The sequence below is a fragment of the Schistocerca cancellata genome, chromosome 6, assembly GCF_023864275.1.
Source record: "Schistocerca cancellata isolate TAMUIC-IGC-003103 chromosome 6, iqSchCanc2.1, whole genome shotgun sequence".
Taxonomy (NCBI): domain Eukaryota; kingdom Metazoa; phylum Arthropoda; class Insecta; order Orthoptera; family Acrididae; genus Schistocerca; species Schistocerca cancellata.
Window position 1 is genome coordinate 142,160,607 of NC_064631.1, and position 140,689 is coordinate 142,301,295.

Genomic DNA, 140,689 nt, shown 5'->3' on the forward strand with positions numbered 1-140,689 from the left:
GCACCATATGTGGGGATGAGCACAGTCCTCATTATCATATTATTTACGCCAATGCGAATTCTCCTTCCCATTCTACAATGGCAGCTAAGATGGAAAATTACTGGAAAATACAGTAACTCCGACTGACTCCCTACCTGCAGGCTCCTCCAGGTGTTTTCCCTGAAAACTGACTATTAACACGATCAACTCCTTTACAGAAATTTTTTCTGTTGCCTTAGGAGAAATCTCAGGTTGCAAATTAACTGCTTCAGTTCTTAAAAGGAACTGGTAAAATTTTTAATTTAATATCTCTACAAATTTGTAGAGTATCAGCAAGGCTATTATAAAGTTATTTGTTCACTGTTCTGTAAAATATTGCGTCAGCCATAATGCAGCCCCACTGTGAATGCTGGTATTGGACACACAATAAGTTAGATGATGTTCGTAATGTGAAAGCTGCCAGATGTTGTGTACTGCAGATAGCAAAGGTACCTCAGGTATTAGCCTCTCATGTGGAGTACATCTCCTCTGCAAGAAGTATGGGAGGATCTATCACTACTCAGCTACTCAGCTCTGAGTGGCATGTGAAGCATCCTGTACAGGAGACACGGACTAGGGTGTTGTACTGATTCACATAACCAACAGGCTTGAACTTTTCATTGAAAATGAAACTGAGCTGGTGACACTCACATCATCTGTTGGGAAACCTGCAGCATGTTGTATCAGGAGGCAGCAAATGCAAAATGGTAGGGTCTATTAATCATCATTAGTTCAAAAATGCAGCAAATAATGTTATCCCTTAGTAAAATGGCAGTAAGGGGCGGAAAGGAACATCAAGTGCACTCAGTGTGTATGCCAGGGGGGTCTCATTCCACATGTTGAAGAGGATATTCCGACAGACACTGTGGGAACAGTCTGTAACCAACTGCAGATGTGGCACAAGTTGGAAAAAACAATGCCTGTCACCTAGACTCTGTGGTAATACATGGATCATTCCAGCAAGTTTAGAGTGAGAAAACTAGCCTTGCACAAGAAGTTTCAGAGAAGCTCACAATTTGTAGCATTGTTTCCAGAATTGATCATGGCCCGCAGATTGCAGCTCGGTGAAACACTTAACCAGATACTTCGAACATACTGTGACAAGCTAGGCAGCAACTTTCTGGACTTGCACCATAAGGTTGAGAACTGTAGTGTGCTCCTAAATGGGTCAGGTGTGCACTACACATCAGAGGCTGCTACTGTGTGTGTGTGTGTGTGTGTGTGTGTGTGTGTGTGTGTGTGTGTGTGTGTGTGTCATACAAAAGTGTTTTTTCGATTAGCAACTCGCCATCCAGAAATGTCCATTAGAAGCGAGAATATTAAAATGCTATTTATTAACTGTTGAAGTATTTGCAACAAAGTCCCAGAGTTTGAAAGCTCCTAAAAAGCTGTCGAGTTCACATTATTTACGGTACAGAAAGATGGTTAAAATCTGAAATTGATAGTGTGATAGTTGTGAAAACTTAAACTGCCATCACTGGAGGAAACTTTAATCATCCAGCAATCAATGGGAAAATTACATTTCAGTAAGTAGTGGGTGAGATAAAATGTCCTCCGCAATGTTACTAAATATGCTGATGAAAGAAATTTCAGGTTATCAGCTGAGTCCAGGCATCATCTTGTCGCAACGCTTTGATGAGTTTCCTACGAGAGGAACAATCTGTTCTTGTCATTTCTCAATGAATGTCACTGATGAAATCATCTTGGTTTCTCAGCCAAGTTGTGGTGTCGTCTTGTCGAAGTGATGTGTAAGGTGACACCATGACTCGGATAATAAACAGAGAAGACTTCATCAATGACAGTTAGCAAGAAAGCCTGCATTCCCATATTACGAGGAGTGTTTTTTTTAATTTTTTTTTTTTTTTTTAAGTAAGTACCATTTTGAAATTAAAAAAAGACGTGCTTAGATATCTCAATAATTTTATTTTTACATGAAAGCCTGTTCCTTAATCTACTTTTCTACATAATTTCCGTTAATATCGAGGCACTTGTCATAACATTGTACCAGTTTTTGAATACCCTCCTAACAGAAGTCTGACTTGTTAACCACTGCATCACCACTGTTTTGACTTCGTTATCGACTTGAAGACGCTGACCGCCCAGGTGTTTCTTCTAGTGCAGGAACAGATGGTAGTCACTGGGGACAAGAACGAGGCTGTACGGAGGATGATCTACAGTTTCCCATCAAAAAGATGTGATGAGATCTTTGGTCTGATTTGTCACATGCGGACGGGCATTGTCTTGCAGCATAACGATGCCCTTGCTCAACTTGCCAGGTCTTTTGTTCTGAACTGAACGGCGCAGATTGTGCAACGTCTTACAGTAAGCTGCTGCATTGATTGTCTCATTACGAGGCAGAAATTCCACAAGAAATACTCCTTCTCTGTCCCAAAAACTGTGCACATGATTTTCAGGGCAGAAATTGTTTGCTTAAACTTCACTTTTCTGGGTGAATCTGAATGCCGCCATTCCATGGACCGTTGCTTTGATTCTGGTGTGACATAGGCCACCCATGTTTCATCGCCCATAACAATTTGGCTTAAGAAATCATCGCCGTCGTTGTTGTACCGCTCAAGGAAAGTCAACGCACTGTCTAAATGTTTGGTTTTGTGCACATCCATCAGCATCTTGTAATGGTACTTGAATTATGTAACCATTACAGCACCTCACCTCAACCTCCCGATACCAGCAATATTCTACTGTGTTTCTGTAAAATAGTTAACACATTTCTGTGACAACATTCAGATTTGATTTCATTCATGTAGAGGTACTTTGATACATCAATATGTATATATTGCAATGATACTATTCTTATGCGTATTCTTTCTTTTGTCACTATGATCATTGACGTACTTGTAACTCTGATTTTTGGGCGTGTAAGCGGTTATTAGAGAGTCAAGCTTTGGTCGTCATGTTAAAAAGACGCAAATTGTAGTCAGTTTATGAAATGTGAACTTTAACAGTGAGGAAGATATTTTCAAGTATGTTTTATATTGTGAAGTGATGTTTTGGAACGAGTTACGTGATATTGCAACAAAAGTAATAAAAAAGAAGTGTAACTTAAATTCGGAGTGCTGATTGCTTTTTTACATCACCATTGTCCTAACTTGCAAAAATTTAATTTTCAAGAATGGTTTATGAAACACATCTATAAAACTTTTGAATATCACAGAATAACACCTAGGCCTCTTTGCATCCGAGCTTGGAATCATCACTACCTAGATTTTCGACGATTGAGCCACGAGTTCACAACGAGACCATTGTGGCAAACATGAAAAGATGAGTGCCTAATTTATCCATTATTTCAAGAAATGACTTTATTAATTGTGCTCTAATGACACCTGCCACATAATATAGCTTTTTTGTTGTCCGAAAATGCAATAGTTAGCTGAGCAACACTACAATCATAATTAATTTTTTACCTTTGTTGTGGTAGGGTTGTTATAATCTTCAGTACCCAACGTGCACACCATTTTCGGTATTTCAAGTGCTCGGTCACAATGCCATACAAAACACTATGAGAAACATTAGAAAAGTCATCCTGCAAGGAGGAAATCGCAAAGCATCTGTTTTCTCTCACCTTATTGTCCACTGCCTGCACCAAACTTTCATTAACAACCGAAGGACGCCCACTCCTTTGTTCATCATGCACATTTGTGTGGCCATCTTTAAATGCCCCCACCCACTTTCTTACCATTCCATCACTCATAATGTTTTCTTCGTAAACTGCACAGATCTCACGATGAATATCGATCGCTTTTAGGCCTTTAGCACTAAGAAATCTTATAACAGCCCGTACTTCACAGTCGGTGGGACTCACGATTATCGGAGGCATCTTAAACACTCAGTACACAATGTAAACAAGGAAGAATCGGACTGTAATGGCCTCAGTGCGTAGACAACAGATGTAGGTACCCAGTGCGCATGCACAGAACGCCGACTGCAGTGCTGCGGCCACGATGTGGCAAAACTGTACTTACTTAAAAAACACGCCTCGTACTAAATACATAAATACAACAGATTGTTCAAATACCCATTCATGATTGAAATTATTTGAACAAGTAGACCTGACCTCTTTGAAGATGCCCCCATAGAAACTGGCATCAGTGAGCCAAATGCAGTTGCAGCAAGAATGATTACCAAAGTATAAAGGACAACTAAACAAATAGAAGGATTTATATTTTCAGCAAACTTGATATGTGGCAGTAGTTTTGTATCACAATAAGGAACTCAAAAAACTTTGCTTTAGAAAGGAACATATGGAAGAATTGTGACTCAGGTCCAGGAGAATAATCGACCATGCACTTGCTCTAATAAAACAGTTCATCATGGGAGGGACCATCTGTGTTATAGTTTCAGTGTTAAGAATCAGAGACTACTGCATGAGAGGTCTAAACAGAGCACACAACTAGAGGTAGGAAGATGCTGAATGAAACATGTTTGGCTGTCAGGAGAGCAATGCGTGAAGCCTTCAACGACTACTGCAGCAGATTATCATAGAAAGATATGAACACTTTGTAGAGATATGAACTGGAAGAATGATCACATAGGTACAGTCTTAGGTACAGCAGATGGCAGACTTTGGTTTATTGGTAATATACTAGGTCACCCCTTTTCAAATATTAGAAAAGGGGTAAGACAAGGATGTGCTATATCTCCTCTTATATTCAATGCTTACATGCAGGAAGCTGTAGACCAAGTTCGAGGAACTACTGAGGTGGGGATCAAAATTAATGGGCAGAATATAGACATGCTACGTTATGCAGATGATATTGCAATAGTCACGGAGACAAAAGTAGATCTAGAGGAAGTCCTCAGAACAATGGAAAAAATTCTCTGCAATCAGTATGGAATAAGAATAAACAAGAAAAAGACTAAAGTGATGGTATGCAGTATAGGAGCAGAATATGAACCTCTAAGAATGAGAATTGGAAGAGAGGAGCTGGAAGTGACTGAGGAATTTACTTACCTGAAAAGCAAGAAGCCAGAAAGAAATTGCAAGCAGAATACAAAAAGCCAAAATTGCATTTAACTGGAGAAGGAACTTACTCACCAGCAACAACATCAGTCTGAAAATAAGGAAACATATCATGAAAGGTTTCGTTTGGAGTGTGGCCCTATATGGACGTGAAACTTGGACAATTCGAAGAGAAGAGAGAAGACGGCTAGAGGCCCTGGAGATGTGGTACTATAGAAGGATGACGATCAGCTGTAGAGATAAATTAACAAATGAAGAGGTGCTTAGAAGAGTACAGGAAACCAGATCTCTGTGGAGGCACATCCAAACAAGGAGAGACAAACTTGTAGGGCACCTCTTACGACACAACAACGTCATTGAAACAATAGCAGAAGGAGCTATTGAGGGAAGGAATAGGTGGGGCAACCAAGGATATCATACATGCAACAGATCATGAATGACATTGGATGTAACACATATGTGGAAATGAAGAGGAAGGCAGTTAGATGGGAGGAATGGCACTCTGCTGCAAACCAACCTCAGGGTTGAACACTAAAAGAAAGAAGACTAGGTCACTCATGCAGCTCACCCTAGAATATTACTCAAATGTCTGCGGTCCATACCAAATAGGGGAAACAGGATAGCAATGTATAATAAGGGCATCATAAATAATCACATATCAAGTGGTAGCATATGTTGACATTACACGAGAAACAATTTATTATGATTACAAAGCCTCAGCAACTTGACAAAATTTAGAGTACAAAATATAGTAGATTTTTCCCAAGTCTGTCATCTAGCATGATGAATGTTACAAGTTTATGTCCAACATGGTTTCTGAAGAGGTTGCTGACTAGCACACTGATGGTATCCTTGTACCACCATGGGTCTCCTCTGGCTGGCAAGGGGTGCAGCTTTTTCTAGCACAGCCATCCTCAACTCGCTAGTAGCTGCTTTCACTTCGAGCAACTAAATCACTCACAGCGTTTCCATTTAGGTCTCTGCTATGGCTTGATAATTTTTTTCTCTCCTGGGATCTTTTCCTCAGTGAAGCCCTGTGAAAAGTATACTCCTAGTCAACAAAACAAAGACATCAGAGTTTTTTAAAAACGCAGCGTGGGTGACTGAGAACTCTCAAAGAATTCAGCTACACAATATATCAAATTTTCTATACTGAACTCTTCAGTTGCTCAACTACATAATATTTACAACATTTAGTGAAATCTTTAAGTTCATAATATCTTCCTTAAACTGAAAGATATTTCTAGTAGGCCTGTAACACACTTGCTGTATATGAAATACACATTAGTGCTGAATTACAGCATTCCAATGCCATTCCATAGAAACCATAGACACACTGAAAAAACTCTCCATAAGTATATGTTAAATTTTGAAAATATGCTTACTGAGAACGGTCTAAGCATTGACAAAATTATATTTACTGCACAAGCTTTATTTAGTGACTCTAAAATGAAACCACCACAAGCCATGAGGACACTGCTAAGCCCTCAGAGAAGATGACCAACAGAGCGATTGGTTGATTGGTTGGTTTGTTGGTTGGGGCAGGGGACCAACAGCGAGGTCTGGGTACCATGATCTAAGGTGGCAGAAACCAAGGGAGGAGCAATAGAAGCAGCACAGTCCAGTCAAAGGGAAAACAGGCATACAAAGAAGTAAGAGGAACGCTGGGGCAGTACGAAAAAGAAAGAATAGGAGGGGCAGAGGGGATGGCGAGACCAGGGGTACTTCAGAAATGTTACACACATTCGGGCACCAGCACCGCCACTGATCTTTCCCGATCCCCACACCATACCAAGACCATGACACAACGAGAACAACACCAGGGGAAGCAGACATAAGAAAAGGGGAAACAAAACGGCACAGGAGACCTGACAAAGCATAGGGACAAATACAGGGGAGAACCTGGCAAGGGTGTGCGCTAGGTCAAAGCCTCCATAACCAATATTGATGACTCCAATTCCTGGGAGAACAAACCACCATTGTGAAGAAACCCAAGGATAGATATAACCATGCAGGAGTTGTCCACTAACACCCGGGACAAGAAAGGTGGGAGTGCGTATTTAGTCCAAAGGGCCAAAAGGTGGGGGCAGTCCAGTAAAATATGAATCACCATGAGGAAGGATCCGCAACTACAAAATGGGAGGGGGGGGGGGAGGGAGGGGCTCATTGTAGGGTAAAAACCCTTGGGTCAATCTAGTATGGCCAACACTAAGAGGCAGAAGATGATAGATCCCCACTGGGACTGGTGGAGGGAAGAATGCCACTTTGTGGAGTCTCCTTGATTGCAGGAGTCACAAGAGTTGGGTCACAATTGAGCTAAAAGGGATTTGACATCAAGCTGCAAATCCATCCCTGGAGGGGTTATAGAGAATGGTGGATAGGTGGCTGGAACCCCCCCCCCCCCCCCCCCAGCCAAACAATCTTTAAGTTCATTACCCAAAATACCCATGTAGCCGGAAACCCAAATGAAATCAACAGAACAAGCAGCATTGCCAAGAATGGTGAGAAGGCCCTGGATGGCAGAGACCAAAGGGTGGCAGGGGAAACACTGAGTGACAGGCCGAATGCCACTCATTGAGTCTGTACGTAAGAAATCTCGGGTGAGGGAGGACTGTTTAATAAAGCAGAGAACCCGACACACGGTCATCAATTCCGCAGTTAATACCCCACATGTGACAGGCAGGAGGTGGTGTTCCACACCAACAGAAAATGTGAAGGCACATCCCACAAGAGTGGGCGGAACAAACAACGGAACACTATTGGACTGGTGGAGGCTTTCGGACCCGGAAAGAGATCCATCTGAATCTGGGGTTGAGGAACTAACCAATGGGGGGGGGGGGGGGGTGAGACAGAATCTGGTGAAGAGGACAAGGAAGGGAAATGGAAACTACGGCAGAGAGAAGAGAAGTGGAGGGCAGGGAGCGGGCGGGCGATGTTCCAAAGCCGCAACAAGAATAGAATAAAAACAGTGAGCAGGGGAAGAGTGGAGTGATGGCACAGAAGACTAGGAGCTGGGACCACCAATCCAAAAGGGGAGGGATCCCAGCATCACCTAGAAGACTATCCTATCAACAGGGCTACTGCGAAAGACACAGGTGGCTACAAGGATACCGTGATGGTTATAGTCCTGATGAGACAGAACTAATGACTGATAAAAGCAGAAGAGATTGAATGATCCATGCCCCAAGAGATGCAGGCAAGGAAGCAAAGGACACTGAGTTTATGAAAACAGTTGAAATGTAAGTAATATTTCCTTGAAAACTAATACGTGGTTCTCTGCAAATTGACTGCCACTAAATTTGAATAAAACATAGTATGTGCAGTTCAGGATTGCACATGGTCCAACCACACCATGAGAAATAACAAGTGAGAGTAAATCAATAAATGAAACAAATGGTCCTATATTGTTAGGGTTTATACTGATAAGAACTTGAACTGGAAGTCACATTTTACAGAACACCTTAAATGTCTAACCTTTGCAACTTTTGTGTTAGCGACTTATATCAAATTTTGGAATCATCATGAGAGGTCAGCACTAGCCCAACGAGTTGTTCACATTATATTCATTGGACTGTTGCCTGTAAACACGTGCCACATCAGTGCTCTTGGGACAGAGCTGTGGACGTGACGTGGCTCTGTTGTTCCCACATAGTGATCTGAGAAGACGGGGGGGAATCGAGATTCGAGCAGTGATTAAGTACTTCGTAAAGAAAGGTATGAAAGCAAAGGACATTCATGATGATTTCCAGAATACACTGGGGGACTCTGCTCCTTCATATTCAACTGTTGCCAAGTGGACAAATGAATTTAAATTTGGTCAGGAGAGCTTACATGATGATCCGCGCAATGGTCAGCCAAGATGTGTCATTACTCCAGAAATCATTGCAAAAGTGCACAAAATGGTCATGGAGGATCGCCAATTGAAAGTGCGTGAAATTGCTTATTCCCATTTTAACTGAAGAATTAGAAATGAAAAAATTATCTGCAAGATGGGTGCTGCGACTACTGATGCTGGATCGACTTACACCCGCACACATATGTCGTTGCCGTAGCAAAGTTACACGAACTAAGGTATAAATTGTTGCCACAACCATCTCATTCACCTGATATGGCTCTGTCAGACTTCCATCTCCTCCCAAAACTGAAAATTTTTCTTGGTGGATGAAGACCCATTTTAAATGAAGAATTGATGGCCAGAGTTGACAACTATTTTGCAGGCCTGGAGGAAATTCATTTTCAAGATGGGATCAAGGCACTGGAACATTGTTAGACCAAGTGTACTGGTCTACAAGGAGATTGAAAAATAAAAAACGTTTCAGTGATGTAAGTACTTTTTTCTATGCCGTTCCGAGAACTTTTGAAATCACCCTCGTACTTTTCCTATTTTCATTCGCTAATATCTTACAGTATCATATTCCGGGGTAACTCGTCATTAAGGATAAAACTGTTCATTGCATGAAAGCATGTAAAAATGATAATATGCTGCATTTACTCTACAACCTCTTGTCTACATCTTTTAACCAGGTGGGCATATTTATGAGAACATCACAATACATTTATTCTCCGTTGTTTGTTGTCAACTATCTACCACAGTTTGAAAGCAACAGTAATGTTTATAATACACGATCTGATCGAAAGTATCCGGGCACCTATTACTGTGTAACATATCCAACAAATACTAGAGAACAAAGATTTTTTTTTTCTTCTCTCTTTGATGATAAATTTTATTATTTTGTAACTGCTTACAGTAAACTGTATGTAGTCATTGGAACTAAGACAATGTGATGTCTTTGAAGTCATAAACAAAAGTTGAAGATTATGATACTTTCAATTTTTTAAATTACTTTCTATACCAGAGCACATTGAGCGAGCCAGCCATATTAATGACATGTAACAAGAACTCAGCTTTTAAAGGGAACAATATGAGTCTTTATGAACACGAAAGTTATTCAACTAATTTATCAACCAATATGAGAAAACGATTTCTAGCAGATAGAGGCAAGCTGAAAAAGTATGACTGATTGTCAAATCCAGGCCACATGGGAACAATGTAAGATCTGTTTTGGTGGACCGTGATTAAATTACAGAGTTTTAAGGACTACACAATGAAGAGGAAAAACATTGATCTTAACTGTTACCTGAAAAATCAGCAAATATAATTACTCCAGAGAGGACAATCTCTACAAACATTAGCATTGTATAAAAATCATTGTAGAAAATTTTCATTGTTCTCTCAGTTCCTGTACGGGACATCTGAAACAGTTAATCGATCAGTAAAAGAACACTATAACAGTATAAGTGTACATTAATATGGTATGTGTCCACCCTTTGCCTTTATGATGAATCGACCTCTGCTGGAAACAATTTCAATGAGGTGCCTGAATCTCTGTGGAAGAATGGCTGTCCATTCTTTTTCAAGAGCTAAAACCAAAGAAAGGAAGTGATGTTGGACGCTGTAGCAAAATCATCACTGTAACTCATCCAAAAGGCGTTCCATCGGATTCAGGTTGGTACTCTGGGCAGGCCAGCCCATTCCAGGAATGTTATTGTCCACAAACCATTGCCTCAGAGATACTGCCTTATGACAGGGTACACTGTCATGTTGATACAAACAAACATCATCTCTGAACCGTTCGCAGTACACAATGCCATAAAATGTGTTCACATCCTTCCACATTTGGCTTTTTCTTATGTGGAATAGTGGGACACACCAGAACAATAAAAAAAATCACAATATTGTAACAGTACCTTCTCTGTACTTCACTGTTAGCAGTACACATGATGGCAAGTTAACTTTCTCCACGTATTCACCAAAACAATACCTACTGGAGCACCACAAGGTATGGCGTGATTTTATCACTCCAAATCACCTGTTTCGACTCATTCACTGTCTAGTAGTGTTGCTCTTTAAAACATTTCAAGTGTTGCTTAGCACTGACTACAGAAACGTGTGGCTTATGAGGAGCTGCCTCATTCATTCATTTTTACTCCCTACGCCCAGTCACTGTGCTACATGGGACTGCTGGTAGAACTCTGAAATTCACAACTGATTCATTCCACTGATTTAATGTGATTTTTTTACAGGCACCCTCCACAATCCTCAATCGGCCCTGTCCATCAGTATTGAGATCTGCCTCATCTTGGTTTAGTTGTGGTTATTCTTTTGCATTTCCACTTCACAATCACATCACCAACAGCTGACTTGGACAGCTTTACAAGGACTGAAGTGTCCCTGCTGGATTTGTTCCTCAGGTGACATCCAATGACCAAGTTCTCCTGACTGACCTATTCTGATTCTCAACTGACAACACGATACTTTCCGCCTCTTTTTATACGGGCGGGTTTGCCTCTCATGACATCTTGTGATCTATTCCGCATTACGTACAGGTATCCAGATACTCTTGATCAGAAGGCATAAAATACTAGGAGAAATAATTTACACTGTTAACCACCATAAATTATTGTATATACGGTATGTAAACAAAACAACGCCACGTAAGAAATTTTATAAATAAGCAGCATATTGCCACTTTTTAATTGAGACAGTGTACCCTGACTTAACTGGCTCATTGCACATCATAGTGGGAAGTCAGAATTACTACCTAGAAAGAAGGGCAGCATTAATTGTAACTGAACTGGAAATTTTGTCTAAAAGAAAGCAGACAAGCGCATCACGTCTCCAACAGAAGCAAAATACGTTCTTCAGCAACAGCTACAACACATCACCCCTTATGAAGGAACTTCTTGGAGAAATTAAAATACTTGTGAAGACAGTTACTTTTTTTCAAAGGCCTATTGCAAAAGTAGAAGCATTGTTGACTGAAACACATGTACATTTAACACAACATTGTAATCCAATTGTACAGCCTTAAAAACATCAAACCATTCTTTATAGAACCCAAGAAGCCCTGTCATCTTCATTAGAGGGCAAAAGATCAAAATGTGCCTACAGAAGATTCAGCCTACCTTTGAGAGAGGGTTCCTAGGCATGGCATCATGGATTTAAACCTCTATATGTCACCTTCCTCATTCCACAGTTACCCTTGTTGCAAATTAGGTTTTGTTTCTGAATAAGTAAATCAACTGCACCTGAAGAGGTCTGGAGTTATCATACAATTCAGGGTTCTAGATATATTATATCAAATGGGCTACATCTGATTGGGTTTGTGAAGTGACTACAGTCAACGCCGTTGCAGTACGAAGTCACTATTCAACACTCCACCATTTGATAGATAGAGATTAACTGAGAGACGTAAACAATTGAATACTTTAGAAAAGGGAGACAAAAATATAATTGTCATGGGGGACTGGAATTCGATAGTAGGAAAAGGAAGAGAAGGAAAAGTAGTAGGTGAATATGGACTAGGGGTAAGGAATGGAAGAGGAAACTGACTGGCAGAATTTTGCACAGATCATAACTTAATCATAGCTAACACTTGGTTCAAGAATCATGAAAGAAGGTTGTATGCACGAAGAAGGCCTGGAGACACTGGAAGGTGTCAGACAGATTATATATTGGTAAGACAAAGATTTAGGAACCAGGTTTTAAATTGTAAGACATTTCCAGAGGCAGATGTAGACTCTGACCACACTCTATTGGTTATGAACTGTAGATTAAAACAGAAAACCTGCAAAAAGGTGGGAATTTATGGAAATGGGACCTGGACAAACTGAAAAAGAAAACAGAGGTTGCAGAGAGTTTCAGAAAGAGCATTAGGGAATGATTGACAAGAAGGTGAAATGGGAGATATGATACTGCGTGAAGAGTTTGACAGAGCACTGAAGGACCTAAGTCGAAACAAGGCCCCGGGAGTAGACAACATTCCATTAAAACACTGATAGCCTTGGGAGAGTTAGCCCTGACAAAACTCTACCATCTGTTGAGCAAAATGTATGAAACAGATGAAATACCCTCTGACTTTAAGAAGAATATAATAATTCCAATCCCAAAGAAAGCAGGTGTTGACAGGTGTGAAAATTACCGAACTATCAGTTTAATAAGTCACGGCTGCAAAATACTCACACGAATTCTTTACAGACGAATGGAAAAACTGGTAGAAGCCGACCTCAGGGAAGATCAGTTTGGATTCCATAGAAATATTGGAACACTTGAGGCAATACTGACCCAACAACTTAATATTAGAAGATAGATTAAGGAAAGGCAAACCTACATTTCTAGCATTTGTAGACTTAGAGAAAGCTTTTGACAATACTGTCTGGAATACTCTTTTTCAAATTCTGAAGGTGGCAGGGGTCAAATAAAGGGAGCACAAGGCTATTTACAATTTGTGCAGAAACCAGATGACAGTTATAAGAGTCGAGGGGGATGAAAGGGAAGCAGTGGTCGGGAAGGGAGTGAGACAGGGTTGTAGCCTATCCCCGATGTTATTCAATCTGCACATTGAACAAGCAGTAATGGGAACAAAAGAAAAATTTGGAGTAGGAATTAAAATCCACGGAGAAGAAATAAAAACTTTAAGGTTCGCCGATGACATTGCAATTCTGTCAGAGACAGCAAGGGACCTGGAACAGCAGTTGAACGGAATGGAGAGTGTCTTGAGAGGAGGATGTAAGATGAACATCAACAAAAGCAAAACGAGGATAATGGAATGTAGTTAAATTAAGTCGGTTGATGGTGAGGGAATTAGATTAGGAAATGAGTTTTGCTATTTGAGGAACAAAATAACTGATGATGGTCGAAGTAGAGAGGATAGAAAATGTAGACTGGCAATGGCAAAGGAAAGCGTTTCTGAAGAAGAGAAATTTGTTAACACCGAGTATAGATTTAAGTGTCAGGAAGTCATTCCTGAAAGTATTTGTATGGAGTGTAGCCATGTATGGAAGTGAAACTTGGATGATACATAGTTTGGACAAGAAGAGAATAGAAGCTTTCGAAATGTGGTGCTGCAGAAGAATGCTGAAGATTAGATAACTAACTAATGAAGAGGTATTGAATAGAATTTGTGGCACAACTTGACTAGAAGAAGGGATCGATTGGTAGGACATGTTCTGAGGTGTCAAGGAATCACCAATTTAGTATTGGAGGCCAGTGTGGAGAGTAAAAATCGTAGAGGGAGACCAAGAGAAGAATACACTAAGCAGAATCAGAAGGATGTAGGTTGCAGTAGGTACTGGGAGATGAAAAAGCTTGCACAGGATAGAGTAGCATGGAGAGCTGCATCAAACCAGTCTGAGGACTGTTTCAACAGATTATCTGAAAAATAACTTTCTGCAACACTGATTGCCAAACAGGCTTTAACGCATCATGGACTCTGTCTGTATGAGAACCTATGAAAATCAGTTTATACTGGTAGCAGACAAAAATCTGAAAACTGCTTCACAAGCAAAACTGAACAATAAAGAAAGTAATATAAAGGGATATTTTAACCCATCTAATGAAAGCCAGCGTGGCACAGTGTTAACATTCAGTGCACTTTACACCTATGCAAAAGTGTTTATAAATATCAATGTTCAGTAGTGCTATTTAAGAAGCTGTTCATCGATTTTCTGTTGGTTGAGCAGCTGAAGTAAGATATAAAACTTGCCACACAGTTAGAAAAGCTTGCCCACAAATAGAAGTTATATCTGTTGCATACGGGCATCACTGAAAAATTTGAGAATGGGTACTCATATGACTGTTCTTCTCACTTAAAAAGGTAACTTAGACGAGGCGGTAAAGAAGATTACAACACAAATATTTAAGAAATTACAAGGGTTCTTTGGTGTGTGTGGTAAAAACCAAGCAACCTATTACAGTGTCATTCTATATCCATAAAATCAACACATGGGCTGCTGTGTGTTAGCCGGCCACAACAGAACTGCACATTTGGTGCCGTGTGGCTGCCAGCGGCCACAGCAGAACGGTACACTTCATGCCATGTGATCGCTCATGCATAATACTGTGTTTGTGGCATGGTCTGGAAGTGAAATCGATCACTAACTGTGTGGCAGTCAATGTGTTAATCCAGAAAGTTTCCGTTTTTTTTTTTTTTGTTCCACTGGAAAAGGGATTTTATGAAACACTGCAAAATACCTATTCATACCAATCATCACTTGTTTGATGCACATTTCTTCCCAGAAAGCTAAGAGTGTAACAAGTCAGTCACTGTTAAGTATGTATAATATTATAGATACAAGCAAAGTTTAATTAATGCATTTTGCCATTGTGACTACTGCAATTTGGAATGGTGCATACTGATAAAAGCAAATCTTTTTCCATGCCATTTTCAACTAGCATTTCAAACAATTCAAGAAACAAGCATGAAGTGCATCACTTCTGATTCTATCATCTCCTAAGTAACAAATGAAGGTTTTACTGCAGGATAAACAAAAAGTGGGTATTAATTTGCTAATCGATGAACCAGTGTGCGTCTTTCACTTTGCACTGGAGTGTGTGTTTGTCTTAAAACTTTGACAGTTTCAAACTATATGCTGTACTGGCACTGAAACCCAGAACCTCACCTTTTGCAAGCATTACTCTTAGCTACTGAGCAACTGAGGCACAACCTGCCCTGACAGCTTCTGACTGCCCTCACTGCTACTTTCCAATGTTGACAGAAGAAGTGGGTTGCCGAGTTGTTTTGGGGAAGAGACCAAACTGTGAGGTCATCGGTCTCATCGGTTTAGGGAAGGAAGGGGAAGGAAGTCGGCCGTGCTCTTTCAAAGGAACCATCCCGGCATTTGCCTGCAGTGATTTAGGGAAATCACGGAAAACCTAAATCAGGATGGCCGGACACGGGATTGAACCATCGTCCTCCCGAATGTGAGTCCAGTGTGCTAGCCACTGCGCCACCTCGCTCGGTAAAGAAGTGGTTTAGACACATTTTAGGTTAAGCCACTTCTGCGTGACATCTGTTCGAGCACTGCTAGTCCAACAAGGTATGCGGCATGACAAGTGTGATTTCTGGATAAAAACATCATTGTTACGGTAAGGAGGTTTAATGTACATTTATTTATTCTCTCCATTTTTATCATTTCCCTTTGCTCCATAGCTGCCTAGCTTTGTCTCGTCTTTGTTTCTGCTTCCGGTCTGCCCATGTCTTACAGATGTTTTATACAATTTAATGATATAAACGACTTAGGATTAACCCAATCAAAGCCTCATCACAAATATAGAGACACTGGTAAACAATCTATGTCGAATAAGTCAAGTTATCAACTGTACTATTTATCCACATAAACAAATACACTTTCACAAACACAATATTGCAAATTTCTTTTCTGGGACATATTGCCCACAAATTAAATTAAAAATAGTTCCCAACACTCAGTTCTGACTAAGATTTTTGGGAGTAACTCGAATGCCAGAATTGTAATATATATATATATATATATATATATATATATATATATATATATATATATATATATATATATATATATATATATATATATATATATATATATATATATATATATATTACAAAAGGTATATTAACAATATCCAATCACACTAATCAGTTTGAAAATATATGATATGGTAAGAATGGCACCATAGGGTGATGGGGTTTCGGGTTCCACTAAACAGGTCAGGAGTCCATTACACACAGGAGGTAGCTACACACATAGCAGGGGCTGTTAGGTGTGGACTGGGTGGTTTTTAGGCTGCAGCATCTCGGGAAAACACAAAAAAGGGTGTAGTCTAAAAGAGTGCAGTTCAAACACAGGCACAACATAGATCAAGGAACCATTGGTAAAACAGTTGTAAATTATTGTAACTGTGTTGGGAAAGTACCAGAGCTCCAAGTGCTAATCGAAACCATTGATGCTCAAATCGTTGTAGGCTCTGAAAGCTGACTGCACCCCAAGATAAGTTTATCTGGAACTTTTGTGGAGGACTTAATAGTGTTCAGAAAGGATAGGCTAAATACAGTTGGGCATTATTGTTGCTGTAAGGAGTAGTTTATCTTGTAGCAAAATTGAAATAGATGGTTCCTGTGAGGTAGTATGGGTAGAGGTCATTCTTGGCAACTGAAATAAAATAAGAACTGGGTCCTTTTACTGACCTGCAAACTCAGATGATACAATTGCTGAAAGGTTCAAAGAAAACTTGAGTCTAATTTCAAACACATGTCCAACTTGTACAATTATAGTTGGTGGTGACTTAAATTTACCTTGAATATGTTGATGAAAATATGTGTTTAAATCTGGAGATATGCATAAAACGTCATCCAAAACAGTGCTAAATTCATTCTCTGAAAATTATTTTGAGCAATTATATCTTGCGCCCACTCGAATAGTAAATGGTTGTGAAAACACACTTGACCTCTTAACAACAAATAATTCTGAGCTAATAAGGAACATCAAAACAGATACTGGGATGAGTAAACACAGGGTTGTCATAGTGAGACTGAATCCCCCAAAAATAAAAGAAAAATATATCTATTCAATAAATCAGATAAAAATTTGTCTGCCGCCATCCTGAGAGACAATCTCCCATTCTTCCAAATTAAAAATGTAAGTGTAGTTTTGTAATTAACAATCACATGCAACCGCTCGCTCGAAGAAAGACTCACACCCAAAGACTGGAAAGTTGTGCAGGGCACACCAATAGTCAAGAAAGGCAATAAGAGTAATCCACTAAATTACAGGCCCATATCATTAATGTTAACACGCAGCAGGATTTTGGAATACTTACTGTGTTTGAACATTATGAATTACCTCGAGGAAAATGGTCTACTGACAGTCAACACAGATCAAGAAACACAAATAGCTCTTTACTCACACAAAATGTTGAATGCTACTAACAAGGGATTTCAAATTGATTCCGAAATTTCTCGGTTTCCAGAAGGCTTTTTACACCGTATCTCATGAAAGTCGTGCTTATGGAATATCATCTCAACTTTGTGACTATATTTGTGATTCCTGTCAGAGAAGTCACCGTTCATAGTAATTGACGGATAGTCATTGAATAAAACAGAAGTGATTTCTGCATTCCTCAAGGTAGTGTCATAGGCCCTCTGCTTTTCCTTATCTGCATAAATGATTTAGGAGACAATTTGAGCAACTGTCTTAAGATTGTTTGCAGACAATGCTGCTGTTTATTGTCTAGTAAAGTCACCAGAAGATCAAAACAAATCGCAAAACGATTTAGATAAGATATCTGTATGGTTTGAAAACTGGTAACTGACACTAAATAGTGACAAGTGTGAGGTAATTCACATGACTGCTAAAAGGAATCCGTTAAACTTTGCTAGGATGATAAATTAATCAATCTAAAGGCTGTAAAAATTCAGCTAAATACCTAGTAATTACGATTACGAACAACTTAAATTGGAAAGAACACATTGAAACGTTGTGGGGAAGGTGAACCAAAAACTGCATTTCATTGGCAGAACTCTTTGAAGATGCAACAGATCTACCAAGGAGACACTCTACACTACACTTGTCCATCCTCTTTTGGAGTATTGATGCACAGTGAGGGATTCTTACCACATAGGGTTAATGGAGTACACTGAGAGAGTTCAAAGATGATGACTGGTTTGTGGGGCGCCCAACTGCACGGTTATCAGTGCCTGTACAAATTCCCAACCTTTGCTCAGTCCAGTCTCACCACTTTCATGAATGATGATGAAATGATGAAGACAACACAAACACCCAGTCATCTCAAGGCAGGTGAAAATCCGTGACCCCGCCAGGAATTGAACCCGGGACCCTGTGCTCAGGAAGTGAGAACACGACTGCGAGACAACGAGCTGCAGTCAGAGTGCAAAGAGGAAAGCAAGTTTTGTATTATTAAGAAACAGGGGAGAGAGTGTCATGGAGATGACGTAGGATTCAGGGAAGACATCATTAAAACAAAGGTGTTTCTCACTGTAACGGGATCTTCTCATGAAATTTCAATAATCAACTTTCTCCTCTGAATGTCAAAATATTTCATTGATTCAACCTACATTGGGAGGAATGATCATTATAATAAAACAATGGAAATCAGACCTCACACAGAAAGATAATAGGTGTTCATTTTTTCTGTGCACTGTGAGTGTGTAACTACAGACAATTATTGTGAAGGTGGTTCAATGAACCCTCTGCCAGGCACTTGAGTGTGATTTGCAGAGTTTGCATGTAGATTCTGATGTAGATGAATTGCTCTCTTTGAAGCTTGAGAAATACAGTCATGTTTTCAGCTGCCACATCTTCTGAATCATTTTCTGAACAGGCTCTGGGATAATTTGCAAAATATATAGCACAAAATGCACGCATAAAATACAGGGTGTTACAAAAAGGTACGGCCAAACTTTCAGGAAACATTCCTCACACACAAAGAAAGAAAATATGTTATGTGGACATGTGTCCGAAAACACTTACTTTCCATGTTAGAGCTCATTTTATTACGTCTCTTCAAATCATATTAATCATGGAATGGAAACACACAGCAACAGAACATACCAGTGTGACTTCAAACACTTTGTTACAGGGAATGTTCAAAATGTCCTCCGTTAGCGAGGATACATGCATCCACCCTCCATCGCATGGAATCCCTGATGCGCTGATGCAACCCTGGAGAATGGCGTATTGTATCACAGCCATCCACAATATGAGCACGAAGAGTCTCTACATTTGGTACCGGGGTTGCGTAGACAAGAGCTTTCAAATGCCCCCATAAATTAAAGTCAAGAGGGTTGAGGTCAGGAAAGCGTGGATCCATCGGTCACCGAATCTGTTGTTGAGAAGCGTACGAACACTTCGACTGAAATGTGCAGGAGCTCCATCGTGCATGAACCACATGTTGTGTCGTACTTGTAAAGGCACATGTTCTAGCAGCACAGGTAGAGTATCCTGTATGAAATCATGATAACGCGCTCCATTGAGTGTAGGTGGAAGAACATGGGGCCCAATCAAGACATCACCAACAATGCCTGCCCAAACGTTCACAGAAAATCTGTGTTGATGACGGGATTGCACAATTGCGTACGGATTCTCATCAGCCCACACATGTTGATTGTGAAAATTTACAATTTGATCATGTTGGAATGAAGCCTCATCCGTAAAGAGAACATTTGCACTGAAATGAGGATTGACACATTGTTGGATGAACCATTCGCAGAAGTGTACCTGTGGAGGCCAATCAGCTGCTGATAGTGCCTGCACACACTGTACATGGTATGGAAACAACTGGTTCTCCTGTAGCACTCTCCATACAGTGACGTGGTCAACGTTACCTTGTACAGCAGCAACTTCTCTGACGCTGACATTAGGGTTATCGTCAACTGCACGAAGAATTGCCTCGTCCATTGCAGGTATCCTCGTCGTTGTAGGTCTTCCCCAGTCGCGAGTCATAGGCTGGAATGTTCCGTGCTCCCTAAGACGCCGATCAATTGCTTCGAACGTCTTCCTGTCGGGACACCTTCGTTCTGGAAATCTGTCTCGATACAAACGCACTGTGCCACGGCTATTGCCCCGTGCTAATCCATACATCAAATGGGCATCTGCCAACTCTGCATTTGTAAACATTGCACTGACTGCAAAACCACGTTCGTGATGAACACTAACCTGTTGATGCTACGTACTGATGTGCTTGATGCTAGTAATGTAGAGCAATGAGTCGCATGTGAACACAAGCACCGAAGTCAACATTACCTTCCTTCAATTGGGCCAACTGGCGGTGAATCGAGGAAGTACAGTACATACTGACGAAACTAAAATGAGCTCTAACATGGAAATTAAGCGTTTCCGCACACATGTCCACATAACATCTTTTCTTTATTTGTGTGTGAGGAATGTTTCCTGAAAGTTTGGCCGTACCTTTTTGTAACACCCTGTATATGGTTTCATGTCACAGTTCAGATTAAGTAGACTGGTCATGCAGTGAGATCACAAGGAGACAGATTCATCGATACTATGGTAGAAGAATCCCTGGAAACAAGGAAACCTCCAGAATCAGCAAGAATGAGATTATATGGAAAATTATCTAATTTGTTTGAAAATCGTTACTAAAGGGAGAGAACATTGTGAAAGGAGATGAGTTTGGCAAAAGATAGCTAAAATAACAACAAAGACATTACATAACTTTTTACTAGCAATAATGTATCACAGTTCAAAGAGCTCATAAGTGTTTTGCACAACTTGTCTGACAAACTAACATCAGCTCATAATTAATAAAAGATTTCATAAATATTGGAAAAATCTTAGTACTAAATACAAAACAATTCTTAACTGATAAAAAAAGTTTTAATCCTTGTTCATGAGCAATGTAGTAACAATGCACAGACAGACTACATTACAAAAACTTCTCTCTATAAATATTTTGGTAATGAATGGTGTAAGACGGTAGGCAAAGCTGAATTCAATAGTTTCAATTCATGTTTCATCATCATCATCACCATCATCCTCATCGTCATTGTCATCAACATCATCCTCATCATCAACATCGTCCTCATCATCATCATCTAGTTCTTCAGATTCATCATTTGATGTTCCAGAATTATTATCCATCAGCTTGACACTATCCGCTACAAAACAAAAAAATGTTTATCATCATTAAAACGACTCAACAAGAAAAGAAAGAATAAAAACAAGACAACAGTTTCACTTACGCAAAATTTCGTTTCTTAGGACCTGAGTCACAAGATTATTAATGATTTCACGACACTGGGCATCCATTCCTTTCGGCATCCAACCCGTTCTCTCATGACATTTGGCATCAGCTGGTGGCTCAGGCAACTTTTCAAGCATTGCCTGAATTTGTGGTACATGGAGATCACAGTACTAAAAGAAAAAGAATTCTATAAAAGCTAAGGAATAATCTGCCAGGCACTTGAATGTGATTTGCAGAGTATCCATGTAGATGTAAAAAAAAAAGCAAAGTGCCATTAGAGGGTACAGTACCTGATAAAACATTTGTCGTGATGGAGGAAGCATACCAGGTCTGAAAATATAGACGTTTTCATTTGATGCCGCGAAGTTAGATCTACTAGTGGTTTCTCTGGAAGGACCAGCATCTTTCGTAATTATTGCTACTCTTGGTCGACTAGCAGGAGTGGACTTGTATGGCAATAGGTAGTTGCAATAACTTCTTTTGGCCTTCACTTTGGTTTTTAGCCCACCTAAATAAAATAAAAAGTGAATGTAGGAAAGCAAATAAATAAGATTTCATTATATAAAAACTGTGCAGATTTTATTTTTACCAAAGGCTCTCAATCTATAGTCCAGTGTCTGGTATTTGCGAGATCCTGGGTCCTGTCTTGGATCATATCCAAATCTAACCCACATTACTCTCCATGGACCCATAACAAAATAGTATGCAACAGCTGGTAGTAAGTACTTCATCTGATCAACTGTAAACTTTGTGATGTATATAAGAGCATTTTTTGACCACACTGGTCGCTCGTTGAATAACTGAAAGTCAGAAATACATAATGATTTTCACAGCAAAGCATCAGATTCTCAGTGGAACTCAAGAGCAGCAATGACAGTGTTCATGCTAAATACTGGTAGTTGTCAATGTTACAGTCACATGAGGAATTGTTGCAGACTGGGCCACTTTTGCAGTTATAATGGATATGCAGTGAACACAAAATTTTGTGCTCTTGAACTTTAATGGTCTATTCAAAAGCGACAGTAGTTATTTCCATTCAGATACATTCATTTGCTACAAACCATAAATTAAATATCTGGGTACACCACTTACATAACATAATGAAGACAAAAGTTATAGACTTTGCAATAAGAAGCTACAAAATGTGAAAAACCATTGCCTCTTAAAGGTTGCTTGTTGTATTGGTTAATGAAACACTGAAATGCATAAATAAAGATGTACTGTTGTCAAGTGAAGATCTCACATAAAGCATAACAAAGCATTTGAAAATTTACAAGCCACAAATGCGAATAATTCATAATAGATACAAATTTCTCAGCAATGGAGATCTAAAAAATAAAAACGCAAGAAAATTGTCGAAGTACAATTTGTCACTCAGTAAGATTCTTCATCATGTAGTTGTTTCACACTTATAATCAGAGACAGTAGCACCGTCGAGATTTTCTCAAGCAGTCTCAGCCAAGAATAGACACATGCACACGCACAAGTATATAAGCACGTGCACATGTACATGTGTGCACACACACACTTCTAATGCATTTACACTTTAGGGTTACCTGTTATAGAGGAAACGTGTTTCAAAAACATTTCTCTTATTGAAAGATAACCCTTCTATTGCTCAGCTATCTTTACTTTGCTTCCTCATGTCACCTTCCTTGCTTGCTGCATTAACATTTAGGATGAAACAACAACTAAAGATAGCCCAAACAACTGTTAATCCAATTTCGCGCACTGATGGTGGAAAGCAACTTGGCAGAGCGCACACAACATTTGTATCCATTCTACACAATTCAATTTGGTGTGGTTTGATATCAAAAGGACATCACTATGGAGACACTCTTATTCTTCCCTATTAGAGAACTTGGTATGAGAACGAACTCAAAAATATTCAGCATATTTTCACAGAAACAGTGAAATGCCTCTATAACTTTCAATGACAGCTTTTTATTTTCCTTTCTCAGAACAAGAACAAGCAGTTCAACACATCTTTACATTAAAAATCAGAATGCTCACAAAAAGCATCAAGACGTCTCCTAACTCACAATGGTTTAGGCTTAGTGAGACAGTAATTTAAAACATTTGGAAATGTGCTAATCACTGAAAGACTGAGATAATCCTTTACAATAAATCACTGAAGTCCTCTTCTCTCGCATTCGTTTAATATACACATGGAATGCCCCTGCATGGTGTACTATTATTTACTGTTCTCTATGGTAATAAAATGGTGACAGAATGGGGAAAGGGCACTCCCTAGGAGGCAAAACTGGATTCCACGAAACTCTTAAAAATTCTGAAAATTGCTGTTATATAAGGTTCACTCCAAAAGAAATGCACACTATTTTTTTTTAAATACATCTTTTATTCTACACATATGAAAGTTTTACAGTGTGTATATACATCCTTTAGGAACAATATTTTCATTTCTCCACATAATTTCCATCCCTCTCAACTGCCTTATGCCATCTTGGAACCAGCGCCTGTATACCCGCACGGTAAAATTCTGGATCAACCTGTTGGAGCCACTGTTTGGCAGCGTGCACAAGGGAGTCATCATCTTCAAACCTTGTTCCACGAAGAGAGTATTTCAGTTTCCCAAAGAGATGATAGCCACATGGAGCCAGGTCAGGACTGTAAGGCAGGTGTTTCAGTGTTGTCCACCCGAGTTTTGCGATCGTTTCCATGGTTTTTTGACTGACATGTGGCTGTGCATTGTCATGCAACAGCAAAACATCCTGCTTTTGCCGATGTGGCTGAACACGACTCAGTCGAGCTTGAAGTTTCTTCAGTGTCATCACATATGCATCAGAATTTATTGTGGTTCCACTTGGCATGATGTCCACAAGCAAGAGTCCTTCAGAATCGAAAAACACCATAGCCATAACTTTTCCAGCAGAAGGTGTGGTTTTGAATTTTTTTTTCTTGGGTGAATTTGCATGATGCCACTCCATTGATTGCCTCTTCGTCTCTGGTGAAAAATGATGGAGCCATGTTTCATCACCTGCCACAATTCTTCCAAGAAATTCATCTCCACCATTCTCGTACTGTTCCAAAAGTTCGCTGCATACCGTTTTTCTAGTTTCTTTGTGAGCCACTGTCAACATCCTGGGAACCCACCTGGCGCAAACTATTTTTAATGCCGACACTTTCAGTATTCTGCAAACACTACCTTCCCCTATCCCAATGTAGCGTGACAATTCGTTCACTGTGATGCATCTGTCAGCAGTCACCAATTAGTTAACTCTCTGCACATTGTCTAGAGTGTGTGCAGTACGAGGCCTGCCACTGCGAGGACAGTCCTCAATATTGCCGTGCCCGCTTTCATCATGTAACCTGCTTGCCCACTGACTAACTGTAATGCAATTGACTGCAGCATCTCCATACACCTTTTTCAACCTCTTGTGGATGTTTCCCGCTGTCTCGTTTTCACAGCACAGGAATTCTATGACAGCACGTTGCTTCTGACAAACGTCAAGTGTAGCAGCCATCTTGAAGACATGCTGTGACGGGGCCACTCACGGGAACAGGCTGAACCAAGTTTGAAAACAAGCTAGAAGGATCTACCTACACACTGTAAAACTTCCACACATGCAGAATGAAAACTGTATTTTTACAAAAATAGGTTGCATTCCTTTTGGAGTGAGCCTCGTACCAAAATACTCCCATATATAGGTACTCATTCTGTTTGACATTCCGAGATCCTTGCACCATACCATGATGATAATCTAGTAGCATAAGAATTACGAAAAGACAGAAGTTACTGATGCCAAAAAACTAACTCATTACATGAACAACAGAAAACCCACCAAAAGGAAACCAGCCTATGCCTTTTTGCAAGAAAGAGTGGTAATTTGAACTGTAGTTGCAATGAGGGATCTTAGACAATTATCAACTGCAAGAAAGTTACCCACTTATAACTAACTATAAAAGTTCACCTCACTACATCATCTAAGCATGCCAAAACACCATCAAAAACAGAGTAAATAATACCGAGCACTTCCCTAGCATAATTAGACTAAAGTAAAATGAACTGAAAACAACATATCACAAAATCAATGCATTCTGATACCTTCCTCCCAAGACCAGACAGAACCGCTCAAAAAAACATGCCTGCCCACTTACTGAGCCAGCTAAGAAGTGTCTAAAGCACCCCTGCTAGTGAAATGGCTACCATCTTTGACAGGGCTTGTCTCTTCTCACATCATGTCTAAAACAACACGAACTAGAGAAATGTCCTCTCCTAGTTAAAAAAGCAGTGGGAGAGATTTGTTGAGTTTAAAATGCCCAACCAAGTCTCTTGCCCTTGCCTAGCTCCTCTGTGCTGGTTAGGGCCCATTTCCTTCTCTATCACCTACCTTTTCTTTTTCAAATACCCACGCCATCATCCAACAGCAATCACTCACTGACTACAGGATAAAGGGAAAATAGCCACTGGAGAAAGTAAAATAAAACAAATAGCTTGGTCCATCATTTTTCCAGCAGTTTAACATTCTTGCTAGGATGACAACTAGCATGGCAGGCTCAAAGGCACAACAAACATGACACAAAGTGACAAAAATAAATCAAGTTACATGAAATGAACCAATAGATTCATTTCATTATGTTTTATTTTGAAATGTTCTTGGGTTTTCAGCTGGGAGCTGGGTGGTGTCATTCAAATGGTGCGGTACTTCAGCAAATCAATTTGCTGCCATCTTCAGGTGGAGGTGGTCCAAATAACCGATTGCCTTCCCCTGGATGTTGTATTATGTAGCCCCCCCCCCCCCCCCCCATTTCTCCTGGTGTAGATCATGTACACACCAGTGCCCAGTTGCAACTCTGGTGACGAGGTGGTGGGTTAATTGCACTGGTAGGACCTGAGCCACGGTCCTCAGTCTGTGCACTGTTGCTGCCAAATTCATGTCACTGCTGGAGTGAAGGAGCTTCCAGCTGGTGCAGTTCCAGCTCTTTAGTTGGTGTGGCATGAATGGGTCTCCCCACAGACTGCAGTTGTACTTTGAGCACACTCAAGGCTGGATTCCAGGCCTTAATTACTTGGGAACTGCTGTCTTCATTAATTAGTTCCTCAAGTAATCAGATCTCAACAATTTTTTTAAAACACAGTCCCAGAATCTTCTGCCCTGTTTTAACCACCGTAATTCAGACATTTGGACATACTCCTTTATCCATGTGACACAAATACTCTGTGCACCTTTCCTCCACAGTCCAACAGTTTGGTCTATGTACTTTTTCCCACATTGGCACAGCATCGGACGTGGTTCATTCCTGGTTTTCGGGGCCGTAACTTGTTCTTTACAGGCCTCAAGACAACTTTTGTCTTTGGTGGCGAGTGAAATATACACTATACACATTTCCAGAGTATTCTCCTAGGTTTCGCTGATGTGTTACTGATGTACAGTATAAATGTCATCGGAACAGAGACTGCTTCAGTTTTATGGCACACTTGATCTGGTGGTGGTTGTAACCATTCTTCCAAAAAACTATCTGTAGGTGCTGCAACTCCATTGCTAAACTACCTTGGTAAGAAATATTGTAAGCTCTGTGCACTGGTGTACTAAGGACCACCTGTAACTTCTCACTGTGAGATATGCCAGTATAAAAATCTGTACTCATTAATTTATGGTAAATGTTGCATCCTAGTGTGCCACCTGGTCTTCACATGTCTAGCAAGTCCAGGAATGGAGTTGGTGCTTTTCTATCGCCATCATAAACCTGATGTTTTTGTGCAGTGAATTCTGATGATAAACATCTTGTAGATGCTATCTTCCACATGGCCAGATAAGAGAGATGCCATCCAAATATCCGAAGCAATACAAAGATCTGCAGACCACAGAGTCAGTAGTCTCTTCTTCAGATGCCTTCATAAACGTATCAGCTACCACTGGTTATAATGAACAACTCATCCCCACTCCGCTGATATGTTCGTAGTAATTACCATCAAACAGCAAGTAGTAGATGCTAGAATCAATTCAAAGAGTTTCCTTAGTGACAACCCACACATCTTCCCTGTAAGGTTAAGAGCATCTCTTAAAAGGTACCTTAGTAAAGAGGGAAATCATGCCAATGTTCACCAAGAGGTTTTCTTGGTTTAATTAGAAGTTCTGAAGCTACTGAATAAATGGGCTGAATGTTTAGTGTGGTGCTCACATTTGCCAATGGAGGGGTTTAGCTTCGCTGATAGGCATTCTGCCTGCTCTTACATTGGTGCAACGATGTTGCTTATGATGGGACAGAGGGGCAGTCCCTCTTTATGGACTTAGGTAATCCATAAATTCTAGAAGTGCAGCAGTTATCTGGATAAGTCTGGTGATCTTTCTCTTCTCACAGTTGGTTGCATCATCATCTAATATCCTCCTGGCATCATCCTATTGTAGGTTGCACTTCATCTACTTATACACTTCAAGCAGTAGGAGGACTATCTACTGGAAGGATGACTGTCCCAGCAACTTCTTGGAGACATATAAGCACTTTACTCTCCTTTTGCAGAGGTTTTTCTATGGTGAAATGGCCCTCGTATTTGTAACGCATGCTCCATGACATATTCACTCTGCTGCATCCCACTGAAAAAAAGACCAACTTGTTCCACAGTATTAATAAAATTGGCTACTGGTGGTGTCGTCAGCATTAGCACAAAATTTAGTCCTGTCCAAGGTCGAGATCAAGTTGCACCGTCAACTGTTTTCTCTGTACAATTCACAACCCAGGATCCCAAAAAACCAGGAGTCTACTGCATCCTTCATTGTACCAATGTGGAAAAATGTACATAAGCCAAATGAGCCAAACCATGGAGGGAAGATGCATCAAGCACTGACATCACACAGATAAAGAACAACCAACAAAGACAGATGTCATAAAGACCATCTTCAGAGTTTCGTGGTACCAATTTGTTAGAACACGACAACCGATTCTGAGACTCCATTTTAAAAGAATCTGTAGAGATTTAATTACATGATGAATTAATAAATAAAGACAACAGTGTCCAACCCAGGCTCGAGTGAGAACAGCACTCTGTGGGAAGAACGTCCTGCCCTATAATGTTCAGCATGGGAAATAGTTGTATCATGCAGGCTGAAAAGACAATTATCTTAAACTATGCACAGTACGTATTGCCATCTTAAATAAGACTGATTCTCAATTATTCAAAATTTGCTGAGATAGTCACAGCTGATTGCTACAAAGAAAGCAAGCTTCTACTATTCTGTACAGATCACTAGAAAAAAAGTTTAACTTTCAATAAAAATAAAGCCTGGAATTCAACAGTGAACTGAAATGGAAGATAAGATGATAAACACAAAAAACTGTAATTGAGCAGACACAAAATAGATAACATGGTAAAGGAGTTCATCGTTAACCTCAGCCTCTGCATACTTCTGTTAATATAAGTAAGCTATCTTTCTTACCAATCTCTGCAACCCTTTCTCTTCAGTTTCTCAACTCTTGCTTCTTAAGCTAATTTATTAACTTATTTTACTGTAATCAAATTTTAATATAAATATTTACTAAAATTACTGCAATCTTTACATTTCCTTGGTCACCAAAACTCAAGTTCCTGTATACTATTAATATGACTACAGCATTATTTGACACCAGTTGAGAAGGAGAAGGTTGTTTTTAAGGCAGCAAAATCAAACATGAAAAGCAACTACCAGAACTAGTGATGTATGAGAAAGGAAAACGACAGCAGAAGACGTCAGCAGAATTGAGTTACTGTAGCACATATGAAGGAGGACAGTGAGCACAAAACTCTAGCACTTATGGCTTAAGTTACAACAGCAACACACTGGTTTGGAAAGTCAGAGATTACAGAAGATGAAATGCTTCATCACATAATTTTCAACTCCCACTTTACATAATTTTCAGCTCTCCTGTGGTTCTACTTTGTGTGCTTGCGAAGTAAAACACACTTCAGTTAGCTGTACACAGTAATTAAATGTTAATGTAAATATTTACTAAAATTACTGTAATTTTTACATTTCCTTGATCAGAGAAACTCAAGTTCCTGTATACTACTACAGCATTATTTGACACCAGTTCAGAAATAAAGGTTGTTTTCAAGGCAGCAAAATAAAACATTAAAAGCATCTATTAGAACTACTGATGTACGGGAAAGGATTTTGTTGAGCAGAAACTCAGATTGTGCTATCAGTTAATGCAATATAAAAACTCTGTTAAGATACGCCTGATGAGATTAAATAAAATAGAGCTGACACACATTTTTGTCAGTAAAGATGCCATGGCCATGAATTTCTTCATCCAGTAACCTGGGTGTGGTTGTATACAAGCTTCTTTAAGTTTCTTGGTACAATAGGTAACACTGGGGTATTTATAGTGACATTTTTTCTGCCAAATAACACTCATTGTTTTGTCAAACAATAAGAAGTCAAATAAACAATTAAAAGCAATCAATAAAAAACCAGTCAAAACCCCTTTGTGAGAGAAGCAATCGTTTTGTCAATTCCACTGACTTCAGTGGCCCTCTTGGCCAGTATCCCGTGACTTTATGGCATTCTGTTCATTAAGTTTGTGGACAATTGACCTCATCCACCTGACTGTCTCGTTTTCTTCACATTCCTTCTGCTTTAAGACCTCAACATACTGATCTCTAGCACTGCAATAGTCCACAATCAATCCCTTGTTAACGTCAATCTTGAAGACACCACCAGCTATTTCAGCCATCATATACTTGACAAATGACTACCAGTTTCTTGGGTGACTACCATACACTCTTCATTAATGGAAAAATCTTGCTCTAGGGAGGCCTGACCATGGTTTAGAATGAGAACCATTTGAAGGAAGCTATACAAGTGCTGACAGACAGTATCACCATCCAATAAGTCTCTCCAAAAGTGATCGATTCTCGTCTTTGTGGCAGATAAAACAGGGTGTACATAAAGTCCGGGAACACTTTCAATTATTTATTACACAAGAACTAAACATTGTACAAATAACATACATATTGAATTTTGAAAAACTCTTAAAGTTTTTTTTTTTTTTTTACAAAAATTCGGTATGCGAACCATGAGTGACCCGACGGACGTCAATATGGTAATCGAATTCTTGCCATACTCGTCCCAGCATGGCATCGTCGACTGTAGCAGTCGCTTCCCGTATTCTCTCCTGGAGCTCGTAGATCACGTGGTAGATCTTTAATGTGTCCCCACAGAAAAGAGTCACACAGAGTGAGATCTGGTGATCAAGGAGGCCATTTCATGAAACAGCTGTACCCTTCCGTAGCATGGACGATCCATCGATGTGGCAGCTCCATGTTCAGGTACCCCTTAACTTCAAGATGAAAATGGCATGGAGCCTCATCCTGCTGAAAGATGAACGGAGAGTCCAATTACATTTGAGGCATCAGCCATTGCTGCAACATGTCCAACGGGATGCACGATGCACCGATTTCTTTGGACTCCTAATGAATGTCTCTCGTACGCAAATCACATCCACTTCACTCACTCTGAGAGGTCTGCTTCCCTTTGCCGGGCACAAACAACCCATCATAACGAATTTGTTGTGCCAGTGGTAAATGGCCTTCCTTGTTAGTGGCTTCTTACCATACTTGGTTCTAAACATCCGCTGAACAGCTGTAGCACACTTGTTTTTGTCGAATTCCAACACAAAGAAAGCTCATTCCGCACCTGAACTCGCCGTGTTTGCGACTAGTGCTGACTATCACCAAATTACCAAGCTACGCTGTGGCGGTATACACAAAAAACTTTCAGGGTTTCTCTCCAAAATGACATACGTATGATATATGTACAATATTTGGTTCTTGTGCAATAAATAATTGAAAGTGTTCCCAGGCTTTATGTACACCCTGTACATCAAATTTAACTATTATGATTGTCACATCACTGTGGAAAAGAAAGCAGCCTCAGCCATTTTCATACTGCGCATTAACAGTGCGACAATCAGAGCACAATGCTGCAGAGGCTGTGATTGTACATGATTTTTGAAATAAAAACTACATAACTACAGCATGATTAAGAAAAACATTGATGGCTGTTAATACATTTGAATATCTTAAAGTTTCATTTAACGTAACTTAGACATAAGATATCTAATACATAAGTAGAACCTACTTCCAAGAGCGAAACAACATCAGTGTACATGGGCTACGGCTTCTGACCAATCATTGTCTTTTGTTTGTTTACATCAGGTTTATTCTTATGATGAACGGATTATAGCTCCATTATTATTAGAAAGCATAACTAGAATCAAATCAATCTACTTGCCTTTAGTAAAAAGGACATATAGTTTTCAAGGGCCCGCACAGTCCATAATATTTCTGCACTTGTAATGTCATAATAGATCAGGTACTTTGAAATATGACTGTTAGCTGACACGGCATTATTGGCAGTGGTGGAGGCAACGCTGCTGTTGCTGGATGGATGACAAACCAGCCATCAATTGCAAGATCCACAATTCACTATTTGCAGCCAGTCCATTGAGAATCAAAGAATCATCTTCATCATGCCTTGTTATCTTGCCAGACAACAGGGAGTGTGACCTGTAAGTACCAATGTTCTGAAGACAATCAAATTACCTAATACGACAATGACGTCACCAATCTGATATTATCAGGAGAGTAACAGTGGACATCAACAGCTGGGTATTTCCAGCTTCAGTACGTGGGCATGATGAAGAAGGGATTAATGAAACCAAATGCCTCGTCTAAAGAGAAAGTAAGAACAACAAAAATCTTGGGGGTGGTGGGGTGAACCTTGCTGATCCCTCCTATTCACTGCATAATCAACGGAAAGTTTCCATAATGAACACCAAAACCTGACATTAGAAAAAGAAAGAATAGGTTACATCGAGCAGCACAAGGCTAGGACAAGAATGCCAAAGTCTAGAGGTCACATTGGAACACCACCCTCTTGGCTAAGGTTCCCAGCTCATACAATATTCCTGTTCTACTTATATTTTAACTCATTATTGGAATATCCTTTTAACAGCCTAATGCATCACCAAAATGGCAGTGTAAAAACAATGTAATCATTGAAAATAAAATCTCATTAGGGTTAGTGAGGGTATACAGAGCACTGAGTAAGTATAAAAGCACACTCTAGAGCTGGTTTAAGAAACCCTACGATTGTAATAAGCTATACAAATATACAACAGTGCGAGGCGATAACCTTACTAAAAACATGTTCCCAAATGTCAGTCCTGGAATCAAATAACAGCTACAGAGTGGAGTTTTTTCTTTCCTTATAATTTTTTCACACTCACTGACCCTAGGTGTCATATTACATGGGCAGCCTATATGGGTCTATGGTGGTACTTCTCTTACCAAAGGCTGATAAAAAAGACAAATGTTCGCTTTCTTCCTGACCACCTAGACTGCTTTGGAGTGTTAAGCTCCTTCCACAAGGGTGATGAGGGTCATCTTTCCCATGTTGTGCAGAGTGAAAGACTTGCTGCATAGAGTGCAACGAGCCTGAAACTCTGACATGTTGTGGACCTCAATGCCCTCAAACCTCCAGCCACTCAGCAATGGATTTCATCTTGCCTGGTTCTGATCTACAACCTGAACACTGCTAGGCCTGCCACAGGACTGCGGACAGAAATTTGTTTGTTGACAATGCTCCCGCAGCAAGCAAACATTAGTGCGCCTTCGAATGTTGTAAGTCAAACTTGAGCTAGTGGACAAATAGTGATCACATCAAAGGGGAGTACACCAGAGTTGCAGAAAGCCTTGCAAGGTGCAAGGGCTTTAATTAAATTTACAATCTACCTCCACATTAGCAGCCCACACACGAGTGGATTTTTCTGACGGGCCATGGATATTTCCGGCAGATTCCTGGAAACTTGCACTCCTGATCTGTGCGTTTGTCGATGCCTGACCTTGAAACTGTACCTGCACTTCTCTGCACTGGCAATCTGGCCTGCCAGCCAGTTTCACACACTTGCAGACCTTGTGACAGGCCACACTCAGTCAGGAAGCCAGCCACTGCCTGTACACTGGTTTCCATTGCTCTCACAGCACTGCGCCCATGTTGGCTACACTGCAATCATTCTCACATGATTTTAAGGAAATTATTCCTTAAAAAAGTATGTTATATTAGTTATAGCTTTATATGTCAATTTCATGATAAAGTGCCAATCATTTCATTAGTGGTTATAGTTATTATAATATTTCACACACAGTTAACACAAGGAGTGAAATTCGAATTTGTTGCAATGAAAAATATGGGTCGCTTAGAATTTGCATTTGGCACAATTGATACCGTATACTGCTGCGTATGAAATTTAGCTAATACACACATTTTTTCTTTAAACTTGAGAGGACATCGGTATCTAATTCAAATATCAAGAAAACAGACTGCACATAGTGTGTTCAGGTCCCCTCCTATGAGAATGAAATATTCACGAAGACCCTCATGTCTTAAACGGTTCGAGGTATCGAAATGAGATTGTGGTAAGTGACAGCATGGAAAGAGGAAAATACTTTGCTAATTATAAACACATGGAACTTCCTTGTCTACCATGATATATGAGTAACTGCAGACATTCACAATGGAACAATGTAATTTTGTAGGAGTCATCAACAGCTGGTGAAATGAAACTTAATGTGGCTTTGCAACAAGATAAGTGAAGAAAGCATACGTTTATTTTTATATTGAGAATATAATTTTTCATAAGCTTTTGACCTGAATTGTCCTCAGTTCCTCATTTAATAAACCACTGTTTCAGGATTCTGTCGTAACTGCAACTGCTTTAGGGTGTTAAGCAAGGTGACATTGTGCAAAGTCTGCTTTGTTTTGCCAAAAGAAGCAAATTTTAACATGCCAACAAGAGAAATGTCTGTGTTACTCAAAATTTACCACTGATAAATCAGTGTTTTTCAGGTGACAAATATAATGAAGGGGCTATACCAATGACCACATCGAAAAATTTATACATTCATTTGTGAAAACTGACAAATGAACATTACACAAACAAGAACGTAAAAAATAGGGCATACAACGAGATGGATGAGACATTTCTAGACGGTATTCCAACTGTGAACCCCAATACTATAAAAACTAAGCTATAAAATTTGAAATGAAGTTTCAGAAAAAATTCTTTGTTTGCATGACCTTATTGCCTATGTCTGTGGATCTGATAAGATTAACAACTTATCAGATCCACAGACATAGGCAATAAGGTCATGCAAACAAAGAATTTTTTCTGAAACTTCATTTCAAATTTTATAGCTTAGTTTTTATAGTATTGGGGTTCACAGTTGGAATACCATCTAGAAATGTCTCATCCATCTCGTTGTATGCCCTATTTTTTACGTTCTTGTTTGTGTAATGTTCATTTGTCAGTTTTCACAAATGAATGTATAAATTTTTCGATGTGGTCATTGGTATAGCCCCTTCATTATATTTGTCACCTGAAAAACACTGATTTATCAGTGGTAAATTTTGAGTAACACAGACATTTCTCTTGTTGGCATGTTAAAATTTGCTTCTTTTGGCAAAACAAAGCAGACTTTGCACAATGTCACCTTGCTTAACACCCTAAAGCAGTTGCAGTTACGACAGAATCCTGAAACAGTGGTTTATTAAATGAGGAACTGAGGACAATTCAGGTCAAAAGCTTATGAAAAATTATATTCTCAATATAAAAATAAACGTATGCTTAATAGTTGGCAACATTCAAAACAACCTTCACATCTCTGTTGTTAGTGGGGACAATTTTAAGACTATCATCCTCATTCAGGCATTTTATGGTGTTCCTCGCACCCACAGTGAAATTACTTTTTTGATGCTTTGCATGAGCCAGTACCCTTACAGCATCTATACAGATTTCCACAGGAAATGCCTAAAAAAAAAAAAAAAAAAAAAAAAAAAAATTTTTTTTTTTTGCAAGCAGTCCTCATGTAAGTGAAAATCGGACATAACACATCGTAAGTAACATCAACATCTTTTGTAACATTTTTGTAAAGAACTGCTTTTATATGTAGAAAGAAAGCCAGAGTGTACATATGTTTCATGACACACCACTGATGATACTTTATTTCAATAAAATGAAATGTATTTGATGACAAAAGTATTACTTTCTTTTAGTTGCAAAGATGCATTTAAAATACCTTGAATAATTTTAGAAATAAGCTCAGAAAGATGTAGGTCTTTCGAAAGAAAGGTAAAAGAGTGAATGAGTTGCAGAAACCAACACTATAGTGGATGCCAACAAAATGTTGCTTGTACTTAGTTCATTATTGTACACTGTTACCCACTGTGTTATGTCCATTATTTTACAGGTATCGTGCAATTTTTTCTTCAAGACATATACGAGTACACAGCATCAAACAGGCAGTAACTGCCACAAGTTTCTTCCCAGCACTGTCCATACTTTTCCTCAAATATATAAACAAAAATCTGCGAATTTACACCACACATGGACCTGGCCCGCAGACAGAGCATAGAGACTAGATCTGATGGGCAGGGTCTGCAAGTTAGTGGGAAATAATGGGCCTCAGACTGATGGCCTTGATCTATCAGAGATACCTGCAATACTGGTGAGTGGTTCTGGCGCATTGCAGAAATCTGCTCATGCGTGGCCAGCTATTCATGCCCCTTGTCATGAGCCACCTACAGCGTGTCAATGAATTGAGACTGTGGTGATTAATACACGCCTGTCTAAACTTGTGCAAATACTATGGAACTTGAACGAACTACTCCTCAATGTTTCCCCGCTGCTCTCGTCAATAGGTGCTCAGCTACTCTGAGCAGTAAGCAGCAATGGCAGCATTGACTGCAAGCTGAGGGGAGCAGTGGGGAGGGGAGAAGCAATACAAAGGATGGTGTAGGGAGAGGGCGCTTGACACCCAGCAGCTGAGCCCAATCAGTGAAACACTTGGTGTCTCCATAAACAAATCATTTCGTATGTTGAGCCAAAAACAAGATTTTCCAGTTTTAATTTCCCAAACATTTCCATGACACTTTTGAAATTCCCTGATTTCCAGAACTTGTGGCAACCCTGGTGAGGAAACAATATATTGTTCAAGTCAGGCAAAGAGAAACCGAAATAATCATAAAATTCACATCCTCTCCATTGTAATCTCATCAATGTTTGAAACTGATTGATAATTTACCACATGCAAAACTGAAATGCAGAAAATAATTACTTAAACAAAAATGATTTTTTTAATATTTTTCAAATTTTGAAGGTGGCAGAGGTAAAATAAAGGGAGTGAAAGGCTATTTACAATTTGTACAGAAACCAGATGACAGTTATAAGAGTCGAGGGACATGAAAGGGAAGCAGTGGTTGGGAAAGGAGTCAGACAGGTTTGTAGCCTCTCCCCGATGTTATTCAATCTGTATACTGAGCAAGCAGTAAAGGATACAAAAGAAAAATTTGGACAAAAAAATGTGTGAAATCTTATGGGACTTAACTGCTAAGGTCATCAGTCTCTAAGCTTACATACTACTTAACCTAAATTATCCTAAGGACAAACACACACACCCATGCCCGAGGGAGGATTCGAACCTCCGCCGGGACCAGCTGCACAGTCCATGACTGAAGCGCCCGTAGGGAGCAGAAGAGGAGAGGAGTGGAAAAGGGAAAAGGTTGGGCAGGTTCATTGGCAGAGGGTGGCACACAGTGATGATGGTGGGACATGAAAAGGGAGGAGGTGATAGGACAGTGGGGGCAGAAAAAGTTGGGTGGAGGGAGTGGTGAGAGTAGGTTATCGAAGGTTACCGTGGGTTGAGGACAAGATAATTTCAAGAATGGAGAATGTGTTGTAAGAATAACTCCTGTTTATGCAGTCCTGTAAAGCTAGTGGTGGCCCAGCCTGTGAAGCTGCCAGTGAATTAGAGCCTGTTACATTCAGCTTCATATGGTGCAACAGAGTGGTCAACTTCGCTCTTGGCCACAGTTTGGAGGTGGCTGTTCACCCTGGTGATCAGCTAGTTGGTTATCATTCCAATATAAAAAAACTGTGCAGAGGTTGCAGTAGAGCTGGTATGCAACAATGCTGCTTTCGCAGTTGGCTTGGCATTTGATGGGGTAAGATAAGCCTGTGACAGGACTGGAACAGGAAGTGCTGGGTGAGTGCACTGGGCAGGTTTCACACCTGAGTCTTTCACAGCAATATGATCCCTGTGCCCAGGGGTTGGGATTGGGACTGGTGTAGGGATGGACTAGGATACTTTGGAGGTTGGGTAGGCGATGGAACACCACTTTAGGAGGGGTGGGGAGGATCTAGAGTAGGATGTCCCTCATTTCAGGGAATGACGGTAGATAATCAAAGCCCTGACGAATGATATGGTTCAGCTGTTCCAGTCTGGTTTGGTATTGGGTGACAAAGGGGGCACTCTTTTGTAGCAGGTTCTTGGGAGGTGGAAGGATTGGGGGTTTATGGGGAAATTGCATGGGAGATTTGTTTGCGGACTAGGTCAGGGGTATAGTATCGATCTGTGCAGGCCGTGGTGAGACTTTCAATATATTGGGTAATGAAGTTCTTGTCACTGCAGATATGCCATCCTTTGGTGCCCAGGCTGTAACGGAGGGATTTTTTTGGTATGTAAGGGATGGCAGCTGTCAAAATGCAGGTGGCTGTTGTTAGTGGGTTTGATGTAGACAGAGGTGTGGATGGAGTCATCAGACAGGAGGCGGTCAATGCACAGGGAGAGGGCACATTGGGCTGAGGAGGACCAGTTGAAGCTAATGGGAGAGAAGGTGCTGAGGTTGTGAAGGAATAAGGATAGGGCATCACATCATGAAGATATCATTAATAAACCTGAATCAGACCATGGATGGGGTTTTGGGAGTCAAGGAAGGTTTCCTCTAGATGACCCATAAACATGTTGGCATCGAAGGGTGCCAAGCAGTTGATCATGTCAGCACCACAGATTTGTTTGTTTATCTTCCCCTCAGAGGAAGGCAGTTATGTTTTAGGATAAAGTAAGTTAGGTTTATAAGGAATGAGGTAGTAGACCTGGAGTCTGAAACACGTTGGGAAAAGTAGAGTTCAATTGCAGCAAGACCATGGGCATAAGGGATGTTGTTGTGTAGGGAAGGGCATCAACGATGACCAGGAGGGAACAAGGAGGTAAAAGGGGGGGAGGGGGGGGGGGGGGTGATGGTGGAGAATCAGAAAAGGAAGTGTTTGGTATCTTTCATGTGGGAGGCTACATTATGGGCAGTTGGTTGGAGGTGTTGATCAATGAGGGCCTAAATCCTTTCAGTGAGGCCACAATAACCAGCTACAATGGGGTGTCCAGGATAGCTGGGTTTGTGAATTTTGGGGAGTATGTGTGTGTCTGGGGGGAGGGAGGGGGGTGTCATGGGAGGTGGGGGAATGGATTAAGAGCAGAGGTTCTGGGAAGGGCCAAAGGCTTTAAGCAGGGATTGGAGGTTATGTTGGACTTCTGGGATGGGATTGCTTTGACAGTGTTTATAGATAGGCTGACCAGACAACTGGCAGAGGTCTTCTGCCAGATAGTCACTGCAATTCATCATTAACAGTAGAGGAGCATTTGTCCGCAGAGAGGAAGATTAAGTTAGGACATGTTTTGAGAAGGCATATGGCTACCTTTCCTCTGCTGAATGGTTGGTGTTCTTAGGAAGGGACCTGGGGAACAATGGTGAGAGCAAGTTAGATGTAATGAATTCGTGGAAGGTGACCAGAGGTTGATCAGGTGGGAGGGGAGAGGATCACAGATGGATAGTGAAATGAACTGGGACAGGTAGGGATCAGTGTTGGAATTAGGTTGGCTTTGTTTGGAAGGGTTGGTGGCAAAGAAATGTTTCCATTGCAGGGATTGGAGGAAGGAGGGTAGGTCTTTGACAAGTCTAACATGGTTAAATTTGAGTGTAGGGCTAAATAGATTTGGACAGAACTGAAACTTCTGTGAGGTTGAGGATTTTCTAAGAAAGATTAAGAACAGTGTTACAAATCTTTTCTAACGTCTTTACACACCCAGATAAAAATCTGAATGAGCAACTTGGTTAAAAAAGAAAAAATACTGAAATAATTTCACTGAGGTTATTAAAATGTTGTAATTGACACCCACATTTACATGCACACTGTTCACTGTTGTACCGTACTGTGGTTATATATTTTTGTTTTTATGAGTAAGTCTTGTGATTCCATATCTTTGTTGTTCTAAAATTAGTATTGTTACACTTTTCTTTTTCCCCCTACATCTCTTCACTCTACACCTTTACTATGCTACTTAGGTTCCTTCTTGAAAAATCTTAATCCTACTCCCAACATCACCACTGCTGAAGCCCAGGCTATCTGAAGGCTGACCGATCCATCGTCATTCTTCCGGTGGACAAGGGTTCCACGATTGTGGTACTTGATCGTCGGGAGTATGTCGCTGAGGGACTGCGTCAGCTTTCAGACAACACTACATACAAAGTTTGCCAAGATACTCCCATTCCTGATGTCCAGGCGGAGCTTCAAGGAATCCTCAGAACCTTAGGCCCCTACAAAACCTTTCACCTGACTCCATCAACCTCCTGACCCCACCGACACCCCGCACCCCTACATTCTACGTCCTTCCTAAAATTCACAAACCCAATCATCCCGGCCGCCCCATTGTGGTTGGTTACCAAGACCCCACAGAACGTATCTCTGCCTATGTAGATCAACACCTTCAACCCATTACATGCAGTCTCCCATCCTTCATCAAAGACACCAACCACTTTCTCGAACGCCTTGAATCCTTTCCCAATCTGTTACCCCCCGAAACCATCCTTGTAACCATTGATGCTACTTCCTTATACACAAATATTCCGCATGTCCAGGGCCTCGCTGCGATGGAACACTTCCTTTCACGCCGATCACCTGCCACCCTACCTAAAACCTCTTTCCTCATTACCTTAGCCAGCTTCATCCTGACTCACAACTTCTTCACTTTCGAAGGCCAGACATATCAACAATTGAAGGGAACAGCCATGGGTACCAGGATGGCCCCCTTGTACGCCAACCTATTTAAGGGTCGCTTAGGCCTGCCAACCCGAAGTTTGGTACAGATTTATTGATGACATCTTCATGGTCTGGACTTAGAGTGAAGAGGAACTCCAGAATTTCCTCTCCAACCTCAACTCCTTTGGTTTCATGAGATTCACCTGGTCCTACTCCAAATCCCATGCCATTTTCCTTGACGTTGACCTCCATCTGTCTAATGGCCAGCTTCACACATCCGTCCACATCAAACCCACCAACAAGCAACAGTACCTCCATTATGACAGCTGCCACCCATTCCATATCAAACGTTCCCTTCCCTTCAGCCTAGGTCTTCGTGGCAAACGAATCTGCTCCAGTCCGGAATACCTGAACCATTACACCAAGCTTTCGCAACCCACGGTTGCTTCATCAGGAAAGAGGGAAGGAGAGGGAAAGACGAAAGGATGTGGGTTTTAAGGGAGAGGGTAAGGAGTCATTCCAATCCCGGGAGCGGAAAGACTTACCTTATGGGGAACAAAGGACAGGTACACACTTGCACACAAACACATATCCATCCGCACATATACAGACACAAGCAGAGATTTGTAAAGGCAAAGAGTTTGGGCAGAGATGTCAGTCGAGGCGGAAGTGCAGAGGCAAAGATGTTGTTGAATGACAGGTGAGGTATGAGCGGCGGCAACTTGAAATTAGCGGAGGTTGAGACCAGGTGGGTAACGGGAAGAGAGGATATACTGAAGGGCAAGTTCCCATCTCCGCAATTCTGACAGGTTGGTGTTAGTGGGAAGTATCCAGATAACCCAGACGGTGTAACACTGTGCCAAGATGTGCTGGCTGTGCAGCAAGGCATGTTTAGCCACCGGGTGATCCTCATTACCAACAAACACTGTCTGCCTGTGTCCATTCATATGAATGGACAGTTTGTTGCCGGTCATTCCCACATAGAAAGTTTCACAGTGTAGGCAGGTCAGTTGGTAAATCACGTGGGTGCTTTCACATGTGGCTCTGCCTTTGATCGTTTACACTTCCGGGTTACAGGACTGGAGTAGGTGGTGGTGAGAGGGTGCATGGGACAGGTTTTACACCGGGGGCAGTTACAAGGGTAGGAGCCAGAGGGTAGGGAAGGTGGTTTGGGGATTTCATAGGGGTGAAGCAAGAGGCTACGAAGGTTATGTGGACGGAGGAAAGATACTCTTGGTGGAGTGGGGAAGATTTCATGAAGGATGGATCTCATTTTAGGGCAGGATTTGAGGAAGTCGTATCCCTGCTGGAGAGCCACATTCAGAGTCTGATCCAGTCCCAGAAAGTATCCTGTCACAAGTGGGGCACTTTTGGGGTTCTTCTGTGGGAGGTTCCGGGTTTGAGGGGATGAGGAAGTGGCTCTGGTTATTTGCTTCTGTACCAGGTTGGGAGGGTAGTTGAGGGATGCGAAAGCTGTTTTCAGGTTGTTGGTGTAATGGTTCAGGAATTTCGGACTGGAGCAGATTCGCTTGTCACGAAGACCTAGGCTGTAGGGAAGGGACCGTTTGATGTGGAATGGGTGGCAGCTGTCATAATGGAGGAACTGTTGTTTGTTGGTGGGTTGATGTGGACGGACGTGTGAAGCTGGCCATTAGACAGATGGAGGTCAACATCAAGGAAAGTGGCATGGGATTTGGAGTAGTACCAGGTGAATCTGATGGAACCAAAGGAGTTGAGGGTGGAGAGGAAATTCTGGAGTTGTTCTTCACTGTGAGTCCAGATCATGAAGATGTCATCAATAAATCTGTACCCAAACTTTGGGTTTGCAGGCCTGGGTAACCAACAATGGGGTGGCCGGCATGATTGGGTTTGTGAATTTTAGGAAGAAGGTAGAAGGTATGGGTGCGGGGTGTCGGTGGGGTCAGGAGGTTGATGGAGTCAGGTGAAAGGTTTTGTAGGGAGCCTAAGGTTCTGAGGATTCCTTGAAGCTCCAGCTGGACATGAGGAATGGGATTACCTTGGCAAACTTTGTATGTGGTGTTGTCTGAAAGCTGACGCAGTCCCTCAGCCTCATACTCCCGACGATCAAGTACCACTGTCGTGGAACCCTTGTCCGCCGGAAGAATGACGATGTAACGGTCAGCCTTCAGATCACGCCACGTGGGAGATATATATGGTTATAATAGAAGGAAACATTCCACGAAGGAAATATATATATATACCTAAAAACAAAGATGATGTGACTTACCAAATGAAAGTGCTGGCAGGTCGACAGACACACAAACGAACACAAACATACACACAAAATTCAAGCTTTCGCAACAAACTGTTGCCTCATCAGGAAAGAGGGAAGGAGAGGGAAAGACGAAAGGATGTGGGTTTTAAGGGAGAGGGTAAGGAGTCATTCCAGTCCCGGGAGCGGAAAGACTTACCTTAGGGGGAAATAGCATTGGTATGTTGATAGGCACACAAACAAACACAAACACACACAAAATTCAAGCTTTCGCTACCCACGGTTGCTTCATCAGGAAAGAGGGAAGGAGAGAAAGACAAAAGGATGTGGGTTTTAAGGGAGAGGGTAAGGAGTCATTCCAATCCTGGGAGCGGAAAGACTTACCTTAGGGGGGAAAAGGACAGGTATACACTCGCGCACACACACACACACACACACACACACATATCCATCTGCACATATACAGACACAAGCAGGCATGTGTATATGTGCAGACATGTCTGCTTGTGTCTGTATATGTGTGGATGGATATATATGTGTGTGTGTGTGTGTGTGTGTGTGTGTGTGTGTGTGTGTGTGTGTGTGTGTGTGTGTGCGCGCGCGCGCGCGCGCGCGCTCGAGATTGTATACCTGTCCCTTTTCCCCCTAAGGTAAGTCTTTCCGCTCCCAGGATTGCAATGACTCCTTACCCTCTCCCTTAAAACCCACATGCTTTCGTCTTTCCCTCTCCCTCCCTCTTTCCTGATGAAGCAACCGTGGGTTGCAAAAGCTTCAAATATGTGTTTGCTATTGTCTCTATCAACATACCAATGCTTTCATTTGGTAAGTTACAGCATCTTTGTGTGTGTGTATGTGTGTATGTGTGTGTGTGTGTGTGTGTGTGTGTGTGTGTGTATGACAAGTGTCAGGGAGTCAAGGTAAATAACAGCCCCTGTCAAGACGAAATGCAAAATATGTTGTTGTTGTTGTTGTTGTTGTTGTGGTCTTCAGTCCTGAGACTGGTTTGATGCAGTCCTCCATGCTACCATATTTACTCGAATCTAAGCCGCACTTGAATCTAAGCCGCACCTGAAAAATGAGACACGAAATCAAGGAAAAAAAATTTCCAAATCTAAGCCGCACTTGAAATTTGAGACTCGAAATTCAAGGGGAGAGAAAAGTTTATGGCCGCTCCTCCAAATCGAAACAAAGTTGGTCCATTGTAATGAGACACAATTTAGGTCGAATGAATGACGATACAATTACAGTAGTTTGGTTCGAGTCGTAAGCTTAGCAGTTAAGCTTTACCAGGTAGCCATTGCTATGCATCAGGCGCTCTGTCTGTATTTATGCGGGTACCCTTCCTTCTTCAGGTGCTTCGTCTCGTTTGAATTCATTGCTGGTTTTTCTTTGATCTGATAAGTGCTGTTCTCTTTGATATAGGTGTTTACGTCACTCTACCTGAAAATGCCTTATTGTACTGTGTCATCCATTGTTTGTCGCATTCTGATGATGAGTGTTTAAGACCTTTCGCCGATCACGGCATGGCTTGCTTCAGTGCGTGCTGCCGCTGCTTACAATTAAAAAAAAAAAGAGAGAGATGAATCATCTCATTAGCGAAACAATGCCAAGAGACTGATATGTGTTGTTCCTTATTCTGCTGCTTTCTTTGATAATGATAAACAAGAACCAAATAATAGACTGCGTATGGTAGAAGATGTTCTGAATGATAGTTTAGCGAAAATTTTTCTCCGTTTGAAAATCTTTGCAGGCGCCTCTTTAGTACATTAGATTCTGCACAGAAATTAAAGTCATCTTAGATTTAAAAATCTAGTCAATTGCCGTGCTTCATTTCTGACTGTATCACTATTAGGCATAAGAATATTACGAATATAAACATGACATGATATGTATATTCTTCCGCGTTTGCTGTTGTCTCACTCTAGTTTCGTAGTTTATGAGGCAGACAGAATTTAAATGAGATAGCAGCAAATATGAAACAATACATGGCAAAATGTTTATATTCGTATTATTCTTACGGTGAAGTGAATACTGCATGTGATTCACAATTCATAAAAGTTCCTATTAGCAACCATCTCTTCTCACAAGTAGGAAAAAATTCAGAACGGGGAGTTGGCCATATTGACAAACATCCCAGACAGTCTTGCCAGTGGATTTTCGTAGTACATTGTAATGCTGCTACATTCGAAGATGAACTATACGGAATTTGTATTTACTTCGTTGGATAATGTATGAAAATGCAGTGTTTGAAACTCGGGGCGGAGAAAATAGCTCGTCCTCCACCTTTTCTTAAAAAAAAATTATTTACTGACGCAGAGGTTTTGGCACCAGTATTTATCTTTGTGCCTGCAAAGCATGCCTGTGTAACCCTACATATATTCGACAACACAAGTTCGTTGTGGCGGCACCTACCAACATTTTTCAGAACTTCCGCTTGCTTTGCACTCGATTCTAAGCTGCAGGCAGTTTTTTGGATTACAAAAACGGTAAAAAAAGTGTGCTTAGATTCGAGTAAATACGGTACTCTATCCTCTGCAAGCTTCTTCATCTCCCAGTACCTACTGCAACCTACATCCTTCTGAATCTGCTTGGTGTATTCATCTCTTGGTCTCCCTCAAAGTTTTTTACCCTCCACGCTGCCCTCCAATACTAAATTGGTGATCCCTTGATGCCTCAGAACATGTCCTACAAACCGATCCCTTCTCCTAGTCAAGTTGTGCCACAAACTTCTCTTCTCCCCAATCCTATTCAACACCTCCTCATTAGTTATGTGATCTACCCATCTAATCTTCAGCATTCTTCTGTAGCACCACATTTCGAAAGCTTCTAGTCTCTTCTTGTCTAAACTATTTATCGTCCATGTTTGACTTCCATACATGGCTACACTCCATACAAATACTTTCAGAAATGACTTCCTGACACTTAAATCAATACTCGATGTTATCAAATTTCTCTTCTTCAGAAACGGTTTCCTTCCCATTGCCAGTGTACATTTTATATCCTCTCTCCTTCGACCATCATCAGTTATTTTGCTCCCAAATAGCAAAACTCCTTTACTACTTTAAGTGTCTCATTTCCTAATCTAATACCCTCAACATCACCCGACTTAATTCGACTACATTCCATTATCCTCGTTTTGCTTTTGTTGATGTTCATCTTATATCCTCCCTTCAAGACACTATCCATTCCGTTCAACTGCTCTTCCAAGTCCTTTGCTGTCTCTGACAGAATTACAATGTCATCGGCGAAACTCAAAGTTTTTATTTCTTCTCCATGGATTTTAATACCTACTCCGAATTTTTCTTTTTTTTCCATCACTGCTTGCTCAATATACAGATTGAATAACATCAGGGAGGGCGGGCGACAAACCTGTCTCACTCCCTTCCCAACGACTGCTTCCCTTTCATGCCCCACAACTCTAATAACTGCCATTTGGTTTCTATACAAATTGTAAATAGCCTTTTACTCCCTATATTTTACCCCTGCCACCTTCAGAATTTGAAAGAGAGTATTCCAGTCAACATTGTCCAAAGCTTTCTCTAAGTCTACAAATGCTAGAAACGTATGTTTGACTTTCCTTAATCTAGCTTCGCCTTTCCTTAATCTAGCTTCTAAGATAAGTTGTTGGGTCAGTATTGCCTCATGCATTCCAATATTTCTACGGAATCCAAACTCATCTTCCCCAAGGTTGGCTTCTACTAGTTTTTCCATTCGTCTTCGCGTTAGTATTTTGCAGCCGTGACTTATTAAACTGATAGTTCGGTAATTTTTACATCTGTCAACACCTGCTTTCTTTGGGATTGGAATAATTATATTCTTCTTGAAGTCTGAGGGTATTTCGCCTGTCTCATACATCTTGCTCGCCAGATGGTGGAGTTTTGTCAGGACTGGCTCTCCCAAGGCCGTCAGTAGTTCTAATGGAATGTTGTCTACTCCTGGGGCCTTGTTTCGACTCAGGTCTTTCAGTGCTCTGTCAAACTCTTCACGCAGTAACAATATCTCCCATTTCATCTGCATCTATATCCTCTTCCATTTCCATAATATTGTCCTCAAGTACATCGCCCTTGTATAGACCCTCTATATACTCCCTCCACCTTTCTGCTTTCCCTTCTTTGCTTAGATCTGGGTTTCCATCTGAGCTCTTGACATTCATACAAGTGGTTCTCTTTTCTCTAAAGGTCTCTTTAATCTTCCTGTAGGCAGTATGTATCTTACCCCGAGTGAGATAAGCCTCTACATCCTTACATTTATCCTCTAGCCATCCCTGCTTAGCCATTTTGCATTTCCTGTCGATCTCATTTTTGAGACGTTTGTATTCCTTTTTGCCTGCTTCATTTACTGCATTTTTATATTTTCTCCTTTCATCAATTAAATTCAGTATCTCTTCTGTTACCCAAGCCCTCGTCTTTTTACCTACTTGATCCTCTACTGCCTTCACTACTTCGTCCCTCAAAGCTACCCATTCTTCTTCTACTGTATTTCTTTCCCTCATTCCTGCCATTTGTTCCCTTACGTTCTCCCTGAAACTCTGTACAACCTCTGGTTTAGTCAGTTTATCCAGGTCCCATCTCCTTAAATTCCCACCTTTTTGCAGTTTCTTCAGTTTTAATCTACAGTTCGTAACCAATAGATTGTGGTCAGAGTCCACATCTGCCCGTGGAAATGTATTACAATTTAAAACCTGGTTCCTAAATCTCTGTCTTACCATTATATAATCTATCTGAAATCTGTCAGTATCTCCAGGCTTCTTCCGTGTATACAACCTTCTTTTATGATTCTTGAACCAAGTGTTAGCTATGATTAAGTTGTGCTCTCTGCAAAATTCTACCAGGCGGCTTCCTCTTTCATTTCTTACCCCCAATCCATATTCAACTACTAAGTCTCACCTGAGAAACCTATGGATTTAGCTGCTGTGGATTTTTATGGGAGTTTACCAAAAAGTAAAAGTGGTTATTGTTATATTTTTGTTATGGTTGATGTTTTCTCCAAATTTATAAAATTATATCCTGTCAGAAAAGCTACAAATAAGGAGGTTACTGCCAAAATTGAAAAAGGTTACATCAAAAATATAGGAAAACCTAAATTAATCCTGTCAGACAATGGATCACAGTTTCTACCTAAGTGTTGGAAGTCATTCATAGAAAAACCTGGTGTTAGACACATTTTAATTTCAGTTTATAATCCTTTATCCAATTAAGCAGAGAGATATAAGCATGAAATTAATCATTTACGTTGTAGCCACAAGCACCCTACATGGTATGAATACATCAGTGATTTTGAAGATGTACCAAATAGTTTGCTACACAGTTCTACGGGATTTTCACATTTTGAAGTTATGTATCACAATAAACCAGCAAATGTTATCTCTAAATTAATAGATTATCCACCATGTGCTGTCATGTCTGCTCGAGAAAGGGGAGGGAGTTGTGAGAGAACCATGAAAAAGTGGGGAGAGATACAAAAGAAAAGACAAAATAATAAGATCAAAATTAGTAAGTTCAACATTGGAGACTATATTCTGGTTGAATCACATGAGAAATCTAAAATGTTAACATTTTAGTTAAAAAACATTTTCTGATATCTACTCTCCTGGAAATGGAAAAAAGAACACATTGACACCGGTGTGTCAGACCCACCATACTTGCTCCGGACACTGCGAGAGGGCTGTACAAGCAATGATCACACGCACGGCACAGCGGACACACCAAGAACCGCGGTGTTGGCCGTCGAATGGCGCTAGCTGCGCAGCATTTGTGCACCGCCGCCGTCAGTGTCAGCCAGTTTGCCGTGGCATACGGAGCTCCATCGCAGTCTTTAACACTGGTAGCATGCCGCGACAGCGTGGACGTGAACCGTATGTGCAGTTGACGGACTTTGAGCGAGGGCGTATAGTGGGCATGCGGGAGGCCGGGTGGACGTACCGCCGAATTGCTCAACACGTGGGGCGTGAGGTCTCCACAGTACATCGACGTTGTCGCCAGTGGTCGGCGGAAGGTGCACGTGCCCGTCGACCTGGGACCGGACCGCAGCGACGCACGGATGCACGCCAAGACCGTAGGATCCTACGCAGTGCCGTAGGGGACCGCACCGCCACTTCCCAGCAAATTAGGGACACTGTTGCTGCTGGGGTATCGGCGAGGACCATTCGCAACCGTCTCCATGAAGCTGGGCTACGGTCCCGCACACCGTTAGGCCGTCTTCCGCTCACGCCCCAACATCGTGCATCCCGCCTCCAGTGGTGTCGCGACAGGCGAGAATGGAGGGACGAATGGAGACGTGTCGTCTTCAGCGATGAGAGTCGCTTCTGCCTTGGTGCCAATGATGGTCGTATGCGTGTTTGGCGCCGTGCAGGTGAGCGCCACAATCAGGACTGCATACGACCGAGGCACACAAGGCCAACACCCGGCATCATGGTGTGGGGAGCGATCTCCTACACTGGCCGTACACCACTGGTGATCGTCGAGGGGACACTGAATAGTGCACGGTACATCCAAACCGTCATCGAACCCATCGTTCTACCATTCCTAGACCGGCAAGGGAACTTGCTGTTCCAACAGGACAATGCACGTCCGCATGTATCCCGTGCCACCCAACGTGCTCTAGAAGGTGTAAGTCAACTACCCTGGCCAGCAAGATCTCCGGATCTGTCCCCCATTGAGCATGTTTGGGACTGGATGAAGCGTCGTCTCACGCGGTCTGCACGTCCAGCAAGAACGCTGGTCCAACTGAGGCGCCAGGTGGAAATGGCATGGCAAGCCGTTCCACAGGACTACATCCAGCATCTCTACGATCGTCTCCATGGGAGAATAGCAGCCTGCATTGCAGCGAAAGGTGGATATACACTGTACTAGTGCCGACATTGTGCATGCTCTGTTGCCTGTGTCTATGTGCCTGTGGTTCTGTCAGTGTGATCATGTGATGTATCTGACCCCAGGAATGTGTCAATAAAGTTTCCCCTTCCTGGGACAATGAATTCACGGTGTTCTTATTTCAATTTCCAGGAGTGTATATTGGTCCATTTGAGGTCACTGAGAACCCACATCCCAATGCCTAAGGACTGATTTATCCTAAATCAAAAAAGCTTCTTGAGCTAAAAATGTTGCCTCATTGAAATCATACACACAAAAAGGTAAAGATAACTAATGAAAAAGACTCTTACTGGAATGTCGTAGAAACAAAATGTTTTCTATCATAAGCAAAGAACTTTGTAGCTACATTTTTTCATACTTTTTGTGCAAACAATTGAAATGTAGTAACTTACTATTTTTGCTTGTGTTGTGTTACGCTTCTGCATACTGTAAATAAGTCATGATTTGTATTTTTTATTACGTTCTTTCATGAGAAGTAATTAGTTTACTTTTTTACAGTGTTATTTGTCACTGTTTAGAGTGAGCTTTAAGTGAAAGACTCAATTAATTCCTGAACATTTATTCAGTTCTTAATATAACTTTCTTTGTGGTGTATAATGAATTAGTACTTGTGTCATTTCTATGTTTTTTAGTCATGTTATAAGGATAAAAAAGACTCTGGAAGCTGAAAAATGAGCATTAGAGCATCTCCTTTTGGTGTATAGAATTATTTGTCATCCAATGAAACTCTGACTTTTTTGTGTACTAGTTTTGGGAATGTGTGTGGAAGGCATCAAATCATTTCTTACAAAACAACTGAAATTTCTTGTTCTGTATATAATTTACTTGTGTTTACTATTATAGATTTTTTTGTTTGATATTATTTTGTATATGTCTTGAATTTTCATGTTGTCCCATTGCATCCATGTAAGAAGAATTTTAAATTTAATAGTGACAAATAGTTAACAAACAGCACTTTAAAGCAGATTTCAGTGTTGTTGACATTTTTGGCATAATTTATAGGGAATATTTTTTACATAAATAAGAAAATAATTCAGTTTTCAAGAAAACATGGTAAGAATGAGCTAGTCATCAATTAATAAATGTGAAATGTTTGTAACAATCAAAGAGTAAAGGACTAAATGAGTGATAAAACTGATAATTTTGCACATGGAATAGGTAGGGGGCCTGTTGACTTTGATAGGCACACCACATGGTGAGTGGTGCCTTCCCTAGTTGGTGTATCCATTCTTAATTTCTCCCTGTGCTGTTAAATTTATCTTTTGAGGGTCTTGCAAAACAGAGCAAGAAATAATGTTTGTTATAGCGTATTTTTATATGCTGAGAGTACAGTGTTCTCTATGAAAGATAAATTTAGAAGTAAGACAGTATAAAAAGTTGTTGCAAAGACACTTCATTGGTGTTATGAGAAATAGGATAGTTCCTAACTAAATACATTAATTCTCTCCTGTGATCTAAAGCACTTTGCTACATTTTCTTCGTAACAACTTCAAATAATGTGTTTTCTTTTGATCACAGGACATTACCGATCAATGATATTTCACCTTTTAAAGACAGATTTATAAATATTGGTATACAGACATTCTCTTGAAATTCAAGTTCTACTGTCATGCTAAATATAATTACTGTTATATGTACCATATTTTGCCCATCCCATATATGTTACATAATATTTGGTAATAATTTGAGAGTGATCAATAGGTAAAAAGTTAGACTTTGCATTTCTTTTTGAAAAATTTGCAAGAAATGAAATTAGTAAAACAGAACTTTGTTTCTGACCTCATCTGAATGAAGTGGTGATGCTAAGGGAGTCAAAATGTTGTACATATAATGAAGCACCACTGAATATTAATTTGTATACCCTAAAAGGTGTTGGGATAACCAGTTTTATTATTTTGTATCAAAATTTCTCTCACATTCATGCTTTTTTTTTTGGGGGGGGGGGGGGGGGCTACTGCAATAAAACTGGTTACAGTGAGATAAATGTACTACCCAATCTTGGATCATATGAAGTGAACGATACTGCGGAGAAGATGTAAATACCAAAAATACACTGCTACAAAGCTATGTGAAAATGCTTAAATGTCAACGTTTATAGATACTTAATGTAATTACAATGATAATTATGGACATTCAAAAATGATAGACAATTAATTGTATTTTATTTATGAAATGTATGTCCCAAAGCTTATTTTGCATAAATAGAGTGATATATGATAGTAATTTCTTTGCTACATTTTGTAGAGGAAAATCTTTGTTCTTTTGTACAGCTGGTTGTATTGTTGAGTCTGAAGTGTGAGGATGGAGAACAAGTTGTGTGTGTTTTATTGATTTGTACAGTGAAGTGAAATGACTGGAAATATATGTATAGCTCTGCAGAAAGTCGACCAGATTTCACACTGTTATTGCAGTAGTAACCAGATCATCCTCTAAACACTTATAGAAAGATGAACCACAGAAAGGAAGAGAACAACGAGCCATCAACATACAACAAAGAACACAAAAAAAAGGATGAGATTTTTATTGCCAACACAACTGGTTACTAAAATTTGACTGTCCCTATCAGTCACTGCAGTGTGTCATTATTTCAATGTGCCAAGTACTGTGAAAATGTGACTAGCCATCCAAATTACTAACTTACTCCAAACATCATTAAGTTCAACACAGGGCAACAAGAGGATGGGGTTGGTCAGAACCTTCATATAACAGTCTCCTTTTTGAATCCTGGAGAACAGGTACTCTGGTGGTGGCATTGAAAATGGATCTACAATCAACTGGTCATTCATAGCCTTAAAATCGCCACACAACTTGAGAGAGCCATTCAGTTTTTTAACAATGACGAGGGGTGAAGCACAGTGACATTCAAGAAACTGGGGTGATGACACTGAGAGCGGCCATAACCTGTCCAGTATTATCTTCACCAAATCCCAGATCATGTGAGAAATCAGAAGGCCAAACCTGCCTACAAGTTAAAGTGTACCTTGACGGATGCCTCCCAGCCCAAATCAGGAGCAAAAAATTACTAAAAGGAGGCTGTCAAATCTTCAATGTCTTAAAATTGAATATCCAGGGAGAACGAGTGCACATTCTCAGAAATGGAAAACCCAAATTGCTTGAAAGCATATAATCCTAAAATGTTTTCCATTGTGCTAGAATAAAACATCAAAAATGAAAGTGTGTAGGACTTATTTTTATAAAAGAGCTCCATCAAAAGTATGCTCCACACCAGAATTTCATGACCCCATAGGCCACAACGTTCCTCTGAAATGAGTAAGTGAAGGAGAGCTTGGCATCACATAAGTAGAACTATTACTGAGAGGAGAAGAGGTGCCAGTATCCACCTGGAAAGGTACCGTCCAAACCATCACACGCAGGGTAAGAAGGATAGAAGGGTGGGTTTCCCAAATGCTGTGTGAAGCACATTGTCAATAGTGTGAATGGAATAAGCCAGAAAAGATAACCCCATGAGCAAAGCCGGAACATCACCACACTGCTGCGCATGCACAACACGGCACACAGAAGCAAAACAGATAGCCAACCAGTGTGGACAAAAAAAGAGCAAATGCTGCTAGAAACACTGAGAGCATGAGGGAATGTGACACTGACCCATATGCTTGCCACTGAGGGAAGCACACACAACCTTTGAAAAGGAACTACGACTGGGAACATTCAATGTGTCGCTGTCCAACTCAGAAGGATAACGGGAAACAAGTTATTTATTCAGAATGGCACGGCAAGAACCAGTTTCACTGGAGCATGCTTGCAGCATGTGTATTGCTTGCTCAGCCACCACAGCTGATATGGCAGAACAAGACTCCCCTCTACAGTCCGAGTCCCATGTGATTTGCTAGTATATAGTACTTGTAGATATTGAGTTACTTTGTAGTGGTAATTAAACATCTTTGCATAAAATTATTTACTTGTTTGTCTGAAAGTTATCTGCTACTTTTGTCTCTTTTTGGCAAAAGATAAGATGCTGAATTTTTACATGTTAAATGCTATTATCATGATACTGAGAACATTGTTATATAATAGAGGGAAACATTCCACATGGGAAAAATATATCTAAAAACAAAGATGATGTGACTTACCAAACGAAAGCGCTGGCACATCGATAGACACACAAACAAACACACAAAATTCTATCTTTCGCAACCAATGGTTGCTTCATCAGGAAAGAGGGAAGGAGAGGGAAAGACGAAAGGATGTGGGTTTTAAGGGAGAGGGTAAGGAGTCATTCCAATCCCGGGAGTGGAAAGACTTACCTTAGGGGGAAAAAAGGATGGGTATACACTCTCACACACACACACATATCCATCCACACGTATACAGACTCAAGTATATGTCTGCTTGTGTCTGTATATGTGTGGATGGATATGTGTGTGTGTGTGTGCGAGTGTATACCCATCCTTTTTTCCCCCTAAGGTAAGTCTTTCCGCTCCCGGGATTGGAATGACTCCTTACCCTCTCCCTTAAAACCCACATCCTTTCGTCTTTCCCTCTCCTTCCCTCTTTCCTGACGAAGCAACCGTTGGTTGCGAAAGCTAGAATTTTGTGTGTATGTTTGTGTTTGTTTGTGTGTCTATTGACGTGCCAGCGCTTTCGTTTGGTGAGAACATCGTTAGTTTGTTGTGTAACCCTGATAGTAGCTTTTCCATACCAAATACTAAACAAAATGTTTAATGATAGCAGTTATTATTTCTGTTGTATTTGGTTTCTTATTTGACCAGCTGTGCTAGTTTCACACTTCTGTTTGCAATTATATAAAAAAACTGTATTAATTTATATGGCACTGCTCATATCAATAATGTCACCTATTTAGCTTCCTCTTTGTGGCTGTGAGTGCTCTGGTTACTCATCTCCAGTATCCAAGCTATTTATGTCTTGACTACAAACATTCAGTTACTCTGTCACTACTGAATGGGGTCTCAGTTTCATATTTATAAATTTTTGCTTTGCTATGTGTGCACAGTTGTAATGACTATATCTATAAATATGTTTCCATATCTCAATTAGTGTGACATGGACATCCTATTGTTTACTCTTTCATAAGTATTACTGATGTTCTGTTATTTATAATACGACAATGTGTGTCTTTTGTTGTTTCTGTACTTGCTTTCTTTTTTTGTGTTGCTACAGATACCAGGACGATGGTTTATCAACAAAACCAGTAGTAATAATAAATGAATACAACACAGCTCTCTGTCATCCATTTGTCAAAGTATGGTCATATATACTTAATGGCCATACCACTGCCATCATCCATATTATTGTGGACGATTTTTGAGTGAATTCATTTTCTTAAAAGAAATGTTCCCTAGAACCATGTTTCATAACCAAAGACATGACCAGTAAAAATTAATAAGACAGAATGCAAAAATAAGGCATTACAATACAGCAGTGAAGACGGAATGACTATACGTAAGTGAATGCCTGGCACTAAACAATAATTTAGATAAATTAGAAGCACCAGAAAGGCGAATTACATGAAAAATATGAGGGCCATGAAACAGAGCAGAAGGTTGGAAATTACAAAGTAATGCTGAAATATACCAAAATATAGAATGTATTTCAAATGTAATGAGAAAAAGAAGACCCATGTTTTTTGGACATTTATTTCGGATGCAAGGCAGTAGACTAACTAATATGACTTCCAAATATTTGTAGAGTAAAAAGTCCATAACAAGCTAACAAGCTCCTTCAATGGATTAAGAAAGGGTTTAGAAAGAAACAATATGGAATCAGGAATCTTGATGCTGCTAGAAGAATATGATGGTGTGAGATGATAGACAATGCAAACTTCACACATTCAAGTAAAAAGGCATGGAGCCTTCTGTGTAAGCTTGGCAGAGCCTCCAACAAACCTGGGCAGAAACCTGGTATTTCAGGTAATCAAATCGCTAACCATATAGCTGAAACATCTACATCATCCCATGACAAACAACATACTTCTAAAATAAAACAAGAACTCGCCCCTCTCAGTGCCCAAACAAATCCAATTTCTCTTCACCATTTTCACTGACTGTATTGGATGAGGCTTTGAAACAAACTAAAGATGGTAAATAAAGCACATGGTCTGGATAATATGCAGCCGGAATTTCTGATAAACATGGGTAAGGGTGGAAAAAAAAAGGGTTGGTCCGCTTCTTCTCCAAGATCCTAGATAGTGGATCACTGCCAATGAGCTAAAGAGAATAAAAATAGTGGCAATTTTGAAACCAGGTAAACCAGCTGACCACCCACAGAGTTTCAGACCAATTTCCCTTTTGAGCTGTATTTATAAACTCTTGGAGAGGCTCATCTGTAACATAATTAGCAGCTTCATTCTGGAACTTATCTAAGCTGAGCAAGCGGGTTTCAGGCCTCAGAGAAGTTGCTGCGACCGGGTACAGGCCTTAAAAACTTTCATAGAGGCTGGTTTTCAAGAAAACGTGAAGACATCTTGCCACATTAATAGAGCTAAGTGCGCCATATGACACAATCCAGAGAGAAGGGATGATACACAAATTACTAAAAACAATCCAATGTCAAAAAACTGTAACTCTCATCAACACCATGATAAACAATAGATATTTCGATGCTTACTTGGGAGAAAATGTGAGCAAGGAGAAGAAATTAAGTAATGGTCTACCACAGGGCTCCCTCTTAGCCTCCTATTATTCAACTTGTATATCTGGACTCTCCTCAATACCAGTTCGACAATATTCTGCTACGCAGACGATGTTGCTCTTGCTTGTAGAACCGAGGATCCTGGACAAGCGGAGACAATTCTCACAGAAGATCAAGCCGTTATGAGTGCCATTTTAGAAAGCGGCGACTTACACCCGGTACAAGTAAAACTAAAGTATATACATTCCATTTGACAAACAAACAAGCTAATGCGGATCTCAGAGTGAAACTTAACAGAAACACTCTTGGCTGTAACAATTACCCTAAGTGCCTTGGTGTAACCCTTGAATGTACCCTTTCATACAGAAAACATATTGAAAATACTGCTGCCAAGATAAAAACTTGAAACAATATTATTCAAAAATTGTATGGAATGCATGGGGAGCTGCAGCAGATACCTTGCGCACTTCACCCATTGCACTGGTCTTCTCAGCAGCCGAGTATTGTGTCCCCGGTGTGGCTCAACAGCTGCCATATCAACTTGATTGATCTCCAGTAGGACCACACTATGTGGTTAATAACTGGGGCAATCTGACCAACACCGATTTATTGGCTTCCTCTGCTGAGCAACATCTATCCACCCGCAATCCGCAGAAGTGAGGCCTTGCTTACAGAATACCACAAGTTGTAGGAGAACCTGGAATTACCCATACAGGAAGATATACCAAGCTTATGACGAAATAGACTCCATTCAAGAAAACCACCATTACGGCAAGCAGAAGAGCTGGATGCAAGTAATACTGGTGTGAGAGGCCTGTGGAACCAAAGCTGTCAACTTACTGAAAATCTTGAAGAGCTTAAGTGATTCTGAAAATATAATTGTGTTACTGCTGGCACAGAATTCGACAAGAAACTGGGTCATAATGAACAGAGCTCACACTGGGCATGGGTGACGCACAGACTCTCTTTATAAATGGCGTGCTACCAAGTCTCCATTTTGTGACTGAGAGATTCCGAAACAGACAATCAAGCGCTTTAGAGACGAATTTCCCTTGCGTTCCTAACAGGGGAGTTGGAGCAACCTCATGAAAGCTGATGATATGGCTTTTATCTGGATTAGGAACCTAGATATTGACATTTAGTTAGTTTTGTATGAAGTTTTGTATTTTCATATTCCTGTTATATATAATATTACTAATGCTATATACCTGCAATTTTGAACTGTGTGTGAAACATATGAATAAATAAATAAAAAAGAAGATATAAGCAACAGAGAAGCCTTTAGGGAAAAGGTACTGAAACTGGAAGGGTTCCAAGGCAGGATAGCTAAAAAGACTGGTTCAAAAAGGTCTGAAAACAGAAAGAAGAATTGGAACTGGAATGTGGTCCTCAGATGGCCTATTCGCAGCTTTTCACAGCTTTTTTTTAAAAAAATAAAAAGAGAGAGAGAGAGAGAGAGAGAGAGAGAGAGAGAGAGAGAGAGAGAGAGAGAGAGAGAGTGCAGTAGCCACCAGAAAGATCGCGGGAGGCGCACATTGGCACGGCGCGTCACGGACGGTAGTGGCCGCAAGTAGAGTCCCGTCCACCAGAGGGCACGCGAGAATTCGGACGCGACCTCTGCCGGCATAACAACAACAACAACAACAACAACAACAACAACAACAACTCTGGCAGCACGGGCCGTGCCCAGTCAGTTAACATTGGGCATGCCTAGGACACAGTTCCGGTCTACGCTAAGTGAAGTGCGACATAAACGTGAACAGTGTTACTACACAATTGGCAATGAGTAGGGTCTTTCTTTCGCGTGTTGCGTCGTCGTCCGGGTTTCGCAGCCTCTCCATGGCATGGAGGATTTGGTGCGGGTTTTGGTTGCGCAGCGGACGGAGCTCATGGCCACCATGAAACAAGTGCTTCCGGCGTTGCTCTCCACGCCGTCTGCTCCAGCGCCGTTCCCTCCTCCCTTTCCCCCGTATGACGAGACGGCGGAGGATTGGGACGCATATGAACATCGCCTTCGGCAGCATTTCCAGGCGTTTCATGTTGCCGATGCGGAGGTATGTCGTGCTCTCTTCTTGTCTTGGATATCTCCCTCGCCGTATCAAATTTTGCGGCAGCTAACGCCATTGCAGGAACCCTCATCCTTGTCTTTTGACGCATTGTGTTCACTGCTGTCTTCATATTATCGCCGCCGCACGCATGTTGTGGCGGCTAGGGTCGAGTTCTATCAATGCAATAAACAGCCCCATCAGTCTTACTGGGCGTGGGCCACTACCCTGCACGGTCTTAGTCGCAAGTGTCATTTTGTCAAGGAGCAGTTGCGAGAGTCGTATGCCCACGTTATGGTATGCGACGTCATTGTTCGTTCGGCCCCTGATAGGGAGGTCCGGCAACAGGCCCTGCAGTTAGAAGACCCTTCCCTCGAGGAAGTCCTGTCCATTGCCCAACCGTATGAAGTCTCTCACGCAGCAGGTCAACAGCTGGAAGCGTGGTGCGACGTCGCGGCGGTTCAGGGCGGCGCGGCCGCGTCCACTGTGTCCGGGGTGGACGACATGCGAGCAGTACAATCCGGCCATTACGGCCGCTCCCGCACGGCGCGTAAACAGAATTCCGGCCGCCGGCCCCTGTTGCCGTCCTGTGCGTCGTGCTATATACATCATGATCGGTCAGGGTGCCCCAGCGTTGGGCCATTTGTCGCAAATGTAATAAAAAAGGCCACACTGCTAAAGTTTGCCGCTCAGCCTCAAAAGAATCGAAGGAAGCAGGTACAGAGGACATGGACATTGACATTCAGGAAGTTTCATCGGGCCAGGCTCCCACGCATCGCCACGCAAACTCTTTATCGAGGTGTTGGTTCGGTCGCGCCGGTTACAACTGCAAGTAGATACGGGCGCGGCAGTTTCGTTGTTGAATGCACAAACTTATTCCGACCTTGGATTGCCCCCGTTGGCACCAGTTTACCGGCGTCTATGCGATTATGGTAAAGTGTTCATTCCCCTACTGGGTCAATTCACTACCGACGTGACTTACAAATCAGTCACTCAGCCTATTACTTTTATTGTTGACAGTGATGCGAGCTCCGCTAACCTTTTTGGCCTGGATGCCTTTCAAGCTTCGGTTTTTCTATCGCTGACACCATACAGTTGGTCTCCGAAGATGTTCCCTATCACTCATTGGAATCTTTGATCTCAGACTTTCCAGATATTTTTGAGGAGGGCCTGGGGCGTGTTTCAGATTTTGAAGCTCACTTAACGTTGAAGGCGTCAGCTCGCCCGCGTTTTCTACGTGCGAGGCAGATCCCCTTGGCTCTCCGCCCTCAGGTAAAGGAAGAGCTAGACCGGCTGACAGCCCTAGGGGTCGTTCTTCCCATTTCTTCCAGTGAGTGGGCTTCGCCCCTCGTTATTGTAAGGAAGCCCTCGGGAAAATTACGTCTTTGTGGCGATTTCAAGGCCACCATTAATGCCCAATTGGTGGTGGACACCTATCCTTTGCCTCGTGCTGATGAATTGTTCTCTGCCATGGCGGGAGGCCAATATTTTTCGAAAATCGATTTGTCGGAGGCTTATCATCAGATACCACTTGATGAGGACTCCAAACGGCTGGCTGTCGTCAACACCCCGTTTGGCTTTTACCAATACCAGCGGTTGGCCTTTGGAATATCCAGTGCCCCGGCGATATTCCAGCGTTATCTTGAGCATGTCACGTCGACAATCCCTCATTGTATTAATTACCTGGATGACATAATTGTCACTGGCCGCAGCACGAAGGAACACTTGCACAACCTTCGCACCCCCTTTCTCAAATTCAGGTCTGTGGGCTTGCGTTGCAACCTACATAAGTCAACCTTCTTCCAACCGTCCAATGAGTATGTGAGCTACACCATCTCTCAGCACGACATCCAGCCACTAGGAAGTTTGGTCCAAGGTATCGTCAACCTTCCTCGGCCCGCTTCGCTGAAAGAGTTACAAGCTTTTTTAGGCAAGATAGCCTATTACCACCGGTTCATTCCCAGGGCTTCCACTATAGCCCACCCCCTGTACTGCCTTCTGCACAAGGGTGTTCCTTTTGATTGGTCACATGCATGCGAGCGAGCATTCACCTCGTTGAAGGGCCTCCTCACGTCAGCCCCTTGTTTGGCTACTTTTGATCCCCATAAGCCATTGGTCCTGGCTACAGATGCTTCGCAGTATGGGGTGGGGGCGGTCCTGGCCCATCGCAACACAGATGGTTCCGAACAACCACTGGCGTTTCTGTCTAAAACGCTTAGTCCCGCGCAGGCCCATTACTCCCAGGTGGAAAAAGAGGCTTTGGCCATTGTCTACGCTGTTACCAAGTTTCACCCTTTCTTGTATGGCACGAAGTTTTAGTTAATCACTGACCATAAGCCGTTAATATCGTTATTTGGCCCCGCCTCTCAGATTCCGGATAGGGCGGCCCACAGACTACAGCGCTGGGCCTTGTTCCTCTCTAAGTACCATTATGACATTCATTTTCGCCCTACAGGACAGCATGCCAACGCCGACGCTCTTTCCCGTCTTCTGCTGGGCCCGGATCCTACGTTCGATCGAGAGGAGATTATGTGTTTTCATTTGGATGTGGCGTCCCGCCAAGCGGTTGATGGCTTCCCGATCACTAGTTCTCGCGTCGCCAGGGAAACGGCAGCTGACCCGGTTCTCCGGCAAGTAGTTCGCCTCATTCAGCAGGGGTGGTCATCCCGCCCTCCGGGCCGGGCCTCGTACCCTCTTCGTAATTATTTTCTTCTACGAGACCGCCTCGCGGTCTTGGAAGGAGTTCTCCTTTTGGCTACCGATGATACAGCTCCTCGTGTGGTTGTTCCTGCAAGTTTACGAAGGGAGGTCCTCACGTTATTACATGCGGGGCACTGGGGTGTTTCCCGTACTAAAACCTTGGCCCGCAGACATGTGTACTGGCCTGGTATTGACAGAGAAATTGAGCACTTGGTGGTCGCCTGTTCCCAGTGTGCGAGCCAACAAGCATCTCCCAGGGCAGCGTTCTCTTCATGGCCGCCGGCAACCCAAGCATGGGAACGTGTTCACATCGATTTTGCGGGCCCGTTTCTCAATGGCTTTTGGCTCATTGTCATTGATGCTTATTCCCGATTCCCATATGTGGTTCGCTGCTCCTCAACCACTTCAGAAGTTGCAATCCAGACACTTTTCTGTGGAAGGTCTGCCAATCACCCTGGTCTCGGACAATGGACCGCAGTTTATTTCGCAGACATTCCAGGATTTTTGTAGGCGCTTCGGTATTCGGCACGTTTGCTCTCCCCCCTTCCATCCACAATTGAATGGGGAAGCCGAGCGCATGGTGCGCACATTTAAGACGCAGATGAAAAAGTATGTGCACGAATTTCCTGCGGAGGAAGCATTGACGTTTTTCTTGACGGCATACCGGACCACACCAAAGGGAGAACGCAGCCCCGCAGAGCTCCTCCATGGGCGTCAACCTAGGACTCTGCTGCACCTCCTCCAGCCTGGTCCTTGCCAGTCTTCACAAAACGGAGTACCTGGCTTTCCACTGGGTATGTCGGTCTGGGCCCGTGGGTTTGGTCGCAATCCACGTTGGATACCAGCGGTGGTCCTGCGCCGAAATGGCCGCCGGCTCTATACCTTGCAGGCGGAGGACCGGGTGGTACGTCGTCACCAAAATCAGCTACGTCCACGTTCGGGCACCCACCCTCCGACCTCTCTGACACCGGCTTCCCCATTGCCGGCACCTGTGTTGGTTTCGCAGGGAACGTTACCTCCTCTCCCCGCTGTGACTCTGCCACATTGCGATGGTTCTCAGCCTTGGCAGCCTCCAGTAGCTCCAGCACCGGCATCGCCATCGTTCGAGATGCCCCAGCAAGAGCCGGCCCCCCTAGCAGGCCCGGTTTCTCAGGAGGCTGGTTCACCTGTGGTCGTCCCTTCCCCATCGTCCTCGCCACTGGGTCTTGCCCCTCCCGAGGTGGAACAGGATCCGGAGTTCGACAGCTTGTCGCATGTTCTGTCCCGGGCTCCAGTTGTGGTACGACGGGGGCCTCTTTGTGTAGTTCACTTCCAGCCGTATTCGAAGGTTCCGGCTCGAGGGCTGGCAGATCCCCTCGACTCCTGCCTTCCAATGGATATGGAGGTCATAGCTCCTGCCCGACACTCCACCTTCCGATGCAGTGGATCACAGTGGCTTCACCCCCCGAAGGAGGAGGAGTGCAGTAGCCACCAGAAAGATCGCGGGAGGCGCACACTGGCACGGCGTGTCACGGACGGTAGTGGCCGCAAGTAGAGTCCCGTCCACCAGAGGGCACGCGAGAATTCGGGCGCGACCTCTGCCGGCATAACAACAACAACTCCGGCAGCACGGGCCGTGCCCAGTCAGTTAACATCGGGCATGCCTAGGACACAGTCCCGGTCTACGCTAAGTGAAGTGCGACGTAAACGTGAACAGTGTTACTACAGAGAAAGTGCGACGTAAACGTGAACAGTGTTACTACAGAGAGAGAGAGAGAGAGAGAGAGAGAGAGAGAGAGAGAGAGAGATGGAAGGAAGGAATCTGGACTGATAGAGTCTTGGTATATTCACAAATGGAGCAGTGACACACACAAAGCATCTTCTTAAAGCAACTGACACAGAACCATTCCAGAGTTGTAATCCAGAAAACTTCTACATGTTCTCGTATCATCAGACATTTAATAAATTGGGGAGTAAGTATATAGAATATGGGAAAAATAATGATATTGAAAATCTTACATTTCAAACTTTTACACCTGAACCATCTTTGACCCAATACTTCTCCAATATACACTCCTGGAAATGGAAAAAAGAACGCATTGATACCGGTGTGTCAGACCCACCATACTTGCTCCGGACACTGCGAGAGGGCTGTACAAGCAATGATCACACGCACGGCACAGCGGACACACCAGGAACCGCGGTGTTGGCCGTCGAATGGCGCTAGCTGCGCAGCATTTGTGCACCGCCGCCGTCAGTGTCAGCCAGTTTGCCGTGGCATACGGAGCTCCATCGCAGTCTTTAACACTGGTAGCATGCCACGACAGCGTGGACGTGAACCGTATGTGCAGTTGACGGACTTTGAGCGAGGGCGTATAGTGGGCATGCGGGAGGCCGGGTGGACGTACCGCCGAATTGCTCAACACGTGGGGCGTGAGGTCTCCACAGTACATCGATGTTGTCGCCAGTGGTCGGCGGAAGGTGCACGTGCCCGTCGACCTGGGACCGGACCGCAGCGACGCACGGATGCACGCCAAGACCGTAGGATCCTACGCAGTGCCGTAGGGGACCACACCGCCACTTCCCAGCAAATTAGGGACACTGTTGCTGCTGGGGTATCGGCGAGGACCATTCGCAACCGTCTCCATGAAGCTGGGCTACGGTCCCGCACACCGTTAGGCCGTCTTCCGCTCACGCCCCAACATCGTGCAGCCCGCCTCCAGTGGTGTCGCGACAGGCGTGAATGGAGGGACGAATGGAGACGTGTCGTCTTCAGCGATGAGAGTCGCTTCTGCCTTGGTGCCAATGATGGTCGTATGCGTGTTTGGCGCCGTGCAGGTGAGCGCCACAATCAGGACTGCATACGACCGAGGCACACAGGGCCAACACCCGGCATCATGGTGTGGGGAGCGATCTCCTACACTGTCCGTACACCACTGGTGATCGTCGAGGGGACACTGAATAGTGCACGGTACATCCAAACCGTCATCGAACCCATCGTTCTACCATTCCTAGACCGGCAAGGGAACTTGCTGTTCCAACAGGACAATGCACGTCCGCATGTATCCCGTGCCACCCAACGTGCTCTAGAAGGTGTAAGTCAACTACCCTGGCCAGCAAGATCTCCGGATCTGTCCCCCATTGAGCATGTTTGGGACTGGATGAAGCGTCGTCTCACGCGGTCTGCACGTCCAGCACGAACGCTGGTTCAACTGAGGCGCCAGGTGGAAATGGCATGGCAAGCCGTTCCACAGGACTACATCCAGCATCTCTACGATCGTCTCCATTGGAGAATAGCAGCCTGCATTGCTGCGAAAGGTGGATATACACTGTACTAGTGCCGACATTGTGCATGCTCTGTTGCCTGTGTCTATGTGCATGTGGTTCTGTCAGTGTGATCATGTGATGTATCTGACCCCAGGAATGTGTCAATAAAGTTTCCCCTTCCTGGGACAATGAATTCACGGTGTTCTTATTTCAATTTCCAGGAGTGTATTACCAAATATCTCAGCACGCAATGCCTTATAGCAGATGGCATACTGGTCGATCAACACCTCGGTGCTCTCTAAATACATAATACAAGTGTCCACAAACTTAGTTCAAACAAATTTCCAAGAATTGAGTCTAAGAGTTTAAACTTCAGATCTTCTTCACCTTTGTAATGTATGTGTAATTTATGCCTGATTCCAATCCCACACTGTAAACATACACACACTGCCACTTACTGAGTAGCTGACTGTGGTGTTCATCTTCCAGATATTTTCACAGAAGCCGAAAGAGAAAAAAAAGATAAGGGCAGTATTGCAAGTATAAATGTACCTCTTGCATTTTTCTGTAATGTTCTCCTGTTAAGAATTTGAGTTGTAAGTATTTCACAGCAACTTCACGAGGTCTCTTTGGTACCTTAGTGATGTCATATGTAACAAAAATGGCATGACCTGACCTCCTGCGTCTTGTTCTTCCTATTATATTATGAGGTACGTTTGCATCATCACTAGTCTCCTTCCGGTACAGGTATGACTGGAAAAAAAGAGAATCACATTTCAACATCAAAAATCCATAAGAGTACATTTTGCTAGCCATTAGATAAAAAATAATGACCACTGTAAACCAAATCAACTTCATATACAGTAATCCAAGTATAGGCATACCATACGATTTTCCACTAATTGATCATTGTAAAATTTACAAAATATTCCATTTGTGCATAGCAAATAGTTTTTCAGTCTCAGGGTCAGTCATTTAAAAATCAAGCAACAGAGAACTTATTCAACAGAGGGAGTGGAACATTAAATATGTGAACACACACTTAAAAAAACTATTTCCAAACAAAACACCAAAGGAATTATTCCTCCTATATTTGATGAGTATTTAAATGACAGATTACTTACAGAATGTGCCTGTGAATCTTTAAACTTGCACTAGTTCCACTAATATAAACAGATGGTCCCACAAATCTTAGGCTGAACAACACCTGTGATTTATCAGTGATCAGAACAGTGCCTAGTACATCACTGTTAAGTGTCATAACTACAACCATTTTCCTTCAAACTTTTCATTTGTAATTTTTCAGCTGCAGGTCGTAGCCTTTGGACTGTTTCTCAGTTACTCTCCTCAAAACAAACATAAGCATGCAACTTGACTTTTCCTCAGCCATCAGATTTTATTATTATGAGTGTAAATGAAATGGGACTACTTTCCCATCCTATCTGAAATTCCTTCCTCATGTCAACATCCTCTGAAGAGGTCATTTTAGCTCTGAAGAGGTCATTTTGGCTTGAATTTTCAACTTTCTGGACTTTATACTGTTATGTCTATACCCAGTTACAGTAACAAACTGCCCTTTAATAAATTAGTACAAATGAGTTTATTACCTCAGGTTCAATTTCACATTAATAGACTACCCAATTTATATTAGCAGCTAAAGTGGATAATCTGTTTAATATTTATTCAACTTTGAAATTTCTTGATGTGAACTGTCCAATCATGTTGCGCCCCATATTCTTGAAAACTTACCTCTTCCCTATTTCTGAAAAGCTACAATGTTCATTCATTATTATCATCTAAAATGATAGCTCTACTTGAGAGCAAACCAAAGTACTGTTAGTAATATTTCATTCAAAGTAATTTGTATAATTAACTAAAATATAATTTAAATTGTTGTGCAGTAAATTCACTGAAATTATATGTAAAATTAAGTAAACATTTCTAAACTGAATATTAGAACATGTACGGCAGGCAACCTGTGGCCTGTTGTTTGAGACACGTAACCAAAATTATCTCATGACTTTTAATTGTTATTTTGTAAATCTCAAATTCGATAACATATTCAATTGTTTTGTTTTATATAAAATGAAGCGACACATGAGCTATAGGGTCTTCCTGCCTGCATTTTTGTCTTTTGGAAGTGGTTTGTGTGAGAGTCTTTCAGAGGCTGTCAGATGGCCAATGTGTATTCCACCTATGTACTTGGTTATCAGTCACAATACATGACAATAAATATATCAGACTTTGCGTTTTATTTCAAAATTGCTACTACAGTGATGCAAGGATTTATGACTTTCTGAAGCAACAACCCCCAAGGATAAAGTTGAGTATCTCATCATATTGAACAGCTAAATTACTATGTGAACTTTCATTAACTGTGACTGAATTTTTCTAGTTTCACTTGTCTTCATACTTGTGAATGGTGAAGGCTCAAATTATTAAGTTGCTCTGATGGTATGATTGAGAATTCACTATTACCACTTTCCAACTACAGACAGAACTTGAGATACCGTATATTTTTCTTGCTTAGTGTCAGTAGTAATTAAAGTGCTTCCCTCCTCTCACTATTATGGGTGCCATTTTAATAAGGAGTAGATTTTGGTATCCTGGAAAGCAGCAAAAATGTTCATTTGAAGCAAAGAAGTTCTGATGGCATAGTCTATCTTGAACGTTTTCAGAGATAGAACCTATATGATACACATTAGTATAATTGTTTGCAGTTCATACCTTATTCACTTACTCAGTTTTTCTCCAAACACCTGACACCGCTATGAAATCACACAAATTAATACGCAATTAATAGTTTATTGGAACTGTATGAGCATGACTGATTGTGAGTACATAGGTGTGAACAGCATTGGGCTTACAGCTACATGTTACAGGAGCTGCTGCCAGATAGAAAGTGGCAATTCACCAGCTTCTGCACAAATGTTAGGAATGCGGCAGGTCCCCGAGGTCAACCTAATATCCTCATAAAGAACACTATTGTGTCCCTCCAGATAAAATGGCCTAACAAATGCACACATCAGGCAAGCATTATCAACCAAGACTTGATGAAACTGAAGCGAATGACTATAAAGTTTATTTCAATCACTGATCCAAAAATTATTATTGGTTATACCATTTTTGACTATCCAGTCATTATCAAAAGTCTGTAAATATTGTCTGGGTACTGGTAATGACTAGACAGTCAAAACTGGTATAATTGCTAAATAATTTTGTGAGCATTGACTGAAGCACACTTAAAAGTGAAAAGTAATGTTTTCACTGATGCTCGACCAATAAATATTTCCAATACCAGCATATGGCAGATGATTTCTGTCTGCACATCATGTTGTGACTGATGTGCTTTAAAATGTTTAATGTAGAGAGATCTGTGCTTTCAGATCCCTCAGATGTGACAACTAGATAAATTAATTTAAAAAATAAATATATAAATAAAATGGGGTTCAGAAAGATTAAAATTTAAAATGGTGTCCCTCATTCAATTTCAGGAGGGTTCAAAACGTGACATAAATCATTAAAATGAACACAAATACTTTTTCAGTAAAAAAAATGTTTGACTATTGTTTTGACAAATATGTTTTAAAAGCTAGGATAAAACACTAACATTCATGAAAGATATTATGAAGGCACCCCATAAAGCATGAAAGATTATATATTCTATAAAAGATATTGGGTAAAGATATTTTACAGTGCAATAGGGGCCTTATTCCTGCAAGTTATAAGAAAAACAACAAACTGAGATATCACCCACAAATAAGGAGCCCTCCACAGGCTCTCTTACTGTGATTGTTAAGCTACACTAGTGTCCAAAAGTTAAGCACAATCATGAAAAGAGGACATATTGCCTTATCAGAATGTCGGAAGAATTAATGAACAAGCCACAGCTTCATTACTAGACATTTGGCATACAATAGTGCCCTAAAGATAATGCAGAAAACTTCTGATAGGTAAGTTACACATTTGCAGGAAAATAACACAACTGGAAAATCTCTTCCACAACAAAAGAAGCTGTTAACAGGGAATATGGTTACCCTTAACAGCCACAACTAGCCACAACTCTGGACGTGTCCTTGGTGGAGGCTGAAGGGATACATTTCACTTCCATAATGCATCCCAGACATGTTCAATAGGATTCAGATCTGGGAACCTTGCTGGCCAACCCATGCAACGAGTATTTTCATCTTCAAGAAAATCATCAACCAGAGCAGTTCTATCCAGACGGATGTTATCATAAGATGAAGTTTGGACCAAGTTCGGCTCTGAAAAGGTGAACATGTAGTAACTGTGCATCATCTCTTTACCTCTGATGGTTTACAGTATTCCTCCGACCACCTACGAAGATGTGCAGGTTCGTACAGCCATTCAACATCGTGCCCCCCACACCATTTCGCTGGCAATCAGGTTATCTCCAGAGTAATTTTCAATGAGAATCTCTTGCAAAATAAGGTGAGATTCATAGGAGCACATTCCTCCAGTCATTCGTGGACACGATTGTGATGTTGCTGACTCCACAAAACACATGAGCAGTCTGCACTGGAGTGAGCAGGATACACATAGCCAGACTTCTGGCAAACAGCCTTGCAGTAGTTAGCCACCGATACACAGTTTGCCAGGAAACAGCAACTCCTGAGGCAACTGCAAGCTCTGCAGCTAGTCTTGCTGGTCTACTCCAATATCGTCAGGCAGTTATGGCCAGATATTGGTTCTGCTGTAGAGTGGTTATTCTTGTGCGACTTGTACTGGCCTATAACTAACATCTCCTGTGTCTTGAAATCATCGACAAAGTCTCAAAATGACAATTTGTGGCACATCCAAAGATAATGAGACTTTGATCTCTCTCTGATCTGCTTTCAGGTAGCCAAGTATCCTATCCTGCAACACAGGGTCCAGAATGGCATCTTTATGCCAATATGTTGTCAGATTCACCAAGAGGCTATACTCTGCTCACAATAAACGAGCAAACAAGACTGAGACAAGAGTGTTCTGTAGTAATGTTTTTGTTTATCTTCCAGTTACACCACAATTCACATTGGATTTCCTAACAGTTTCCAAAAAGAAAAGTCTCATGCCTCTAGTTCCAATTACCATTCATGTTCAGAGTCTGTTAATTCATGTCGTACAACCATAATCACATAACAAGGCTTACCACTTGAAGTAACTGAGAACAAATGACACCTCCACCAGTGTACTGCCATTTTATACTTTGCATATGCGATACTATCACCATATCGCCACCAGTATATGTGCTTATCAATATCCCACGACTTCTATCATTCCAGGATACTCCTTTCCTACACAGCGTGAACAAGTAGGGCTGTAGGTAAATATTTATGGTGATGTTTGGTGACTGCTCATATTTTCATTTTCCTGTCCGTGTTTTCAAGATTATGCTGAAGTTTTGGTCATTAGTGTATAATAATTATTAAGCAGGGTCATGCTTAAAACACAACACTGAGGGACACTATTCTCTTAGATTAAACGATCTGATGGGACATCGTCAACTTAATATTTAATTAATGAAAAATGCCAACTATATTATTATCTTTTTTTAATGGCAACTTGTGTACCTCTGTCTGGCAGAGCACCTTTAGATCAATGATTGATAAAGGAAAAAAGAGGTGTAATAATACAAAAAATTAGGTAAGGTCTGGCGAAAAAATATAGAGGATGCAACGGGGAAAATGCATAGTCAGTCATGTGACTTGTGCACAAGTCAATGGCCAGTGCATTAATTTCATGTCATTTTCACTACTAACATCAAACTACCCATTGCAGCATCAGGCACAAATAAGTTCAAAATGTTTTAATATTATTTATAGTCTCATTTAAGGTATTATTTACAGATTACACTTAGATAATTTTTTATTTTGTTACCCCTCAATTCCTCTTTCCACTTTAGCCTTGAAGATGATTGCTAGTCAGATTGGAATTGGTTATCATTAACAAACAAACAAAAAACAAAAAAACAAAAAACAAAAAATATGGTAAAGACAGTGTTTTTCATTCAATACACCAACAGAGAACACAGTTTTCTGATACCCGCTAATTACGAAACTTAATATTTAACATAACATGGGTGGAAGTAAGGCCATATCAAGATGGGAAGATGTCCCTCAAAATGCTAAATATGGAGCTGTTCAAGGATATTACTTCTCCAAGTTGTATTATAAGCCATCTCCAGACGGGAAAAAAGGATACTTACTACGTACTGATGTGAGAAAAATCATGGGATATCTCCTAATGTTGTGACGGACCTCCTTTTGCCCAGTGCAGTGCAGCAACTTAATGTGGCATGGGCTCAACAAGTCATAAGAAGTCCCCAACAGAAATATTGAGCAGACTGGCTCTATAGCCGACTATAACTGTGAAGGTGTTGCAAGTGCAGGACTTTGTGTACAAACTGACCTATTGATTATGTCTCCTAAATGTTTGATTGGATTCATGTCAGGTGATCTGTGTGGCCAAATGATTCGCTTGAAGTGTCCAGAATGTTCTTCAAACCAATTGCAAGCAATTGTGGCCAGGTGACAATTTCATCATTGTCTGAGAAAACTGAAGTCCATGAATGGCTGCAAATGGTCTCCAAGTAGCCGTACATACCTATTTCCAGTCAATGATCTGTTCAGTTGGACCAGAGGTTCCAGTTCATTCCACGTAATCACAGCCCACGCCATCATGAAGCCACCACTAGCTCACACAATGCCTTGTTGACAACTTGCGTACACGGCTTCACGGGGTCTGCGTCACGCTCAAACCCTATCATCAGCTCCTACCAACTGAAATCGGGACTCATTTGACCAGACAATGGCTTTCCACCTATCTGGTATCAAACTGATATAGCCACAAGCCCAGGAAACACACTGCAGGTGATGTCATGCTGTTAGCAAAGGCACTTGCATCAGCCATCTGCTGTCACAGCGTGCTGCCAACTTTTGCCCTTTGTCCTAATGGCTACATTCATAATATATCCCACATTGATTTCTCTGGATATTTCATGCAGTGTTGCTTGACTGTTAGCACTGATAGCTCTAGCCCCTGCTGTCAGTCATTGAGTGTAGGCTGTCATCCATTGCATTGTCCACGACGATAGGTAATGCCCGAAATTTGGTAACCTCAGCACACTCGACACTGTGGATCTGAGAATATTAATTTCCTAATGATTTCCTAAAAGAAATGTCCCATGCGTGTAGCTCCAATTTCCATTCCATGTTTAAAGTCTGTTAATTCCAGTCGTGTGGTCATAGTCACATTGGAAATCTATTCACATGAATAAACCAAGTAAAAATGACTGCTCCACCAATGCTCTGCCCTTTTGTTCCTTGTGTACTACCACCGACAGTATATGTGCATATCGCTACCCGTTGACTTTGGTAACTTCAGTGTATGGTAGGGGCCTATTCTTAGGCATATTGTGTGGTCTCTCTCCATCAATGTGACTGTAATGACATTCACAGTAACTTTTCAGATCCCTTCTACTGGCCCAAACTACTACTTCTGTAACTCCATTGGCACACACTTCCATTGACCAAGGGTCATTTTCCTGTTCTGTGAAGTAATAGTATGCAATGGGTGGTGCACTGCATCACAAAGATTCCTTCACGAAGTCTGGCTGCTCCCTAGGGTGCACAATCCCATCGATTTCCGTGTTCCCTGGTATCCTACAGATGAGAAATTTTTTGTCTTGTTTACATCTCTCTCACTCCTGCATCCTTAAAATCAGAGTCAGTACTGCACTGAACACTGTTAATTCATTTAGAAGGTGGCACTGCCAGTGAACAGCCGACTGACTGCCTGTCCTTACTTAGACCTATTGCCATAAATGGATTTAAAATGGTGGTGTTGGCCTGTAACTGATAAAATACGCTGTAATAATATAACCTGAAGTACAAAATTTCTTGCACTCTGCCAAGCTTCAAGGCCTTTTAAACATCCCTAAAACCAAGGAGGATATTCATCCCAATTCTTGGTTAAAATACGCATGACCACTGTATCTCGAAATGTAAGGTGCTCCCTTGTTCAAGTCCCTTATAGTCTAATCGCTGTTGTACAGCTGACTAACAAATGTTCAACTAGTGTATGATCAATGACATTATAGTTTGGGCTGTAGCAATTTCTTCACAATATAAGTATATCACATCATCAGGGAGTTCCACTGGGTGCACAGTGGTAGTTCACAAGCTTCTGTGCTTATGCAAGGTAACGTGACTGTTCTAAAGCCTTTAGATGTCAACCTAGAGCTCTTTGGATAGGTGCTATCACACCTTTTTCGATATGAAGATTATTCTAATGCTTAGATTGTGCTGCAATAGCACAAAAGGAATCAAACAAAGACTTTGTAAAACAGTATAATTCTGTCTTCATGCCAAGCGCTCCCACAGAGGTGCTCCCAAATATTTCATGCTTTTGTAATGTAGCACTGTCAATAAATTTTGGGCGCTGCCAGGGAAAATAGCAGTACTGCCATAGTGGACCCAAGATGGCAGCAGGCGCAAAGGAAGTCATAACGTCACTGCAACATCCGACAGCCCGACAGTTGCTACATCAAGGCAAGGAGCACGCTTGTGTTGCTGGCGAATCAGTTAAAACTATGATCCAGCCTCTGCAATAGTAACCTCTTACCACACCCATGGACCACTGACGTGTTTTGAGTATGTGATGGAAAGCTGCACCTCGGCAAGTGAGTTACAATTGAGTACAAATGCCCTCCCATATAGCAAGAACAGGATCAGTCTGGTGTTACCCACCAAGACATGAGGGCTATCCCAGGCGCCGAGTCAACACAGAACAGTACGCAACCACTAAAAGTACCAGCCACCACCAGACCATCTATGATTACTAAGTCCACCTTCCTGGACTTAGCGCTCACCTCTGGTGGGCCTCTGTATTGGAACTTATGCTGGTTTACCTACGTGGGTTCATGTTTTATTTTTTCTATCTATTTTTATCCATTAATTCGCCTAAGCAGTTTATGGCAAAGATTAAAATGCAATATGCCCACAGCAATCAAACCTGTGAAGCTAGCAAGAAATGACAAAAAAATCACTTATTTTCTTATGTTTGTAAAAACTTCAGTCGGATGTTTCATTGATCTTGTATCGTCTGAATTTTCTGTCTACGATAGAGAGCGTGGGTTTCAGTTTAGTTCACTAATAATGTGAAATATATTAATTCTTACGGTATGAAGTCAACTTCACTTAACAGTTCCTTATTTCACCTGACATATCCTAACTATCTGTGTTACCAGTGTCTGTTGTACTTCTGAGAAGCAAGAAGTTTAAGCAGGGCAAGCTGGATGCCATAATATTGTCTTCAAAGAAGAAGAGAAGGTAAATAATGTCAAGGTTCTAAGAACATAATCCAATATTATATGTTAAAAGTCTGACTGTCTGGAGTGTGCGTTGTTGTCCATAAATTAGCTGAAACACTCATTTCTGAGTGAACTCACTATTGTTTCACCTCCATTGTGGCACCAGCAAATTTCCATCGTAATCATTATTCATAAAATTATTACTTAATCAGTAGAACTGGCAGCTATTTCCTAGACGGTGGCAGATAGACTAGACAGGTACCATAATAAATGATATAAAACATGTTGTGTAACATTTATTCTACTAATTTTTTTTTATTTACTTTATTTCATGACTGGGATACTGCCGAGAGAAAACTAAGGTCAAACACCACACGGTACACATAAATTGCAACTGGTTAACCAAAAGAATTCTACAAACAACATTTAACAAGATTTCCTATAAGACAGGAAAGAACTCCAACTTATATCTCACATGATCACAGCTGGTAAAGCCTCAACCAAAAGTAGTATCAGTACCTTATCCTGTCCTGTCTTAAGTTTGAAGCATTTTCTTTTAAGGCAACAGAGATTTGGATTAACATTATTTTGATTTTTTTAGAATGTGGATACAAAAATTGTAAATGGGAAACATAATTTGCAATACTGGCATCATGTAGTGATAAAGAAAATTCTTCCAATCAGTTTTAAGATTAAAAATCAATTTTATTTCATGTTTATAACTTTAAAAAAGATTTACAAAATGGAACCAGTTGAAAGGCTTGTGCCAATTAATGACAATAGTGTAGATATAAAATGTCGTCACAAAGAGTGTTATGACAAATGATAGTGACACCAAAAATGTCAATCATATCGACAGCAGCTAGGAATATTACACAAATTCAATTTATGCTGATGACAAGAATGTCTTACCTCATGATACTACCATGCTTACGGTAGACGAGGCTAGCTTTCAAATCTCACTAAGAAGCATTTTCTCGCATGAAGCCAGTGAAAGATGTGCTAGTGTGGAATCAGTAAATTTCAGTTTCTCCACGTCATGAGAACTTGTTTCAAATGTGACGGAACAAAAAACAGTATGTATACAAGACATTAAAGCATCATCAATGCAGGGCATATATAAAGGCCTCATGTCCTAATGAAGAATTTATTTCATAGTTTTTCTACACAACAAACCAAGAAAATTGATGAAAAATTTCGTGATTTGAAAAATGAACAAAAGCAAAGATTTGATGGTTTTTGAGAATGACCTATCACAGATGTTCGATAATCTAAATCAAAATCTATATACTGCCCTTTCTAATAATTTAGCATGCAAATTTGCAGATATAGGGAACAAATTAAAGATGGAGTTATTCACTGATGTGTCTCAGAAGATAACCAACCAGATCAAAAAGTATCATCTATAGATGAGGCACAAGAGGAAATGAAAGGTAAGCTAAAGGTCATGAATGATGTGCAGACTCAGATGCAAGAGATTCAGTCAGAAATTTTGAAAAAATTTAGAAACTATGACAGGTACTGTTAATGAGTTGCAATCTTTATGTAAAGATTTGTTGGAAGAAGTACAGGAGCTGTCGGTACAACTGAGTAATTTAGATCTAGGCACTAAGTTCGTAAAGAAAGCCCAAGAAAAAATTGAAAAGGAGGTAAAGAATTTAAAGGATAGAGCAAAATTAGGAATGCTAGATAAGGGTACAATCCTTGCACAGAAAGTCATACAAGAGCATAAGACTTACGCAAAGTAGTTGAAGAGGTAGTAAAGAAAAGGAAAAACAGATTGATTATTAGGACTGAGCTAGGCTTAAAGACAAGGGAAGAGTAGCTGGAGAGCAGTCTAATTAATGTTGAGGATGTCACAAGAGAGATGGCAGCAACAAGGAATCAGGTCAAGTCGGGCAGGATATACAGTGGTGATACTTATCAACCATTTGCTACCAGCCCTCCAGACGAAGAAGGAAAAAATCACAAAATGTAACACGAACTGCCAATGTCAATGTCAGTTGTGCAAACATAACCAGAGTGTAATCATTTGCGTCTGAACAGTCCCACACTGGCAACAGACAATACTGCATGTTTGTCTACTGTATTAGCAAATGAGGGTCTGCTTCATCATAGGCAATTTTCGATTTTTTAAACAGAAGGTAAGAGAGCAAACACCATACCAGAGCTTTTCACAACATGTTACCCCACAACCTGACAGAAGCACAGAAGATCCAGTTCATTGTGGAGTACACACGGGCAATGTTTTATCGTGGCCAACAGATATGGGTGAGAGGTGCCATACCTATGAGCAATTTGTACAGGCTTTCTTGGACAAATATTGGCCCACATCAGTCCAAGAGAGGCTACGTTGAGAGGTTTTCAACCCATCATCATTCAGTAGTAAGCATGGGGGACTGAGGAAGTATTATGAAAAATACTTCAACAAAATCAGATACTGGACAAACCCAGCTTCCCATTTAGATGTATTGAAAATACTGAAAAGTTACCAGCCCACCCACATCAGGGAAAAGCTGATCACAACACCTGAAAATGATATAGAGTATTTCTTTTCCATACTTGACTCAACCTAAGGTGTGAAGAAGGGCCATTGCAAATACAGAACATTAATATGCAGTGTGTGCCTCCACAAAATAGTTAACAGCAGAATGGCAATAGTAACAATAACCAACACAATTGGCACCTGTGTGTCCTGTGCAACAGCAATAATACAAGAAATATTTATGGTAACGGGGGAAACCAAAAGCACAAGTAAGGTTTCAAAGGAAATCACGAACAGAATTACAATAGGCCAGCTTATACCGAACAGAGGGGCGGCAGCCAACAAGTTCACAATGCACTCGCAGCCAGTGGGGATAATCAATACAGTAATTGGCAGGAACTGACCGCAACAGGCCATCCAACAGTCCTCCACCTAACAATTGCAGTCAATGCAACAACAATTATATATCCAGTGGGGTTCCAGGTCAAGGAGAATTTAATTACAGAGCAATACAGGACACGAACCAACAAGGTCAATGCCACAACTTGCAGGCAGTTGAATGATGAGGCTAAGCCTCCAGCCAATCACAAAAACTCAAACAGGTCACGATAAGCACAATAAAAGGGTGGGGGCATGCAATTTATTCATAATTACTTTCTCAGATATGCCCAAGGGGTAGATATGAAAGAAGAACAGTGTCTGGAAGATATAAACAATTTAGACAAGGATAATGAGGAGTCAGTGCAAGCTGTAATTAATGCCCAGATATGTGCTCTAGATGTACCTGAGGTACTTGACAGCAGTGGATCAACAAATGTAATATCACAGGGTATGTTTAATGAGCTACTAAGACGGCATCATATACCAACTTTTTCGGTGCAGAATAGTTGTATTATGACTACAATGGGAACCAGTCAAAAGGAGTTAAACTTCAGGCATTAATACCGATTACTATCAGCAATTTTTCCCTAAAGTGTATTTGTATGGTAGTGGAAAAACTTGTAGTAAACTGTCTTACTGGAATGGATACCTTTAGACGGCTCAAAGTACAGACTGACATAGGGGAAGGAAAATGTTTCTTTATAATCAATGAGGAGAGTTTATCAGTCAATTTAACCAAAACCAGCACAACCGAAAATACACTGAAATGAGTACTGATATCAGAGTACAATTGTCATATTCAAACGTACTGTTCCTTGATACACAAAAGGATGAGCAGCTGTGTGAAGAAGACATGAACCCAGAGACTGTCCGAACTAAGGTAAGTGAATCTGCTTGTTTGTCACAGGACCAGAAGGGGGGACCTACAGGAAGAAATACTTCGGCATGTGCAAGTATTTAGAAGGTGCACCAGGGTAATAAAGGGTTACAAGTATAAAATGGACTTTTACCCATACAAGACATTCCGCTTTCCTTCATATCCAATTCCTTGGGCAAAACGAGAAGCTATGAGGAAAGAAATTGAAAGGATGATAAATTGAAAAATCATTAAACCCTCATATTCCCTGTATTGTAGCCCTGTTTTAGTTGTTGCCAAGCCCTACAGTAGTGTATGGAAATAGCATTACATGAAGATAGCAGGAAGGACATAACGTTTGTGTGTTGGGGTAGGAGCTATGAATTTTTAACTTGAGAGTGGGTGTTTTCATTTCCACATAGGACAAAATTTCGGGACCAGAGCTATTCTCTCGAGTCACTCTCTATGTTGATGACCTGTTAATAGCTACTCCCACATGGGAAGAACATATGACACTTTTGGCACAGGTATTACACCAATTTGCAGAACATGGGGTCACAGCTAATTTAATGAAGTCTGAGTTTGGTAAAGAAAAGGTCAAATTCCTCTGTCACCTTGTTTCGCCACTCGGTATACTACCTGATCCAGGAAAACTTGATACAATCAAACATTTTCCAATGCCACAGAATAAAAAACAACTCTAGGCATATATCGGTTTGATTTCATTTTTTAGGAAATTCTTTCCAGATCAGTTATTGAACAGTGACACATTGCTGAATCTTTTGAGGAAAAACAATCCATGGATATGAACTGATCAATGTCAAGCAGACTTCGACAAAATATAGGAAGCCTCACTACATGCAAACATACTACACCACCCTGAAATGTCACAGGATTTTTGCTTGGGTACACATAAGTCTTCACAACAATTAGCATCATGCTTATTTCAGATCACTGAAGATGATGGGGGACCAACACCTAAGATAATCAGTTTTGCTAGTAGAACACTTTCTGAATTCACGTGGTCATATTCAATCATAGAGCTTGAGGCTCACAGAGTCATATGGGTATTTAAGAAATCTGAGTACTACTTGTGGGGCAAGCACATCAAAATCTACTGTGACCATCAAGCACTTTCTTTTCCGTTGGCACGCAAATTATTACACTGCAGGTTAGCCGGGAGGTGCATGTACTTGCAGTTCAGTTTTGGAATCGTATACATCAAGGATAAACAAAACATAATCAAAGGCCCCTTGTCAGGGTTACTTCAAGGGCTTGATGAATTCTTGGAATTCACAAAACAGAATTCTGAAATTAGGGTTCTGCGTATGCAGGACAAGACACAACAGATATATTATGTAAAGACATGTAAGAGTTTGGAGCAACTGCAAGAGGGAACCTACAATGGAGAAAGGTAAGTTCAAAACTGTCTGAAAATTACAACAAAAATTTGAAGAAGTTCTATACTATACATGAGGGAGTCCAGTTTCATCACTGTACACTGAATCAAGAACAGTGCCGTGTGTGTTTACCAGAAAGTTACAAAGATGATTTCATTTTGTACACTCACAATCTATCGAGCCACTATGGGGTTTCCAAATGCACCAACAAGATAAATATGAGGGTTGGAACTTAAATAGTGGTAACTATTTACTCACAACCGATACAAAAGAGTTACATGTTAACACCTGTTATTGTCCTTCAAAGTGGTCACCAGCGTTGTGTAGAACCCATTGTCAGCGATGTGGACGGCGTAGTTTACCGTTAGCAGAGCCTGTTCTGTTGATAGTGCAAATGGAGTGGTCTACTGCTTGTTGAATGTCTGGAACAGATCTGAAGTGAATGCCAAAAAGTGGTTCCTTCATCTTCGGAATCAAATCAAAGTCACAAGGACTTAAGTCTGGGGAGTATGGTGGATGGTACAGTATGCACCCATGCATGACGCGTGGGTTGCGCAGAAAGTGTCGCTGCTTCTTTCGCAAAGCTGTTCGCAGGTGATGTTCCAAAAACGAACAGTAATACTGTCCACTGGCAGATTGCCATGGAGGAACTTAATGTGCTAGGATAACACCAGCACAGTTGTACATGAGAATCACCATAACTTCAGACCGCTCCATTCGCACCATCAACAGACCAGGCTCTGCTAACGGTATACTACGCCTTCCACATTGCTGGCAACGGGTTCTACACAACACTGGTGACTACTTTGAAGGACAGTAACAGATGCAAACATGTAACTCTCTTGTGTCGGTTGTGAATAAATAGTCGCCACTATTTAAGTTCCAATCCTCGTATATACTGCTACTTTTCCAACTTGTGGAGAACAGTTCTCGAAGTAATATGAAACTGCATTACTTGCCAAAGGACAAAGCACTCATACAAGTCAAAGTGGACTGAACTACATCCTGCAGTGCCCACAAAACCTTTAGAATTTGAAGCAAAAGGATGATCAAAATTTGTACGCTAAAATAATTGGACAAAGGTCAAACCTCACTTGAAGTACTGTACATGAACAAATGAAATATTTCAATATAACATGTATGTGACAATTGTTCGCTTAATTTTAAGAGAAAATTATCATTTTATTTATTTATATGTTTTTAAATGGATGCACAGTAAGTTCTAGTAATTTAAGATCCTGTTTAACGTCACAATGCTATATATGAAGCCTGAAAATCAAACGGGACCACATTGCTGCCAATTCGTTACACAATACGTACATTTCCCAAATACAACGTGATAATTCACTTCAGATGTAAACATGTAAAGTTGTAGTACAAGAGGGAGAGGATGCGCAACCATAGTAGCAGCTAACACATATGACAACAACTACAGTGCATGCGCAGAAACAGTTCAGTGCAACACACCACCTTGCACACCAGATGCAATGCAAACTTGGCATCTAACTGCCAAATAAGCTATATTCTGGAGGTTTTAATGTTTGTTAATTACTACTGAAATGAAGCTGTCTTCACTACAAGGATAAAACTAACACAGCAAGGAGGTTTAATATAAAAGAAGATTTACAGAGGAAGAAAGAATGACTGATTACAGAAACCTATCTACAAACTACACTATTATTTATGGTGTTACAAATTTACACGGTAGCTATACCAACAATGAACAAAACACTATACGGAAAGTATCTATCTACAATGAAAGAAAGAATAATTGTAGGGGTACGGTCACATTCTGAACAAACTACTAAAGATAATGAGGTTGTGCTTGTCTACAATAACACTTATTAATTTCAGGTGTAATTGTAGTATAAATATGGAAAGACTTCAAAAAGGCAAGCCGAAACAATGGACCTGTTCTGAATAGTTGCGCTCTTATAAAAGGAGAATTGGTTTTGAGAATTAAAAATAAGTTGATGAATTTACATATCCATGTACTTAAAGTAAGAATGATGCATGTGTGAGGAGAAAAATGATACATAGTTATCAATGGAGCGACTACATTCTTAGTCTATAAGTTGTTATTAAGTTTCTGTTCAGGTAATGATGCAAGGACATGCCTTGGTAAAGGCAGTAAGGAGAATTCATTGTAGTATTGGAACTTATGCAGGTTTACCTATATGGGCATATGTTTTATTTTTTTGAGTCTATTTTTATTCATTCATTCACCTAAGTAGTTCACGGCAAATATTAAAATGCAGTATTCCCATAGCAACAAGCATGTGGAGCTAGTGAGAAAAAATGAAGAACATTAATTTTCTTATGTTTCTAAAAACCGTTATCAGATGTTTCACCGCTCTTGTGCTGTCCAACTTCTCCCGTCCATGATAGAAAGGGGTTGGTTAGTTGGTTGGTTTAAAGGAGGGGGGGGGGGGGGGGGGGGGGTGACCAAACTGCGAGGTCATCAGTCCCTTGTTCCCGGTAAAATAATTACACAAGGGAAAGAAGAAAAGAAAGGAGATGTACAGCACAATAATAGGAGAATGGAAGAAACAGAAGAACAACAGAAGGACAACCAACACTACTATGGACAAAACAGGAAAAGAAAACCACAGAGAGAAGCAAGAAACAGGTAGAAAGGATAAAAACAAGAGAGCAGATGACTGTGGCTGGCCGACCACGAGAATAAAAAGGAAAGCCAGCCACTCTGCGACACATTAAAACATCTAGCCTAAAAGCATTAGAGTGGAGAACACAAAAGGGACAAAGGACATGTGCAAAAACTTATATAGAATGATAAAACCCACCGTCAGGTATAAAACGTAAAACTAAATTAGCCGATGAGGCGTTGTCAGCAAGTCCAGTAGCTAAAGAGTCCATCGCAGGGCAGCCGAAGGAGGTCAGCTCGCCAAGATATGGGCCACTGTCAGCCGGGCACCGCACCAACACTGAGGTGGGTCATCATGGTGCAGGAGGTATCCATGTGTCACCCAAGTGTGGCCAATGCGGAGCCAACAGACAACCACAAAGTCCCTGTAAGTAGCCCACGTGGAGGTCTTCCACACATTTGTAGTCTCCGTAATGGCACGCAGGTTGTTGTGCATACTGAGGTTATGCCATTATGTCTCCCAAACACACAAAACTTTGTGGCGTAGTACTGAATGCAGGTCAGTTGCAAAGAAGCCGATCTCCATAAGCGGTTTTCGTGTAGCCTGTTTCACCAGGCTGTCAGCAAGTTCGTTGCCTGGGATTCCAACGTGACTGGATCAAGTAAATGCAATGCTGAGGGAGCCACCAAACCATAAACCGGACTCCCATAGTCACAGTGGGATTGAACAAGGGCTCTGAAGAGCTGCAACAGCGTAGAGCAATCTGCATCCCAATTGGTGTTGCTCAGGCAGCGGAGGGCATTGAGGTGCTGCCAGCACTTCCACTTAAGCTAACAAAGGTGAGAAAGCCAAGTCAATTGGGCATCAAAAACCAGTCCTAAAAATTGGTATGCATCCACTGCAGTGTGTGGATTGTCATTAAGGTGAGGTTCTGGTTCCAAATGGACAATATGACGCTGACAGAAATGCATAACATACGACTTTGCTGACAAAAAATGGAAACTGTGTGCTAGAGCCCATGACTGCGCCTTGTGGACGGCACCGCTCAGCAACACCAGTAATGGTGGAGCAGTACGAAATGCAGACGTCATCTGCGTACAGAGAAGGTGAGATGGACGGCCCTACAGCTGCTGCTTAACCATTATCGGCCACTAAAAATAGAGATATACTCAATACAGAGCCCTGCAGGACCCCATTCTCCTGGATACGGGGGGAACTATGGGAGATACCAACTTAAGACACGGAAAGTACAAAGTGACAGGAAATTTTGGATAAAAATCGGGAGCGGGCCTCAGAGACCCCACTCGTATAATGTGGCAAGGACATGATGTCGCCAGGTCGTGTCATACACTTTTTGCAAATAAAAAAAGACAGCAATCAGGTGTTGGCATCTGGAAGAGGCTGTTCCGATGCAGGCTCGAGGGACACAAGATTATCAGTGGTAGAGCGACCCTGGCGGAAGCGGCCCTGACACAGAGCCAGTAGGCCACATGACTCCAGGACCCGACCCAACCCAACCGCCGACACACCATACACTCCAGCAGCACATTGGTGAGGCTGATGGGCCTATAGATATCCACATCAAGCGGGTTTTTACCAGGTTTAAGGACTGGAATGATGGTGCTCTCCTGCCATTGGGATGGAAGGACGCCATCACGCCAGATCCGGTTGGAGATGACAAGGAGATGTTGCTTTTAGTCTGATGAGAGATGTTTAATCATCTCACTGTGGATCCGATCTGGCCCAGGAGCAGTGTTGGGGCAATGTGCAAGGGCACTGAGGAGCTCCCACTCTGTAAATTGGGCGATTCACTGTGGCGTGTAGTGAACGAGAGGACTTTTCCTTCTAGCCGCCTTTTGAGAGTGTGAAAGGCTGGGCAGTAATTCTCCAATGCAGAGACTCGAGCATAGTGCTCAGCAATCGCTATTGTGTCAGTAGATAATACACCATTTATGTTAACACTGAGATTACCTGTTGGGGGCTGGTACCCGAAAAAACATTTGATCATGGCCGAGACTTGGGAAGGTGACATATGGCACCCAACAGTCGAGATGTATCTCTCCCAACGTTCCTGTTTCTGCCGTTTGATAAGCTGGCAAACGTGGGCACTGAGCCATTTAAAGGCTAAGGGGAGCTCCAAGGAAGGGTGCCACTTATGCCACTGTAGAGCTAGCCAATGCTCCTTAATTGCTTCAGCAACTTCCGGAGACCACCAAGTGACTGCCTTTTGTCGGGGGCACCGTGAAGAGCGAGGGATCGCGTTTTCTGCCACAGAAAGGATTGCTGTAGTCACCTGCTCAACCATCACATCCATGTTTCCGTGTGGGGGAGATTCAACCATGACAGCAGAGGTGAAAGCGTCCCGGTTCGCCTTGTTTAAAGTCCATCTGGGCAGGTGACCGTGGGCCTGACACCACGGCAGTGACAGGAAGATGGGGAAGTAGTCACTACCACACAGGTCGTCATGTGCTCTCCAGTGGATAGATGGGAGAAGTCCTGGGCCACAAATTGATAAATCAATGGCCGAGCAACTACTATGAGCCACACTGAAATGTGTGGCGGCCCCAGTATATAAGAGGCAGAGGTTGAACTGAGACAGTAAAGTTTCGACATCTCTGCCTCGGTGTGTAAGCATGGTGCCACCCCACAAGGGGTTACGGGCATTAAAATCTCCCAAAAGTAGGAAAGATTTAGGGAGTTGATCAATCAGTGCAGCTAATACATTTAGGGGTACTGCACCACCTGGAGGAAGATATACATTGCAGACAGTTATTTCCTGCGTTGTCCTTATTCCGACAGCCATAACTTCAAGAGGGGTTTAAAGGGGCACAGTTTCGTTACAGACTGAGTTTAGGACATAAACACAAACTCCACCTGACACTCGATTATAGTCGCTATGGTTCCTGTAATATCGCTTATAGACGCGGAGGGCAGGGGTCCGCATTGCCGGGAACCATGTTTCCTGGACAACAATGCAGAAAGCAGGTGTGAAGCTTAACAGGTGCTGTAGTTCAGCCAGGCGGTGGAAAAAACTGCCGCAATTCCACAGGAGGATGACATCATCGTGAAACTGGCATCGTGAAGGCACGGAACATTCAATGAGGCAGTTTATGCCTCAGGGTCACCTGTTGCCACTGACTTATTGCCCGTGCAGTCTATATCCATTGTGTCTGAGGGTCTGGCGAGATCTAGGACCTCAGCAGACACCAGAACCTCCATCACATCCACAGATGCAGAGCTTGTAGGTAGCGGTGGTGTGGGTGCCACCGCAATTCCCTTGGTCTTGGGGATCTTCTTTTTGGATTTCTCTTACTGCTCCTTGGGTTTCCCCGGCTGGGAGGACTTCACTGATCCAGTCTCCAGGACTGAGGATGAGCGTGAAGCCCTACGACCAGCTGCTTTTGGGCTCTTCAGCCACTAGCGGGTGTCATCTTTCCAACTAGCAGAAACCTGGGAAGGGAGTGACCAAAGGGACCCATTCCTAGCAATAGGAGCCAAAGAAGATTTATGCTTCTCTGACACAGAAATAGGGAATGAAATCCTTGATGGTTGAGGGTGGCGGGCGTGGGGATGGGGGTTTGCTCCTGAAGTAGGTGGTGCAGGAGCAAAGGAGCAACAGGGAAGGAAGTGCCCCCCCACCATCAAGGGTGCAGGTGCAGTCTTCCGGCTCTAAGAGGTGACCGGGGTTGGCGGAGCTGATGGGGCTAGAACTGTTGTAGTGGCGGCATAAGATGATGTCATATGTACATGATGTAGGCATTCAAAGATGGGTATCCGCAATCTCAACATGCGATGCTGGAAGTACAGCGGGAAGACATACAACTGAATTTGCAGCACTTAAAGCACCACATTGGGGGAGGGATATAGGGCTTTACATCACAGCAGTAGACCATCACCTTGACCGTCTCGGGTAATGTATCACCCTCGAAGGCCAAAATGAAGGCACCGGTGGCGACCTGATTATCCCTCGGACCCCGGTGGACACGCCAAACGAAATGCACCCCTTGCCGCTCCAAATTGGCGCACAGCTCATCGTCAGACTGCAAAAGAAGGTCCCAGTGAAGTTTGATAGTCTGGACCATATTTAAGCTCTTATGGGGCGTGATGGTTACAGAAACATCCTCCAGCTTGTCACAAGCGGGTAACGCCCATGACTGGGCAGATGATGCTGTTTTGCACAAGACTGATCCAGATATTTTGGACAATCCCTCCACCTCCCCAAACTTGTCCTCTAAATTTTCAACAAAAAACTGAGGCTTCATTGTCATGAAAGATCCCCCATTAGCTCTCAAACATACAAGGCACTGGGGCGAATAAGAGCCGCTGCCATCCTTAGCCTGACATTCCTCCCATGGTGTGGCCAGGGAGGGGAACGATTTGGGGTTGAATTGAGCCTGTGAACACTTAGACACTGCTGGTGTTTGACCACCAGCAAGAGATGATGTACTATGCTTCATCGTGTGTCATCCACCCTGATGCCACCCACTCCGACCAGGGGCCCTCCCCACGGGTGCCACCCAGCTGCAGCAAAGGCCACATGGCAGGATGGCCATCGCCAGGAGTCCCGATGCCCCATGAGTCCCGGGCATCTACTCCTGGGGATACGTGGGGAGTTAACGGTGCAGGCATCAGCAGAGCGACCCCGGTGTGGTCAGGGGACTACAACCAACAGGGTACATGGCAGCCCCATCACAATGGACTGGCTACCATGCTGGATATCAGATGCAACCAAGCAAACAAGTCCATTATTGTCAGCGTAGAAAACGATACTCCACAGTTGATGGAAAAATATTCACCCAGGAGGGTGACCTCACCCTACAGTTGGAGAATGAGCAGAAGTGCAGAGCCACATCGACGAAGGATGCGACAGGTCTCAGGGCGTGATGGACACGATGCACCACGCAAGGTGCCCTTCCCCAATTGGCTCGCTCTTTGGGAAAATTTTGAAAAATGGAGGTCAAACCCTACAGGGGGCCATCACATAAAGGCCGAAACATGTGAGACTCCTTTCAGTCGCCTCTTATGACAGGCAGGAATACCTTGGGCCTATTCTAATCCCCGGACCCACAGGGGGGATAGAAAGAGCATGTGGATTTCAGTTTGGTTCACTAACAATTTGAAATATATTAATTCTTATGGTACAAAGTCAACTTCATTTAAAATTTTCTTATTTCATCTCATATATCTATCTGCAACACCAGTATCTGTAATACTTTGGAGAAGCATGAAATACAGACAGAGCAAGCTGGATGCTTTGACATTATCTTCAAAGAAGGTAAATAACTTCAAGGCTCAAGAACTATCATCTACTAATCCAATATTATATGTTGACTGTCTGGAGCATGTGTCACTGAGCATGAATTAGCTCAAACACATGCTCCCGAGCAAACTTACTACTGTGCACCTCTTATGCGGCACGAGCAAATTTCCATCATAATTATTATTCTTAAAATTATTAGTTATTAGTAGACCTCCTCCAGCATCATGCATCAGCTGCCAGACGCCTGCCCTGGAGGGCTGCAGTTCAGGCCACAGGTGGTAAAGCTGCCCAATCTAATTTGACACTGATGGTATCTATGAACCACACCCCACCACTTGCAGGGGCAAGTTCCTGCACTGGAGGCTGGCAACTGCCACAAGAGTTCCTGCCTCCTTCCGTCTGCAATGCTGATTCCTTATGCAGGCAGCAGTAAATTGGAATGTAGGCCACATGTGCTGTGTCTGTTAACACTGGAGTCAACAACCCTGTGTGCATCAACACAGCCGAGAGAAAGCTAAAAACAGCAACCACTCACCATGGACCAACCTACCCACGGTGAGAGGGGAGTGATACCCAAGCAGTGATGCTGCAATTATAGTTCCATGGGTTAAAGTAAAAGAACTAATCTTTGAATTTGTTTATCTGAGCTGCTGATGGCTCACCACCTCATCATACCCACCTCCGCTATCCGGTTCCACACTTAAGTGGACAATGAACCCCCAGTCCAAGTCGACAACTCTGAATTTTGTGTAACTGCGAGAAAAAGCAAAGTTTCTCACCACATATTAAGTCCTGAATTTTACTGTTCCCTCATAATTTATAATAGTTGTAAATCCATCAGACTCAAAAATTGATAATCCTCAGGAGAGAACTTAAAAATCAGTAATTTCTGCCCAGCCCTAGAGCTTTCTTAGTATAATTTGCAGTTGACAGGCATGGGTATTATTGAGAAACTAGATTCAGACTCAAAAATTGTAATCATCCCCAAACAAGCAGCCCAGTAGTGTTTATTGCTTCCACAAAAAGTGTGACACTAGCAAATTTCCCAAACGAACAACATTCTCTTGTGTGTTTTGATCCAAGAGTACATTAACCATTCAATATCTGAAATGTTGCTTCCCCGAAAGGATTGCAATTTTATGAGGTGGCTGTCAGGAAACCTCCAACCATGTATTTATCTCAGGATGTTATACCGAAGGTCATTTTTTGGGCTTTTTAATGCCAGAAAACATGCCTATTATCCTCCTCTTGTACACAAAGGCCTCCACATACCTGAAGTAGGGTCAGATTATTGACAAGTGTGTGATTTCTTCTGAACCCACACTGGAAGTAGGTGATTATATTCCTAGATTCCAAGACCCACAGTACGCAATAGTCTCATCATGCACTCCAATGTCTCTCCGATGCTTCAACACTGCATTAGCTACTTGGGTTTGTGCAATCATTCTCTGGTTTGATAAGAGAGATGATGATTGTCTCCTCCACCAGTTGAATGCTCTCTTTCGGGCCAAATAAAGTAGAAGAGTATGAGAAGCTGTTCTTTGGATGAAGGTAGCCCTTAAGTTCCTTAGTATTTTCTGTGGAATTGTAGTCTTTGAGAACACCATTATCCATTAAAACTACTGCTGGAATTTTCTTCTTTTATCATTAATTCTCCTCAATGACTCACATTTCTGCAATCTATGTGAGACTGTCGGTAGAGTTTATGGAGTCCGAAGACTGCAAGAGGATTGCTGGAATCTGCCAAGAGTCCCATCTAGTCCTGTACTCCAAATGGTACTCATCATTCCACAAAGGGACTTCATGGCACATTCCACATATCTTTACATTCTATTGCAATATGGAAGCTATCTGTCAAACAATATTTCTTCCTCCTAGTGCCCCTCTTTGGTGAAATAGTTTGGACTGGAGAAGTGGCACTAAATATACACACTAGGCAGAGATCAGAACCAACCAACACACAGAAGAAACCCACAAAACCAGCATGGCAGCACAGGCTACAGATCAGAATAGAAAAACTGAGAAAAGACATCGGACAGCTAACACAATTTACAAGAAATGAAATATCAGACAAAAAACGAAAAAGGTTAGGTAAAATCTCACAACAAGAAGCGATAGAGCAATTAGATGAAAAGAAGCAGAAATTACAAGCACTGTCCAAACGACTTAGAAGATACAAAAAAAGTGAAAATAGAAGGAAACAAAACCAAACATTCAACACAAACCAAAAGAAATTTTACCAGACAATAGATAACACACACATTAAAATAGACAATCCACCAAACATAACAGACATGGAACACTTCTGGAGCAACATATGGTCAAACCTGGTACAGCATAACAAGCATGCAAGGTGGATACAAGCAGAAACAGACACATACAAGATGATACCACAAATGCCTGAAGTGATAATTATCAACATGAAGTCACCCAAGCAATTAATTCTACTCACAATTGGAAAGCCCCTGGAAAAGAGAAAATAGCAAATTTCTGGCTAAAGAAGTTCACCTCAACACATTCACATCTAACTACACTGTTTAACAGAGGGAAACATTCCACGTGGGAAAAATATATCTAAAAACAAAGATGATGTGACTTACCAAAAGAAAGCGCTGGCAGGTCGACCTGCCAGCGTTTTCTTTTGGTAAGTCACATTCATCTTTGTTTTTAGATATAAATTGTTTAACAGTTACATTGCAGACTCAACAACATTCCCTGATACACTTAAAAATGAAATAACTTATCTGAAACCTAAAGATCAAGCAGACACAGCAAACCCAGCTAAATATCACCCCATAACATGCCTATCAACGATATACAAAATATTAACTTCAGTCATTACACAGAAATTAATGACACATACAACACAGAACAAAATTATAAATGAAGAACAAAAAGTCTGTTGCAATGAAGCACGAGGATGTAAAGAGCAACTGATAACAGATGCAGATGTGACATATCAAGCTAAAACTAAACAAAGGTCGCTACACTATGCATACATTGATTATCAAAAAGCTTTTGATAGTGTACCCCACTCATGGTTACTACAAATATTGGAAATACACAAAGTAGATCCTAAATTGATACAGTTCCTAAACATAGTAATGAAAAATTGGAAAACCACACTTAATATCCAAACAAATTCAAATAATATCACATCACAGCCAATACAGATTAAGTGTGGAATATACCAAGGAGACTCATTAAGTCCTTTCTGGTTCTGCCTTGCTCTGAACCCAATATCCAACATGCTAAATAATACAAATTATGGATACAATATTACTGGAACATACCAACACAAAATCACACATTCGCTATACATGGATGATCTAAAACTACTGGCAGCAACAAATCAACAACTCAACAAATTACTAAAGATAACAGAAGTATTCAGCAATGATATAAATATGGCTTTTGGAACAGACAAATGTAAGAAAAATAGTCACGGGAAAACACACTAAACAAGAAGATTACATGTTGGATAACCACAGCAACTGCATAGAAGCGATGGAAAAAACAGATGCCGATAAATATCTAGGATACAGACAAAAAATAGGAATAGATAATACAAATATTAAAGAAGAAGTAAAAGAAAAATATAGACAAAGACTAACAAAAATACTGAAAACAGAATTGACAGCAAGAAACAAGACAAAAGCTATAAATACTTATGCTATACCAATATTGACCTACTCATTTGGAGTAGTGAAATGGAGTAACACAGACCTAGAAGCACTCAATACACTTACACAATCACAATGCCACAAATATAGAATACATCACATACATTCAGCAACAGAAAGATTCACATTAAGCAGAAAGGAAGGAGTAAGGGGATTTATCGACATAAAAAAACCTACATTATGGACAGGTAGACAATTTAAGAAAATTCTTTATAGAACGAGCAGGAACTAGCAAAATACACAAAGCAATCACTCTTATAAATACATCGGCTACACCACTACAATTTCATAACCACCTCTACAACCCTTTAGATCACATAACATCAACAGATACGAAAAAAGTAAATTGGAAAAAGAAAACACTACATGGCAAGCACCCGTATCATCTAACACAGCCACACATAGATCATGACGCATCCAACACATAGCTAAGAAAAGGGAATATATACAGTGAGACGGAAGGATTCATGATTGCAATACAGGATCAAACAATAAACACCAGATATTACAGCAAGCATATTATTAAAGATCCCAATACCACAACAGATAAATGCAGACTTTGCAAACAACAAATAGAAACAATAGTTCACATCACAAGCGGATGTACAATACTAGCAAATACAGAATACCCCAGAAGACATGACAATGTAGCAAAAATAATACATCAACAACTTGCCATACAACATAAACTAATAAAACAACATGTTCCCACATACAAGTATGCACCACAAAATGTACTGGAGAATGATGAATACAAATTATACTGGAACAGAACCATTATAACAGATAAAACAACACCACATAACAAACCTGACATCATACTCACCAATAAAAAGAAGAAATTAACACAACTAATCAAAATATCCATACCCAATACAACAAATGTACAGAAGAAAACAGGAGAAAAAATTGAAAAATACATCCAACTGGCTGAGGAAGTCAAGGACATGTGGCATCAGGATAAAGTTTACATTATACCGATTATACTATCAACTACAGGAGTCATACCACACAATATCCACCAGTACATCATCGCAATACAGCTACATCCAAACTTTATATATATGGTTATAATAGAAGGAAACATTCCACGTAGGAAAAATATACCTAAAAACAAAGATGATGTGACTTACCAAATGAAAGTGCTGGCAGGTCAACAGACACACAAACGAACAAAAACATACACACAAAATTCAAGCTTTCGCAACAAACTGTTGCCTCATCAGGAAAGAGGGAAGGAGAGGGAAAGACGAAAGGATGTGGGTTTTAAAAGAGAGGGTAAGGAGTCATTCCAGTCCCGGGAGCGGAAAGACTTACCTTAGGGGGAAAAAGGGACGGGTATACACTCGCACACACACACACACATATCCATCCACACATATACAGACACAAGCAGACATATTTAAAGACAAAGAGTCTAAGGCTTCAGCAGACATGTCATCGTCACCACTGCTTTTCCTGAATAGTGATCCACCGAAATAACATGTGGCACATTTTGAAATTGAGGTTTTCTTTACAAAGGTTTATATAATACTTGCAGCATGACAGATTAAGCTAAAATCCCATATCTATGACAAACAACACTCCACTGCCATGATGGGGAATGGTTGTTGAAGCACATCCAGAGCTTATAATGAGCTCTTACAGGTCCCCCTCTACAAGGCTCCCAGATTCAACCAAAGATTTACCTAGCCTAGGCAGACCAAATTTCAAAAGACTCTCACCATGTGACATAATGCAGGAGGTATGTGAGGCTTGCAAATGTTGATGTGCAGTACTCAAAACAATTTAATGTTCGTGACTATGTCAAAGACTTTTCTTAGTTAAATAATGGCAAATCTTGGAAAGAGAGAGAAAACTGAGTGAAAAACATTTCACATCTATTGCCACAAATCATAACAGGAAACAAACCTAATGATAATGTTTCAATCCATTCATTATTACAAATTTTCCTTACCTGCACACTGTCCATCCTTGAAAAAACAGCTGGTGGTAAAAAATATGGACTATCACCATTAAGCCAAGAAACTGAAGGAAGTCCTTTAGGAACTAGTTTTTCATATATTTCTTCCATTGGCCCATCACTTCCTGATACTCGGTCCATTGGTAGATATTGAAAATCACACAAATCTGTCACAGCATTAAGTATATGAGTAATAGAATGTATCACGGAAAAAACTGAATACTGGTCTATTTTAACTTATTGCATGATGAACAACAATTAAACAACAAAAGCTCTTAAAAAAGACATTTATTTTTGGTGATCGAAAACAACATACTTGCAAATCTAAAAGTTGTCCTGATTCGCCCCAGAACAGAAACATGAGACACAACTACAGAATCTTGATCCGCTGGCTTGACATCTTTGTCACCATTCAATTCATTGTCAGGACAGGTCTTCCTCTTTTTCTTTCTCTTTACCACAAACTTCAGTAATAATGATGATGATTTATGTCTGTCACCACACGCAGGTTTGCAGTACATATCATCAGGTCTAAATCTCAGTTCGAGCCTTCTGTTCTTCTGTGAATATGCCTAAACGGATAATATGAGTTATAATCACAAATCAGATAAGAATTATTAAGCTATAACCAGTATGTCTACAATGTATATAAGTGAACAGACCAAGTAAAAGACTACAATGTGATGTCACTGTGAGGAAGAGCACAGATGCATGCTTCTACCACCAGATATTGGTCTGGAATATATCATATCCTAAACATAGTACACTGAAGGCCTCTGAAGTGTATGACAGCAGTTCATAAAATTATAATTTTTAAGTCAGTCATTGCAGTGTGCCATTTTACATACCTCTTTCTTTTCACTCTCTTATGCTGCCCAGAAAAGGCAATATGGCTACCATAAAAAATCAATTTAAATTTTTGTCCATATGCTGATTAGTTTTTTCCTTCCTGGTACACTTACCTCTCATTTGAATAAGCTCTGCCCCATATGGCACCTGCCTTTAAATGACATTACTAAGATTAGTTTTTTCCTTCCTCTTACACTTACCTCTCATTTGAATAAACCCTGCCCCATATGGCACCTGCCTTTAAATGACATTACTAACATCCACAAATTAAATATTTTTCAAATTGTTAAATTTTCTTATGATTTTGACAAGTACTTACATTTAAATTTATATTTATTACTTGAATACAACATATTAATGTTCCACAATAATATTTATTAGTTCGTTATGAACCTGACTTTGGCTTCCAAGCCATTGTCAGAGAATTCATAGATTTACACAGATATGTGACATTTTATGGCTATGTCAATACAAAACACAAGCATGATGTAATACCTAAAGAGACACTGAACAAATAAATCTTATATTGTAATATATTTTCAAATATTAAAAATATGTGAATGCATAAAACAGAAATGATCTACAAGTGAGTAATGGCACAGGCTACTATGTCAAATGGACAAACCGGTGAATGTGACGAACAGACCAAATAAAGAGAAGGAAAGAACTATGTCCGTCTATGGAATGTGGGCATGGAACCCTTATTGTGGCCAAGATAGACACAAAGCCCATGCCTAGTACAGTAGTACAAGTTTATATGCCAACTAGCTCTGCAGATGATGATGAAATTGATGAAATGTATGATGAGATAAAAGAAATTATTCAGGTAGAGAAGGGAGATGAAAATTTAATAGTCATGGGTGACTAGAATTCGAGAGTAGGAAAAGGGAGAGTAAGTGAATATGGATTGGGGGTAATAAATGAGAGGAAGCTGTCTGGTAGAATTTTGCACAGAGCATAACTTAATCATAGCTAACACTTGGTTCAAGAATCATAAAAGAAGCTTGTATACATGGAAGAATCCTGGAGATACTAGAAGGTATCAGATAGATTATATAATGGTAAGACAGAGATTTAGGAACCAGGTTTTAAATTGTAAGAATTTTCCAGGGGCAGATGTGGACTCTGACCACAATCTATTGGTTACGAACTGTAGATTAAAACTGAAGAAACTGCAAAAAGGTGAGAATTTAAGGAGATGGAACCTGGATAAACTGACTAAACCAGAGGTTGTACAGAGTTTCAGGGTGAGCATAAGGGAACAATTGACAGGAATGCGGGAAAGAAATACAATAGAAGAAGAATGGGTAGCTCTGAGGAATGAAGTAGTGAAGGCAGCAGAGGATCAAGTAGGTAAAAAGACGAGGGCTAGTAGAAATCCTTGGGTAACGGAATAAATATTGAATTTAATTGATGAAAAGAGAAAATATAAACACGCAGTAAATGAAGCAGGCAAAAAAGAATACAAACGTCTCAAAAATGAGATTGACAGGAAGTGCAAAATGGCTAAGCAGGGATGGCTAGAGGACAAATGTAAGGATGTAGAGGCTTATCTCACTAGGGGTAAGATAGATACTGCCTACAGGAAAATGAAAGAGACCATTGTATGAATATCAAGAGCTCCGATGGAAACCCAGTTCTAAGCAAAGAAGGGAAAGCAGAAAGGTGGAAGAAGTATTAAAGTGTCTATACAAGGGCAATGTACTTGAGAACAATATTATGGAAATGGAAGAGGATGTAGATGAAGATGAAATGGGAGATGATACTGCATGAAGAGTTTGACAGCGCACTGAAAGACCCGAGTTGAGACAAGGCCCCGGGAGTAGACAACATTCCATTGGAACTACTGACGGCCTTGGGAGACCCAGTCCTGACAAAACTCTACCATCTGGTGAGCAAGATGTATGAGACAGGCGAAATACTCTCGGACTTCAAGAAGAATATAATAATTCCAATCCCAAAGAAATCAGGTGTTGACAGATGTCAAAACTACCGAACTATCAGTTTAACAAATACTAACAAAGAGATAGAGGGGCTGGCCAGTACTTACCTCAGCCCAGTACAGCCGATAGATACACATAAAACAGAACCGAAAATTTACGTTCCTAGCTTTCGGAACAAATGTTCCTTCATCGGGGAGGAGAGAGGGGAAAGAAAGGGAAGAAGGGAAAGGAGATTCAGTTACTCACAACCCAGGTTATGAAGCAACAGGGAAAGGAAAATAGGGAGGGTAGCAAGGATGGAGGCATGGTTGTCAGAGGGAAGCCAAAGATATCTTTGGAACACGTGAGGCAATTCTGACCCAATGACTTATCTTAGAAAATAGATTAAGGAAAGGCAAACATACGTTTCTAGCATTTGTAGACTTAGAGAAAGCTTTTGACAATGTTGACTGGAATACTCTCTTTCAAATTCTAAAGTTGGCAGGGGTAAAATACAGGGAGTGAAAGACTATTTACAATTTGTACAGAAAGCAGATGGCAGTTATAGGAGTCGAGGGACATGAAAGGGAAGCAGTGGTTGGGAAGGGAGTGAGACAGGGTTGTCGCCTCTCCCCGATGTTATTCAATCTGTATATTGAGCAAGCAGTAAAGGAAAGAAAAGAAAAATTCGGAGTAGGTATCAAAATACATGGAGAAGAAATAAAACCTTTGAGGTTCACCAATGACATTGTAATTCTGTCAGAGACAGCAAAGAACTTGGAAGAGCAGTTGAACGGAATGGACAGTGTCTTGAAAGGAGGATATAAGATGAACACCAACAAAAGCAAAACGAGGATAATGGAATGTAGTCGAATTAAGTCAGGTGATGCTGAGGGCATTAGATTAGGAAATGAGACACTTAAAGTAGTAAAGGAGTTTTGCTATTTGGGGGGCAAAATAACTGATGATGGTCGAAGTAGAGAGAATACAAAATGTAGACTGGCAATGGCAAGGAAAGCGTTTCTGAAGAAGAGAAATTTGTTAACATTGAGTATTGATTTAAGTGTCAGGGAGTCGTTTCTGAAAATATTTGTATGGAGTGTAGCCATGTATGGAATTGAAACATGGACGATAAATAGTTTGGACAAGAAGAGAATAGAAGCTTTTGAAATGTGGTGCTACAGAAGAATACTGAAGATTGGATGGGTAGATCACTTAACTAATGAGGAGGTATTGAACAGAATTGGGGAGAAGAGGAGTTTGTGGCACAACTTGACAAGAAGAAGGGACCGGTTGGTAGAACCTGTTCTGAGGCATCAAGGGATCACAAATTTAGCATTGGAGCGCAGCATGTAGGGTAAAAATCATAGAGGGAAACCAAGAGATGAATACACTAAGCAGATTCAAAAGGATGTAGGTTGCAGTAAGTACTGGGAGATGAAGGAGCTTGCACAGGATAGAGTAGCATGGAGAGCTGCACCAAACCAGTCTCAGGACTGAAGACCACAACAACATTGTCAATCCACTTTGAAACGTTCTGTATGAATAATCATAGACGTTTAATGGTTCTGATTGTTTCCAGTTATTTTTCTGCAATCATACGATAACGGATCTTTCTTCCTGTTATGTGCACTATTTTCATTTGCTGACATTGAAGGTCGGCAGCTAATCCATGCACCAGGCTTTGATCTTCTGCGTTCTTCCTACACTTCATTACAGTTTCTAGCACTTTTTGTATCATGATTTCATCCCCATTGACGCGCAAGTCGCCGAAGTGGCATCAAATCGAAAGACTCGCACCCAGCCACTGGCTACCCGACTAGAGGACCTAGTCACACAACATTTTATTTATCTTACCTACAAAAATCCTCATGGAGCTTCCAATGTTATCCACTAAGTCATTTATGTATAATGTGACAAATAATAGATGCATAGCATCACCTTGGTATAAGCCCGATATTATTTTATGTCTCAAGATTTCTTTTTATTAAAAACGCAATGCTAAGATCTATTTGCTAAGAACTCTTCAACCCAGTAACACAGCTGGTCTGATATTCAGCACGCTTGTATCTTTTTCATTAGATGGTAGTGCGAGACCATATCTAATGCTTCCTGGAAACCAAGGAACATTGTATCAGCATAGGAGCAAGTATCTACTTTTTTTCGGGTCTCATGGGCAAACAAAGCAAAACTGGGTTTCATGTGATCATTGCTTGCAGAACATTGTTTTCTACAGAGGAGATTTTCAGTTGCCAGTAATGTCATAATATTCAAGCACAAAACAAGTTCCAAATTTCTACAACAGACAGGCATCAGCGATACAGGTTTACAGTTTTGTGCATCTGTTCAACAAACCTTCTTGAAAATGGGAATGACCTGTACTTTTATCCAGTCACTAGGTACACTTCGTTCCAGCAGTGACCTGTGATATTCTGCTGCTAGAAGAGGAGTAAGTTCTACCACATTCTCTACGTAGGATAATATCAGTATCCCATCAGGTACAGTAGACTTTTCTGTGTGGAGTGGTCTCAGATAGTTTTCCATCACTTGGTCACTTTTTCTGATATACGTCACTTTTATGCTCATGTAGTGATTCAAAGGGATAACTGCAGAACAACCCTCCTCAGTGACAAGGCTTTGGAAAAAGGCGTTTAGTATCTCAGCCTTCTCTCTGTCAACTTCCAATATCATACCAGTAGTCACAATGCCTTGACAACTGACTCTGAGCCACTTACTAATTTAACATAGGAAAAAAAGTTCTTAGGATTTTCTATTTTACCTTCGAATTTGTTCAGCTTTTGCAAGTTTGTTACTGTTACGCACAGTTAGCTAATGTTTTACTGGAAAAAGTAAAATTACATGTTTTCCCCAAACTGAATGGAAAACATATGATAAATGTTCTCATTTTCCACAGTTTTGTTTGTGGCCATTCTAATTTCATTATACTCCATGATTGCTTATAATAATATTCCCAAAGAGAGGATCACTAAAGTACTGAAAAACATGTACTACTGATGAGTCACCTTCCCCAGAGGCTGTCACCAATAAGATAAAAATAACAATCAATCCGGATTTTCCACTGTTAAAATAAAAATAAATGTATTTTCATGTGAAGAATTTTTATGATTACAAAGTGAATTTGATTCAGCAACTTGAACTTGCAATTTGAACTTCACCAACTTCCTAGTTATATTAACAGAAGAATCCCTTTTGGAATTCTAAAAATACTGGCCATAACTCTTCCATGTGATGAAATACACTGACTCCTCAGCGCAAGACTGTCAGCTTGCACCCACTACTTTGACAACTGCTTCATTTCAGCCACATAACATAACATAACATACTTGTAAAATGGTTCAAACATTGTTAAGAAATTTGTTTTCATGTTTGTTTCTGGTCACCATTCAGTATATGTACCAACATTTTCCACAATCTTTTTAATAGTTACCTTAACATACATGTTTAACAACTGATGACCCAATGCCTTATTGCGCACTTTCTCAAAGTTTCTCCCCCTCGGTACAGTTCTGGAGTGTCCTTGAAGTGAAGAATATTTAGGAAAATGACAACAATGTGAAAATTCAGTTATCCATTTGTTAATTGTTACAAACGGAAGAATAATTTAGATGGGAAAGAACTTCTATTGAAGGTACAAGTCCTACAACAAATGCTGCCAAAGAAAACAGTGTCTGTTCTTTTGAGACTGAAACCAGGATTTTACATAAGTCTCTACGGGACTAGATTTGATGATTGTAGAAACAACATCTAAAATCAGTACAGATGACATGGATTTGATGCCTCATTCTCGATACATTAATTCTGCAGGTAAATGTAACCACACAACATTGTAACTGCTGACAAAATGAGATTGTGCCAAAATTATAGATCAAACTGCAAAAGTGTACAGGTATTCTCTGATGATGCCTGTCCAATACAAATAAAGAAAACAGTAAAGATGTTGAAATGAATACAGACAAAATCTAAATAAAATACAACTGTAACTGTCACTTTGCTTGATTGGGCTAATGCCTTCCTAAGCTCCTAGAAGAAGCTGGATCTTATTCTACAACAGGTTTGATCACAAGTTGACCTAAAAAGGCACCTTTAGAGCTGTTCAATTCCTTACCACAACACCATCAAAGTTAGTGGTGCCAAAGACCTTCTCAACTAATAAAATGAATATCACATTACCGAAGCAATGTTTTATATAATTACTCAAAGGCACCAGCTCAAAACTACATATAGAATATAAGATTTGCACAATGTTTCTAAACTTCTAGTACATCAAATTGCTAGAGTAAAATCAAACACACAAGGGATGCCAAACTCTCTGTGTCGGACAGAAATTCATTTCTTTACTACCAATGACAGATTTTAACTGTTTTTTTTTTTATTCATTTGTCTGCAAGATCTAATAACGCCATTCTGATTGTAATATTTGCCAGCTATATTTCACATTAAAAAATCTGACTGTTGTGACATACTTAACGGTAGAGCAACATCTTTAGCTGGTAGTCATTACCAGTTCACTTTGACGATAAAGATCTTGAATTACCACTATTCACATTTTTCTGCAACGTTAGACTACAGATCCAATACATCCAATACAAACAATGGATAAAATAATGTACCGTATTCCTCAAACAAAGAATGAATACTCAACTTCATGCAAACAAGGAATTTCGTCTAAATGATACACTTACGGTAGAAATATTTTGTATTCCGCCCAAAGTTTTCAGCATATTATCAACATTTTTGACAACGCCAGGGTATTCGACGGATATAAACGTCTTCTCAAAGTTAACTTCTTTCACTACGTCAACTCCTGTAAGGTTTTCTGTAACCATGATTTCATAAGTGAATTATCTGAATTAACGGCAACCACACTTACGAACTTTTACATTAGAACTTCTACATTCGAGAAACAAACACGCCGCCCCTAAGCATGTTTACATTCAACTCCACAAAGATACTAGTTGTCACAGCGATGACACTTGTGATTAAATGATCACAAAGATAAAAAGCATAGAAACATAATCGATTACGTAATTCCGAATTCGTGCCAGGCCCCTGATGTCGAACTATCAAACTGCTGCTACTAGACTACAGACCCGCAAACGCACATAGAGAAGTGGAGATCAGCGTTTCGTGTATGTAGAAAACTACTGTTTCCAGGAAAATGCAGAAATTGTTACCACAACAGGCCATTAACTTCAAACTTCTTCAGAGAGGAAACTCCACTTCAGAGCCACGGTAGTAGCCTCAAGGAACATTTGACGCAGACACAAGCGATAGAAATATTATTCGTGGATCATGGAGGTCAACAACCCAAAATGGTATTGGCATGGAGAATTTCCAACGCAGGCCATGGAGGTCAACTTTAGAAACAAAATAATTACGGAATGAGTTTATGAAGTACTGCACGTCACATGAAGGACGTGTTGCTTGTCAATAGGAATAATGGCGTGTGCAGAGCAAGAGGAAATACGGATTCTTATAATGCAAGGAAACTGAAACTCTAAACTAGAAACATTTTGTGTATGTAATCTACGAATAAATATCATGTTTTCGTGGGTCACTGAGACGGAGAGTAACAGGCCTTAGCGATCGAGGTTACAGTCCTTCCTGTGCAGTATCGCGTTGTGTCGAGCTCGCTTTGTGTGTGTGTGTGTGTGTGTGTGTGTGTGTGTGTGTGTGTCTGTATTTACATCACAGCTGTCAAAACATTTCTCCCGTTAGCTTCCAGAGGCGCTGATTTATTTGTATTGGGAATGCACTTATTCCTAGACCTATTATCTATTGGTTTTCAAGGCTATATTTGGGTATCTCAAGAGAAGATTCTACATTTTCGTAAAACTTTTCCAAAGTGGACGACTCTTAATAAGCTTCTGTCTCTGTGCAACTCAGTTAATCTTGTTCATTCCCTGTACAAGTATTGATATTTCGACATGTGCAGGTTAGCAGGTTGGAAAAAGGATAAAGCAGCTATCATGCCAAATGGTGACCCCAAAGTAACTTAGGGAACTCAAGCTTTCTACTATGACTGAGATGCCAAATCGCAGACTTGCTGAGCGATTACCGCCTTTCTGGCCACACAACTCTGCGTTATAGTTTGCGCAAGTGAAGACCAGTTTCATTTTAAAGGAATCACAACAGATTCTGTGAAGTTTGCAATAGTGATGAGTCAACTAGACCACTGGTACACCACAGATATTGAAGACGTGATAACCATGCCACCAACAACAAACTCCTATGAAAAACTGAAGACAGAATTGATTCGTATGTCTCAGCATCACAAGAAGAGTGCATCAAGCAAGTTTTGACCCAGGAAGATATCGCCGACTGGAAGCCATCACAGTATCTAAGATACTTGAGGAGCAAGGACAACACCACTGTATTTGACAACTTACTATGCTCATTATGGAGTAGTTGCCTACCACCGCAGGTAAAGGCAATTATGGCGTTACAAACAGAGATACCCATGGATGTATTGGCCAGTTTGGTTGGCACACTAATGGAGGGAATGACGCCTACCCTGATAAGTGCCGTGACAGCATCATGTAGCAGCATATTGCCAACAATGTTAAGACACGTGTATTATGACAATCTTGCAGGCAAGCTTCATGTGTTCACCAAACAGATCAGTGAAACTGTTATTTCAGCATGATCGTAGCAGCGACAGAAACTGCTACCGCAAGAGACCAAGAAGCCACTCTTCTGCAACATCTTCGACTTATGGATTAGGTCAACATTTCAGCTATTGTTATCATCTTGGATTTGAGGATCAAGCACACAAATGTACCATGCCTTGCACCTACCCAAATACCAGTGGCAATCGGGCATAGATGGATCATCTGATTGCTTTGCACTACTACAGTGCCTATTAAAAGTGATCAGAAGTCAGGCTGGCAGTGTTTAGTGGACAATTTACAGAAAAATGAGGAACGACTAAGGAATTATAGAATGGGGCAGAAATAGATACATGGGATATGCATGCACAAACAAATAAATGCTTACAATTTCAGAAAAGTTGGATGATTTATTCAAGAGAAAGAGTTTCGTAAATAGATCAAGTCAATAGTGCGTTGGCCCACTCCTGGCCCTTATGCAAGCCATTACTCAGCTTAGCATTGGTTGATAGTGATGCTGGATATTCTTCTGAGGGACATCGTGCTGTATTCTGTACAATTGGCGTTAAGATCGTCAAAATCCTGAGCTGGTTTAGAGGGCCCTGCCCATAATGCCCAAAGGTGAATTAGGGCGAGATCCAGCGATCTTGCTGCCAAGACAGCATTTGGCAAGCATGAAGACAACCAATTGAAACTCTTGCTATATGTGGACAGGCATTATCTTGCTGAAATGAAAGCACAGGCAGCTTGCCATGAACGGCTAAAAAATGGAGAGTAGATCACATTCTGTCTATAGGAAGGATGATTGAAGTTCGATGTTTTTCTACATCAATATCAAATTTCAATTACACTATGGTGTGCCTACAGCGAAAATCGGTGTTAGTTAAAACATTAATTACCACTTATCAAAACAGTGTGTCGGTTGCTGCGATACAGCTGTCTGAGAATCTTACAATTATTTTTGAACCTATCCCAAACTAAATTCGCCATGGACTCTACTGTCGGATTGTACTGAATGTACTACTTCTGCTACTACACATGCTAGTATGATAACAGACTCTTAGACTCTAATGATACTATTCCAGGTAAGACAAAGAGACCCACACATCTGTATGAGCTATTAGCACCTTTTCCTGTACAAATACCCTTATAGTCCATCAGAAATGAGAAATGTGTGTTGCGTATGATGTTAAAGACTTTGATGCCACTTCTGCTAAGCGCCAGACCTTAGCTATGTATACTCTGCGCACCTGCAAACAACACATTATGGAGAATATCTTATACCATTGCTAGTCAACCCCTTCTGCTATTTCACTGCATATGGAGCATCTGGAAAACGAATATGTGTCTCTGTCCAGTAACCTTAAGCGTTCAATTGTGGGGCTACTTGTAAGGTGAAGAGCCAATCTATAGTGGACATATCTTAAATACTCTTCGATTATATTGTCAAGTATATGGTGGAATATAAAGCTAGCATTATTGAATCGAACTTTGTACAAAAATGACGAATATTTGACAACTATGCAGACTTCATTAGTGGGCTATTCAGTTTTAAAGCTGGGACGAGTGCTCAGTGGTTTAACAGCCAGCAGACTTCCCATCGTTTTAAACGTGGGAGGAAAGTGAATTTTATTACCATTTGAACTTATAGTAGCTCGTGTGGAGGGATAAATGTCTGCGAGGGTGTGGGGGCTTGTTGGAGCATAGCAAAACTAAATTTGGGGAGAGGCAAGCGAACTGGCATTGGCCATAGGGGCCTTTTCCTCCTTAGTGTTTAAGATTCAGTGGAGACATCCGAACTTAAAGTTATAAGAAGCAGATGCAGTTACCACACACCTCCGAGGGGTCTACACTCTTACAAACAGCCCAACAGGTCTGAGCTGGAGTGTGACGTATGATCACTTTTAGACTGTACGACAAACAGACATCGAATAAAATCACAGACATCCTGTTAGGGCCATAACATTTATATATATTTCAGACGAAATTGTAGCGGTATGACGCGAAATTCACTTCATTTGGTAAAATTTTCATCGGTTTAAGCACAAAGTTGGGTGATTCGGTTTGAATGTGTGCTGAATGAGTGAAGGAGGTTTGTGTTGCGCTGTGTTCTTACTTCCTGCGTCGATGTTATTGGTCATTATGTAATCATGACAAATGTGAGGCAGCGTTACTTCTGTGCATCTGTCTACTACCTTAATTTAATATCTAATCATTCTTAATAACATCTCACAAAAAGATAGCCTCCACACCCACCTCAGAAACTGTCTTGATCTCTAGGTAGCTGACGTGAGATGAGGCGCTGCTGTGTACTATAAGGAAAATAGTATAGAAGATGCTAATATGATCAATTCTAGAATCTGATTTTTAAAATTCACTTGCCATCTTCTTCCCAAGAAAGTCTGTTAAGTTTAACATTAATGTTTCAAGGAATTAACGTCCACACGCCTCTGAATTGAGTCGCCATAAACATAATCTTGGGGAATTTCTTCTCCAACACATGCATCATAATTCCAAACAGAGCACCGGATACACCTATCCACAAATCTTTTTCCTTTTGACAGGTACATCTTAATGTGATAATTCAGTTGTAGAAATTTTGCAATGTCTTACTAACTGATGTGGGGTGGGAGTGCTGCTGTGTACTGTAAAGGGAATATCTAGAAGACGTCGGTATTATCAGTATTGTGTATATATCCCAAATTGGTAATAGAAGTACCACTCTATGTCAAACACTTATGAGCACAAGAGCACAGTTTCAGAACCGTGACTGGCTGCAACTGTATAGGCGACAGATGGCAGCCTGGTGTGCTCCATGCCATTCTGCATGATTCATAGCCTCAGTATGCTGGGAGCTTCATGCAGAGCTGTTACAAAGACAGACAGTGGTTCTATTTGCCTAGTCTCTCTGGATCATATCAGTAGGATGCACTCTGGTCTAGGGTGTGATAAGGGCGGTAGTTCCTTTTTTGTCTTTATTGTTATTTCATATGCCGCCACATGTGGGCAGGGATGGGCTGGCATCGGCACAATTTGCCGCTCTTCAGCCAAGATACGACACAAAATATGACAGGAGTACAGTATATACAGGGTGAGTCTCCTAACATTACCGCTGGATATATTTCGTAAACCACATGAAATACTGACGAAGCGATTCCACAGACCGAACGTGAGGAGAGGGGCTAGTGTAATTGTTTAATACAAACCATAAAAAAATGCACGGAGGTATGTTTTTTAACACAAACCTACGTTTTTTTTAAATGGAACCCCGTTAGTTTTGTTAGCACATATGAACATATAAACAAATACGTAATCAGTGCCGTTTGTTGCATTGTAAAATGTTAATTACATTCAGAGATATTGTAACCTAAAGTTGACGCTTGAGTACCACTCCTCTGCTGTTCGATCGTGTGTATCGGAGAGCACCGAATTACTTAGGGGTCCAAAGGGAACAGTGATGGACCTTAGGTACAGAAGAGACTGGAACAGCACATTATGTCCACATGCTAACACCTTTTTATTGGTCTTTTTCACTGACGCACATGTACATTACCATGAGGGGTGAGGTACACGTACACATGTGGTTTCCGTTTTCAATTACGGAGTGGAATAGAGTGTGTCCCGACATGTCAGGCCAATAGATGTTCAATGTGGTGGCCATCATTTGCTGCACACAATTGCAATCTCTGGCGTAATGAATGTCGTACACGCCGCAGTACATCTGGTGTAATGTCGCCGCAGGCAGCCACAATACGTTGTTTCATATCCTCTGGGGTTGTAGGCACATCACGGTACACATTCTCCTTTAACGTACCCCACAGAAAGAAGTCCAGAGGTGTAAGATCAGGAGAAAGGGCTGGCCAATTTATGCGTCCTCCACGTCCTATGAAACGCCCGTCGAACATCCTGTCAAGGGTCCACCTAATTGTGGAATGTGTAGGTGCACCATCATGCTGATACCACATACTGCGACGCGTTTGCAGTGGGACATTTTCGAGCAACGTTGGCAGATCATTCTGCAGAAACGCGATGTATGTTGCAGCTGTTTGGGCCCCTGCAATGAAGTGAGGACCAATGAGGTGGTCGCCAATGATTCCGCACCATACATTTACAGTCCACGGTCGCTGTCGCTCTACTTGTCTGAGCCAGCAAGGATTGTCCACGGACCAGTAATGCATGTTCCGTAGATTCACTGCCCTGTGGTTTGTGAAATCCGCTTCATCGGTAAACAGCTAGAACTGCAACGCATTCTCTGTTAATGCCCATTGACAGAATTGCACTCGATGATTAAAGTCATCACCATGTAATTGCTGATGTAGCGACACATGAAACGGGTGAAAGCGGTGACGATACAGTATGCGCACCACACTACTTTGACTCAGTCCACCGGCTCTCGCAATGTCCCGTGTACTCATGTGTGGGTTCATGGCAACTGCAGGTAACACCAACTGCACCCGCTTCTCCTGTGACGGGCCTGTTACGGGCCCGTTTGCGTGCTACGACCATACCTGTTGCATACAGTTGGCGGTAGATGTTTTGCAATGTGCGGCACGTTGGATGCTCTCTGTCCGGGTACCGTTCTGCATACACCCTCCAGGCTTCAGCTGCATTTCGTCGACACTCGCCATAGATGAGTATCATCTCCGCCTTTTCAGAGTTCGAATACACCATGGTCACAGTTCCTACAACACTACGCTATCACAGACGTCTGGTAACATGGTGTACTACACTTGGTCTGCGTGCGGAGACGAATGCAGAATAACAATAGCAGCAAGCGCTACATGCGGACACTGCGACAGCTAGACCAAACCACAACAGTGCACTACAGCCATACTCGTAAACACGGTCGTCATTGTAAACATGTCCCTGCAGATGCTGCTCGCCGACCGTGGCCCGTGTTTGTTACAACACGCAACTGAACGTCGGAGGTTTCAAGCGACAACTTTAGGTTACAATATCTCCGAATGTAATTAACATTTTACAATGCAACAAACGGCACTGATTACGTATTTGTTTATATGTTCAGATGTGCTAACAAGACTAACGAGGTTCCATTTTGGAAAACGTAGGTTTGTGTTAAAAAACATACTTCCGTGCATTTTTGTATGGTTTGTATTAAACAATTACACTAGCCCCTCTCCTCACGTTCGATCTGTGGAGTCGGTTCGTCAGTATTTGACGTGGTTTACGAAATATATCCAGCGGTAACGTTAGGTGACTCACCATGTATATTAAAAATATAGGAATAAAAGAGGAAGTTTACACATGCGAAGAGGAAACGACTGTAGTTAAAATATACAAAAAAGGGGTTGTCTGACGAGGCACATGTACATAAAATCCATGTATAATTAAAATGACACTCAACGAAGATGTAGCACATAAATACTGGCGGCATGGGTAACACAGCGGAAAGCAGTGTTCACACTGTCGGACGGCAACACTGAACACACACTGGTTACACACACACCTAGCACCAAAACACGACAAAGTAACTGGTTTAAAATTGGAAGGACCTGCCAAGGGAAGGGTGGGCAGAGAGGAGGAAGAGAGGAAAGATAGACAGAGGGTTGACAGAGGAGGAGGCAGGAACAGGGGAGCCAGTAGCACACCAAGGGGCAGGAGATGTGTAGGATGGGGAGGGAGATAGCCCAGGGAGGAGCGCAAGATCTGGGAAAGAAGAAGAGAAAAGGAAAGGGAGGTAGGAGGGAGGAAACAGTAGAGGGGAGGGGAAGGAGAGGGAGCCCTAGGGAGGAGGCAAGGGGGAGCGGAGGGACAGATTTGGAAGAAAGAGTAAATACTGCAGTGAAGCACATCACATGGGACAGGGAGGTGTTGGAAATTTCTTTGGGGGAGGAGAGAATTTAGGAGCGACAGAGATCCAGGTGACACTAGTGTAACAGAGGATGGAATGGATCAAGAATTTATGGGTATCAAGGTTGGTGGAAGAAGACAATCCCCATGTCTGGCCAGACAGGAGCTTCAGGAGGTGGAGTCTGTTGTGGGCTTTGCATTGGATGGTGAGGTGGTGGTCCAGGGTGAAGCCAAGGTATTTCAAGGTGGAAGTAAGTTTGATAGGACAGCCATAGATAGTGAGGTAGAAATCATAGAGCTGGAAGGAGGTGCTTTTATGTCCTGTAATAACTGCTTTTGGAAAGATTGACATGAAGGAGCCACTGGATGCACCAAGCAGTAAACTGGGTTAGTTGGGTTTAGAGGGAGTGCTGGGGCCATTGAAGGGTAGGATAGAGGGCAAGGAGGGTGGTGTCATCAGTGTATTGAAGGAGATGGACTGGTGTGGGTGGTTTGGGCATATCAGCCGTGCAGAGGAGATACAGGAGAGGAGAAAGGACAGAGCCCTGGGGCACATCTGCAGTAGGGTAGGAGGTACAAGAATTGCTATTATGAATAGTGACATAGAAAGGACGGTGGGAGAGGAAGGAGGCAATGAGATGGATGAAGTTGATAGAAAGGGCATAGGTATGAAGCTCGAAAAGGAGCCTGGAATGCCATACACCATAATAGGAGGTTGAGGGAAACAAAATAGCAGAGTGACAGGAAATAAGTTGTATGGGAAGGAGACGGGTAAGTTTAAGAAACCTGTCGGCAGCGGAAGAAGGATGGCCAGAAACCATACTGGGTAGGAGGGAGGAAATGTGGTGTTGAGTTACGTGGTATGGATACAGCAGGAGAGGATTGACTCAAAGACCTTACTGAACATGAAGGTGAGGCATGTGGGGTGATAGGAGGAGGTACGGATGGGGGTTTGTTGGGTTTAAGGAACAACAGGATGTGAGAGGTCTTCCGGAGATCAGAGTAAAAGCCAGTAGAGAGGATGGTGTTGTACAGGGTGGTCAGTGCAGTGAGGAAGGAGAGAGCAATTGTGAGCTTGGGCAGTGTTGTGTTTGGGGCAAAGGATGAGTTTAATGTCTTGTGCTGTGACAGGAATATTCAATTCTGAGAGCAGTAACTGGTCAAAGCACCAGAAGGTGGGAGTAAGTGGGAGGACAGTGGTATTGGTGTGGTCAAGGACAATGGGGAAGAGGGGTAATCAAAGTGAGGGTCATCAGCTATGGAGAAGACTTTGGAGAGTTGGGAAGCAAAATGGTTAGCTTTACTGAGGTTGTCAGGGAGGAGGCAGTTGTTATGGAGGAGTGGGTAATACGGGACGGGATGGCTACTAGTAAGGCAATGGATGCAGACCAGCACTTGCACAAGTTTTGACAGGGTGGGGGCAGGGGTGGCGTTGAGTCGTATGCATGTATGGCACCAGTCCCGGTGTTTCTTTGCTGTCAGAAGGTTGCATGTGGCTTTGCAATTGCTGAGGAAGGACTGGTAGATTCCGAGAGAAGGAGTACGGCCTGTGGAGGAAGGGTAGGATTGTGGAGGTGGATAAGTTTGGTGGGAACATGGTCCACCACAGTGTCAAGATACAGTCTTCTCGAGGAAGGACGAGGCGTGAGCGATATCATCAGGATGGTGAAAGTGGAGGGTGTGATTTCTGACCTGGATGTTGATCGATTCCCAATAGGCATTCCAGTCGGCACTGTGGTAGTCGTGAACGACGTTGGGTTGGGGCGACAGAGTGGGGAGCCTGGGGAGGGAGAGAGGCAAAGGAGTTGGTGAGAAGTACTGGAAGATAGTCACTGCAATAGGATCTAGGACTTCTGAGTTGGTACGACCAAGGGCGTTGGGGGAAGTGAGGATGACATCACAGGTGGTGTTACTTTTTGGACAGGTATGCTGAGGGAGGGGGACAAGGTCGTCTTGGAGGGTGGAAAGGAACTAATACCACCTCCGGAGGGTGGCAGGGTCATATCTATAAATGTTAAGGTCTGCAGCAGTCATGTAGGTGGAGAAGGTGCAGTCAATATGGGAAAGGAAGTCATATGGAATGGGAACACCAGGACGGATGTATATGGTGGTACATATGATGGTGAGGATAGTGAAAAGACGCTGAGGATAAGATGTTCGGTAGAATCATTGAGTAGGGGATGTGGCTGGATGGGAATATGCTTAATTTCAGTTTGGTGAAGGACATAGGGAGAGGTGCAGGCAACGTGGTGAGGTTGAAGGACGGTTTCACTTAGTATGAATGCTTCAACCTACCGCTGTTACAGGGTATGCATAAACAGGGGCTTGTTGGCAGGGAAGCAGTGGATTTTTTGATAAAGGAGGTGATATTGTCGTCCCACCAGGATGGAGAGAGAGGCGGAGGAAGGAGGGAGAGTGAGAGAGGTTTAGACAATGGTTTCAAGTCGGGTAAAGACAAAGTGGGAGTAGGTGATGTAGTTGTTAAGGTGGAAAACAGGACAGCCAGAGAGGGAGATCTGCTGGAGGGAGTGTGGTAAGGACCCAGATGATGGCTTCACCTGGGCAGAGGGTGGAGAGAGTTGTTGGGGTGGAGGAGTTGACCAATGAGGCGAACAGGGATGGTGATCTCTGGTTTGGTAGGAAGGGTTTTCCCTTACATTTAGAGGAATAGGTGGGGGTGGGCTTCATTACATGTATTGCACAAAGGAGAGGAGGTGAGGTTGGGACACTGATTGGTGAAATGAGAGGCTCTGCAGTGTGGGCAGGTGGGAAGACTTTTATGGGCAGAGGTAAGGTGATCGTTATAGACCAGGCACTTTTAGCACTGGTAAGACTGGAGAAGGGAGCAGGAAGGGTCAACAGGATGGAGATGGTTGTAAATAAAGGCTCCATGGGTGAGTAAGTGGTCGATGGAGGTGGTGAAACGCATAAGGGAGGGCAGAATGGATTTCGAGGGCAGAGTGGGCATTCAGTTCCACCAACACCTCCACGCAAGGCTGAGCTTTATGATCACAGCAGTGAGGCTTAGAGGATGGAGAGGGAGTTGGGGTTGGTGGGGGAGGGGAAGGGGTAAGAAAGAGTGTAAGGTTGGCATGGGGGCCAAAGAAGACACAGAAGATCCTTTTGAGGAAGTCCGCATGGAGGGAGGAATTGGGGGATTTGATAAGGATGGAGTCCTTGCAGAAAATGAGTTGAGAAATGGGGCATTGAGGAAGTATTTACGGATTTCTAAGGTGAGGGCACGGGCGTTAAGGAACTTGGGGACAGAGCAGAGAGGACGAAGTATACATGATTAGGAGGATGTGGGAATAGGAGTGGTATCAATGTGAGGGTCAGAAGGGATGGGCTGTAGTTTTTTGGCGGAGGAGGCAGGAGCAGGGTCGACATTAGAGGAGGTTCTTTAGTGAGGGCAGTGTGGTAAGGACGGTGAGGAATAGGTTGGAGTGAGAGGTGACAGGAGGCGGGCCCTTCTTGGGGTGAGAAAGTGACTACAAGAGGTGATGTCAGTGAATCATCTGGGGTGGCAACTGTGGCCAGCAGGCTAGAACCACGGTGGGTGAAGGCGGTGCAGGGTTTGTGGGGCGATGGGGGAGGGGGGGGGGAAACTCATGAGGATGGGTAGCAGAGGTGGGAGCGAGAGCGGGAGTCAGAGCAGGACCAGGAGCAGGAGTGGACTGATAAATGTGAGGATACAATATGAGGGAAGAGATGGAGGAGGAGGAAACAGTAATGAGGGGAGGCTGGGCATGAGGAGGGAGGGGTGTCTGAGTAGGTACTCCATGAAGTGATGGGGATAGGGGAAGGGGGAGGTGTAGATGATGGTGGTGGTTTGAGTGTCCATGTTTAAATGGGGATGAGCCTACTGGCGACGGGCGTCGCGAGTTAGGAAATGAAAACGAGTGGAGAGATGACACAGAGCGGGCAATGATGATAATAAAGACGAGGAAGCAGCACAGCAATGGCAACAGAGATGGTGATGGCAGCAGCGACGAGCAGCTGTGGCTGGCAGTCAGCAACAGACTCTGAAGTGGCGGGCTATGGCGGCAGCAGCAGAGGGGCTTCCAACCAGAGAATAGGTGTTGAGAGTAGCTCAGTCGACAAATCTTCTGTGTGGAAGGAAGGATTCAACCCTCTAAATGTTGACAGTTTTTTTCTTTCTTTATTGAATTTCAATTCCCCATCCGGGGTGGGCTGGCAGCAGCATAGGTGCCCTCTTCATCAGAGAGACAGTACACAACGGGGAGACATTTAAAACAACATAAAGGAGGAAATATGGCGAAACAAAGCTATAAAAAAGGTGAAACATAATGGAAGATAGCATACAAAAGGAGGTGACTGTAAACATGGAGATAAAAATCTAAAAAGGGGTACACAAAATACCATGCACTGTCATGATTGAAAGAACACAAGGCGAAGTACAGTTGGAGCATAAAAGTTGCTATGGGCGGTGTAGAACTTAACAGTCATGGACAGCAACACTATGTGCAAGTCCAGCACACAATTAAAATCATAGTACTTCACGTCACAACACTGATGTAGCACACCGATGATGAGGAACAAACTGAGGGGATCTACAAGGGGTACAGAGACGAGGGAGAAGGGAAGAAACGGGTGGACAGGTGGTGCTAGAGGGGTGGGAGAGGGGGAGACGAGAGGGAGGCGCGCTGAAGGAGGCCAGGGAGGGAAGGATGGGAGAGGGAAAAGCTGAGGAGAGGGTGCACAGATCAGGAGGGGGGGGAAGAAGGAAAATCCGCTCTTGGGGAAGGACAGGAGAGGAAGAGGGGAGCCCTGGGGAGGGGGGGACAAGGCCAGGCTACAGTTGGTAGGAAGGGTAGATGTCACGGCAAAGTTCATCATCTGGGAGGGGGAGGTGCTGGAAACTGCCCTGATGAAGGAGATGGAGGATGTGGAGGTGGAGAAAGGGAGGGATACAGCATACAGCGATAGAGGCGTGGCAACAGGCAGGGGAGTAGAAAGGAAGGAGAACACCAGGGAGTTGGTGGGATCAAGCCTGCAGACAATGTAAAGGATACGAATATGTTGGAGGAAAAGAAGGAGGTGGGGGAAGGGGATGAGGTCATACAGGAGCTGTGTGGGGGACAGAAGGTGGATATGGAAGGCAAGGCGGAGTGCGTGGCGTTCTAGTATTTGGAGGGCCTTATAAAAGTGGGAGTGGGGGGGGGGGGTGGAGATCCAGGTAACGGTGGCATAACAGAGGATAGGGCAGATGAGGAATCTGTAGGTGTTGTGGATGGTGGAAGGATGCAATTCCCATGTCTGGCCGGACAGGAGTTTCAGGAGGCAGAGGTGGGATGGGCTTTCTGCTGGATGGTCAGGAGATAATGGGTCCAGGTGAGGTGATGGTCGAAGGTGAGGCTAAGATACTTCAGAGTGGGGGTGAGTTGGATGGAACGACGATAAATGGTTAGGTAGAAATCGTGGAGACGGAAGGAGCAGGTGGGGTCTATGATGATGGCCTGGGTCCTGGAGGGTTTGGTACAAAGGAAGCACTGGTTACACCAAGTGGTGATCTGATCAAGGTAGGTTTGGACGGTGCATTGGGATCATTGAAGGGTGGGACAGAGAGCCAGAAAGGCAGTCTCATGGATATTGGAGGAGGTGTACAGGTAGGGGTGGCTTGGGCATATCGGGAGTGTACAGGAGCCTTGGGGCACGCCAGCAGTGGGATAAAAGATACGGGAGCATGTATCGTGGAGGGTGACAAATGAAGGACGGTGTGAGAGTAAGGAAGCGACTAGACAGACAAAATTGATAGGCAGGGGGTAGGTTTGGAGTTTAAAGAGGAGACGAGGATGCCATACATGGTTGTAAGGATTTTGGAGGTGAAGGGAAACAAAAATGGTGGAGCAACAGGAGTTAAGGTGAAGGGAGAGAAGGTGGACGAGGTTAAGGAGTTTGCCTTCAGCAGAGAAGGAGGGTCAGAAGCCACACTGGGTAAGAGGGAGGAGGTGGTGTCGATTAAGGCGGTGATGAATACGACGGGAGAGGATGGATTCGAAGACCTTGCTGAAGACAGAGATGAGGCAGAGGGGACGATAGGACGAGGTGATGGAAGGGGGTTTGTTGAGTTTGAGGAATAGGAGGACACAGGAAGTATTCTACAGGTCAGGGTGGAGGCCGGTGGAGAGGATGACGTTATATAAATCGGCAAGGACAGTCAGGAAGGAGAAGTATTTTCTGAGGTGGCGGCAGGTGACACAGTCGTGACCAGGAGCCATGTTTTGACCGGAGGATAGGTTCAATGTCTTGGGTTGTGATTGGAGTGTTTATGTCAGAGAGCGGTAACTGCGCCAAGTACTGGAGACTGGGAGAGAATGGAGCGACCAAGGTATCAGCGCATTCCAATAATCAAAGCGGGGATCATCAGGGATGGAGAAGACCTCAGAAAGGTGGGAAGCAAAGTGGTTGGACTTACTGAGGTTGTTGGGAATGGGGCGGCTGTTATGGAGAAGGAGGTAATTGGGTGCCGAATGTGTTGACAGTTAGAGTTCACCTTGTAAATACGTATCACCAAATGTGCATCAGTCAAGAAATAAATAACAGTCCCTTAGATGTAAAAGTACTATGACATGACAGAAAATTCCATCAACCTGCGTATGGAAGCGACGCTGGCGGCCAGCGACAGACCTCCTGCGCTACTCGCTGAAGCATGTGTGTGGATCATATAACTATAGTCTATTTATGGAAACATTAGGCTTTCCCTCATGCTGAGAGACCATGTAGGAGCCTGTTGACTGCATATTACACCTGCTAGATAGTGCAGGACTCTGAAAGTGATTGAGGTTCAGTTTTTCATCTTGAAATGTTATATACAAGTACGCTATTTACAACTGTTCTTGTAGAAAACATATTACTTTCTCCTTGTAAATATTTGCCACCTATTTATGGCTATGATTCGAAATTGTAAGTAAGTATATATGTGTTTCACTCTCAAATTCTGTTGCTACACGCCTTGTACATGTTGACATATTTGATGGCTCTGTGATGTTGGTTACGCTATTGTCGGTAAATAGCAGCCATTCATTCCACACACAATTAACTTTTGTGCTGAATTTGACGAGGAAAGCACCTTCACGTTTTTATAATTTTTGTTCTTCCTCTCTAGAGCCACCACACAAGTGCCCACTGTAGTGTAGGTTATCACATGCATGTCGTGCCCCTCTCTGCCTGGGGCTTTCACTGACAGATGTTAGGCTGACTACTGGCTGCTGGACACTTATGTCTTAGGCGACACAGCGGACCTTGTTGTTAACAGCTGTGACCAATCTTCTGAAAGCATCAGTGGTTCACAGTGGTGGACTTCTTAACTGTGGAAAGAGAGCTCTCCTTGAAAAGGTATTTGTTTAAATAAAGACTGAAGTATTCCTATTAAACATGTGCTGTTTGGTCATAGAGCATGTCCCAGTAAGGCCTGGTGGCCATGTTCAATTATGCCAGTATTCCACACTGTTATAAACAGCTGATCTGGTCTCAGCTGGATTATGGTGTCATAGAGCTGTACCAGTTTAGTTCAATTATGTCATATTCTGTAGATCATTCTTATGATTATTTTAGCGATATGACGTGGAACAAGTCAGATTACAAGATATATATACACACATGAATAGTGCTAACATTGACATTACTGAAATTTTTAGTTCTACACATACAACTACATTTAGAGGTACATTTTTTTACCAGTTCTGAAACAGAAACTCGTCCATGGAATAGAAGGAGTTGTCCAAAAGAAATGATTTTAAGCTAGATTTAAATCTTGATCCGCTACCTGCCAGACACTTTATGTTGTTGGGCAAATGATCAAAGATTTTTGTTGCTGAATAATGTACTCCTTTTTGAGCAACTGACAGTTTCAATAGCGGATAGGAAAGGTCTTTTTTTTTTTTTTTTTTTTGCTCTAGTGTTGCACGTATGAACCTCACTATTCTTCACGAATTGAGATGGATTATTTATAACGAATTTCATTAGCGAATATATGTACTCTAATGGTGCAGTTAAAATACCTAACTCCTTGAATAGGTGCCTACAGGACGTCTTTGGGTGAACACTACTAATTATTCTCACCACTCTCTTTTGTGCAATCAATACTTTATGTCCAAGTGGTGAGTTACCCCAGAAAACTATCCCATAAGACATTATTAAGTGGAAATATGCAAAGTACGTTAGGAGGCTGATCTGTTTATTACCAAGACTAGCGATTATACGAAGAGTGAAAGAAGCTGAACTTAATTGTTTGAGAAGCTCAGTAATATGCTTCTTCCAGTTCAAGTTGTTATCAATGTGAACACCCAAAAATTTGGAGAAATGTACCCTGTTAACTGAACCCTGTTCATATGCTACTTAAATTGTCGGTATTAAGTATACAGAACTGGATATAGTGAGTTTTTTTCAAAATTAAAGGAGAGTCCATTTTCAGAGAACCACTTTATAATTCTCTTTAACAATATCTCCGTAACAATATCTCCTTAACAATATCGTCAGCTGCTTTTTCTGGAACGGGATTTATTATAACACTCATGTCATCTGCAACAAGTACTAGTTCTGCTTGCTGAACGTTAAGTGAGAGGTCGTTCACATGAATAAGGAACAGCAGAAGACCCAAAATTGAACCCTGTGGAACTCTCTTTGTGATAACTACCCATTCAATAGAAATTCCCACCCTCCCAACATTACTTGTGTTATTCAACACAATTTGTTTCTGTTTGTTAAGTATGCTTCAAACCAGCTGTGTGTGTATAGTCTTCAATTCCATAAAACTTGAGTTTTTCTAAGAGTGACATTAGCCACACAGTTAATTGCCTTGGAAAGATCACAAAAATACCGACTGGCGACAATTTGTTATTTAGGGCTTGTACTATTTGATGGGTAAATGTGTAGATAGCATTCTCAGTCGAGTAACCCTTCCGGAATCTGAACTGTGACATGCCGAGTAAATTACTTTCACTTAAATGTGAGACTTCTCTTGAATACATAACTTTTACGAATATTTTAGAAAATGAAGTTAGCAATGAGATTGGTCTATAATTATTTAAGTCACTCTTGTCCCCTTTCTTATGAAGAGGTTTGACAATTGGATATTTCAATCTGTCTGGAAAAATTCCCTGTGCCAGTGAAGCATTACATACATCACTAAGGACTCGACTTATTAAATTAGAGCAACAGTTCAAAATTCTGTTATACACTCCATCAACACCACATGAGCTCTTGTTTTTCAGTATATTTATAATTCCCTTAATTTCAGTAGGGGCTGTTGGTGCTATTTCTAAAGGCACAAAGTCCTGGGGAATGACATTTTTAACATATTTTTTTGCTTCTTTAACAGAACCCTTTAACCCTATTTTTGCAGCTACATTGAGAAAGTGATTGTTAAAATTACTTGCAACTTCTAAATTATCACTCACAACATCATCATTTAGCCTTATTGCTATGATGTGCTGTGCACTGTCAGGCTGCCCTGTCTCCTGTTTGACAATATTCCATATACTTTTAGTCTTATTATCCACATTACTAATTTCTATCAGAACACATAAACTTCCCGAGTTCTTAATGACTTTCCTTAAAATATTACAGTATCTTTTGTAGTAAGCAAGTAATGCCAGATCCTGACTTATCTGGCCTGTCCGAATATTTCACTCTGCTTCTTACACAATATCTTAATTCCCTTAGTAATCCATGGCTTACTTGACTTTGTAATGGCTTTTTTGAATAACGTTTCAGGAAAGCAACTCTCAAATATTGAGACAAATTGATGGTGGAGTAAATTGAATTTGTCATCAGCATCATTTTCTTCATATACATCATCCTATTCTACCTCTTCTAGGCTGCTGTTAAAACTCTGTACCCTGTTCACATCAATAAGCCTCCCTGCCTTGTATGAACCTGCCTGAAGCCTGTAAGGTGCCATATGTGTTATTTCCATTAACTATGCATCATGATCATATAGCCCATTAACAACAGGGTACACATTAATTGTTTCTGCCTGAGCACTATCTATGAAAATGTTATCGATAAATGACCTACTATCCTGCTGCACACTAGTTGGAAAATTTGCAACAGATACTAGATTGAAACATCCAAATAACGATTCTAGCTCATTTTTCCTATCTGTACCTTTTAAGAAATCTACATTAAAATCACCACAAATCACTAACTGCCTTTTTGTCTGACAGGTAGCTCAGTAACGCCTCTAGATTTTTCATGAATAGCTGAAAGTTACCTTGAGGGTGTAGGGAAGCAGCCTACTCACGCCGTATAAAATTCACATCAGTCTTTCCATTGTGTGCCAGCCTAGTCCGCTGTAACTAGCTCTGACGTCATAAATGTTGCGCAATACTTTGAAAAAATCAAGTAAATAACCTGAAACGTTTCTAGCATGTCAGGAGTAATACTAAATCAATATGTGTTGAATATCAGTTCAATAACTTTAACCATTTTCGAAATTTGGACGTTTTTCTGTAAAAATCATTGGCGCAACAGAAAAGAGCTAGAAACTTAAAAATTTATATTTGGCTTCCTTTTGCATAATAATTTAGTAGAAACAGTATTCTGGATCTCAAAAATTAAAATTTTAGTTGAAATTCATGATTTTCTGGTTTTTGTCTTGGAAATTAAGGAAGCAAGATAGATTAAGTAGGCGAATAAATAAGGCTAAGACGTTTAAATTTAAGTAGAAGGGAGATCCGCTATAATCATAAAGATGTGAGAAGTCTCAACAGAACAACTATAAAACTATAGCTATAGCGTATCTCCAAAGAGCAAGTTCAGAGCTCGTCTACTGCATGTAGTGTAATTAAATTAATTCTCTCGCCCAAAATATTTGACTTAGCCACGTCAGACTTTTATTATGATTACTTACCTGTGTGCTGAATGCACATGTAAATTGAGAGCTTCATCGGCCATCAGGAAAGGAAGCAATGATTTATTCAATAACTTAAAGTGGTGCATTACTAGCCAAGCGGCTAGTCGGGAGAGCAATTTTGATCAGGCGTTCCCTTAGCCGTCCGCACCGCGGCTTTATATACACTCCTGGAAATAGAAAAAAGAACACATTGACACCGGTGTGTCAGACCCACCATACTTGCTCCGGACACTGCGAGAGGGCTGTACAAGCAATGATCACACGCACGGCACAGCGGACACACCAGGAACCACGGTGTTGGCCGTCGAACGGCGCTAGCTGCGCAGCATTTGTGCACCGCCGCCGTCAGTGTCAGCCAGTTTGCCGTGGCATACGGAGCTCCATCGCAGTCTTTAACACGGGTAGCATGCCGCAACAGCGTGGACGTGAACCGTATGTGCAGTTAACGGACTTTGAGCGAGGCCGTATAGTGGGCATGCGGGAGGCCGGGTGGACGTACCGCCGAATTGCTCAACACGTGGGGCGTGAGGTCTCCACAGTACATCGATGTTGTCTCCATGAAGCTGGGCTACGGTCCCGCACACCGTTAGGCCATCTTCCGCTCACGCCCCAACATCGTGCAGTCCACCTCCAGTGGTGTGGCGACAGGCGTGAATGGAGGGACGAATGGAGACGTGTCGTCTTCAGCGATGAGAGTCGCTTCTGCCTTGGTGCCAATGATGGTCGTATGCGTGTTTGGCGCCGTGCAGGTGAGCGCCACAATCAGGACTGCATACGACCGAGGCACTCAGGGGCAACACCCGGCATCATGGTGTGGGGAGCGATCTCCTACACTGGCCGTACACCACTGGTGATCGTCGAGGGGACACTGAATAGTGCACGGTACATCCAAACCGTCATCGAACCCATCGTTCTACCATTCCTAGACCGGCAAGGGAACTTGCTGTTCCAACAGGACAATGCACGTCCGCATGTATCCCGTGCCTCCCAACGTGCTATAGAAGGTGTAAGTCAACTACCCTGGCCAGCAAGATCTCCGGATCTGTCCCCCATTGAGCATGTTTGGGACTGGATGAAGCGTCGTCTCACGCAGTCTGCACGTCCAGCACGAACGCTGGTCCAACTGAGGCGCCAGGTGGAAATGGCATGGCAAGCCGTTCCACAGGACTACATCCAGCATCTCTACGATCGTCTCCATGGGAGAATAGCAGCCTGCATTGGTGCGAAAGGTGGATATACACTGTACTAGTGCCGACATTGTGCATGCTCTGTTGCCTGTGTCTATGTGCCTGTGGTTCTGTCAGTGTGATCATGTGCTGTACCTGACCCCAGGAATGTGTCAATAAAGTTTCCCCTTCCTGGGACAATGAATTCACGGTGTTCTTATTTCAATTTCCAGGAGTGTATATCTTACACCTACATGAAGGAAAGACGAAGTTGGGTGAAGACATATCAATTTTTCATTTTCTGTACAATGTACTCTTTCACATATTTCATTATTCATGTTTTCTCATTTCACCATAAACAGATTTCATGTCTACCGTTCACGATTGTTCACTATCTCCTAACACATTGAAACAATGTACGACAAAAGAAATTATTCAGATAGTTAAGTGAGACAAAAATTTAAAATGTGATACGGTAGCAGCTACACGAAACAGTAAGAACACAAAGGCTAGGTGGAAGGGATGAAAGTGGAAGCCACCTGATAGAATTTCCCACAGAGCATAATGTAATCATCGCCAGCACCTTGCTTAAGAATCACGAAAGAATAATATATATTTGGAACAGTTTTCGAAACCAGATTTTAAATTGTAAGGCATTTTCTGGTGCAGACGCAAACCTGACTGAAGACTGTCAATAGCAAGAAAAGCGTTCTGAAAAAGAAAATTTGTTCATGCTGAATATAAATTCTAATGGTCGGATACTATTTTACAAAGGTATTTGTGTGGAGTGCAGCCTTGCATGTAAGTGAAACGTGGACAATGAACAGTTCTGTCAAAAAGACAATAGACGCTTTCAAACCGTGGTGATTCATAAGAATGCTGAACATTAGATACGAGGATTGTGTGACTAAAGAAGAGGTATGGAATTAAATAGAGGAGGAAGAGGAAATTATGGCACAACTTTGACAACAATAGGGGTTAGTTGACAGGACGTATTATGGGGCGTCAAAGAGTGAGGACAAAGGGGTTGGGTGATACTATTCTGATAATAATCATCTGTTGAAATACTATTCTACTATTTTATCTATTAATGTAAGCAGTGAATTTACTCTTCCATGCACTCCTCCAGAAAACATTTAAACCAGAACTGAAATCAGCTGAACACCAAATCTTTCAACCACTGTCTGACAACTACTGGATTCACTTTCAACTTTCTATAACTATCACCGGCTAGCCACACACACATACAGATATAAGGAGAACAAAAATAAACAAACATTAGTATTCAGCATATAATTCTGCAGTTTGGCAACATGTACATAAACAAACCAGACAGGAAGGGACATGAGGTGAACACACTGTAGTTGTAAGTTTGTTACTTTGATTTGCTATGACAGGGGTACAGATATTCAATAATAGCGGGTTAAAAGCTGTGAGCTGTTTGGGGAAGTTAACCTTGCATTACTGTGCAACTGTTTCACCAGGTAACTAGTCCAGGTTTACCAAATACCCAAAACAGACTAACATTAATTATAATCTTTTAATAGTCATACGACAACCGATGATATATATATATAAAAGTGAATTTAAATAAAAAGAAATAAATCAGTTTATATTTGGAAATTTATTTTAACATTGATCATTGAAATTTCAGCATATTAAACGTGAGTTATAACTGAGCTGGTGCCTTATTTAGGACTGTGAGAATGTGAGTTTGCAATCTTATGGAACACATCAAATATGGAGGCAAGATCGGGAGACTGCATACAACACTGCATTCATAAAACAACACACAAAGAACGTTGAAAGATAAGCAAGAGGAAATTAACCACAACCAACCGATTCAGTTTTCACCCAAAGAAATTACGTTCGTAGCACAATCCTGTCCATCATGTAATTACCACACACTGGTATACTAAATTCATACTCTCTCTGTGAAATCTTCCCAAAAAGAATAGCTGAGGGCTACTTTGATGATTACACCACATGCTTCACGTGGTCAACTTGGTTTACACAAAGCGTATAACTCCACAATAATTTTGATAATTAAAATAAATTAGATCGAAAAGCAATTTACAAAAGAAAAACCTCGAACTGGTTACTAACGTCTTACTATTAACCTGATGGGTCAAACAGTTATATAAGCACGTGGCACTGGTCTCGCAAAGTACACCCCACGTGGGTTGAACATAAAGAAAAGTTGCTATATTGAAAAATATTGTCAAGACGAGACGTTATAATCACACAAGCATTCGCATTTAAGATTGATCTTAGTTAGAGTTACTGATCAACACGTGGTTCCACTTTACTCACAAAGTAGTGACAAAGCACCTACCGGAAAATAATCTGATCTTCACACAAGCATTACACTGCGCTGCAATTTAAGGTAACATTAGATATTTTAGAGCTAAACCTGAAATAAAGGTGATTAAATTTTCAGTTAGGCTGAACTTAAGAAATCCATTGTCCTACGGACTTAGCAGACACGCGCTTAGCCGGAGATCTTACCACTTCAGACGCTCGCCATGGACTGACTCACCTGCGCTCCTACCGAGTGTGCTTCCTGAGGGTGGCTCCCAAATACAAACGGAAGTGGCCAGAGGGGCAGCTTCCTATACCAACATGACAACGGACGGACAGGACCATACTAAGGAGAGAAACCTCTTTGCTTTGAGAAAGCGTAGCTACCTGTTCCGACGTTGGTCCTACTGTTCTCTAGCAGACAGGCTTGTCTGCTACCCTCAAGCATGCAACTAGAAATACATTTGCTCATTCATCCTCTCACGCAGAAGGGAAGGGGGATGACAGTATCTTATAATATACAGTATATAAAAGAAAGCGGATGTAGGTTCCGTATGAGACTGTGTGACATTAATTACATATAAACTGTGTTTTAAAGTGTAGTAGTGTGACAGATCGTTCTTGTTTATGTGTAAAAGTAACACGTTCCACTACTCAGTCTCCTCCCAGATAGTCAGAAACGCCACAGTAAATTTAGAAGAGGAATTTATGCCGTAAATGACAACAGATTTAAGAAATTAAACATGAAAGGAATCCAACAGAGACCTTTCATAGTTACGACGTGAAATCAGAGTTTTCAGTAAAACGTCTACTGCTAGTGACAGAAGAAAAAAGAGCGAACATGAAAATGTGCTTATGTTCTATAATCTAAGTTTTAGTTCAACCTCCAGCATGAGTCCAGGTGAGGGGAAACGTATATGTCCGCCAAAAACTCGATTCACTGTAAGTAATCAGTCATTCACGTAAAAAAAGATGTGAACTGTTTTATAATCTGCAAGTATCACATATCAAAACAAAACTGAATCATTCTAGATTCCACCAAAGATGCCTTAAAGTAAAAGACGAAACGCGTCTTGAATCAGTAAAGTACACCGGATAAAGAAAAAAGAAAGGAAATAATCAACAGCTCTACATATTTAGTAAATTACATCTTATGACATACCAGCAAATTAGTTTCAGATTAACTTCTCATTCGACATGCTATTAATGCCGTTTAAAAAATTCATCTATCCCTTCTGAAAAATTGTAGTTACTTTCATATCTCGGAAGAAAAACAGATGTAGGATATTTATCATGCGACGAAATACATGACTTTTCACAAGTTATCGTTTGCAAAAAAACACGTTTCGATTTCTTGAAACGTTTACGAAATTTGCAGTTGATACAACCACATGGTTTACGACGAGCAGGACGAAGTATCGGTCGCGTCGCGAGCGAGCCGCGCGCATACGGCACAGCCCGTCCGCCGACATATCATTCAATATCTCGAGAACGGTGATAGCTATCGATCTGCTCTCAGCTTTAAAAACAATTTCGATATGTTGACTAAATTTCATACGCAATAATGTATAACCTAAAATGAACTGTACACAAAGTCCACGCAATGCGTTTTCACCTCTGCACACTCATTAAAATTTCGTGTAAAGGTTTACGTAAATGCGATGCAGCAAGTAACCACGACGAATAACGAAAAGAAATTCGGTCCTTTATCGAGAGAAGATATCAGGCTATAACATGCCCAAGAATCAAATTTTTCTACCGAATAGTTTCCTTGGAATCGGATGATTAGTTTTTCATAGCTGCCGCCGCGTCCGCGCCAGCGCTTCGGCGGAAATTCGTGTGGCCCGGGGTGCCGTACCTGACGTCACGCTCAGCGCGTTCAGTGATTGGCGGCGCGCACCTGGAGCGCGGCACGCGGCAGAGGAAGCGGTTCGACATGGGCAAACCGCGACGCAGAGCCCGCCGCGCCGTGCCGCTGACGCCGTTTCCATGGCAACCACGCCGCTGACGCGCGGCAGCCCTAGTGGGAACCGGCCTTATCCTGGTACGCCGCGCCAGCAACGCCATACGTCGTGCAGGAGGAACTAAGTTAAGTGAAAAGCTGTTAAAAATTTTACTAACCTGCACTAAAAGACTGTGGCGATGGAATCGCCAGAAGACAGAACCTATGTCTGTTGAGGGAACTGTAAATCTAGATAACGGTTCAAGTGTAAATATGCATGATAATAGTAATGTTAAAGTGAAATATGAAGTATTGTCTCCTGACAGTAGTGTAAAAAGGCGCAATGATTCAATAATAGAGACCCCTGTAGTAAAGCAGAAATCAGAAATTGTTAATTTATTGGATGATAGTTTATCTGATGAGTTAAAAACGAAACAGTCATCAAAGGTGGTAGAGTTTAAAAAAGATAAGTTAGATATGACTGATCAATCAGAAGTTTCATTTAGTTTTGATGATTCTGGTGTTGGAGCTAGTTTTTCGTCACCTGAGTGTGATAAAAAGCCAGCTAGTGAGCAACCCAAAGATACTGGGCTATTGATTTAAATGTTATATTACAAGCAATAGCTACCAGCAATGCTGAATTAAAGTCTGAAATAACTGAGGTCAAAAGCAGTAATGCTGAATTAAAATATGAGATTGTGGCCAACCAAACTAATTTTAATAAACGATTGGAGGTAATGGACAATACCTTCAAGGCTGGTTGCAAAAGTTGAAAGAGGATCTGGACAGTTTGAATTATAAAATTGATTACAATCATGAGGATATTAAGAAAAAGGTTGATCAACAATTTTCTGAAATGTATAATACAGTAAAATCCGAAGTTGTTGAGGTTCACAAAGACTTCCAAATGGAAGATGCGTAGCTGGAGCACAAGTTAACAGAAAAGATCGAGGTGGAATCTGAACTGTGCTCAGATAGGTTTAAAGATGTTATTATAAAAGTAAACATATGTCAAGCAGAAGTAGACGCAATCAAAACTGATACTACTCATATTGTGCAAAGAGTAGATAATGTTGAAATGAGAATAGAAAATATTAGTACTAACATTGCTAACATAGAGAGTAAAGTAGCTTCAGTAACTTCTGGTAATGGTAGTATGCAACAAATTGTAGCTGCAAACGCCGCTTTTATCGGGTGTCGGCAGTTCTTGCGGTTCGATCCAAATAAAAATATCCACCCGCTAGATTTCTGGAACGATTTTGAAGATGCGATTCCACCAACTTGGTCTGAACGAGAGAAAATCTCATTTATTAGAAGCCATTTAGCAGGTGACGCCATGCGTTGGTCAGCTGATGTTATGTTGAAGTGTAAAACATTAGCGGAATTTAAAACAGCTTTCATTAATGAGTATTGGTCTAGCAATAAGCAAAATGAAGTGTTGAGAGAATTTTGGAGTGGAAAACGCTTCAATGTAGGCAAGGAATCTATTAAAGAGTTTGTCAGGTCATGGATCTCACGTTTGTCACATTTGGCCGAAAAGCTAAAACCTGAAATGATAATACTAGGACTTGAAGCCAAACTGCCATGGTATTGGCAAACTAGAATTATATCTGCCCCTAGAGATAATCTGGATCGTTTCATTGAATATTTGGAACGTGTAGAGCGTGTTGCTGCCAATGAGGAGCAAGCACGTAATAACAGAAATGCTAATAACCCTAGTAGTAATTTTAAGAACGAGCAGAATGGCAATGTAAACATCAGAACAGTAGGTGTTCGCCATCCTAAGAGAGGTAGGAATTGGAGAAATAATTATCAGAACCAAATGATAGTAATTTTGTTCCAAACAAAATTATACAGGTAAACAACAGTGCAGAAAGCAATGCAGTGCCAGTTAACTATAATGGAAATAAAGGTAACAGTAGTAGGCCGAGGCAGGAAAACTAGTTCCCGTCTATGAGGACACTGGCGCTCACCAGGCGGTTACTTTTCCTAATCCAGTAATAACAGTAATTGGTAAGACAGATCAGAATACTCAAACTGAACATGTAGATGAAGGGTCGGTAGCATCTAAGGATACAGCAGAAATATTAGATCACTCACAGTATTTGATAGATACCGTGTTAAAGACGCTTTCTAAGTGGGAAGAGAAAGAGAAGGCGCAACAGTGTAACGGTAGGGAAGAGCTACAAAATACTGAATTTTCAGGTGAAGAAGCAGAAGAAATTCATGCTTATATTTACGATGAGGATGATGTGCTCTTATCTAAAGTGCCTGTGCAGGATATTGATACTGTACTAATAAATTTAGGGCAGGAGATAAGTGAGAATGTAGAGGATAGCCTGTTGGGGGTCGATGAACCCAGTAGCTGTGACCAGTTGTCACTTGAGAAGGAACCCGACGATAATAATGAAAGTGGTTTAGCTGTAACTAGTGTTATGCTCGGTCTGGAGGCGTAGAATCGCTCAGACTATAGTAATTTTCGTCATGTTCAGCAAACTAAATGTAATGAAGTCGTGCGGTGTTTCGATTTGAAATTAATAGATCGACTGGAAAAGGCAGCTGAAAATGTAATTCAGGAAACCCCTACACACTTTGACCTAAATGTAATGAAGACAGACGTCGATCACTTTAGTTGGAGACAAATCCAAAAGGAACTATTGGATGAGTTCGAGGAACCACCTGTACAATCTAGAATAAGCCACCCTATAATAATAGTGAATATGTTGGGTATCAATGTACGTTGTCTCTTAGACAGTGGAAGTGAGGTGAGTGCGATATCTCAGTCCTTCTTTGATGCATTACCTGGTAAAGACAAGCTTACAGTAATGAGGGTATCAGGACTAAGAATAATTGGTGCTACTGGCAAGGTGTCAAAAACGGTAAAGCAAGAAGCTTTTCTGCCCTTTAACATTAATGGTAATTTAATTGATCATCCATGCCTAATTGTAAACAATCTCAGTATTGAGATTTTAATTGGCATAGATTTCTTGTCGAAATATCAGAGTGTTGTTGACTTTGAAGGAAGCCAGTTAAAAGTGGTCTTGCCGATAACCGGAGTAATTACGGTACCTTTTGTTGATAAACATGTAGTAACTAATGATGAAACTTGGGAGCTGCCTATACGAGTTCTGAAAAATAGGAGATATTGGGACGAAGGTGTTAATCTTAGTAAAAGTAAGCTAAACACAGAAGAAGAAGAAGCAATTATTTTGGACAAGATAGAAGCTAAATTGCAGGAAATCGATAAAATTTCAGCTAATCAGAAGGAAGAACTGAGACAGGTTTTAAAAAGGCATCATAAGGTATTTTCAAATCGACCTGGCGTGGTCAAAGGTTATGAATGTCAATTAAAGGTGAAAACTGGCCAAGTGTTTTTCAGGAAACCATACCAAATACATGTAGCTAGGAAGGAGGCGATTCGAAAGGAGATACAGAGAATGCTAGAGTGGGGTGTGATTGAAAAAGCGGTCAGTGAGTACAATAATCCTCTTGTTGTTGTGCCAAAAAGAGACAGGATTGTCAGATTGGTCTTGGACGCTCGTTGGTTGAATGAAATAGTGGTTAGGGAAAGTGATAGACCGCAGAACATGGACGAGTTATTGCAAACGTTCTGGGGAGTAAAATTCTTAACTTCTATGGACATCACGTGTGGATCTTGAAAGTCTCTTCGGGTTTGCTGCCGGATCCTAAAATCAACTTGACTCGATATTTCGGCGATCCAACTGTTCGCCATCTTCAGGAAATGCTGCTTCTGCTGATGAGTCCCGCTGAGAACTAACCAAGATTGCAATTCGACGTCCTATATAGGCCACCGTTCAGTACACGGCGCATGCGCCGCCCATCACGGTTCCTGCCTTACAAAACAGGGAGGTGGCGCCGCCCTTAGTGAAACACGATGGCAGCGATATATCGCAATCCATGCCACACCGAAGAACGTTCAGTTTTGATGCGAGATAATACGGGATTCCACGTTTTGTTAAGAGGAAACCCATTGTCTCTGTTGATTAAATTATCAGCCAACCTGATTTCAATCGCCTCTTTATAGACACTATTCCAAAAACCGAAAATGTTGGCAATCACAACAGTTTCCTCAAATTTCATTTTGTGTCCCTCATTTAGGCAGTGTTCTGCTACGGCCGATTTTTCCGGCTGATGTAGCCTCGTGTGACGGTGATGTTCCACACACCTGTCATGCACTGTGCGAATAGAACGGCCAACGTAAGCTTTCCCACATTGACACGGGATTTTGTACACTCCGGGTTTCCTAAGTCCCAAATCATCCTTCACAGAGCCGAGAAGAGCCCTAATCTTAGAAGGTGGACGGAACACACTCTTAATGTTAAAATTCCTTAAAATTCGTCCAATCTTAAACGATAAACCTCCAGCATAAGGAAGAAAGGCCACAGATCTATGTTCCTCTTCGTACGCCTCCAGAGATGGTCCAAATTCCACAGCCCGACGAATCTGTTTCTCGGTGTATCCATTTCCCTTAAAAACAGTCATCAAATGCTCAAGTTCTTGGGTTAAGCTGTCTGCGTCGGAAATGGCATATGCTCTCCGTACCAAAGTCCTAAGGACGCCACTACGTTGGTGTGGTGGATGAAAACTCTTAGGGTGCAGATACCAATCTGTATGTGTCGGCTTTCGGTGAACACTGTGTCCCAAAGTTCCATCTGGTTTTTTATAAACCATTACGTCTAAAAATGGAAGCATCCCATCATGAAATTTGAGGAAACTGTTGTGATTGCCAACATTTCCGGTTTTTGGAATAGTGTCTATAAAGAGGCGATTGAAATCAGGTTGGCTGATAATTTAATCAACAGAGACAATGGGTTTCCTCTTAACAAAACGTGGAATCCCGTATTATCTCGCATCAAAACTGAACGTTCTTCGGTGTGGCATGGATTGCGATATATCGCTGCCATCGTGTTTCACTAAGGGCGGCGCCACCTCCCTGTTTTGTAAGGCAGAAACCGTGATGGGCGGCGCATGCGCCGTGTACTGAACGGTGGCCTATATAGGACGTCGAATTGCAATCTTGGTTAGTTCTCGGCAGGACTCATCAGCAGAAGCAGCATTTCCTGAAGATGGCGAACAGCTGGATCGCCGAAATATCGAGTCAAGTTGATTTTAGGATCCGGCAGCAAACCCGAAGAGACTTTCAAGACTTATTACGCCGGGAAAGCCTACGTAATCACATCACGTGTGGATATTGGAATTTGCCACTGGCGGAAAGTTCAAGGAAGTACACAGCTTTCTTGTACGAAGGAGTTTGTTACCAATACCGTGTGGTACCTTTCGGACTTAATATCTCTGTTTGTGCCTTCGTACGTGTGATGTGCCATGTTTTAGGTCCAGCCTTAATTAATAAAATCACAGTCTACGTAGATGATCTGTTAATAGCAACTCCTACCTGGGAAGAACACATAGTTTTATTAGAGGAAGTGTTAGAGGCTATAGAGAGAGGTGGCATGAAACTAAAGATTGAAAGGACAGAGTGCGTTAAAGAGGAAATAGGTTTCTCGGGATATATGATAAGTGGAAAAGGTATTCTGCCTGACCCAGGCAAGCTAGCAGTCATTGAAAAATTTGAGGCTCCCAGAAACAAGAAGAAGTTGAGATCGATGTTCGGTCTTTCCGGCTTCTATAGGCGTTTTGTTAGTGATCAGGCTTTTAATGCGCCCTGTCTTCACCTACTGCTGAAAAAGAATACCCCTTGGGTTTGGACAGCGGAATGTCAACAGGCGTTCGAGGTGCTTAAAGAATCTTTAATTAATAGTCCTATTTTACATCATCCTGATTTTGAAAAACCATTCTGTATGTGTGTTGATGCTGGTGGCTATGGTATAGCGTTGGAGGTATTCCAAGTAGAAATAGAGAACGAACAAGAAGTGCACAAGACTGTAGCTTTCGCAAGTCGATCTTTACAGGCAGCAGAGAGAAATTATGGCATCTCAGAACTGGAAGCATTGGCAATTGTATTTGGGGTACAGCAATTTGAGCAGTATCTATTAGGTCACAAGATAATTGTTTACAGTGACCATAAGGCGTTGACCTTTTTAAAGATCTGTAAGTTGAGGAATGCTCGTTTGGTAAGATGGTCATTGTATCTCCAGCAGTTTGACCTTGAGGTTAGATATATTCAAGGGAAAGATAATTTGGTAGCTGATGGGTTATCTAGAAGTGCGGAGCTCTGTGATGACGCGGGAATTACAGAAACAGACCTAAGTGAAGTACGTATGTTTGCGTTGCACGAAGTAAAGGAAGAAAGTGCATTGAAGAGGGTAATTAAGAACTTGAGACTTGAGCAGAATGCAGATGACCAGCTGAAATTAGTAAAGGGCTATTTGGGAGATGCGAACTACCATAAGGTTTCGCAATACTCTGTCTGCATAAAGGTATTCTGTTAGGAGGAAAAAGGTAGGTGTTTCTGAGTGGAAGCTGTGCTTTCCCTCACAACATGTAGACTTACTAATCGACTATGTACACCTGAGGTATGGGCACTATGGTGCAAAGAAGTACATTGCAAAATTAAAAGAGAAAGTTGTGTTTGACAACATGTACCGCCGTGTTGCCAAGCGTCTAGCATCTTGTGTAGTGTGCCAGAAACTCCGTGCTGCTAACTCCAGAATACAATGGGATATGCATTCAGTAGAGCCAACTGAAACCCTAGAATTACTGGCTTGTGATGTGTTTGGCCCTCTTCGTGCTTCGAGAGGTGGGTGTACCAATGTTTTTGTTGTTGTGGGTGGATTTAGTAAATATGTTAAGCTATAACCAATTAAAAGAGCAAATGCAAAAACGTTGGTAGAAAAGTTGGAAAAAGATTTCTTCGTGAACGTTGGCGTTCCGAAGAATTTGCTGTCAGACAATGGGCCTCAATTTACTTCTGATAGATTTAAAGAATGTCTGGATAAGGCCGGAGTGAAACATCTGGAAATATCTGCGTATTTCCCCCAAGGAAATATGAGTGAACGTATTATGAGAGAATTGAATAGGCTTTGCAGGACTTATTGTGCTCGGAAACATTCAAGTTGGGCAGAGCACATGAAGTATTTTGAGAATGTAATTAACAACTTAAGGCATGATGCAACTGGTTTTGCGCCTTGCGAATTGATGTTTGGCCAAGAACCGCACAATGTGATTACAGATATGGTAGAATTCCCTGTTCTAACGCAAATATCCACAGACGAGAAGAAGTTAAAGGCTAGGGCAAATATAAGAAAATGAGCATTGGAAAGGAAGAAGTGTCATGACGCAAAAGCTGTACCCACCAGTTTTGAAATAGGTCAGTTAGTCCTTGTCAAAACCAAGGAAAAATCAAAGAAAATAAATGCAGAAACAAAGAAATTCATGTTCGTATACCAAGGACCTTTCAGGATCATAGGAAAACCACATGCAAATGCATATAGGCTAGAGTACCCTAAGAGTAAAAAGCTGTTAGGTCTCAGGAACGTGATCGACCTAGAGAAGTTCATAGGTAGTGAGTGAGTTCTGTAGGGAGAAGGTTGTTCTGTAACCTCCACACAGTGTGGCAGCTGTGCAGTCCCAGCTTTGTGAGATCTTCTTTCCCATTTCAGATCTCACTCATTCTTCATTTTTTCTATCCATCTAAAATTTCGATCTCTTCTTTCCAACATATTATCAAGCCAATAAAAAGCTAATGAATTCTGTAGGGAGGAGGTTGTTCTGTAACCTCTACACAGTGTGGCAGCTGTGCAGTCCCAGCTGTGTGAGATCTTCTTTCCTTTTCAGGTCTCACTCAATCTTCATCTTTCCTATCCACCAAAATGTCGGCTCTTACTCTCAGATACTAAAATCTTCCGGTATGACTATCAAGCCAGCATTAAACTAATGAGTTCTGTATGGAGGAGGTTGTTCTGTAACCACTACACAGTGTGGCAGCTGTGCAGTCCCAGCTGTGTGAGATCTTCTTTCCCATTTCAGGTCTCACTCATTCTTCATCTTTCCTATCTACAAAAATTTCGACCCCTTCTTTCCAATACCAAAAATTTCTGAAACTAATGAATTCTGTAGGGAGGAGGTTGTTCTGTAACTTCTACACAGTGTGGCAGCTGTGCAGTCCCAGCTGTGTGAAGTCTTCTTTCCTTTTCAGGTCTCACTCATTCTTCATCTTTCCTATCCACCAAAATTTCGGCTCTTACTCTCAAATACTAATTTTTCCGCTATGGTTATCAAGCCATGAGTTCTGTAACCATTCTATCCACCGATTAGTGAAAAAAAAAGAAAATACCTCATGTGACAAACCTAACAGTGACATAAACAATAGAGAAGTATGACATAATTAAGATACAAATGTATTTGAGTAACAAGTATGTATAGAACCATGGTAATATTGTAAGTACAAAGTGTTGTTTTAATGGAAATGGTCCCACAATAATATTTTAAAAAGAGATATACAAATTCGTGTACAAGCAGGATCTAAAGTGGCAGTGAAACCTATTGTATGCATTAGAGCTAACTAATTAATAGTAAAAGAGATTGCTTAGTGTTATGAAAAATATGCAGATAAGTTATAAGAATGAACTCACCATGTGTAGCAAGGAATGGCAGTGTAATAGAATTGAACAGTGTTTGTGGTTGAGACGTGAAGGACACGTCCCTGAAGTATTTATAAGGTTGGAGCTGGCCATTATTTTGGTGTTGGGTGTGACAGGACACACCTACATGTATTGAGGTTATGAGTTGGAGGCGTGAATGCAACCATAGGTACCCTTATGTTAGATGAGACAGAGCAGCTCATGGTGTCCTATAGGTTTAAGGAATTTAGCATTACACTCGTCCATAATTACTTAATGCACTTTAGTGGTAGGTCGAGAGAGACTACCTGTGGTTTCAGCGTCCGATCGAGTGGAAATGGATTGCCACGTGAGCAAACTGATCAGCTGCAATACACTATAGATATGAAATAAATGTGCTATCCTATGCTTTAAATTTTAATGGAGTGAGTATTACTTAATTTCATACACTAGCAAAGTAAATAAGTACATAATGGCAGATGTGAAACATTATTTATAGTGGAACTGACACAGCAGCAGAGGACCAATAAGTGGATTTAGTAGTCAACTAAACGTAGTGTGTTTTGAACACTCAGAACTATACTATTACCATAAGTTACTCACATGTACAAAGAAGCTGAGAAGACAACTACTAATCAAATATACTCATACTATCTCTAAGAATAAGGTAATCAAAGATGAGTCAGCAAAGTAAATAAAATACAAATGTATCAGGAATGTACCGAGCATTGGTTCAGTGTTCTGGCCCAGAAATAATAAATTGAGATTTAATAGGATTTATGATTGTATGCCTTGAGTATAAATTTTATCTAGTACATGACTAATGGCGTTTTGAGCCATTTGTTTACCGATTTTATGACAATTAAGTAAACCGCGAGAGTAAAATTGAAAAAGTTCTGTTAACTTTGTTCCAGTAACATATTGAAAGATAAAATGTATGTATCCCCATTTCATTGTGACCCACCCTTAGATATTAAGTGAACAGTCAGAGGCACTCTTTTTGTTTGTTCTACAGGACAAACCAGATAATGGCAGCCTGGTAGCTCTGTGAAAGTGTGGAGTGACTTGGACACAACTGACAGTGACCCCTCCCCTTTCCCCATGTAATTTAGAGTGAACGTGAAGGACGCACACCATAGCAACTTCCCCTCCTCTACCCTTGTGAGTGGAAGTGTAGAACGCCAGCAAAGCGGCTGCAACCACGTGTGTAAAAACGAAATTGTCATGATTTGTGAAATTTTCTTTCAGGTTTAGAAAAGACTGCTAAGATATAATTAACTGTTTATGTATCATGAATAACTGTGTTATTTTCTTTGAATTTGTGTATGTAAAAATGTATTTAATGGATTTAAGATTTTCATAATTTTACATATTTTTGTGTTTTTTGTCTATGGCAATAGGTATGCCAAAGTGTTTCATTGATTTTGCTTAAATTGTGAGTGAAAATGTTGCTTAAGAGGCAGTGAACATGCCAGCAATTTAAATAATTGAAGTAGGTAATCTGTTTTCTTTTAATATTTCTATATGTTTACATTTAAATTTTAATTTTTCAGAGGGAGTTAAGCTGTACTCTTGCTTCCCTTTTGTAATTAAATTTATTTTTCTTTCCCATGTACATTAAAAAAAATTTAAGTAGAGGGTGATGTAGGGAAGCAGCCTACTCACGCCGTATAAAATTCACATCAGTCTTTCCATTGTGTGCCAGCCTAGTCCGCTGTAACTAGCTCTGACGTCATAAATGTTGCGCAATACTTTGAAAAAATCAAGTAAATAACCTGAAACGTTTCTAGCATGTCAGGAGTAATACTAAATCAATATATGTTGAATATCAGTTCAATAACTTTAACCATTTTCGAAATTTGGACGTTTTTCTGTAAAAATCATTGGCGCAACAGAAAAGAGCTAGAAACTTAAAAATTTATATTTGGCTTCCTTTTGCATAATAATTTAGTAGAAACAGTATTCTGGATCTCAAAAATTAAAATTTTAGTTGAAATTCATGATTTTCTGGTTTTTGTCTTGGAAATTAAGGAAGCAAGATAGATTAAGTAGGCGAATAAATAAGGCTAAGACGTTTAAATTTAAGTAGAAGGGAGATCCGCTATAATCATAAAGATGTGAGAAGTCTCAACAGAACAACTATAAAACTATAGCTATAGCGTATCTCCAAAGAGCAAGTTCAGAGCTCGTCTACTGCATGTAGTGTAATTAAATTAATTCTCTCGCCCAAAATATTTGACTTAGCCACGTCAGACTTTTATTATGATTACTTACCTGTGTGCTGAATGCACATGTAAATTGAGAGCTTCATCGGCCATCAGGAAAGGAAGCGATGATTTATTCAATAACTTAAAGTGGTGCATTACTAGCCCAGCGGCTAGTCGGGAGAGCAATTTTGATCAGGCGTTCCCTTAGCCGTCCGCACCGCGGCTTTATATATAAGAACGCTGCGCGAGAAATATAGGCCCCAGTTCTCTCCAGACGCTGAATAGCACACCACCTGTGCCGGGAGTCGCGTCGCGTCAGTATCATTGCTATAAACAGCCTTGGATGCTGTAATAAGTTACTCGGGATACGCGTAACCATGAAATCGTTTTCGAGTGAAGTGTTAATTCTGGGATGACTTTAATGATCTATCGTCAGTTTGCGTATGTCGTATTTTCACGTGCCGCCATGGGACAGACATTCTACCATTATTTAGCGTGGCGTTTGATGAACCTTATCATCAAATTATGGCGAGCATTCACTTAAACATTTGGTTTGAACAGTTATAGTTGCATCAGCGCATTAGACTCTGAACTGCTCTGGTATTTGGATTGTATGGATTCTTTCAGAATATAGTGAACATTTTAGAGAGAACCGTTTTTTTTTTTTTTTTTGTTTATGAATACCAGACAATCTCCTAATTCCTCAGAGCTATAAGCTGTAGCTATAAATGTATTTCTCAGATGAAGTGGGCACTAGGAACTCTAATTACAGGCTTCATGTTTTGTTAATCACTTTCTGGTTGCCAATATTGTAGTTAGAGCCAGTGTTGAGAACGGCAAAAGACTGTATAAATAATAGGAACATTTTTATAACAATTAATTCCACCCACCGCCCAACATATGGTTAATCGGCCGGGAAATGCATCTTTTCTACATAACATTCTACAAACATTTAACCAAATAAATTCCACCCGCCGCCCCACAAGGGGATCTGTAGATTGTTACAATTACTATAGAAGTATATTGCAGTAGCAACTCACAAGCACATGTTTCAAGGATCTGATTTACACAAAAACTATTTGTTCCAATATTTTTGACTTTATGTCACGTTTTTATATAAGCGGCAACTCCTCCTTTTTCCATGTTGACTCTACATGAATAAGACACTAATCTGTAAAATACCTTAAATTTAACATCTCCATCCCTGTGGTTACATAGAGACACAAAACATCTATACCTTCAGAATTTACCCCATTTTCTAGGTGTACAAGAAGCTCATCTATCTTATTTTTCTATCCTATAATGTTCGGATGAGACACACAAATTTTATTTCTTTGGATACTGCTGCAGACATTATGGCACTGATCTGTTTCAATCTCTTTCAACATTTTCTGTCTGTAAGCTGACTTTAACCTAAAAAAATGTATCCCTCTGACTCCAGAAATCACAGGTATTTTGTCTTGTGTGCATGTGGCCCCCCTTACATTTTCTGCAAGAAGATCAACTAATCTATCCTTCCCCCTCCTATTCAGGTGCAGACCATGACTAGTGTAACCCCACCTCCCAATTGCATCAACAGGCACAGCACAGATACGAGATTTAGTTTCTGCCAACAGTAACCCCCCCCCCCCCAGCTCTATGTTAACACAGCTGACAGCCGTATTAACCCAGGGCTGGTCATAGTGCTACAGAACATCCACAAACCTCATGCGAGTGTCAGCTGTTGCTGCTCCTATTACATCCAGGCCACACTTAAAACTCTAGATCGAATTGCTAGCCAAGCGGTTACCAGCTTGCCCCTAAGTTTTGTGTACTCTGGCTAAGCTTAGCATTAGGTTTCACAATGCTTGTGACCTGGTACTCGACTGCTAGCCTATCCTGTAGCAACTGGCCTACACCTCACCCATGGCTGCTACCTAGCAGCAGAACGTTTTTCTTTCTGCTTGACTTTACTCCCGACCTAGCATTACAATTGTTACTACGAGTCCGCTGCACCCCACTTTGCTCAAAAACTGTTTGAGGCTCTTCTACTCCAGGTAACAAATCAAAATGATTGTTCACTGGAATCTGAAAATTGATTTCTGTGGTTTCCTCCTTCTGACTACGTCTTGTTACTTGTTCCCAACTCCCATTGTCTCTTTCTGCCTTCAACCTGTCTAATTCGAAGTACACCATTTATAGTTCAGCCTGAAGGGTACAAATCTATTTTCTCTGTTCCACGATTTTCTTGTCACGGCTACATAATCTACAACTCCATTGGCGAGCCTCATCTGGCTCTATAACAGCTTCCCTCGCTACAATCACCCCAGTGAAACACAATCCCATAATCCTGACATTTCACACCACAACATCCACATTTTGGCGGCAGATTAAACAGTACAAATTACACTACAAACAAACAATACAAATTACACTACAAACAATTCCGCTACACTACTTAATAATTAGTAGAAAGTAACTTAGCTTCCGGTGGGATGAGCAGAGAACTTCTGGATGTCATGCGAATGTAGCAGCAGGCGAATGTAAACAGCGTAAACAGCACTTCGACCAAAAAAGTCTTGTGGCTGGGATGACATTTCATCTAAACTGCTAAGGGAATGCAGGGATGAAGTAGTGAAACCCCTGACTCACTTGACAAATACCTCCCTCAGTAATGGTGTATTCCCTGACCTTTTGAAAATTACTGAAATTATACCAGTGCATAAAAGGGGATTAAAAACTGACACTAAAAACTACAGGCCAATATCATTAACCTCAGAACTTACGTAAATTGTTAGAGGGAGTAATACTAAATCAAGTTGAATCATATTGCACCAAGCACAATCTGTTAAACAACCTACAACATGGATTTAGAAAAGGGAGATCTACTACAACAGCAGTAGCATCTTTTATACATGAAATATTAAATAAGCTGGACAAAAGTGACAAGGTAATAGACACTTTCCTAGATATGAGGAAAGCCTTTGATCCTGTGAATCATACTATTCTTCTGTGTAAGCTAGAAGAGTACGGGCCGAGAGGACTAGCCTTGAAACTACTTTCCTCCTATTTGAAAGACAGGAAACAGTGTGTAAGGCTAACTTATAAAAATAATGAACAGCTCCTAACAACCAAATCAACCTTCAGGACACTTCAATGTGGCGTGCCTCAAGAAAGCATACTAGGGCCTTTTCTGTTCCTTGTATATGTAAATAACTTATTTGAACCCCAAAATTGCATGGTTGTAAGCTATGCCGATGACATATCCTTCATCAGTTGTCGCAGCGATATGCAGTCTGCAGCTAACAGTACTGAGATCAGTTTCAATACACTGTCCGCATATCTTACAGCAAACAAGCTTCTTGTAAATAAAGAAAAAATGGTAATAATGAAGTTCGTCCTCAGTTATAATGCTGCCATAACTGATACTGTATTTACATCCCCATTGGGACTTGCATATGTAAATTCACATAATTTTTTGGGCATCGTTGTTGATGAACACTTATAATGGAAAGAACATGTAGATAATATTTGCAAGAAAATCAGTAGAAATGTATATCTACTGAAATGGGTCTCAGCCTTCTTGGAGCATGATACTTTAAGGCAAATATATTTTGAGTTGATTCATCCTCACCTTCAGCATGGTATTGAGATGTGGGGTGGGGCATCAGCACTTCATACAGATAGACTTTTTAGATTACAAAAAAAATGCACTAAGAATGGTAGCCAAGGTAAAGAAGAGAGAGCCTTCTAGAGACATCTTTAGAAAATATAAAATTCTTATGGTGTACTTCATGTACATACTGCGGACAGTCATGTTTGTGAAACAAAATCCTAAATTTAATATGACAAACAGTAACGTACACAACTATGATACACGGGGAAGGGAAAATTTTCACAGAATTGTGATCAATAAAAAGGCAACGGACCCCACCCCACATAGAATGGGAGCAATTTTCTACAATGCACTACCCTGTGAACTCAAGAAAGCAAATCTAAATATGCTAAAGAGTAGACTGAAGCAATTATTAATAGAGAAGTGTTGTTACTCTATAGATGACTTTAAGTTGTAGTGGCAGCTTGGAAAACAGTGTATATAGATAATGTCTCCGATCTGTCAGTGGTATGAAATAATGTAATTATACACTGTATTATGTGTACTGTACTATTATAAATATAAGCTAAATTGTGTTACACTATAGAGGAAGCTACTTGTAGTGGCCTTTTGAAAAACAGTGTGTACAGACATGTGTCGGATCCATATGATGTTATGAAAGAATGTAAATATTTTACTGTATATGTGTAATGCAAGCTAAATCTTCCTGACAATGTCCAAAAACTTTTTTTATGTGGACAGAAAATATATAAATAAATAAATAAATTGCTGGCGTAAGTTATAGTGGCGGAAATCACGAAATGAGTAAGAGACTGAAGAGGCTCCATATTTTCTAAAGACAAATTTGAACAGTCTCTATCACTGAATTGTGTATAAATACTGTAATGGAAACAGAAACACACGCCGGCCGGAGTGGCCGAGCGGTTAAAGGCGCTACAGTCTGGAACCGCACGACCGCTACGGTCGCAGGTTCGAATCCTGCCTCGGGCATGAATGTGTGTGATGTCCTTAGGTTAGTTAGGTTTAAGTAGTTCTAAGTTCTAGGGGACTTATGACCACAGCAGTTGAGTCAAATAGTGCTCAGAGCCATTTGAACCATTTTTTTTAAACAGAAACACGACTTAACGACTTTGCTGTACAATATGGAAAATTAACTGTTCGGAAGTATAGAAACACAGAAAACACGAACCGAATGCAAACTATACATGCACGATACTCTTCACAGTAAAGCTACACAGACACTACCAGAAAGTTATTGAATAATCATATAACTTACTGTGGTCGATAACGAAAACAAACCCACGCCCCAGCCATCATGTTTGATCGCCATCTTAGGTTCCACATAGGCATCCTGGATTCTGACATGATAGTCAGGCTGGTGCTCATATCCCAAGTCTCAGATTGCGATGTCATAGACGAAGGGCCAGTATTCCAAGTCAGCCTGTATCACAATGTACCATTCTGAATTCCCTGCCAATCTGTAGTTTGGACAACAATCTCACTCCCATATGAAACACACTAGCACAACTAGACTATTTTTTTTAATTTGCTGCCCAAAGGAGGCAATTGGCCTTTGTCAGGTGCTGTTTTGGTGGTGGTGGTGGTAGTGGCGGCGGCGGCAGCGGCAGTAATGGAGATGGGCACGGAGGCGGGGGCGGGAGCAGTGGCAAGGGAAGGGGAAGAGGAAGGGGAAGAGGAAACCCATAAGACAATCGATGATATCATCTGTGACCTACTTTGTATAAGAAGCTGCACTAAATATCTACTCCTACCATTGGAGCTCATTTTCTGGCGTATTATTGCCTGCTAACAGATATGGCGAGGTGATAATCGTCGAAGCATCATTGGCCCGACATTTTCATGTTTCGAATGTAGCGTACCCCCCCCCCCCCCGCCCATGAACCATTGCCGTTGGAGGGGAGGTTTGCGTGCCCCAACACAGCCATACCGTAGATGGAACCACAATGGAGGGGTATCTGTTGAGAGGCCAGATAAATGTGTGGTTCCTGAAGAGGGGCAGCAGCCTTTTCAGTAGTTGCAAGGGCAACAGTCTGGATGATTGACTGATCTGGCCTTGTGACACTAACCAAAACGGCCTTGCTGTTCTGGTACCGCGAACGGCTGAAAGCAAGAGGAAACTACGGCCGTAATTTTTCCCGAGGGCATGCAGCTTTACTGTATGATTCAATGATGATGGCGTCCTCTTGAGTAAAATATTCCAGAGGTAAAATAGTCCCCCATTCGGATCTCCGGGCGGGGACTACTCAAGAGGACGTCGTTATCAGGAGAAAGAAAACTGACGTTCGACGGATCGGAGCGTGGAATGTCAGACCCCTTAATCGGGCAGGTAGGTTAGAAAATTTAAAAAGGGAAATGGATAGGTTAAAGTTAGATATAGTGGGAATAAGCGAAGTTTGGTGGCAGGAGGAACTAGATTTTTGGTCAGGTGAATACAAGGTTATAAATACTAAATACAATAGGGGTAATGCAGGAGTAGCTTTAATTATGAATAGGAAAATAGGAGTGTGGGTAAGCTACTACAAACAGCATAGTGAACGCATTATTGTGGCCAAGATAGACACGAAGCCAACACCTACTACAGTAGTGCAAGTTTATATGCCAACTAGCTCTGCAGATGATGAAGAAATTGATGAAATGTATGAAGAAATAAAAGAAATTATTCAGATAGTGAAGGGAGACGAAAATTTAATAGTCATGGGTGACTGGAATTCGATAGTAGGAGAAGGGAGAGAAGGAAACATTGTAGGTGAATATGGATTGGGGGTAAGAAATGAAAGA

General features: G+C 41.5%; 1 protein-coding gene across 1 annotated transcript; it reads right to left on the bottom strand.

The window, feature by feature from the left end:
- Positions 1 to 21,002: 21,002 nt before the first annotated feature.
- LOC126190622 (general transcription factor 3C polypeptide 5) lies at positions 21,003 to 99,807 on the bottom strand. Its single transcript, XM_049931035.1, has 8 exons — positions 99,527 to 99,807; positions 92,369 to 92,624; positions 92,047 to 92,219; positions 64,658 to 64,858; positions 22,123 to 22,333; positions 21,824 to 22,041; positions 21,532 to 21,703; positions 21,003 to 21,447 (listed from the first exon to the last, which is right to left on the bottom strand). The coding sequence occupies exons 1-8, from the start codon at positions 99,668 to 99,670 to the stop codon at positions 21,296 to 21,298; spliced, it is 1,527 nt and encodes a 508-aa protein (XP_049786992.1). The 5' UTR covers positions 99,671 to 99,807; the 3' UTR covers positions 21,003 to 21,295.
- Between the last annotated feature and the right edge of the window lie 40,882 nt (positions 99,808 to 140,689).

Bases quoted from the DNA above. Each gene is read 5' to 3' on its own strand.
- LOC126190622 (XM_049931035.1), bottom strand. From the start codon at position 99,670: ATGGTTACAGAAAACCTTACAGGAGTTGACGTAGTGAAAGAAGTTAAC. The intron at 22,042-22,122 runs GTAAAAATAAAA...TATTTTATTTAG, and splicing joins CTATAGATTGAGAGCCTTTG to GTGGGCTAAAAACCAAAGTG. The intron at 21,448-21,531 runs GTAAGTGAAACT...TTTGTTTTGTAG, and splicing joins CCTAAGAAACGAAATTTTGC to CGGATAGTGTCAAGCTGATG.